We start from the raw sequence: 144,179 nt of genomic DNA on the forward strand, positions 1-144,179 counted from the left end.
AATAACCTGAAGAACATAATTGCTAAAATTCACTCGGTCCATGGCAACCGTTCTCAAATCTCGAACATCCCACATTCGCCAGATCACGCTCCACTTTGTCTAACCACCTCGCTCGTTGCGCATCTGCTCGTCTCATTCCTACCGGATTCCTAGCGAACACCTGTTTTGCAGCACAGTCATCCGGCATTCTCGCAACATGTCCTGCCCAGCGTATCCAACCAGCCACCTTCTGGATACTGGGTTCGCCGTAGAGCTCGGGTTTTATCCTTCGCCTCCACACTCCGTTCTCTCCTGCACGCCGCCAAATATGGTTCTTAATACTCGTCGCTCGAATACTCCGAGTGTACGCAAGTCTTCCTCGAGCAATATCCATGTCTCGTGCCCGTAGTGTTGCTTGTGGAGTTCGTCTCGCAAATCATATGCGATCTGATACGGATCAGAAGAGAGGATGAACGGAGAGAAAGAGATAGTCAACCTAACTTAAAAAGCTAAAGGAAGGTCTTGGGCCTTATATGACACCACTAATGAAAAGCAACGCGATCTAAGGGTGCGGTATAACCCTAATCTAGACTAGGGTTACCATATCCCGCGACACCAAAAAGAGTACATTGAGATAATTTATCCAAAAATTCAGGACACACGTTAAACAGTAGAAACCGAGCTCTGGTTTCTGAGCTCCCGCGTTATCCCAGCCATTAGGTTGACACAAGATCCATAAATATATTATCGAGCTTTGCGCCCGGATGGTATTCGAAGGAATGTACAGTAGAACCACACTTATCCGAGATAGTCGGGGCAGAGACCACCTCGGATAAACCTCAGACTAAACGACAACGACATTGACAAAACCCTTCTGCTCTGGTATTGCATATCATCTAGGCACATAACACGGTTCTTACATGGATTTTATTGTTCTATTCAATCGACATTTTTGGCAATTTAGATTTTAAACTTATCACAGACGTCAATTTAATAGCTAAACAATATATCGCGATGATAAAACACATTTTTACATGGATTTGGATGAAAATGGTTGCACGAATAACCCGAGCTCTAAATTTTATATTAAAAAATTCTTGTACTATACCTAAACTTTGTGCATATTGATTACTGTTTGCATACTCAAAGGCGCTTATCGCGCTTACTGTTTATAATGACTGCATGTTTATTAAAACAAAATTTTAAAGTAATTTGTTGTAAACTGTATTCCATTCATAGTTTTTACATAAGATGTGTAAGAGGAAACTTGAAAAAGGGAGAAAGGGTGCGAGGTATAAGTGCAAGAACATAGCCTACCCTTTGATGTAGTATAATAAGGTGAAACCGAAAAACATACGGAGCCTAAGTTAGTTTGAGTGGGACGAACTCACTCACGGCACGAAACACCCGGCTGTAATGGTTTGAAGTCAAATTTCCATCTTGTAAAAAAACCAGTCCAACGACCTTTTACTTGTTCTGGCTTTAGTACCTCCTATGGCGCTTGTCTGGCGACCCTTCTTGGCTGCGGCCTGATGACGGCCCGTAGCTCTCGTTCGAGGTTCTTCTCCGACCTAGCTACGGCCCGACGACCTTGTTTGGCTCCGGTTCGACGCTCTCCAACGTCACGGTTGCCATCCATCAGGCTTTCTGTTCTTCGACCTTGCTCTGGTTCCTGACTCGTTTAACTTCCAATGGCTCCTGGCTCGTTGTTCTTTCATCAGCGCTGTTTTGTCTATCAGCCACTGTTAATGCCGCTTCAGCTCTTTCCAGTAGTGCTTTAGGTTATTCCTGTTTTTATCTACATAAGTACAAGTTAGTCTCTCCTTTCAACAACCAAGAGTGCTGCAACAACAAGTATCATAGCAGGTTCTACTTGAAGGCATAGCCAACCACAAATTTGCCCTGCTTGTCTTCCTCATCCTCTATTTTTAACAATATTTGCTGTTGTGGCAAAGTTAAACTCCAGCTCCAGCAACTGCTTTTATCATCATTGACGTTCAGAGTTCTGCTTCAACAACGCCGAAATTTTTAATTAAAATAATATTAATAAAATTGATCAGTTAATCTCATACCTCACTCCGTATGTAACCTTTACCGTACTAAAATTATCTATAAATTATAGCACCCATGTTCATTTCGCCTGCATGTATGAATTCGTCTCGCATGTTTCGTTTTTTGGTTTTATTTCTAAATGTCCAGCCTTATCGCATACCACATTCCTCGTATGCACTCTCACGAAAAATAAATCGACCTTAACCAACCAACTGTACTGACCATCTGAAGCACTGGTGCTCGGTGGTGGTTACCGCAGGCGGTCTCTGCTCCTGGATCAGCGGACGACTCCGGACGGCTTTCCGGTGGGTTTGCTATCGGACCATTTCCAGGTTTGCGTTCACCCAGGACAACTGAGCGACCAAAAAACAATAGGCAGCAGCACTTCCGGATGATACGAACCCACTTACCTGGGCTCGATCGACGAATTTCGAAAACCGATAACTGTTCTCGGACTCTAGCAGCATATGATAAACGGTTATGCTACGATACATATACCTAGTAATTTAGTCGAAGCAAAGCTGAGTAAAACAGATGCACAAACAAGCGAGTTTGTAGAAGAAACAATGGTTGATGAAATCTAGAATCAATAATTTAAGCTGAATCAGAGCAGGTTTTAAACAAAAGTATAGAGAATAGGTGAAACTGTTGATCATGATATATTTATTAAAAATTATTGTTTTACAATCATCCAGAACGGCTGGTACAATAGTGCAGATGTTTTATTTTCAATAGCAATTTATTTGGTTGTTGAACAATCGAAGTAATATAAATCCTCACGAACCAAATGATTATTTTTAAGTGTTTGAAAAAATCAGCTGTTTTAATTCCATATCTGAAGCTATCATGTCAATACCATAAGCAAAACCATATATTTTACTTATATTTTCAAAACTTTAGCAATGAAATAAGGAAAGGAATTCCTTGAATATTAAATCAGAAATAAAAACGACACAGTGAGATATTTTTAAGCTCTCAACGATGATTTAGGGAAAAATTCGAACATCAAATCTATGTATTCCGAATTTAGATTCAATTCCAGTCACAAATCCATTTTAAATATCACTGATACTTACATGCATTTGCTACGCTATTTTTCTGCAATCCTGCTTCACTTTTGTACATTTTCTAAACGAACTTCTACGCATCTATCCAGCAACAATATTTTCTACACTCAGAGTTTTTTTTAACCTTGTTTTATGCAAATCTTTAGAATTTAGAAACTTAGCGCATAGGTTCCAAGGAAAATGAACTTCAACGATTTTCCCTACAACTTCGAATGAGATTTGTTTCAAATGAGCATTACCCCGCCATGATTGGATTGATCCAAAATACTATGATCTTTTAGATTTGACCCAGATTTATACACACCTTTTTTAGTGACACAAAGTTTTTACTAAATCAACGACCGTGATAATATTGTATTGATTTGTTTTATTTTGTTCGTTATTCTAAATTCCTATTTATTTAAGTAGACATATAGAAGGAACATGAAACGGTTAAGATAGCTGTTTTGTCAAACTTGATTCCGTTAACCGTAGAAAGGTTAACAATGATGAATGCGTTAGTCTTTCATAAGAAAGGATCAGCGCAAATGGCGTAATATTTCAAGAACAAGAGCTATAGGAACAGTAGGATAAACACAGATATTTATTTGAGTGTGTGGTAAGAACTTAGGACCTAGGAATAAAGAGAGCAAAGTTATGCCAAATATAAATCGGTACGAATACATGTGATTATTTGTTATTTGTTCCTGAGAAGATATCACATCACAGTCATGGTCTTTCGACTAAAATACTTCATTTAGAGTATAGTTATTCGGGGCCAGAGGGCCAAGCCGTTTCTGCAAGTCTTCTGTATCTCAGTTTTGATGAAGTCGCACTCGACAATTTTTTTTTAATGTTCCCGCGCCGATCCTCCGGTACATAGGGCCGTGGTAAAAGACCTCCACTGTTGACGATCCGGAGCCAGCGTCTTCACCTGGTCCCAGTCAAGATTCTCGTCGATAATTCGGATTTCAGCGGCTAGACTAAGCCGCCACGAGCTTCTGGGCCTGCCTCTTCTTCGATGCCCATCTGGATCCCAGTCAAGCGCCTCTCTGCAAATCTCGTTTCATCTCTTCGCAGCGTGTGTCCAATCCGTCTCCACTTACGTTCCCGAATCTCGATTTCTAGCGCCTTTTGATGACACCGGCGATGAAGTTCCACGTTTGAGATCCACCCCCTTATTCTGCGCCGCGTGTGAGGTGACGATAGTCGAGTCACCCGATTCCAGTAGTCGCTTTAGGTGAGAAACGTCTTTTAGAATTAACTTTTTAAGTTATTATCCTAATCTAGTAGTCACCGTGAGTGAAAAATCGTATGCTCTGTCACATCGGTTTCGGGAATAAGGTGACAAGACTCACACGACTCCGACTCGACTCGACTATCGTCACCTCACGCGCGGCGCAGAATAAGGGGGCCAATTGCCAGGCCCCCAAGCGTGGATGATGTTTCGCAGCCAAGCGATTCCCAAAAACTTGCATTTTTGCGTCGTCACCGCATATGTGCACTAAGATTCGCACCCGTACAGCAATACGGATTTCAAGTTTGAGTTGAAGATTCGGATCTTAGTTCGTAGAGAGATTGGGCGTGAGCGCCAGATGTTTCGGAGACTCGCAAATGAAAAACGGGCCTTTCTGATCCGGGTTTCGATGTCTTTCCTGGTACCACCATCAGGCGTAATCTGGCTACCAAGATACTGGAAGCACTCCACTGTCTCAACCTGTTGTCCAGCTACCACGAAATTGGAACAATTTTCTGTGTTGATTTCCATCGACTTGGTCTTTCCGACATTGATTTTGAGACCTGCTGCCTTGGAGCTTTCGGTGAGGTCTACGAGTTTGCTCTGCATGTCTAGTTGTGTTTGGGCGAGCAAAACAATATCGTCTGCCAGGTCAAGGTCGTTCAGTTGCTTCATTGTCGAAGAATTCCACGGGAATTCTCGGTTTGGTCTACAGTCAATCGATCCAGTCAAGATCTCAAGTGTTAATAGACTGGGAAAAATGATTTATTTTATGAAACCGTTAAGATCAATGAAAACTAACAAAATTTACATTTTTGTGTTATTTTTTCCTGACATAAAGAATCGCGGAAAACATACAACGGGAGATGACCGGTATTCGCCGTGCCTTATTTCGACGAAAAATAGACCTAATGTGCAGATTTTGTATTCTTGAGTTAATCTGAGTGTCGTATTTGATTACTAATACTATTATTTTATAAATAAATTTACAGTTTTTGAGTGTAACGAAGAAAGTGAATCAAAAAAAGATCTTCATTATTCACTTTCACTTAACAGGGTGGCCACAGAACCAGGAAAACCGGGAAAAAACCGGGAATTGAAAATCGAACCGGGAAAACCGGGAATTTAGACCTAAAACCGGGAATTTAGACCTAAAACCGGGAAAATTGCCAAAAGGAAACCGAAATTCAGTTTTGGTTCCAAGATCAGGGATTCAATCATAAATACAAAATTCAGAATAATAATTTGAATTTCCAAGACAGAATTGAACAGTTCAAAGGAATTTCATAAGTTTTCAAATTTATTAAATTCTCTGATCTCTCTTCAATTGCCCCTCTAAATTGAAAAAAAAATCACAAATTTTAGCGAAACCCAGAGTTTAAAACTGCCTCAAAGAAAGAGATGAGAATTCCCAGAAGTCTTTTTTTTTCAAGTATCGCACATCATGATTCATTAGAAAAAACTATCAATCATGTAAAAACAAACGAATCAAAGTTAAATTTTTGTTTTAAATTTGGAAATTTGAAAAAGATGCTAGTATTCCAATTTTCGAGTGATAATGTTTAATTAGAGAGGTAAAAAAAATACCATCATAGGGTCCAAAACATTTTTTTAAGTTGTTCTTTCAAAATTAACATTTTTCGATAACTGGTCATAATTTATCCAGAAAATTTCGAATTACAATTTTTAAAGCTTGGATATGTTGAGATTCCTTTGAAAATATGCGAAAATCGTGACAAAAATTGAAATTAAATGCTCATATGAAATTTAAGTAACATAAGTTAAGTAACATTGTTCAGAATTTTCATAAGCTTTTTCATGAGGTTGTGTTTATGTCGGTAGAAGACACTAAGCAAACCCTTTAAAAATGTTAAAATGTTTCAACATTGCAAAACATTAAACATTAAAAACACTTAAAATATACATATTTTTGTTTCGAGTAAAGTATTTAAACAAAATAACAACATATTGCGATAAAATTGATTATTTTTACTTTTTTCTTTTCAATGGTACAAGGCGATACAATTTACGTTTTTCCGTTTGAAGATGGTTTAAGAGCTGATTTGACCTGATTTGAGGGCGACATATCCAAATATGCAGTTTGGTTTTTTTCTGCTAGCTCTTGTTTCTTAAATTCAAGGATGAATTTTGAAATATTTTATCTACATTTTAGAACTTTTTTAAATCGAAGGTTTCGAATCAATGATAAACTTTTTCGAAGACCGCGAGTAGCATAAGTAAAAGCATAAGTAAAAAAAAATCGCAGTCTTCAACAAAGTTGTTAATGAAATTTGAATCTTTGATACCAAATGCTCATAAATGTTTCTCAATGATGTCAAAAATAGTTATATTTCTTCTGTTGTATTTTTAAAACTTCATGAATTTTCTTCAAGTATTGTTTCTTTGAAACTAGAACTGCTAGGTAATGTATTAATTCTCTATCAAATGAAGGATAATAAATAGATTTCAAATCAGTTTTTGTTTTTAAAAGAAGGTTGTCTGTTTATTAGCTAAATGTTAGTTAAATGTTTGGTTTAGCTCAAAACTTAGTAAAACCCAATGTCATTTGATTTGATAGAATCTGACAAATGATTCGAATTCAAGACGGCAAAGTCAATTTTTAAAACAATGGCTTTTTATTGTAATCTGAATTTCATAACTAAGCTTATAGTTAAAAATAAAATATGTACACTGTTAAGTCTCTTTGATTTCCAAAACCTTATTCGAACACTTTTCAAATTGGTTTTGGCAAAAATCCTTAAAGTTAGCCTTAGCTTAGCATGTGGTTGCAAAAACTTATAAGATTTTTCTCCCTGATACAAGGGTGGTTTCCAATTAAACCGGAACAGTTATTTGTTCATATTTTAACCCCAAGAAACTGTTTCAAAATAAAAATCTATATTGAACAATTAACTGTAACTTTTTTACTGAAATCAAATTCACATTTTTCTGTATAACAAAGCTAACCATCTACTGAATGAACCATGAAAACGTTGAGAATTTTTTTGATGCAAAAATATTTTATTTTGCAAAAAATAGATCCGTGTAAATTATGTATTAAATCATTTTTTTTAAATTATAAATATATTTTTCAATTATTTACAGAACTGAGTCATGCACTCAGAGGAAATCTTATTATAAATTTCATAAGATACATCTTATGAACCACTTTTTTGCGTCCAAACTAATTTTTCATAAGAGTCTTATGAAATTCTTTAAATTTTCATACGATGTTCTTATGAAAAATAGAAGAAACGGCATTGTGAAAAAATGATGAACACATTCATTCATAGCATCAGTTTTTTTTCATCATCTAACAGTACGAAGCAATCGCCAGTTCAAAGTTATTATAGTTTTCCTTCAATGTTAAATGTTATTGTTATCTCCGGAATGGTAAGTTCGATTTGATGTTTTTGGTGTGAACGTTGAATATATTAGTAAACTAAAATACATTATTTGTTTACTTTTCAGCAAGCTGATCGGCAAAAAACCAAAGGTCGAAGGTTAAGATGCGGCGAAATAAACTTTTATGGAGCCGTCTGTTGATGCGCTGCTGATGGTGACAATGAAGGATTTAATTTTAAACGAATTTGGCAAACAATAAAGTGAATGTTTTCAGCATGAAATATCGAGAATTTTTCTTATTAGAAAGTGATTTACTGTTTCCATAAGAATCTCTTATGAAAAGCAACAACCTCTCATTGAAGTAGGCGTTCATCTTCAGAATTCATTCGCGTCATAAGACAATCTTATGAATTTCATTAATTTTTCTTATGGCGCCACTTCACAAGAGAATCTTATGGCATACATAATAGTATTTTTCTGAGTGTGCAAAAATATTTTCAAAAAAGTTCTAAACTGCAGAAGAGGATGTAGAAATTTTCTTTATAAGATTACATTGTTCCTTTTTAAATTTCTTTCAAAATTTGCAATTTTAATTTTAAATCAAAATTTTATCTTGAACTTAAAATTCAATTGAAACTGCAAAATTATAAATAACAATTACAATAACAATTTCAATTTCAATTTTACTACGTTATGAAAATCAAAAATAAATGATTCTAATTTTTATTGATTTATGATAATAAATTTAGATAACATCATTTTAAATTCTTTATATATTTTGTTGAAATGTTAATTGCAAAATGGAATTTCCTTAATTTGAAATAAAAAAATACAATGGGTGAATCTGAATTGAATAAATGTTTTTAATTTTTCTTCATCTCAAACTTTGATATGCTGTTAAATAATCCCTAAAAATGTTAAATCAAGACGATGCAACTCGTTGTCCTTTTAAAGTCAGAATTCAAAATAGAAATCATGATTTCCATGTTCTGCATTCGAGTAGATCGTGGGCTGCAAGCAAAAAACAGTAGTTATGAGTTTTCAGTGTCTAAAAGTTAACTGTGCTAAAACTCAATTGTATAAAAAACAATTATAACAACGATTAAAAAAATTAATTTCTTTTTTATTATTGGCCTTTTCAATACAAAAAATCTTTACTCAATATTAAAGCAAATCTTTTTTAAACTTGGCTGAAAACAGAAGACAAGTTTTCCGGAAAACGGTAGGGTCAACTGAGGTTAATATGAACAAAGATTTTTTTTGGTCTTATCTGTTCATAATTACCCAGATGAATTTGGGGTAATAATGAACGCTCTTAAGATTCTTGTTACGTAACAATTTTTAGTGTTGGCAATATTTCTTGATAAATCTAAACACTGCGTTTAGATAGGAGTAATGGTTTTACAAAATTTACCCTTTATTAGTCATGGGCAATTTTTAGATTCACAAAGGATTAGGGAATCATGTCCTACAATCTCATATTTACAGATTTTTAGAAACTGATAACGTATAACTGATAACGATAACTGATACGTATAACGGTTTATTTTCAAGATCTTGATGATTATTGGTACACATTTAAACACTAAAGATTAGTTTAGATAATCAAACAATACCTAAAAACAAGTGTTCATAATTACCCCGTATTTTAAAAACACGGGGAAATTATAAACAATCCTCTGTGGATCAGTGAATACATTACACTTGAAGATGCATTCATTACTGAATGTAAAACCTCTAGAAACAACATTTTAACTGAATTTACTGTGACGAGAGAGTAACATGAATGAACGCCCTCAGAACAGTTTCGAATATTTTCAGAGACGACGTATCTGTAACTTATGAAAAAAATAATAGAATGTCACATGACGAATCAATGATTGAAAAGTCCTGACACACCATTTTTTAATTTTTTGTAAACATGACTTAACCCATAACGATTATGTGTAGGATGTTTTTTTTATCATTTAAAAAAATGTGATGAAAATCTTAAAATAGAATCGAGTTCGTCGAAGTGTTCAATGATTTGAGTGTTATGAAACAACCGAATCAATTAAATATGTTGAAAATTTTGAAATACCAGTTTTTGAGTGAAGTGAAAACCCGGTATTTCCGGTAATTTTTTTTCAGCCTGTAAACGAGTAAACAGCAAGAAATCACGTCTTAAACCACAAAGATATGAAAAAGCGCGCTTCCTTTTTCATAAACGTTTTTCCTGTCACTGATACTTGGGACCTGTAGTTTCGTTCATTTTGATTGAAAAATATTTATTGTTTTAACAATGCAGGATTTCTTATCTATCGATTGTTTCAATTTGTGTATTTGCCATTGTATTTAGTTGAAGTTGATATTATAGAATTAGCAAAGGTTGATATTCCATGTAAGGTATGTGAAACTATTCGAGATGAATCATCTATACAGACGAAAATCCTTGCAAAGAAACTTAGGGAAAGTGTGCCTTATGCTTCTTATCTTGGCATGCCAAAATGCATCTTGGTAAAATACATGTTAAGATATAGACATAAAAACAGACAAATGTAAACATCGAAGAAATTTCAAACAAACAAAAAACTGAATTAAACAAGTGAAGTTTTTTAACATGAGAGCATAATTCTGATTTCGCATCAATTTTAAAAGTTTATTGTTATTTTGGACTTCCGACTTTTTAAAAACAATACATTTGCTGTGCTTTCTTCCACCATATTATCAACGAATTCGTGTGGCCCGTTATTGTGTTAGTGAGGCGCGACCAATTTCAGGAACTCAGAAAGGGCCACAATATGGAGCATTTCAATCAATTGAAAGAATTGTTCTTAAAATTATCCACAGTTTCGAAGAAAAGACTGGTGTCTGCGAGAGGTAACTCTAGTTTTTTGATAGATCATTAAATTGCGCGGTAAAAGTTTGGAAAATGGTTTTTTTCTGGCGAATGAGACTCTAGATATTTTTCATTTTGGACAAACGTTTTCATTCGGGGAAATGGACATAAACAATCTAGATCACTTTCAAAAAATATTCTTAAGCAATTTTTGCGGCCTTCCATATTCAATGCTGTCGGTGTTTTTCTCTAGCTTTACATAAGTTCACCGGATGTTAGTTCATTCTCCAATGCACGTGTTTTTGTTCATCCATACTAATTATTCTCTCCCTCTCTCTCTCTCGTATCCTTTCCACAGCAGGCATATTAATTTCTCTCCGATTATGTCGACTTTGCCATGCCGTCCGGCAGCCAAACACCCCGATGTACATATATCAATTCAGGTAAGTGGAATTAAGATCTTGGTATGTATGAAAAATTTTAATGAATATTTTATGTAGGTATTTTGAAAAAATCATTTTTTATGTACACAGTAAACGAAAATTACCGAGTTCGGTAATTTTTTTACCGAAATCCTAACATGCGTAAATCGTTGAACTGTTCGGTAATTTTTTCGGTAAAAAATAAACGAACATCGGTAAATCGATTGTTCATTTACCGATGTTCGTTTATTTTTTACCGAAAAAAATTACCGAACAGTTTAACGATTTACACATGATAGGATTTCGGTAAAATAATTACCGAACTCGGTAATTTTCGTTTACTGTGTAGGTATTTTATGGCGTTTAATATAGTAACTATTTATAAGAAGACGTAATACAATATTGCAAAATTCAGCTCACCAATGTTGGAAGTTGTGATAGGTAGATTGAACAAATTATGTTTTTTTTTGTAAAAGTTTTATTTATCAGTAATCATATTAGCATCTTCAATAATCCCATGTTTTCTGTAAATATGTCAACTATCACATGGAGGTTATAATTTTAAAATGCTATGTTGAAAGTCTACCCCAAAGTTGGAATATTTACCAACATTCTCTCATTGGCATGAACAGCGATGCCACACATACCGATTGATCAAAATTTTGACCAAGAATCGGTATATACCGATTACCGATTTTCGGCAAAACATACCGATTTTATACCGATTTTTAAGATTTTAACTCATAATTCATTCCACTTCAACATTTCCACTTCATTCAAGCTGTCCTCGTAAAGGTCCCGTAGAAAGAAGACAAAGTTCGGTAGCTGCCTGGCGTTGCTTAACTTTGATCTGTACAACTTTTAAAGTGTTCTGCAAAGATCTCCACGGCTCACTCTCATAATTCGTTCAGTTGTTCGCGCTATTTTGTGTGTTAACCACATAATGCCAAGTTGTAGGTTCAGTCACTTGCTCGACAGGTAGGTACGGGCAAGACCCGTTGTATCAGCGATGCATATCAACGACGATGAGTGACAGCATTCATGAGCGGCCGTGCGGAGGAATATCATTTATATTCGCTCTCCGTTTATTACGTTGGGCACCTCCCACACATTTTGTTCCTTTGTTCTGTCAAATGATGCACTATTATGGTACTCAACCTCAAAGCCAATGGACTAAGCTCAAGGCTGAAATTTGACCTTCTGCGACTGTCAATAGAAGTTCCTTAAGGTCAATCTCAATTGACGATCGCATTAAAGCTCTTGTCTCGTGAGATGCTAACTTTTCAAGGAAATACATACACCTTTTGAATATAATCATTATCCTTGTTCAACTTGTCGCCAGATAAAAGACCCATAAATAAAACTTAGACTTCGGCCCATATAAATATACCTCGAACGTTAAAATGTCATTGGATTTGTAAGTGCTTACTAAATTAAAATTTCCTTTAGGTTGCCCTGGTTCTATTATTGCCTTATCGAATTTATCGTGTAACCTGAAGGTGCTCGCCATGCCCCTATTTTTAAACAAACGGTAACTTTTAAAATAAATTTCCATTCAGTTATGAGTACTGGAAAGAAACACTTATTTCAGATTTTCTGCTGAATTTTGATTTGTGATTTTGGCTTTCGTCAGCAAAAGCAGATAGTTTTAAAATTAAAAACATAACAAACATAAAGTTCTGTTAAAATTTTGAAACCGTCATTTTGTGTAAAATAGTGTTGCCTAGAAACAAGTTACGGAGAAAATTCAATAATATATGCTAAACTCATTTAGTCACATAGTTTTAAACTAAAAATGAACATTCATAAGAGTTTTTAGACTTGCTGTTTATTGCAAGCTTCTATTTAAAGGAAAATACGTTAGGTAGTTGCAAATGTAAGCATTTTTGAATATCCACCTCAAATACCGATTTTCATACCGATTTTTAGGATTTAAATACCGATAAAAGATTTTTTTGGGTTTCAAAATACCGATAGAAATGTGGCATCACTGGGCATGAACTCTCGACCAGACGTCATTTCATCACAACAGCACAGCACCTTATTCGTATAATTCTCAGCTCCTCCAATACTCTCCGTTTAGTCGATATCCGAGTCCCGTCTTTGCTAGACCGATTTTTGACGTATGGTGTGTGTCTGTCGTTCGCGGTCGTCGTGGGTGTTGTGTGAAGTGTAATTTTTCATTGGCTAAATTGTGTCTCCTTTGACCGATGATAGCCCGATTCCTATTGGGCAATCCGTTGTCTTAATTGGCCGACCAGACAGTGTCCATCATTCGCGCGGTCTGCATGCAGGCTTCTCGGACCGACCCTCATTTTGGCAATCATTGAATATTCATCAATTGCCAATTGCCCTGCCGTTCGGTTGTTTTAAAGTGATCCAGTTTGACCGGGCATTGAATCGGAACACCCAGGAGCACGTGCAAATTCTTAGTGATTATAGTGTGTGCAAATTTACTACCGTATTATACGGATATACTGCCGTGGATTGTCGTCCCCAACACATTCCGGAGATGTCAGCAAAAGTGAGCCTTCTGGTCGCGGGTTTAACCAGTCTGTTGCTAGCTGGTTATGTCACAGGTCTCGAATGGGGTAAGCAACCGTATCTAGCAGTAAAAGTAGCCAAATCATGTGGTGTTTGCGAAAAATGCTCTTATCTAAAAATAATCTCGCCTTTTATCTTACGTGTGAAACAGTGAACGTGATCGATTTGTGTACCTACTTTCAAGTCGAGAGCGAAAAGTGACCGAAGTTTGGGGCAAGATCGTTTTTTTTTTGTTTTTTGGCAAACTGTTCACTGATCAGGGTCATGCAATCACGTAAATCTTACTACAATATAGAAACGTCAATAAAGTTCCACCGACTTTTTTTTGACGGATACGCTACTTCTAATCAATGCCGTAAAAATGGCGAACCGCAGACGCATATACCTACAGCCAGTGATGCCACATTTCTATCGGTATTTTGAAACCCAAAAAAATCTTTTATCGGTATGTAAATCCTAAAAATCGGTATGAAAATCGGTATTTGAGGTGGATATTTAAAAATGCTTACATTTTCAACTTCCTAACGTATTTTTCTGTAAATAGAAGCTTGCAATAAACAGCAAGTCTTAGAATTCTTATGAATGTTCATTTTTAGTTCAAAACTAGCTAACTAAATGTGTTTTAGCTTATATTATTGCATTTTTTCCGTAACTTGGTTCTAGGTAACACAAGTTTACACAAAATGACGGTTTTGAAATTTTAACAGAACTTTATGTTTGTCATGACTTGTACATTTCTTTTAAATTTTAAAACTTTTTTTTGCTGACGAAAGCAAAAATTACAAATAAAAATTCAGCAGAAAATCCGAAATAAGTGTTTCTTTCCAGTACTCATAACTGAATGGAAATTTATTTTAGGAGTTACCGTTTGATAAGAAAAATGGGGGCATGGAAAGCAACTTCAGGTTACACGTTGGTTAGGCATATAAATCATGTAAAAACTTGAGACTTTGATGTTTGGCTAAAGTGGGATGTAAATTTGATAAGGCTATAATAGAACTAGGTCAACCTAAAGGAAATTTTAATTTAGTAAGCACTTACAAATCCAATCGCTTTTTTACGTACGAGGTCAATATGGGCTCAAGTTGATGTTCTTCGTTTTATTTATGGATTTTCGCCAATCTGACCAATTCAGCTTATAGTATTAGATATGAGTTCTAGCGATTGGAAAAAGAAATGATTGCAGAAAGTTGAGAGAGTTGTTGGTTGAATTTTTTTTATAGCCAATAAAAAATTTATTTTATTTTTATGAAAAACCACGCATTAGTCATATGAAAATCCAAGAATTTTATGCGAAAATAAATAAGAGATATGCTCTAAAAGAAGGTGTTCTTCCGAAAAAGATTAAAAAACACATAGTTTTACTATAACTGAAACCCATTTTGCCTGGCATGGTCTTTAATTCTGCGATCTCTGCAGTTTAGGTACTTATGATATAATTTATTTGGCTAACAAGATGCAGAACGATTGAAGATTATACCGATGATATTACATACCGTGTATCACTTCAAACCTCGACATACCCCATCTGGCGACGAGTTGAACAAGGACTATGGTTATATTCAAACGGTGTATGTATTTCCTTGAAAAGTTAGCATCTCACGAGACAAGAACTTTAATGCGATCGTCAATTGAGATTGACCTTAAGGGGGGGGGGGTCTAACGGGTATAAAAAAAACACCATTTTCACGATTTTTTTTCTAGAGCTATCGTTCAAACAAATGAATTCAAATTTTTTGCATTATGGAAAGAAATGTTAAAAGAACATTTAGTAATTTTTTCGTAGAAAAGTTTAGAAAAATGAGCCGGTGACGGAGCACTTTCGAGGATGCCTTTTAGAAAACAGGATTTGCGGTGGACACTGTATCTCAGCACAGAATCATCTGAAGTCAAAAAATCAGAGCAAAATATTTTTAATAGATGTTTTTTCTGGGCCCCAACGTTTTTATTTAACTTAAAAATATTTTTATGAAATTTTTGTGGCTGTTTGAAGTAAAAACTACGATTTTTCACTTAAAAATCCGCCATTTTTCACCTCTAAAATCTCCCCAAAGTAAAAAAAAATCAAAAAAGAAAAACGTTGGGGTCTGGTATTTTATATGTAGAAAATATGTTTCAAATTTGAAAAGAATCGGATAAGTGGTTTTCAAATGACGATGTCCACGGACCTTAAAAATGTGCTTTCGAGAAAAACGCGTTTGAAGTTTCTGCTCTTGCTTTCTTGCAGTATTAGATAGGAGAAGATAAAGGCCTATAACTTCTACAGTTTTGCTTCAATTGACTTGAAAATTTGACACAACATTCTTGAAATGTTTTACAATAAGAAAATAAAAAAATAAAAAAATCGATTTTTTGAAAGTGTTAGACCCTACCCCCCCCCCCCCCCCCCCCCCCTTAAGGAACTTCTATTGGCAGTCGCAGAAGGTCAAATATCAGCCTTGAGGCTTTGAGGTTGAGTACCATAATAGTGCATCATTTGACAGAACAAAGGAACGAAACAGCGCGAACAACTGAACGAATTATGAGAGTGAGCCGTGGAGATCTTTGCAGAATACTTTAAAAGTTGTACAGATCAAAGTTACGCCACGCCCGCTACCGAACTTTGACTTCTTTCTACGGGACCTTTACGAGGATAGCTTGAATGAAGTGGAAATTTTGAAGTGGAATGAATTTTTAGTTAAAATCTTAAAAATCGGTATGAAATCGGTATGTTTTGCCAAAAATCTGTAATCGGTATATACCGATTCTTGGTCAAAATTTTGCTCAAAAATCGGTATAAATACCGGAAAATCGGTATGTGTGGCATCGCTGCCTACAGCAATAATATAATGTGTGCCGACTGCCGACGACGATGGCCACACGCTCGAAATTTTTTAACCAATTATCGTTAAAAAGTAACCATTTTCACACCTTTCCGCGTTAAGTGATTTTTTGGTTTCTTCCATAGAAGTCATTTTTTGACTTCTCTTGAGAAGTGGAAATTTGGTTACTTTTTAACCGCAAGAAACTATTGCGGAGAAATGAGAAATTGGTTATTTTTCAACCAAAACGCAATCTGGAGAAAGAGAAAAGTGGTAATTTTCTTTATTTAAAAAAGGACGATACAAAAATTCAAAGGAGTTTTCGTTTTTATTCAAATTATTTAAATACATTTATAATAGATAAATACTAGTAAATAACCATGTTTTCCTTGATCGATACCAGGAATCATTTTGTCTTTCGTCTGGATCGGTCAAATTTTTCAATGTCTCTTTCACAGGAGGATAAGTAGTATTTGTAAATGTGGACTCCATTTTCGGTGCATATCTTTAGGACCGGTGCTCCAAACAACTGTTCCAAACTGCAGCTGAGCCATCCACGGAAGTTTGCAAAAAACAATGGTTCAGCCAATGACCTAAATCTGATGTCATTATGTACTATCTGGATGGATATTCATAATTTGGTTGGATTCACGCTGGAATTGGAAATACAGTTATCAGAAAATATGAAATGAAAACTGTAACTTAATTCGCTTTACCAGATTAGCTGATCCTCAAGACGACAACTTCTATACAAAAAGTTTTCTGGTTTGGAATCCTGAATCGATTTCTGATGGACAGGAATCATTCTGATGTCACACTAGCATAATTAGCTTGTCGACCTGTTGAGCCTAAGACTGGTGCTGCTGATAGTGACTTCATTTGCTGCTAATAAAGCCCGCAATATAAGAAAAATTGCATCAATTTCCATCAAAAAATATATATCAGCAAAGGCCTCATCGGTGTGTCCGACGGAATTTTAGTAGAAGATTTTAAAGCGTTAGGAAACTATATGAATAGAAATTTTAGTTTATTTAAATAGAAATGAAACCTAAAATACTTACAATCACTCTGCATTGTTATCCTCAAATCCTCTCAGTGAAAAATCGATTCCTTTTTATGAACTGAAACAAAGAATAATAATAAGGGTTTGAAACAGTTTAAATTGAATAATCCACCTTTATATAGTTCAAGAGTCGGATAAAACTTCCATGAACAACCGGAACTACTTAATTTTCATTATGGAGGGGGGCCATATCGCTTATCGCTACTACGGAAGTTATGAAAAATTAGAACAATCCGGCCAAGGATTATCGATAGCTTGACAACATTCATCGTCTCGAAGTAAAAGAACTGCAGACAATAATATGACCAGTAGCTGGATTGCTCACTCGGTGATAGTGCCCGGGCCCTAATTGCAACCCATTAAACAGCACTGACGATTCCGACTTTCGGTGCAGTCCACCACCATCCGGATTCGTTCTGGTCGATGATTGATGTTTGCTTGTAGCCTCAATCAGTGGACTTAATCCCTGGTTTCAGTTCCTGTGTTGCCTGCCAATCGTAATAAATACCAGCTGTAATCAAAAAATCATTTTTAGTATCGTATCACTATCTACTAATCACTACTGAAAATATCGCGGCTTACTGCTACTGGGACATTTAACTTATACCATTTTCTGGAAGGTAAAGAATCTGGAAACAGCTCAGCTCGAGAAAAAAAACTTCCAGCAGAAGCCGCACCAGTCTCCAGCAGTATTTTAATTTAAAAAAGAAAGCCTACCTTTCAACAGCAGACGGGTTTCACGATTGGCCGCTTTATCTTTTTAACTCGAGCTCTATTTATCTTCTAATCTCGAGGCCTAACAAATCGAGTTTCAAAGTGCAAAAATGGTAAAAACGCGAGCAGCTTCTCAAGTCACAAATATCAAAATGGCGGTAAAATACAAGCTCGTTCAAACATTTTTAATCATTTTTTTGGGTTTGGCTATCGAACTTTCAAAATGGTTAAAATTGGTCTGAAAAATATCGTTAAAAAGTAACCATATTCGCAGTTTCATAGCGAAAACCATAAAATGGTTACTTTTTAACGATAATTGGTTAAAAAATTTCGAGCGTGCAGACTTGCTTGACGGTGTGATGTGTGGCCTTTGCGCTATAGTCATTTTCAATCTGACATTCGTCTGTAGGAAGCAAGCCGTAGACATAAGTTTGTAGTTTCCTATGAATTTACCTGGCGATTTGGATATTACAGTAGGACCTCCTTCAGGAAATATTACGTAAATATAGGTACACTTGTGCTTCACTTTGGATCACTTCCCAGTATGTCTACAGCTTTTATAGAATAACTTCGATTTATGTTTGGCTGTAGAACGTTCGCGAAAGCAACGAATTCAATAGCTACAGAGAGTGACCGTGATTCTACCGGTGTTCTACGGACCATAACAATTGACTGATAGTTTGTCACCAGATGGAAATATATTACATGAATTCATTTTAAAAATGCATACGCCATAGAATATGAAATTTTCATAATTTAGTTATGTAACAGTACTGTTGAAAATAAAAATACAATTCAAATCAATTTGTATCCTGAATTTGCATGTTAACATAACACGTGAGTAACAAAGCCGGCATGAATGATGATTGTTCTATCACCAAGAGTATCTGGAATAACAGCATGGCATGGAAGGCGGCATGCTTGGAAAAGGCGTATTTTTAAGATTTTCATAAGACCCTTATTCGATGTGTTCTCCGACCAAAAACACGTAGTCCTTCGGCATCGACTTGTCCTGTAACAAAGATCTCTAAGTATCAAGATAGTCGGGCTGTAATTTTTTCGAACAAATTGTGTATAGTGCTGCCGCCCTGCGAGATGGGATCCAAGCTTTGCAGCTTTCCACTCAAGCATAACAGCTTTGAGTAAAAGCACATCATCGCACTAACACATTGAAAATCAAGCGTCATTGCACTCACACAATGTTTATGTTTATATTGTTTACGATAATACAATTTGTACCGGTGCATGTGTGTGCGTCAAAATGTTTAAACTCGAGTTTCGATCTCAACCCGTCCACCCTTATTTGGCGCTAGTACTTTGTCGCCAGAATTTCGTTGAAGCCGACAGCACCTGCCTGTAGGCTTGTTTTAATCTCGAAAGTGATGTCCGTGCTCGTGAAATGAATCTTTAGAAATTTAACCAGGCTCGACTGTATCGAGAAACTACGAGTTCGGTAAATTATTTCACCGACTAGTAATTTGCCGAAATTTTACAGTTTGTTCGGTAAAAAATTACCGAACTTGCGGTAAAAATAACGGAACATTCGTAAAAATGAACGAGCTTTCGGTAATAAAAATGCCAAATTCATAACCTTTTCACCTTTTTTCAGATAATTTGGCAATTCATATTCAAGAAATGAAATTGTTTGGTTTTACAGATTACAATAGGTGATCTGAATACAGTAGTTTTTCGATTTTATAACTATCCATTTAGATCAATGCTTGTAGAATCCACACTCGATTTTTAAACTTTTTTTTCCAATTTCATCACTACTTTTAAAAATCTTTTGGCGTCTTAAATGCAGGGAAGAACAACACGGTAGTGTTAAAATCCCAGACAAATAAACAAACATTTTGACGTCTTAAAATGTATTCAAAAGTATAAAGCATCAGGGTTGCTAGCGAACCGGGAATACCGGGAAAAACTTTGGAATTTCATCTCGTCACCGGGAAACCGGGAAAAAACTGGGAATTTCGGCACCTCACCGGGAATATTGCATGCTTGAGATTTTTTCACGGAATTTCAAAAATAATTTCTAAATTTAAGGATAGTTTTTGACAGTCTTGATAGATTTATGTCATAAACTCTTGTTTTCGTTCATTAGTAAACAAACGGAGTTTGATCGTATTTTTAACTAATTACGGAGCAATATGCGATTCTACGCGTGTGCTACATTTACAAGCAAAACTCAAATGCTATGAATTTAATAATAAAACTATTATCGACAAAACCAAACACTAAAATGACTACAGTCGAACGTCGATAAGTTAGAGTTCAAAGGACTAAACTTTTTTTCTCGTTTAAAGAGGTTTCTAACTTCAGCAACATATTAAAACATTATAGTGATCTTGAAATGCAACTTTGCAATGTGTATCTACTGTAAATCTACTGATTAGTGATTTATGAGAAACCAGTTGATGCATTATTTCGATGTTTTCTCGAGTGAGTTTCAATATGAAACTGTGGATATTTGCTCTTTGATAACCCAATATTCTTTTAGTACCAAAACTTCAATAATGCTGGTATTTTATCTTATTTCCTTGGTCTAGTCAAGAAAATGACTCTAGCTTATAGTGGTTCTACACTGTCACTTGAAGAGGTTTTGTGCTTTAAAAAGCTTGGGATTTGATGTTTTCTCTCACTTATTGAGGTTTTTCGCTTATCCAGGTTCGACTGTACCAGTTTAGTTTAAATTAATTTATGCAAAGACCAAATAATTTGACTACGTAAGACGTTTTCAAGCAGAGTTACACCTTTTTTTTACCAGAAAAAAATATTTTTCAATGTTTTTGTTGTTGAGCATTTCGTTTGAAATGCCCTGAAGAACGAAGCATTTTATCACAAGTGTTTAGTTTTACGTTAAACTTTTGCTAAAAGTCTCCTATGTAAAAATTGTATCGAAAAAAGCTCCTGTCGAAACCCAAGTTCATCTTTGAGCCAAGGTCTTTACCCTTATACAAAATGATAGCTTACATTCAAACGATTAAAGTTCAGACCTGTCTTGTACGCGATTTTCTATATTTTCACGAATCTTTAGTTCAAATGACTAGAGCATTGAAAAAAAAACAGTTTTTTCTAAAACAGGATTCTTAGGATTTGTACAAAAAAGTATAACTGCATTCAGAAAACAACTAAATATTTTCCTGCAATCTGATGATTTCAAGTTCTGTTAGACAAATCCCCATTCAAGTTGACAAGCTGATTTGATAATGTGTTTCGATGTATTTTTACATATTTCTATACAAACTAAACAATTTTTCTCTACTCTTAAAATTCTAGAAAATTTCACAGTTGCTGAAAAGTACATACCTTCTACATTATAGTTTCAAGATCAATTTAACCGGACTTATTTTTGCAAAATTGTTGAAATTGTAGAGCAAAACTGCGAATAGATGTAATTTTCGTTAGATTCGTTTCAAAAAATCATGAAAACCTGTCAATTTGTAGGAAAAGACTACGTGTTAAAAGATCCCGAAGTATTTATCATGATTTCTAACCGGTTAACAAGTTTTGGGATACAATTGTTAGAAATGTGAGGCCCTATACATTGTATGTTTTTTTATTTACCATGATTTTCACATTTAGAAACGAGTATAATAAATGGGCAAATTATCATTTACAACCGGGAAAAAAACGGGGAAAAACCGGGTAAAGCTTTGGAATTTCAAAACGAAAAATCGCTAGCAACCCTGAAGCATGCTTATAAATGTTGTTTTTGTAGTTGTTTAGTTCACAGATTTTGTGGCTTGGGGCTTGTGATATAGCTCAGTTGACAAGTCTGTTGTCTCCTAAGCCGATGTCCGCGAGTTCGAGCCCAAGAGTAAACATCGAACACAGTTGTACCGGATAAGTTTTTCAATAACGATCCGCCAACTGCAACGTTGATAAAGTCGCGAATGCCATAAAGATGGTAAAACGACTATAATCGAAAAAAAATATTCAGAACTCAGAACATTGTTTTTATCATTTTATCACATCTTACGCTATCACGCAATTGGAGGAAAACTGGTGAAATAAGTTGATAAGTAAAACAAGTTGCAGAATATTAAATTATTTTACATAAAAAAAACTGGAAATGTACACTTTGAATAAGGACTGTATTCGAAAAAAATACAAAACTTCCATTTATGAATAACTTTTGAACGGATAGATGAAAATTGATGAAATTTTCAGAGATTCTTCCTAGTAATGCAAAGCAAACTTTTGTGGCGATCTGTCAAGTAGTTTTCGAGATAAAGTCTAATGAATAAATTCATTGACCAACATTTTTGGGCAGGATCGTTAAAAACCCAGGGAAGTCCCATTGAGAGACCCAAAAACAGCTGGAAATTTCCTAGGCGATCAAAATTCATGTGGTAAATAGCCCTAAAGCTTCTAGAGGATCTAACTATGAGCTATAATTTGAATAAAAGTAATAATGATTGATTCCATGAAGGTATGGAAAGTGAGGGGTTTATAAAAGCGCCATCCGAATCTTTCAATTGAAGAAGTGGTAGAGCAGGCACGCATGACTTTACGGTCCAAAGTTTTGTCCACCGGACCAGATTTATGACCGCTCCAATGCTTACTTTTTGCATTTTCGCCAACTGACTCGGCGAAATGTTGGGGAAAGTACACCATTTGTGTACGATATTTTTGCGCTTTTTCGGGAAAATGCTTCTCAGTTTCATGAAGATTATCAAAAGTGAAGCTCAAGCGTCTTAAATTTAACTGTAAACAACAATACACAGCTGTTTTTTTTTCCTTTGGGGTTGTCTACTTTAGACTGGCTCGAACCAAGTTTGGTCCATCTGGCCAAAACACAGCTGTTTAAACATTATCCGGAAAGCAGGGATGTATCAAAATCGTGCTTAGACATAATGGGACACTCCTATAGGGAGGTTTTAAACACAACTAAATAAGTTTAAATTTGAACATAATTTAATCACCGGTGAGTAAAACGGCAAATTTATTTCCACGTGACGTTTCGGGGTACTTTGCATCACCCATCATCAGACGTAAAAAATAGAAAGCAGCACAATTTTCCTCCTAATCAGCTGCTGGTCGACTTTTAACTGCTTATTTCTGTTCCTTTTCAAGTTCATTTTTTTCCTAAGATTATGCTCATTATGCCAAAGGTTATTCTAATTTGGCTGAGTGTTAGGGGCCGTTCACATACCACGTGGACAACTTAAGGGGGGGGGGGGGTAGGTGGGTATGGAAATGTACACGCTTGTCCACGTAGAGGGGGGTAGGGGTTTGGATCATGTCCACGTGGACATACTTACTTTCAAAATGTTTTCTAAAGTCGAATAAATATTAAGATGTTTAAATCAAAAGCTTAAAATGTCAAAGCTTTCCAGTTTAAGTTTAAACAATTAGTAGCTACTTGAAAGCAAGAGATGAATATGATAATTTAGAAATTTCAAATTTTTAAAATTATTTCATATCAGGAAATTCTTATTTAGTTTTTTTTTTCCAAATCAGCCATTTCAATAACAAAAAGGCTTAAAGTGTTTTTTTCTAACTGTCAAAACATAGGTAACATAGATAACATAGGTTATTTAAAAAAAAACTATTTTAAATATATCCACGTTGACATACTTACTTTCAAAATATTTTCTAAAGTTGAATAAATATTAAGATGTTTAAATCAAAACCTTAAAATGGCATAACAAGTAGCTACTTGAAAGCAAGTAATAAATATGATAATTAATATATTTAAAAAATTTTATTTTTCTCTATATTAGGAAATTCTTATTCGGTTTACAAAATCATCCATTTCTATAACAAAAAGGCAAAAAGTGGTGTTTTCCAACTGTCAAATTATAGGTATTAAAAATATAAACTTTTTCAAATTTGTCCACGTGGACATCCGGGGAGGGGGGTAGGGGTTTGCAAATGTCCACGCTTGTCCACGGAGGGGGAGGAGGGGTCAAAAATCTCATTTTTCTGTCCACGTGGTATCTGAACGGCCCCTTATGCTAATTGAATCTTTTGATGATTCTATTTTTTTTGTTTATGAAAGAAAAATGTATCAAAATTATGAAAACCAAAATTATCAAAAAACAACATAGCCGGTTGTGCCGTGATTGGAAACAAGTTTAATTCGCGTTCTGAGAAATTTCGTGTAAAAACGTGTACCGAAACAGACCGACGGCAATTATCAAAGCTTCCCACTGTGCACGCGTTTCGATTTAATTCCAGTAGGACAGTATAGAGTTGAAAACATCGATAACAAATAATAATAAACAAATAAGAATTCAAATGGTAGCTACCTACTGAAGTTATTCCACGAACAGCAGTTCTAAAGAGAATTTCCCGGTATTCGTATGCACGTTTGAAACATTCTGAATGCGTTCCAGACAATATCACGCTGATTTTTCATTAAAGCCTAGTGGCACTGATTCTTGATTTAATGGCGTTTAGAATTGAACTTAAATATGATTAAATCTCTGCAGGATTTATAATACAGTTGCATATTTCTGTTGGTTAAATGATATTTGAGGAATATCCATATATGTTTTCGTGTCTAAATTTACAATTTCTTTCATCAACAATTGCTTAGAGAATTAATCCGTGCGACGCTTATCATTCGTCTCTGGTTCAACTTACTAAAAAAAATCAAATCCCACTGATACACATTTGAAATTTCTCGCTAGATTGTCTAGAATATTTACCCACCAAAATGTAACTGATAACAGCGTTTTTTTATGTGAAGTCAACTGATAAACCTAAAAAGGTAGACGCGCGTGCCTCCGGTTAAAAAAATATTACGCTTAATTCAATAGCGCAACAACTACGTAGGTATTCCAAGTCAGCACAACACCGAAAGATTCACGTCAACAAATCGCAACTCGAACTTTATTGCGTCCGTCGTCTCCTCCTGGGGTCACGCCAACTGAAAAAGACTATACCCACTCTCAACCAAAACACTTGACGATTTCCCCATACACGCGACGGTAACATTGCGATGATCAACGACTCGGCGCCGCCATTGAAGCATAGTGAAAAGTCACGTAGTCCAAAACCGTATAGATTTTCCTTCTATGCTGGTCGCCTACTGCATTTACCCTGTGGTTCATTTACGGAATTCTCTTTTTTTCCTCTCACTTTCGAAGATTTTATGATGAGCCTCTCTCATTACGAACGTTTCAGCATGAAGTGAGATTTACGTTGTTATGTCGACTACGATTTCCACGTGCTTCTGCTGCGTGTGACATAAATATGTTTACATATGACAAAATGAACGTATGATATGTTGGTGTTGGTAGAAAACAGCTGATGCGGTGTTTCGATTGAAGGATGTTGAAATCACAAATTTTGCAAATGTTGGCAAATTTTTGACACGAATTTTATGACACATACTCAACAGTCCACCATTGTTGTTTTTCCTTTTTTAATACGAAACTTAACCCATTGGGGTCATTTATCCGTGCATACCGTTCTTTCATTTTTTTCAAACCAATGCAAATTTTGCAGATTCATTGAGGTACTGTGTTGCATATCGTTATTAGTGTTTTTTTTAATGTATTTATAATAATTTCAATTAAATATTATAGATTAGGGTTGCCAGAATGCCCGGTTTGCCCGGATATTTAAAACAAAATTTGGGAACGTTGAGCGTTAAAAATGCTCGGATTTTGTCCAGAATTATCCACTTTTTTTGGCAAATCAAACAAAAAAACAACAAATTGTTTTGTAAATATTTTTTATTTATGCCTCCAAAACGAAATTTTTTGAGCAAGTTTTGTTAAAATTATCTTGAAAGGTTTTTTTTTGTCAATGAGTTATGATGGAACATTTTTCTCAACTTTTTTTATCTTGATTTTTGTTGAGTAATTTCTGGGTTTTGACTAAATTTGCCTGGATATTTCCCGGATTTTGGTCGACAATTTTGAAAATTTGATTCCTTCATAGACTGAAACTTAAGTGAGAAATTTTCGAACTTGCTCTGAGACGGAACCGTTTGCGCTAACTGATAAGAATACACCTATACCAAAAGAGTGTGTATAAGAATAGCAACGTATCTTTTCACCTTCTTTGATAAGCCGAACCTTCTTTGAATGACTTTTTATTTCATATTGCAGAATGAGCCAAAAGCTGCCATTATCATCGGACTGATTTGTTTACAACACCAATGTTCGAATTTGTTTACTACTCGGGAAATCCGCTCAGTGAGACATTGATGGAAACAAATGAATGGTCAAGAGTGAAGTATTATATAATATAGAACACATACCGATAAAGTTGATGAATCTGCTATGGACATTTGGTACTCACGATTATTGACTTTTTTCCTGCAGTTTTTATGTTCCAAATAAAATCTCTGAAATTTAATTGTTTCAAATTTTGTTCTACACAAAAAGTCTTCTATTGTATCCAATAAATTAAAATATTTTTAACTTTGTTTTACAAGGAAGACTATACGTAGGGGAGAGTGGGGTATCGTGGGCCATGGGGAAACGTGGGCCACTTTTAATATCTCAGATGTGTGTTGAGATAAAAATCTCAAACCAACTGCCATCGTTGTCGCTTTACGTGAGCATGTATTCCTATATGTTGTTGACTGAAATACGCATCATATGCTTCTTTTATTTATCAAGCTAAAAAAAGTTAGAAAAATTTACTTACATAATTAAAAAAACACCCGCTAATTTAATCGATGGGGAACCTACAGTGCATAACAAAAATATGCTCATACGCTTATGATCTTAGTTTTGTCATGATCTTTCACGTGGAAAAGGCATTTTTTGATGAAACATCAATAAGTCACACAAACGCAACCAATTTGCAAATCATAGCTTGTGGGGAATCGTGGGCCACTCATCTTTAATCACCTATATTTTTATGTTTTTATACACATTCAGAACTTAAAATACGTTTTACCTATCTGCAAAGTTTTCTTATGCCAAATGAAGTTATGAAAAAAATTTTGTCCATCCTATGTAATAAATATTGCCAAAACGTTCGTGAGCCAGGTTTTGGAATCTATGCGATCATACACAGCTCTCTTTTTTATTTCATCATCTGAAATTGCTTTTAAATAACGAAATGAATTAGAAAATCTCAGTTTTGGGTCAACTCATAAACTTTGCATGTTATTTGGTCAATTTGGATTTGGTGGCCCACGATTCCCCACCATTTTTCAAAATCCAAAAAATATTGCTTTTTTTAAACAGTCAGAATTTGGGGAAAACAACTTATTAAAAAATTTAAAAAAATACCTTATGATACCTTGAAAATGTAGAAAACCATACCATTTTTTATTTTCATTTTATCTTTTATAATAAAGAAGTTATGGAACAACGAAAAAAAGTGGCCCATGATTCCCCACTCTCCCATACATATACATTTTAAGATTCTTCCATACAAACACGTCCACCTTACCTTCCAATGGAAAAGAAAGGTAATCTGATAGTTCTAAAGAGGTGTGCATGGGGTGTTGAGGTGTTTGTTGTGGTGCAAAGAGCTTTCAATAAATAAGAATATGAGTGGGGTTCAAAACGATTGAAATTCTACTTCGAGACCATTGTATGCCTTTTTGAGGTATTTGGTAATTTTCTACGCATTATTTTCTGCTATCAGCTCGTTAATGTTCCTCAAATCAAATATTCGTTATCTTCAAGTTACCGGTAAAAGAAAAAATTAGTATACCGATATGGCAACACGCGATACTCTTTATTGTATTCGTTTTGTTGTATTGTATTATATGATCGTTTCAAGTGTTTAGTTCACTTATATTATACTAATTATACCTTCCTTATTGAGGTTGTTTCAATGATGAAATCTTCGATGCTTGGGCTCGAACTCACGGAAATCGGCTCAGAAGGCAACTGACTTGCCAACTGAGTCATATTACAAGGTTACGCTTGTTACGTTTAGTGGATATTAGATAAATAGACAAATGACACGAATGGTTATGTAGGGCGAAGGGGGATAAAAAATCTCGTTCTAGTGTTAAATTGACACTTCTAGAACTGATCAGTAATTTTGGATGCTTTTATACCACGTAAAAGAATTCAGAGGTCTCGTCTCGATACAAAATCTTTCTGGGAAGTTTTTGAAAAAAGTTAAAATCAATACTACAACCAGTAGCCTCAAAATGATATTAATCATTTCGGATGATGGTTTATGTAATGAAATATAAGATTAACTGCGTGTTTGAACGTACCCGTGAAATACGCAAAGAATCTCCCGATAGGTTCTATAAAGTTTGATAAAGTTTTTTTTTCAATAAAAATCTTTTTATTGAAAATTTGATTTTTGTTGTGACCCACATTTTCTATTCAAGCCGCTTAGAGCATCGCCAGCGGTTTAGTGCTAGTGCTACAGCACCCTAGATACCGCCCTGGAGGGTTTTAAACCAGGTCTTATCTTGTATCTGGATTCCATCGGGATCGACTCAGAAGCTATATTTGAATATGAATTAATACCGAAACGCAGCTTAATTGACAGGTGCTAAATCACAAACTTCAAAGTTTGGTGTTGGTTGGAGCCTCGAAGTAATGTAAAAAATCAAAGTGGGTTCAGTGAGATTTAGCGAGTGAGTTGATGTTCGGGAACTGTTTTAACCCTTCATCTCATGTTTTTTCTCAAAAATAATTTTAAACAGTTGGAAATAATGTATACATCATGAATGAAAATAAAAAAACGACTTTTTTATACATGCGAATATTTTTATACATGCGAATATTTTTATACATGCGAATTCGTTACTCTATGAAACGAGAATTAATCTGGTACCTAACATTGAAGCAAGTTTGACAATAAGTAGTGCGCTAAAGAGGTTCTGGGCAGAAACATGATGCATCTAGGATGGTGATCTCATATGCCAAATCGCCATTCAGCCATATGGAAAAAAGTTTTGACAGCTGACTGTAGTGTTTACGAAAAAAAGGGGTTCAGGGATGCCAGGTGTTAGAGATAAAAAATCAGATGGCAAAAAAGTGTGTGTATGTGCACAAGCTAATCGTAAACGAAAGATCAAAAGATTTAAAACCGTACTGGGGTATAATTTATTTTTTTATATTTAAATTGAGTTTTCGGAAATAAAGCAATGATATGAGTATATTCAATGAATGAATTTGTATTCTAAACACCTTTTTTTTAATAAAATTACAATACAGTTCGGTCTTTCCGTATGTTCCGAAAAAGAAAAACTTTTCATTGACCGTTATGATAGAAAGGATCTTAAAGGGTGGAACAAACAACCAAAACCCTAAACCAGATGTTGCTTGCCCCTTATTCGTGTTACCTTATCCAAAGAGCTATTTTGTTTCCCTCCAATCGAAAAGTGGATGAAAATACGAATTAGTCTGTTTCGCCACAAAAAGTCTTTGCTCAAATCGAGAACTTATGAAAAACAGCTCTTATTTGGCAGGAATACGTAAAACAAACAGGTTATAGTTTGAAAATTTAACCAGCATAACATTTATTTAGTAGATAGACTCCGCATCAAAAATCACTTTTTTGGAGTTTCGGAAGTAAAAAGATATACAAAAACGTTATTAAAAAGCTAAATGAAATCGTAAAAATGGTGATTTAATCAGAATAGATCGGATTTTTAGAGAAATTAATAATTTGGCATGTCTTATTCTTGTTCCATAATTTAAGTGTGTCACTCAGTTTTATGATGGCTTGAAATTCCAGCACGAAGTAGGGGAGAAGCGAGCTATATGCGCCTATTAAGCAGAATACTGATTTTATCAAATATTACATCGAATATGTATGTGTACAATATACACATGAGCAGGCATCTGTTTTCTATACATCGGAGTAATTTTTATGTTGAAAACTCCTTCAGTTTTCGAGAAATCCATTTTTATTATAACTGTTGTCAAAATTGACGAACCTCAAACCGTGCGGGCAAAATGCACCTATTTATGTTTTAGTCAAAATTTCTGTTTTTCTGGCAATATTTTCGTATATGTAATTTCAATGGAAATGCTAGAAACTGATAACTTTCATACTTGTCGTATGAAGATTTATAAAAATCTATTTCTTTTATAATTTTATAGAATAAAACAAAAGTTGGGGTTGCCATATTATGGAGACAGTTCATCCATAAAAAAAACTCTATCAAATCTGTTTTGAGATCTTCAATTCTCTCTTGAGATGTTGATTAGAGCTTAGATTCAAAGTTCTATTGATAATAATCTTATATTTATACTATTTAACCTGTTATTTTAGGATAGAGACATTTTACAAACATGATGGGGGCGAACAAAAACACTTTTCTTATTCCTAATCATCATGAAATCGTTATAATAGCTTAAACTTTTTAACCTTATTTGAATTCGAAACAAAAACCTCATAAGTATTTGTTTTATGCTTCTTTACGTATAATTTTTAAAAGTCAAAATACACTGCTGGAAATAAGTATAAAGACAAGCTGTTTATAGGGAATTCTTTACTTTCCTAAGATTTTTCAATTCACCACTTGTCCACGGTCGATTCATAGAAGAATGCAATTTCTTGAAATACTGTTGTTTTGCAAGATTCATGCATCTTAAAATAAATATGCTCTGAAAACGGATTTCCGGGTTGGAAACAAGTATAAAGACAAAGGCTATTTTATAATAAAAACACGTTTTTATTGATCTGGTTTTAAAAAACAAAGGACTTTAATAATGTGTAGCATCGCCTTTCTTGCCAAAGACTTCTTGCAATCGTCGTGGCATAGAAGTTATGAAGCTTTTCAAAACGTTCAGATCTAAATTAGACCATTCGTCCTGAATCGCCATTTGTCCAGCCGTTTCATAACTTCGGCCATGCTTGAAAATGTTACGGGAGAGAAGCCCCCAAACGTTTTCGATCGGATTTAGATCCGGACTGCAGGCTGGCCACTCCAAAAGAGGGATGTTATGAAGTTTCAAGAATTCATTCGTAGCTCTGGACGCATGGCAGGCAGCATTGTCTTGCTGGAAAACCATGTTTTCGCCCATACAATTTTCCGAAAATGGAACAAGAACTTCTTCTAATAGCTGGCAGTACATCTGTGAGTCCATCCGGGTAGAGATGAAACAAACAGGTGTCTTTCCAGCCATGCTTATGCCGGCCCAAATCATGACGGAACCTCCACCAAAGTTTCGTTTCTCTCTCGTTGGCCTCTTCTGCCTCTTGTCGTACCAGCGTCTGCTGAAACCATCTGGCCCGTCTAGGTTGAACTTCTTCTCGTCACTAAAAACCACGTTTGACCACTCTTGGTCCCAAAATTGGTACTTTTCGGCACAAGCAAAACGGGCTTTTTTGTGACGAGGAAGAAGTCTTGGTACAGGCGTTGTTTTGGTGAAGGAAACATTAGGATCGTCTTTGAGAACTTGCCGAATCCGACTTCCAGGTACTGTCAGCTTCATCTCCGCCTTGATTTCCTCAGAAGACAGCTTTTGCTGGACCGCCAGTCGTTTTATTTCCCTCTTACACCTCGGCGTCAGGGAAGATGGACGTCCACATCGCTTCTTTGTTGCATACTTTTCGCCTAGCCGCAGATAATTATGCACCACATCCTTACTCCTACCAATCCTGATGCCGATTTCACGCAAGGTTAACCCTTGTTTTCGAAGTGTATCTACTCTTATTTTCTCATAATCGCTCAAAGGGCTATTTTTTGGCATTTTCCTGTAAATGTCAAATAAATTGTGAAAACCTTCACCAATGATGTTTTCTTTCTTTGTCACCATCAATTCACTTTGTATTGATCAAAACTTTTCACTTTCAGCGTAAAAAATATCCTCCGCGAGCGAAATTTAACAGAAGCAAACAACTGTCTTTATACTTATTTCCAGGCGCAAAATGAAAATATTTATACTCTGACACGCACACATGCATTCAAACCCATTCTGACACACAGATAATATTCTACTCACCACAACATTTACATTAACTAACATTCGGTTACAGTTGTTTACACTGTGAACAAAAGAACAGTAAAAACTATGTTGTCTTTAGACTTATTTCCAGTAGTGTATAAAAACACCAGCATCGCCTATAAGTAGTGTAGTGATCTAATCACAGAGGCTGATGAGATGAGCCATCAAAAGGTATCAAAACCTTGTATGAATTTTGAAATTTGTTTGAATTGGTTAATTCATAAAATTCTTTCTTGCCTTATGTTCAAAGCGTATCACCCTCAAAATGCATTCATTAGATATGTTGTCAGGCATTTCGTCAAACGGCCGTAGGGTCATTTAACCCGATAGGCCCATTTAGGAACACTTTCCCCTATATTGATTGAACAGAGAATAAAGCTTGAAGCAAGTCAGCATGTGTTTTATTGTGGCTTTTAGCCCTCAGACGACCTATTTTAAAACATCTTCAAGTTAATGTTTCTTCAAGCTTTAACTTAAGAACTGCTTTAAATGATAGATGGAATTCAGAGTTTCTACATCACAGTGATAAAACTGTGGAGTTCAATGAAGCCAAAAATGACTAGAAATGTGTTCAATAAAATGATGAATAGAAGGGTTCCCAAGGGACTACCTTGAGGGGCACAATTGTTCCTCGGGAATGTAGATCTGTTTTTAGCAAACATTATTCCAAACTGTTTCGGCTGATGTAGAAGATTTGATATCCTAGTCCTAGAATGCTTTACAAATTCGAATGTGACTGAAAATTATTTTATGGCATTGGTGGCTGGGTTTGACAAAATGAGTGTGCAGTGTCAGTTCTTATCCACAATGCTTTCAACTTACGAAACAAATCGGGTGTATCAAATCGTGACAAATTGTGTGATCTTGCATTAGAGCAGTTGAAGCTGTTCCTCAGGTTTCCGCCGCTCTATTTTTTAGTAGCTGCTAGTAATGCTATAAATTGACGCTCATTTTCCGCAACCTCAAGATCGGGGCGAACATCTCGCGGAAGCCGAAAAATCAGGTACTTTTTCTAACCACTTCTAACCAGTTGCTGAAGTGCGCATGGCGCAGAACAACAAGCGTGCGAATCGAAGAATCGCGTGTTCTCCTGTGTCTACTGTCCAGTCCAGTCTGCCGCCGTTCAATGCTGACACGGTTCATCGGTTCTAATTGCAGTTGGTGGCTGCGTAGCAGTTATTCTAGAAGCGTTATTTGTTACTTTTATCGTAAAATCGAAAAAAAAATCATCGATGCAGCTCTCTCGATTTATATCTATGAAGCCTAATTCAGAAGAAGGGAAATATACAGAGTATTAAACTTGAGCCACTTTTATAGCCTTATTTTTGTACTGCGAAAGCTAATTAATGTTTTAATTTGCAGTCGCATTATAAGTCTCCGTATTCGCTGTTGCAGTACAATGATGATGATAGCAAGTTCTAAGATCTAAGTCTACCTGCTATCTCCATTCATTATATTGTTGCAAAGCTTTTAAGTCACTCGAACTAAGATGAGCCTGTTACTTGAGAAACCCGTGGCCGTATTTAGTAGTAACCTTGATCGTGAAATGTGCCCGGTTTTTGCCATTCCGACGTCTATGATTCAGCATCTGTTTTGCGGCAAAAGTTTCCGCGTGTGGTAGAAAAAGATTAATTTTTAATCTTATCAATCACTTTCCACAGTTGCCTGCTACATTTATGTACCTGTACGTGCACAGATAAGATATCAGTAACTAGTGAGTGAGTCAATCGCAATATTGCAAAATTGGCCGAACACTTTTTCGGCAAAACTCACGTAAAAGTGTTACACTTCCGTATCCTGTTTAAAAAAAAAGCCGAATGGCATACCTCTTTTTTTAACAACCATTTGATACATCTAGAGGGGCCTTAAGCAAAACAAAACCTTTAATTGTAACAAATCAATTACCGGGCTCTGCTTTGCTCGCCACAGGTCAGCAGTTTTGAGCATGTATCGTGATGTGAGGGTATCGTAGCTGGGGCACACCGACAAGTGGTTCTGCTATTTATACAAATCAAGCTGCAGTCAGCAAACAAACTTGAAAAAGCTTGCATCATTAGAGGTTCTTTTGTTATTAGTTTATTTTAAAAGTACGTACGCTGAAGCCGCCCTACGTAAACAAATCGGAAAGCAATGACAATACACAGTTTAGTGACAAGTTGAAATCGAACAGAACCACCGAATGTTGCCTGTCATGCTTGTCTCACAACATTTGGAATATGATATCTTTGAGATTTTAGCAAATCGGCACAACGTTTTAAAGGAGAACTTTCAATGACATGCATTTTATTAGATGGTGTTTTGGATTTCTATGCCTACATTTTAGGGCCTATGGAAACTTTGAAATAATGTTGCTCATGTCCGTTATGCCAAAAAAGTAACATATCTTATTCCAGTCAGACGTATTTACAGCGTTAGATCGACAGTTTTTTTTCTAATTTTATATTCTTAAAATGTGTTTTTTTAACTCGGAGAATGGCATCAACAATTAGGAAGTAGCAATTTCTTCACTTCGGGTAATAAATTCCGCAACAATATTCGTAAAACATCATTTGGTGCAAGTGCTCTTTCCGTCACCGGGAGCATTTGATTGCGAAAATCGGCGAGCCTTCTTCTTCTTCTTATACCAATATAGCGAAAAGATGGTAAGCATCCTGGAAAATGAAAGACTTGCGTTCTTCATTTTTCTCTTCAACGTAATCTCTGTTGCATTTAAATATGCATTGCAGAATGCAGAGATTACTACGGCCAGGCCAACCATATGGGTTATATCGCAAAATATTCTGGAACAAGGGAAGAATAAAGCGTGGAGTTTCCTACCAAACGATTCATATAATTTATGTACAATAACTATGAAAATTATACAATTCACAAGTCTAAAATAATAAAAAAAAGTTTGGATATCACTAAATAGGTTATTGCCTACAGAACACATTATTTGCTGATTTGGAACCGTACATCTAAAGTCGGCAGGAGCCAGGGGCTGATGCTGTTTTGATATCGGAACCTACTGCAACTGGAATTTCCGGTTTGTTTCTTCTCGTATCCTGTAGTTTTTTTTTGCTACAGCACACTCCATAATTTTGTAGACCTTTGCGGTTATATATAACGGTAGCGATTATATATATGTATGAGGTAACTATATACGATACTGGTTCTTCCTTATTTAAACTTTTTTCTTCCTCAGTCTGACTTTTTCACGGAGCGAAAATTTTTGACGTCCGCGCAAGTCAACGCCTACTCGAACTCCCTTTGATTGCGAAAATCAGCAAACCGCGTAAAAACACCAACACCAAAACTACACATTTTATCCAATCAACAATCAATATGAACTATTTTCACCTCTGGTTTTTCATGTGTGTTCAGAAACGACAAGAGAATTGGAACATTAACTCTGCTACACACAAAATTTTCGAGGATCCACTTAGCAAAAATATTGGGTTACTTACGATTAGCAATAAGGGTTGTTTTACTTACGCGATAGCAAAATTGTTATTTTGCTTGATTTTGGTAAAAACGCAGCCTAGTTAGCCGCTTCGTTCGAAAAGCAGCCGCCGTCTTCGAGAAAAAAAAGTTCGACGCGAATCAGTGCGGTTGAGTAAATTAGATGCTGGTGGAACCTGCGGAGACTGGGCTGACAATAACGACGGAATGGAAGCCCGGTCAACATTGCTGCATGTGATGGACAATTGGATGCGGAAATGGTGGATAAATTCACATCGGGAGCGGACAGGTAAGAGAAGATTTGGCCAATGGAAAGTTCGGTTTTAAATTTGAAAAATTCTTTGATTTCTTTCTACAGGTTGCTGCTGCCGGCGATAATAGACAGCATTGCCATCAGGATGATCGACAAGAAGGAAGCCAATCTGGACGCATCGGTTTTCCGCTTGGCGGATGGTCAGCTACCACGGCCAAGTGCGGTTTTGTTTTTTAGTGAAGAAAGTGTTAATTAAAATTAAAAAAAAAGGTGTCAAATAAATTAAGTGAAAAAATTTGGTATTCTATTTTATAAACAGATATTTCCCCTGAATTTCCTGGAAAAATGGAAATTTCAAATCCAATAGGATCTTTTCTACCGGTTTTTGCTAAAAAAGTGAGCAAAAATTGCGGCGGCTAAATTTTTCTCTCGTTTGCTAAAATTCAAGTTAAAAAAATTTGCTAAAATGATTGCTAAGTTTCTAGCTGGTCAAATTTGAGCAAAATTTTGCTAATTTCTGGCCTCGAAAATTTTGTGTGTAGCTTAGCTTGACTTGCAAGAATACAATGTTATAATTTTTGGAAAAAAAAAATATTTTTTGGAAAATTTCAGTCATTTCTGCAGACATCGAGATTCTATCATAACTTTAAGTCACAATTAATTACAATCATCTTCCTGCACGTTATGAACATTGTTTGCTAAATGGTGTTTAACCTAAAATATACTATTTTTCCGAAATGTATCTTGCATTGGCTGATACACGAAGTACAACTAATAATCAAACCCAACACAAGATACCAAAATAAGAACCTGGATTCAATACTTATTTCAAGTGTTGTTATTGAGAATCAGTGTATACCACAACGCACACCGTGGCAAGTCAATGTAATCATAAAGGGATAGTCTGAACAGCTAAATGAACTTTTCAAGTGCAGAGAACTCATACGACCCTACATGTAAAGATGCTGTTTTAGACAGTAAAGGGAAGGGTTGATCGTTTTGATGGGAAATCCTACTTGACAGATAGGATTGATGAATAAAGAAATATAATGTTCACAAATAAACAAATTAAATAAATGGAAAGAGCTCACCAATGTTTTGATATGCTGACAACCATGGGGGATAAAGGAACCTATTGCTACTTCAGATCTTGAAACAACGAGGCAAAACTCCTTTGAAATTTCTGTACAGCGATCCGAGCTGATTTCAGGATTTTCCGGGAAGTAGATTGAGGTTTTCTCGATGTCAGTCCTTGTGTTATATATTCGGGGCCCGGCCTGAAGTAACTTTTGAAATCCATTTTGATATCGGATAGATTAAATTTTCCAGCACAAAAAAAACACGTCACTTTCGAGCACAGCCTACCTAGCCCCTCCCTCATCAGAGTTGCCAGGTTGTTATGACAAAAATGAATATTTGCTAGCTTTTTATTTCTCGAATATTTGAACTCAATTTTCATCTATCAACATCAACATCTATCCTACACATTTGATTGCAACTTTGCAGATTTGTACGCGCCATTAAATATAGTAAAACAAACAAGCCTTCTCCATCCATCTCATCAAGGACACGCATGTCAGCACCATCTACTGACAAAAGTTCCTACTAAAGTCACTGATAGTACCAACAATGCCACCCCAAGCGACAAGCATCACCTACAAGTCAGAAATTCGCCAGAAGTAGTTCAGATCGTCGAAGTTTATACGGGATAGTTGGAACTTTCTCCACATGATGGCATGCTTGATGTGTCGCTGTCGCCTTGTTTTTTGAAGAGTGAGGTATATTGGTTCTATTACTATATTTGGCGCCATACGTATATAAAAACGTGATTTCAGTTTGTTTAGTTCATTTTCCAAATAAGTAAAAATTTCAAACTTAAACAAATTGAATACGGATTTGAGGAATGAAGTCACTATTGAACATGTATACAAATTACGTTGAAATTCGATATATAAAGAGGACTTTTCAAAACATTGTTAAATTTGCTGCAGTAAAACATCGAAAACTCAACCGGTTTCTCGAAGGGGCGAAGACGAAAATTTTGTCTCAGGAAAATCGCATTTTGGGTACGTCCTATTGGTCCTATTGATATTGAAGCCTTTTGTAAAGGTAGTGTTCGTGAAGAACGCCGATATATCCAAATATGCAGCTATTTTTTCTTGCATTCGATTATTTAGACCCTGGGTGGTCAAACCATGGCCCGCGGGCCTTTTTGTGGCCCGCAAAGCTCATTTTGGAAAAGCCATGTTCCAAGAACTGAACGATTTTTCTCATTCATTATATATCAGTTGGATAAATATATCTGAATCGACACTTGCTAATTTCAAAGCAAAGATCTGAAAATTTCTAGGAAATATAAGGCAAAGGAATAAAATTGTATAAAAACTAATTTCGAGAAAACACGCTTTTAAATTGTTGTGTTAGGCCATTTTCCATACATTTTTCGACATTTCAATTTTATGTCGAACGTTATTGTCAATTGCATGAATTTTTAGACTATAAGGGTATATACGGACGATAGTATTGGCGAAAAATTGGCCTCAGCCATAACCTCAAACTTTGATTTGCTGGCGGCCTCACCAGTGATGCTAGGTGCGTTACTGAAATCAGTATTTGTTTGATTTCAACTAATTATAATATTACTGAATTGATTAAATTTTTTAAATGTCAACAGCTAAACGTTTGAATTCATTATGAGGCGTCCCAAAATGGATGAAGATAAGCCATATTTTTCTAATGAATTTTCAAGGTGAATTTAAAACATCTGAAATATGTTTTCACATACTGCTTGATAGATTCAAAATTTGTTTCTATCTTCTAAACGAATGCCAAATCATTAACTGTTACAAAAAAAGCAATTTAATGAAAGCCCGTCTATGTTGACTTTGAAAATAATCTCCTGCATGCTCTGATTATTATAAACAAATCCACATAATTCGCTACATCGTTTAAGTGTGCGATACAGGCAGTTGTTATTCCGTTCAGATAAATGTTGCAATCAATTTCTAAGCATTTAATTGCATTTCATTTTTTTCATAGGAATCTACGGGAATATTGCAAATTCTCAGTACTTATGAAAAGGTTTTTAAATAACAATGCAATTAAAAAATATAATCATTTTCCAAATATCAATGCACTTGGCAACCCTGAAGGCCCAAAAAAATCAAAACACGTACACCGCACTGAACAAAATCCGGCTATAAGGTTTATTAGGAATTTTAGTGTTTTCGCACTAAAAGAAAATCCAATACTTTTTATCAGAAGAAAAATGATTTATTTTATCAGAATTTTCAATGAATGTTAATAGAGAGCAGAATTATTACGATTTATTATTTAAACTAGTGTAATGAATGGTTCCATCATTGAAATCAAATATACCTGAAATTTAATTTCTATTTCTCATATTATTTATTCAAATAAACAAATTTAACCAAAATTATTTTATTTAAACATTTATTAAAAAATCAAGATATTTGAAAAGTAACACTGCACTGCACTTCAAACACTTTTCATGGATGGTGGGACACAGTTTCATGCCTGATGCATGTTGATCCTGGCTGGTACATGAATCCAGATTCAGCGGATTGGGTGCTGTTGTTCTGGTGGATTGGAGTTTCCTGGAAAAAAAATCCGCATTAAGTTTCAAACGAATTATGTTTTAAAAAAAGAACTACCTATGCATGGCGAAGAATGGAACCGTGCACGTTCTCGCTGAAGTCCGGATCTGTTTTCCTTCGCTGCTGTCCCTCATTTTAAGACCCGTGTTTTACCTGTTAGAATAAATATGAAAATGTTAACACCAAGAAGTTCAGCCATTCCACTTTTCTAACTTACGCTTATAAATGATTGGCTTATATCACAGCGATGAAATTTAAGTTATTTTTGCTGCCACTCAACTGGTAAAATCCTCCGGCGAAAAATTACTACTGGCTAAAACACAAACAATCGTTCTTCTGGGATTATGTTTCCCAAACAAATTAACAGAGATTGATACGGATCACGACTCAGGCACGCCAGCATGTGTACTAACTTCAGAATGATGAAATGTATTAGAATTTTATATATGTTTTCCTAGGTATAACAGCTTTTGATATTCATTGGATTTGTCTATATTTCGTAATGGATTTATCGTTAACTTCTATCACACACTGAATGATAAGATTTATCAGATTGACCCTTTAAATTTTATAACCCTATTTAGTTTAATAATTATTGGATTGTCCTATACATTTCACCAAGTGAGTGAACCAGATATAATTTATTGGATTTTCTTATATTCTTGAAAGAGTAATTTAGTAGCTAAAATTTGACTGTGAATAATAAGATTTATTAAAATGACACTATAAATTTAATCGCCCAATTCGGTTCAGTGCGTGTATCGTTTTTCCACAGGGCGAATTTGTCGATATGAGTACCGGAAAAACGCGTTTATCGTGCGCCCTTCTCAAAAATCGATTCTGTTCTCCCATGGTTTGAGGTTAGGGCTGAGGCCTCCTGCTAAGGTGGTGTTCGTGTAAAACTGTCAATATATCCTAATTGAGAGAATGCGATTTGATAGGTAACAATTCCGCACTCACTAATACTATCACATTCTTTATATAAACTATCATGTGCTAAAAGTTGAAAAGGGACTATATGAAAAAAAGACCAACATCAGAGTTCAGTTACTTCAAATTAGGCTGGAACAAATATTAATTTCTTCTTTTGTCACCACCAACCCCCCCTCGAAATTTCAAAAAACCCGAAGGGGGAAATAAATAAAGTTTGAAGTGATTTATGTAAATTTCGATAAAAAATTCCAATATCTGAATGATTAACAGACTAAAAAACAAATTTAAGATGATGGAAGTTAAATAAAGTCAGCTTTTTTTTTCTTGATTTGATTGAATTATTCGATAAAAAATTACTTGATTTAGAAGTTTTGTGCAGTGAAGTGCAGTGATATAGTATGCAATTTTTTGTGCACACAAGCTTCCGTGCAACTTATTTCAATTTATTTGTTTTTCGCATTATTTTTTATTGTCCCCCCCCCCCCCTCATGATGTTCCAACTCCGAGTGACAAAGAAGGATTTGATATTTGTTCCGGCCTTATTTCTACCAAAAAATCAACTTTCATACGCACCGTTGCCGTCTTCAACAAACTATTTAGACCCCCGTGCAAATAATTTGCGCGCAGTAAAATCTGCTCACAGACCTATATACAGACAATGACACATATCGATATTTTTTACATCTTTGGATAAAATTGAATTAAAAACAATTGCGACTGGTGTGTCAGTAAAAGTTGTCAGTGAATCCATAATTTTTTGGCTAATTTTTCAGTAATTCGAAAAACGCCCTAATAATGCATGATTTATTTGTTCCACTTACATTCTTGTACCCGAATGTAAAGAATGCATTCTGTTTCTTTTCATTTGTTGATCGGTCAATTTTCGTTATTAAAATCCTTGGTTCGCATTTCATAAAAATTTTCGCCAAAACAATAACAATTATGCCGTTTGGAAATGTGATTCGAAAATCAGAAGCGAGCAACGGCTGATTTGAAAAACTGACACGGGTTGTCTATGTTTGCGTCAGTGCGAAAATATTTCTGCGTGGAAATTATTTGCACAGGAGTCTGAATAGGTGCAATTTCCGCAATAAAGTTCCGAATGTAGTTTAAAAAATTTGAAAAAAAAATCTCAAAATACAATTTGAAACATGAAGTATTAATTGACATTATTTACTCAAAATCGGTTATTTTTGCACTTATACCCCTTGGGATATAAGGGCCTCATATAACTTTACAAAAAAGGGTGAAAATTGGAAAAAAAATCGCAAAATACAATTTGAAACTTGAAGTATTAATTGGCATTATTGATTCAAAATCGGTTATTTTTGCACTTATACCCCTTGGGATATAAGGGCCTCATATAACTTTACAAAAAAGGTTACCGTCACTAAAAAAAAAGGATTTGGTGACTACACATCATTATTGGTATGAAGCAAGTTCAAGCGGACTCTAGTTTTAATATTGAGGAGTTTGGATAGCCTCAGAAAGATAATAAGGCCCTATCAATATTGTTTGAAAATTAAAAAAAAATCACCATATCATATAAACATCATAATTGAAATTATATTTTCACAACAACTTCAACCATTCGTAACTTGAATTTTATTTCAAAATTTCGTTCATTCATAAAAATTTGATAACTTTTGCAAATTATGTAACATATCGAAAATTTGCTCTGTAAATTTTTCCAACTTTTAATTTTTTGCTCAGTTTTCCAGACAATATTTTCCAGGGTATATTTTTGAAAATTAAACTAAACCCAAATATATTTTAATTGTCAACGTGATTTGTATTTGTGTACATCAATAATTAAAAACTAGACAGATTTTGCAGTTGGGTAGTAGAATTAAACTAGAACCGGTTTGGTACTGACAAATCTCTCAGAAGAACGACTCAAAATTTTGTTTAAGAAGGTGCAATGATTATAAAAATAATCAAACTCGTATTCATCTTGTTTGAAGAAGTCTTTCTTAATACACTTTTCAAATCGAGATACTGGAAAATTTGAAAACAGTTGGATTGAGTTGATGTTAAGGTAAAATAAATATTTTGAAATAATCATTGTTTTAAATGTCAAAAGCTTGTGACCTTTACTTTTTTTTTCAACAATTTCATTCTGCAGTTTTTCTTTATTTGTTTATCAAATATTTCTAAGAAGAACGGTGAACTTGAAAACTTTGGAAATTGGGCGGTCATTTTTTTTTTTATTTTGAGACCATAAAATTGGCTTGATGTCCATTGTAGTCACGCGATTTGACATTTCTGGGATGATTAAACCGAAAAGGTTTTGAATTCCTTGAAAACATATATAAGTTGGAAGGGATAATTTATTGCGTAATGCATAATATTTCCACTATTTTTCAGATGGATCGAAATTTATAAAAATATGCAAGTAACAAAAATAACTAATTTATATGAATCCATACTCAATGTGACCTAGGCAAATGTTTTTCCCATGGCTTTTTCCAAAATCTGTTATAATTTTTTTTAATGCTCCAGAACAATTCGTTTTTGTGGTCCACCAGCTAATCTCAATTCTGAAACTTGACCCGCCTGTTGAAAATGTTGGCCACCCATGATTTAGACCCTTAGCTATGAGTATATTTTACCCATTTCGTATAATTTGACAATATGTGAAGAAAATATAATCTTTTAGCCGCAATAACTTTTTTGTTTTAAGTCCAATAGTGTTGTAGTCTTCAGGTGATATGTTAGTCTTGATTGAAATTTCGTTAAAATTAACATAAATAAGCATTCGATTGGTAAAAAACAAAACAATTTTTTTTAGAAAACAGCTTGCTGATTATAAATTTCGATTTAAATTTGGTCATTTTTTTATTTTTACGTGTGGTCTTTTATCCTAACAAATTTAAAAAAATAATTAAATTTTGTGAAAATTTTAGGACTTAGATTTTTTTAAATTAAAGTCTTTGAAAAGTGGACTTTTTTTTAAAGATTGGATAATGTCTACGTGGACATTCTTCATAAATACAGGGTTGCTAGCGAACCGGGAAAACCGGGAAAACCGGAAAAAACTTTGGAATTTCATCACGTCACCGGGAAACCGGGAAAAAACCGGGAATTTCGGCTCCTCACCGGGAAAATTGACATTTTTGAAATTTTTTCACGAATTTTCAAAAATATTTTTAGAATTATTTCAAAATTTAAGAGTATTTTTGAGAATTTCGATATAGATTTATCTCATAATCGCTTATTTTCGTTCATTATTAAAATAATCGTTTATGTTATCACTAATTGCGGAGAAATATGAGTTATCTCGTTTTTTCGCTCTCCGCAAGTGTGCTACACTTACAAGCATAACTCAAATGATATTAATTTAATAATGAAACTATTATCGACAAAACTAAACGGGAAAAAACCTGGGAAAAACCGGGAAAAACTTTGGAATTTCAAAACGAAAAATCGCTAGCAACCCTGTAAATATTACTCAAATATAATTCAATGAAGGTATTTAAATTTAAAATTTGACAACTTGGAATTTCAATAAAATAACCCAAACAATGTGCTCTAAAGCCTGCTCAAAATTATTTGTTCGTTTCTTTCAAGCAAACTAAAGTCAATTTCTTTTTTTAATCATCTATATTTTTATGTTTTTTCCTTAACTTCGACACTCAACGTTTTTAAAAGCTATGAATAAGAATTTATTCTTCTTTATTCTTTTTGTTTGATCTTTTGATTTCTCTAAACCAAGAATGGCTTCTCTGTCTTTTGTGAATGTTTAAAATCATGAATGTGATACTTATTCAGCCTTTATTCTACTGGATTAAACAACTCAGTAATACGTTTTCGATACTTTTTCAACAGGTTCGAAGTTCTTAAAAAAATACAAAACTAACCAAAGAACTTTCTTTTTAAATTGTTTAAATACATAGCTGGAATTCCCTATCCATCATTGTGTTAAAAGTTAAAATAGACAAACAATTGATTTCATCATCCAAACATCACCGGAAACCGGATTACGGGAAAGATTGAGTTCACATTTTTTTAGGAATCCCATAATTATAAAAAGCACCGAACGCAACAACATCCGTCACAACAAAATATCATTTGTTTTATTTATTTATTCTCAAGCACCAATTCCCAATAACATTCGTTTCTGGCGGGACCATTCTAAATCTTATGCAACCGATTGGTGGTTTTGCATCACCAGCGTTCTAGGAGCCTTATGTTTATTGGAATTAGAACGGTTGATGTTTTATGAAATATCAAATTTCGATGGTTCCCAGTTTTTCGTTTGCACAATAAATTGCCTACTACTCTTCTAACGTTTGTTTGCGATAATATGTTTCGCAAACTATGAGCCAGATATAAGAAAGGGGACTACGTGACTAGACACACGACGACGATCAGCCTCAGCCAGTAGATAAACGTAACCCGATAAAACTCCTTCAGGGGGACAAGTGAGTTTTTTTCTGTTTCACAATCTCTAGCCACTTCTAGTGTTGGAGTATTATTGCAAAAACAATGTTTGAAAGGCACCTTGGAAAGGATTTTTTTTTATTTTTGCGAAAATAGGAGTTTATCTCCCATCTAAACAGCCACTTAAAAGCACGAGATGTTGTGTTGGGTGTTTATTCATTGTGTCATTGATAACACATTTAAATCGATCAAAGTATTCAGGACAGGATTTCAAAGCTCCATACTTAGTACTCACGTTATAACTTTTTTATTTGAATTTTCAATTTTTGTTTTCCAAATCCTTTTTTTAAGTCCAGGTAATCTGTTAACGATCTCAATAAAGAGTGTGTAAAATGTCAATAAATTTAATGCTTTACGACTTGGCCATACCGAAATTTGTAATCATGAAGTGAATAACATTTTAATTTCAACTTGTCAGTCAACTCAGAAAAAGTTGTCAAGAAAATTGGAAAGAGCTAACTTCTACGTAAATTTATGACGGTTGTCTGAGGCAGTTTGTGGATATTTCTTAGCGATAAACACAACCAATTGAACGTCCGAATAGTTTTACAAACGAAAAAACAAGTATTTGGAATGAGTTTCCTATGTGAAATTGTCACTGACAAAAGCAGTAAACCGGTCTTCGATAAAGTAAACAAAAACCCACTTTATTACCTCCTGTGCTTGCGTTTGCGTTTGGCTGTAAAAGGTTTCACGGAACCCTAAATAAAGATCAACGCAACGCAACATGACGCGAAAAGAAATCGTGCCCGGTAACGAAACTGTTCAAGCGGGTTTCCGCCTGCCTGACAACGACGGTGACGACCGCTAATTGAGATTCAGTTCCTAGATCAAGATCTGTCCAGATGGATCACGAACAGGTTGAATGTTTTGATTTAGGTTCTCTTTTTTTCGTTTGTTGCTACATCTTAAAGTTTCTTACACATTCCTTCAATAACCAGTTGCACCAGTACTTTAAACGAGATTCCTTCACCTGTTAGCTAGACTGGGGGAGTGTTCGGCAGATTCGACAGGCCCCCCGACCTCGGATTGTGCACGATCCTTTCGAGGGAAAAGGTAGGAAGATTTTTTGTGTGTGTTCTTATGCGCTTAGCGTAAATAACAGTCTTGAGCGTTACACGAGCTGCTGAAAGGTACTCTGTTTCCTCATAAGATTGGATGGTTCAATGACCATTGGCTACGGTTAATTGACGGTAAAGCTTAGATGGTAAGCGCAACATCCCGAACCGTTCTACGAGATCAAGATTTGAAAGGTGCTGGTTGATGCATACAGGATGTGAAGCAATTACCGGTAGTTGGCGGAATCTTTTCTTGAGTTGGTTAGTACGTTTGGCTGAAAAGATTTTTTTTGTTATTCTGCTAACAATCCTTTTAACTTGGCTTTTAAAATTTAACAGTTATTGCTGATTGAGACTTCTAGTCAGAAACAAACCGTACAGCATACTGAAAGTTCTATTGGTAGAGTCAATCACAACAAATTGAGACATCTGCTTCAGAACTGGAACTACTGCTTGCAGAATATCAGTAACAGTTGATCGAGACTTCTGTTAGAAGAGTTAATCAGAGTGGATTAGCACGTCCGATTGAGATTGAAATCTGTGACAGTGAATTGAATCATCTGCTGGTAGAGTGAGTCAATGCAGATTGAGACTTCTGCTCAAGAACAAAATAAATATAGTGGATTAAGACTTCTGCTTAAACAGTGATTAAAAACAATGTGAGACATCTGATTTGGAATAAATGGCCCTAGTAGAGAATTGAAAATATTTTTCACAAAATATCAGATACGGTGAACTGAGACTTCTGCTGGTATAGTGAATTAGAATGGATTGAGGCACCCGCTTGCGATTGCGAAACATGTTGCAGTTGATTGAAACTTCTGCTGATAGTATGTACGATTAGAGGGAAAATAAGTACAGTAAGGTTTTTTACGCGGTTTTCGGGAATTTACGCGGTATTTGAGAGAAAATGTTTCAAGTCCTCTTCAAAGGAAAACACTTAGTTTTTTTTTTGAGACCTGAGACCTGGGACCTGAGACTTGAGACATGAGACATGAGACCTGATACAAGAGACATGAGACTTGAGACCTGGGACCTGAGACATGAGACCTAAGACATGAGAAATGAGACATGCGAAATGAGACGATTGAAGCCCTTCTTTGTTATAGCTAATCAAAATGGATCGAGACTTCTGCTTATGATATGTAGCAGTAGACTGAGTCGACTTGGGGTTATTTTCGAATTTCTCAAACCCTGGGGTCTAAAAAGCTTCGTTTTAGCTCAAAACTCATCCATGATTTTTAAAGTTTGTATGCAAAAACTGAATTTTTGTACTGAAAAATCAACATCATTATTGTTTCTTCTGTGTACCCATAGAAGAGGCTGCAAAAATCCAATGCCTATTTAGCAAATCTTTGTGCCGAAGATGCGCTGAAAAGTGTACTGTACCAAAAATGATATGATTGGAAAATCACTACTGGCCTAAAGACTCGAGCTCCCAAGCAAAATGATGCATGACCACTACATTCAAGCGAAACAAGAAAAACATTTTATGGGATTTTCATCCTATTGGACAATTAATCCGAAAAAAAAAATAATTAGAATCGAACTCACTACAATATCTCATCTCGGCTTGCCAGTCCGATATCTTACCCAGTGCACCATCTGAGTCGGCTAGCAAACGAAAGTTTATTGTCAATTAACAACATGAATAACCGATTTGACTTTCAAATCCGTCAATGAGATTTGCAAAAGACTTTACGAGATCCATTCCAATGCAATTGGCTCAGATAGCATACCTGTTAACTTAATAGCTCTCGTTACGTTTCTAAGAATATGGAAGAAAGCTAACGTAACTCCTATTCCGAAAATAAGTAATCCTATGGCTGCTAAAAATTACAGGCCAATAAGCGTTCTCCCATCCCAGCCATGTCCAAGATACTGGAAAAAGTACTACTGGCACAAATAACAGAACATCTTAACCAACACGATCCTCCTCTCCTTGCTAAACATCAATCTGGTTATCGTAAAGGTCACTCAACTACAACTGCTTGATCCAAGGTGACACACGACATACTCAGTAATCTCGACAGCAATCATTGCACAATATTGGTTCTTGTTGACTACTCACTAGCATTCAACTGCGTCAATCATCGATCGCTAGCAAGGATATTGATATCCGAGTTTTGTTTCTCGTCACCCGCATGTAATCTTATATCGTCTTTTCTCACGAACCGATGTCAGGTCGTGCGTTGTTCTAATGCGACACTGTTCTAATGGTACACCTCGAGGTTCATGCCTGAGTGCCTTGCTCATCAGCTTATTGGCCCTATTACATAAGGCGAGTCACGAGTCATTAAACTCGATTGAGCCATTTTGGTATTACAGTAGTCGAATTTCAGTCGAGTAGCTCGACTGAGTTGACTGCTTGAAGGTTTGTGACTCGGCTGTTTCACTCGACTACCGTAATACGATATTTCGCTCGACTCGACATTGACTGGAGTCGAGTCGAGTTACTCGACTCGTCTTCTGTAATAGGGCCCTATATGTAAATAGTCTTCCTACCATCCTAAATTGCAGCTATTAACTCTATGCAGATGACTTACGCAGAATTTACCTAAATGGGCCTATATCTGAAGTTGATGAACTTGTCCGAATCATCCACGAAGACCTGGCGAGAATTGAGCTGCGGAGAAAGAATAATTATCTCTCACCCAACCCCAGTAAGTGATTGTTTTCACCAAACGAGATAGTGTCAGTCCTAACATTGACATTATCTTCTGTAATCAAACCATCCCTCTGATAAAAAAAATTGAAAAACTTTGGGCTTACAACGGATCACAACATGAATTGGACCGACCACGCCAACAGTTTCATCAAAAGTTTTCGTCACTCTCAGAACTTTCCGTCAATTCTAATCCGTTCTCACCGTTCCAATTTGTTTGAAACTGGTCCAATCTACAGCTCCGGCAATTGAAGTGCTACATTGGAACTTACAAATAATTTGATCATAACAATAACTTTTTTTTTAAAATTTAATACGATTTACATCAAAACAGATCATATTTTCAAAATCCATTGGCGCCTTTTGATTTTTTTTTGTCCTTAAGCTTAACCACTCGCTGCAGAAGCTCAAGGCACATATTCTAAAAAGACCGCAGGTGGTTTTTGAGGTATTTTATCACAGGACTCAACTAGATAGCGCTTCAGAACTTCCAACCCGTCATGTTTTGTGGAGTAGACTTCGGGCTTCTGTATACGCTAGACAGCCAAGTCCATAGGGTTCAGGTCCGGCGAACTACCCGACCACTCCGTACTCGAAATTAACCCTCAAAAAACAAATCCCACACAAAAATTGGGACCTCTTTCCTTGGTAAGCCAATGTGAAGTTCTGATAAAAAACCACCAATCAAAACCAAAATTGGGACGTGTACACAGTTCGAGGACATGCCGTAGAACTATTTTCGATACGTAAATTGATTGATCTACACCTCTTCAGGGTGTTCGGTTGATCTTCGCCAGGAAAGTACGGGCGATTCCGACCCAGACCTTTAATAAGACAGATTTCTGTCGTCTTGTGGCCTTTAATACGTTTGTAAGGTTCGTGACCTTTCTGGCAACCAAAATCTGTAGTTCTGTTTTTCACGAACTGCTGAACGGCGATAATTCATCGGCGGAAAACACGATATTCTGTTCAAACGAGAGGTCTTGAAATCTTAGGATCTTGTAAGGCTGGGCCTAAAGATCATCTTCCAAGATCCGACGGCGATTTTGATCCGGTGTATTAAAGTCTATCGCCAATTTAGTGTTACTACGCCAAGAAATTCTCTCAGGGTGCATCTTGATGATCTTCACCATGGTAGGTGTCGCCACTGTAGCTTGACGATCCCCACCTTACTATACTTGGGTACTTCTGATCTCCAAGTATCTTCCAAGTGCGAGCCAAAATTAAAAAAATACATACACTCATTGGATAACTCACGAAATATGTCTTTCTACCGTTTCACAGCCTGGAACTAGGCAATCAAAGCATTACGTTAAGGTTCGAGGACTATTTTTACAAAAAAAAACACTTGATCACAAAATTAGCAAAAATATCCTCTGACATCTTAGACATAACGTTAACAAGGTGACAAGGTGTCATCTAACTCGGTTTTGTATACTTCGTAATAATCACTCCTAAAGTTTTGTAGCAGTTCAATTGCCGGACCCTGTATTATTGTTCCCATCTTTTATACTGCGATACAGTTTACTTCCCAGGTCTCTCAGCAGCCTGTAAGGACCAGTTGCTAAGGTGTTACAAATCAGCGGCAAGATTTGTCTTCAATCTTAAACGAAGAGAGAGTCTCTGTAGACCACCAGAAGACTCATAAAAGGTGATACGGTCAAAATTTGGTCAATATCAACTTGACGTATTTCTTTCAATTCTGCATTTAAAAAAACCTGAACACCCCTCATTTTAAAGGTGTGTGTGTAGAATGTTGCTCTTATTTTGATTTTGGAATTCACTCTTCAGTTGTCAAAATGCTGTCCAAGGAAGAAGAGCAGCGTATCAAAATTTTGCTTGCGCATCGCGAAAATCCGAGTTATTCGCACGCAAAGCTGACAAAATCGCCAAAAGTTGCCAAATCAACCGTTACAAATGTAATTAAAGTGCTTGGAAACGTTTGTCGACAGCCAGGAAGTCTGGATCGGGGGGAAATCGAAAACCGGAAGCCGCTGAGACGACAAAGAGAGTTGCCGGTAGTTTCAAGCGAAACCCTAACCTCTCTCTCCGAGATGCCGCAAATAAGCTGGTTGTATCGTCTACAACCGTGCATCGAGCCAAAAAACGAGCCGGACTATCGACTTACAAGAAGGTAGTGACTCCAAATCTCGATGATAAACAAAATACGACGGCCAAAGCGCGATCACGGAGGCTGTACACGACGATGCTGACGAAGTTTGACTGCGTGGTAATGGACGATGAAACCTACGTCAAAGCCGACTACAAGCAGCTTCCGGGACAGGAGTTTCATACGGCAAAGGGAAGGCGAAAGGTAGCAGATATTTTCAAGCACATGAAACTGTCAAAGTTCGCGAAGAAATATCTGGTTTGGCAAGCCATCTGTACCTGTGGCTTGAAAAGCAGCATTTTCATAGCTTCCGGGACTGTCAACCAAGAAATTTACGTGCAAGAGTGTTTGAATAAACGTCTGCTACCTTTCCTGAAGAAACGCGGTTGTTCCGTACTGTTTTGGCCGGATTTGGCATCTTGCCATTACGGTAAAAAGGCTATGGAGTGGTACGCTGCCAACAACGTGCAAGTGGTTCCCGAGAACAAGAACCCTCCCAACACGCCAGAGCTCCGCCCAATTGAGAAATACTGGGCTATTGCCAAGCGGAACCTGAAGAAGACCAAAAAGCTGCTAAGGACGAGCAGCAGTTCAAGGCAAACTGGCTTTCTGCTGCGAAGAAGGTGGACAAGGTGGCTGTACAAAATCTGATGACAGAGGTTAAGCGTAAGGCCTGGCAATTCGGATTTGGAAAAGCGGAAGCCTAACTGAATATTTTTCCTGAATTTTATACTAATTAAACTTGAAAAAGAAATTTAATTTGATTTTTTAAATAAACGATTTCACCGATTTACACGCGTTTTCCCTTGACCAAATTTTGACCGTATCACCCTTTACTTGGCTGCGATCTTCTGTAGAACTATCGGAGGCGTATATGTTGCTTCATGCGCCAAGGTTACAACCAAAAGCTATCTGCATATCTCCTTCCCCACCTCCAGCGAGGGAGGAACGAGCGATCCAAATGCTTCATCATCCCCCAACATACCAGAAACTCAAGGAAGATTATACTGTTGTATGGCGCGTCCTGTTGGAACAACTTACCTTTGACGACAAGACAAACCAGTTCGTTAACCACCTTAAAGACGGTGTTGAACAGAGCTTCATGACACGAATATTAGATTTTCGATATCAACACATTTATTAACATTCCACGCGTTTTGTTACACAAGTGATATCCTTAACCTCAACTAATAGTTAATTGTAACCGACAGGCGGCGTTAAAGTTAATAAAATTACAAAATTACAAATTACATATGTATATCCACAACACTCGATACATCCTTCGACAATATCCTTGCTGGCTGATTGTTTCCATTCTGCTTTGTCTTGTGATAGGATATGCAATATGTTTTGTTTGGTTTCTTTCAGACATATGCAATGCGGTTGCGCTGGGAGTTAGAAAGCTTGTTGCCGCCGGTCCGGCCGGTCCGGCATAGAATCTTATACCGATAATTCCACCCCCAAGGAGGTTCATTATTGGACTGTAGAGTCTGTGGGTGTAGAGACTTCTGCTCTGCTTATGACATCAAGCAGTAGATTGGGATTTCCGATTCTTCTTAGTTACAGTAAATGAGAACATTTTTTTGTTGTAAATTTGGTATCATAGCAGATTAAGATCGCACAGAAATAAACTGTTACAGTGAGTTGTAATCGTTACTAGCTGTCTAGGTCGTATTTTATACTGTCGATACCAAGTTGGTACCTAGAAAATAGAATTTTTAGTGCTGAAGTCCTAAGCTTCCTTTGGAGCTTTTATTTCTTCTGTCTTCTAAATTCAAAATAGACGTGTATTTTTCGCAAACCACAAAATCGATTCTACTTTGAAACCCGATAGTAAACTAACCAAAATCGCCTTTCCTTTCGCAGAGGCAATCATCACCACCAGCAGCGGAATTCTGTTCTTCGATCAAAACTGGAAGCAGATCTCGTCCGGTGGGCACCAGTTCCAGCAGATATCGGCGTTCGCCTACGACGAGGTCAAACAGCTGCTGTACTTCAGTGATCTCAAAGACCCTGCCTTCCGGATATTCGCCCTGGACACCAATCCCCAGGAGGAGTATCACAAAGTTGTAAAGCTACTGCCAAAAGCGGACCAAACTGCCTACATCAGTGGATTGGCTTTCGATCATCTGGAGCGGAAGCTGTACTGGACCGAGAAGGGAACACATGCCGTCTACTCGGTGAGGGTCGATGAGTTGGACCGAAGCTCCAACGAGTCGCTGAAGCTTATCCAGAAGGTGGCCGAAGTCGACGAAGAGGATGATCTGGCGGCACTGACGATTGATGAATGCCGAAGGCACCTCTACTGGACAAACAGCTTCCTGAAAACGTCCAACATCGTGCAGGCTGCCATGAATGGAACGGTTCTGACATCGCATTCAGAGGAAGTCTTCCAGCCGAAAGGAATCACAATCGATCACTATAACGATCGCATCTACTGGGTGGAGAAAAAATTTGGCCGAGCTTTCACAATTCAAAGTGCCACTTTGAACATCAACGATACCAAGCTGTTCCACAGTGGCCTGGATAAGGTACCAACGTTTATATCCGGTAACAGTCGATTCCTGTATTGGGTCGACCAAGAGGAAGGTGAAATTCATGAAACATCCAAGGAAAATGCTACCAACAGTCAAGTTGTTTACAAGGGAAACCGACCTTCGGCAATCGTGATTAGGTCAAACTTTCTGATTGAGTATCAAAAGAATAACCCCAGTTGCAAAAAAGTTATAGCCAAAATCGTTGAAAATGTTCGCCTGGAATCGGAAGGCAAGAAACCACAAACGGAACAAACGCCAGTGATCAAACCGGAAATGATTACCTGTTTGAACAAAGGAATTCTGAATCACAACACAAACAGCTGCATTTGTCTTCCCGAATACCACGGCACCTTCTGCGAGATTCCGATCTGCAACAACTTCTGCGCCCAGGGGGAATGCGTTGTAGGTATCGATAATCGGCCTTACTGTAAATGTAACGCCCAGTTCGAGGGGGAACGATGCGATCGTAAAAAGTGTGATGGTTACTGTTTCAACAAAGGAACCTGCCAGGTTTCAACCGAAGGAGTTCAGTCCTGTTCCTGTCCGAAGAACTTCAGTGGACCGCGATGTGAAACGGCCATTTGTTCGTCGGACTATTGCTACAATGGGGAGTGTCAAGTGGAGGAGGGTGTACCGAAGTGCAAGTGTAACGTTGGCTATCGGGGGGAACGGTGTGAAGAGTATACCTGTAACAACTATTGCCTAAACGATGGCAACTGTGTGTTTAACAACCAAACCATGTTGGTAGAGTGCCGGTGCGGTGCCGAGTATGCTGGCAAACGGTGTGAGATTCCGAAGCGGTTTTGTTCTCTGGACAATGGCAATCCAGATCTGAAGCAGTATTGCGATGGGTAAGTACAGCCTTTTTTCAATTTCATCGGGGTCTTTACTAATTTAGTTAAGTTTACTTTATTAAGAGGATTGGTTGGTAAATTCGCCTCAAAACAGAAAAAAAACGGAAAACTGAAAGTGTACTTTTTAAAAAAAAAACGAACACAAACACATTGATTTTGAAAATGTATGATATGCTCGTTGACTTTCTCAACAATAACCCATTTTTTTCCGTAGAATTTTGAATGCAACAATTTGGGTTACACCGATGATTTTATTGTTGCTACGTGACCATAAGCTCGAAGCAATCTGTAATGGACAATATGGATGATGACCACAATGAAGAATATTTACTAGCACCACCAGCGACCATCCATATACGAGTTGATCAAATCGTCAGTTCAACATCTTCTCTTAATTCGCAGATTAAGAATGCTGAACAGCTTCGGGATTGGAACGCCGAGTCGTTGTTCATCCCTCAAACCTTTCCTCGAAACTAACCCGAGCAAATTTTGATGCCAGAAATGACAGCAAACTAAAATGGGCTGCCTAAAGCAAAGTGAGAGCAGCATTTGCTGTTGACTTTTCTTATTGCGTTAATAATTTTCAATTGATAGCATGGAGAATGCTATCAACAATCAACAGAAAGCTATTTGATGTAGAATTTTATTCGATAACAAAACAAGGTATTAATTAGTTTTCATTATTTTCAATTCCATAGCAGATATCTAACTGAACATCATTTGATGTTCGAACGATAAAAGTTCAAATGCTGCAAAAGAAAATTCGGTCTCGTTTGACGGGGTTTAAATCACAGACGAAACTGAAATCGTAGAGAAGTTAAATGACTTCTTCATTGACAGTGTCGTGAAAATCTCTGACAATATTTAGGCAAGTTCTCACGTCTTCGTGGATCATATTGACTGCAATGGTGGAAGTTTCAGTTATCGTGATAAATATGAAATCCACGGCTGGTATCGACAACGTCTCTTTGAAAGTTTTAAATTATATTTTTTGATAAACATGTTGGAAATACAAGAAATGGTGCTAGAGTTAGCGGTTAAATAGCAATTTCTCCATTTATTTAGTCAGAAGAAATATTGATTAACGTGCAATATAGATTCAGAAAGCAGCATTCAACGGAATCTGCAGTGAACTTGATACTTCGAAATTGGAAGACCAATATTGAAAACGGTAGTTACACAGTTGCCGTATTTCTGGATTTAAAGAGAGCTTTGGAAACCAAACAATTAATCGGTTAAAGTTTGTAAACGTTTTGGAAAGAATGGGTATCAACGAAACGGCCCAAGCAACCAAAAGTCACATATTTACTTGAATGAAGGCATTGAAAGTTACATATTGGCTGACAAAGAGAATCAACTGTCCAATTCCCTTAAGTGAACTTTATGTACTCATTAATGAACTTGAAAGTTGCAAAAGTGATCAATATGTACGATGTATGTGACTTATTTTGCCTATTTCCCTTTCGTGAACTTTATGTACTCATTAACGAACTTGCAAGTTGAAAAAGTGATTTATACGTACGTTATACGGGACTTAAGTCACATAAAGGGCACAATAGTGCTCAATACGGGATTTTGTAAATCACATAAAGGGCACAAAAGTGCTCAAAACGGGATTTGATAAGTCACAAAAAGTGCATTGATGTGCTTTCAAAATCAAATCACCACTTCGAGTTTTAGTTTCGGTTAGAACAACATGAAGGCATGGTCTTGTGGTAGCGTGTTCGATTCTCACCACGAAGGTTGGGGTTCGATCCCCAAGCCGTGCATGTTTTTTTCAATAAGAAATTTAGTAATTGAGTGACCATTCTGATGCTATATAAAGCTTAGTTCTTTTAGAAATGGGACAGTTACGAGTGCGTGTATCTCGAAAACCATTTGTTTGATCTAAATACTTTCTATGAAGGAAATGAAGGTAATTTTATGTTAATTCATGAAAAATTTGAAAAAAAAATATTTTTCTTTTTTGTAAGAAAAAAATTTACTTTATTCTTGGTATTGGCTGGCGCACACTTTTTTCATTCATGATATTAATCAGTTTTTCAAACTTATACTTCGTCTAATCTGAATTTTAAATTGCTACAACCTTCTCCTTCAATTTCTGCTACTTTTCGGTTCAACACTTCTCTTTTAAAAGATACTGAGGGCAAGCTGCTTTGAAATAAACATAACTTGATTATTTTTGAGCTACTTTAAAGCGTTTTCAATGCAAATTCTGCTGGCAAAATCTGACAATAACGAAGTGAAACCATCATGAGATTTAAGTTCAAGTATAATTGGTTAGTATAGATCGGAGGTTGTGAAGTGTACATACAAGATTACTCTTTTTAGGCTTTAAAAAACAGCGAAAACCAAAATTTTCGTTTTGAAAATTGTTGTTTTTTTTCACAGGAGCAGAATTTGGGCAAATTATTTTATTTTATACAAAACAACTAGCAAATACTTACTTTGATATGCTCGGGACCTTGCCACGAGCAGACATGGTATAGGATTCAAACGCTGGATTTTGTTATAAATACACTCAGAGAAATACTATTATGTATGCCATAAGATTCTCTTATGAAGTGGCGCCATAAGAAAAATTAATGAAATTCATAAGATTGTCTTATGACGCGAATGAATTCTGAAGATGAACGCCTACTTCAATGAGAGGTTGTTGCTTTTCATAAGAGATTCTTATGGAAACAGTAAATCACTTTCTAATAAGAAAAATTCTAGATATTTCATGCAAAAAACATTCACTTTATTGTTTGCCAAATTTGTTTAAAATTAAATCATTCATGGTCACCATCAGCAGCGCATCAACAGACGGCTCCATCAAAGTTTTTTTAGCCGCATCTTAATCTTCGACCTTTCGTTTTTTGCCGATCAGCTTGCTGAAAAGTAAACAAATAATGTATTTTAGTAAAGTTCACACCAAAAACATCAAATCGAACTTACCATTCCGGAGATAACAATAAAATTTAACATTGAAGCAAAACTATAATTAATAACTATGAACTGGCGATTGCTTCGTACTGTTAGATGATGAAAAAAATCTGATGCTATGAATGAATGTGTTCATTATTTTTTCACAATGCCGTTTCTTCTATTTTTCATAAGAACATCGTATGAAAATTTTAAGAATTTCATAAGACTCTTATGAAACATTATTTTACACTCTAAAAAGCGGTTCATAAGATGCATCTTATGAAAATTATAATAAGAATTTGCCTGAGTGTAGGGTATTTCATAAGTTTTGTCGTTATTCAAACATCATCTTTCCCATTGTCTCTGTGCTGGCTGTACAGCTTACGAGCTCTAGAAACAGCAAAAAATTGTTTTTTGAGGTTGGGTTTGAATGATTCATTACTAGGCAACACTTTCAGCTTATCGGAGAAATTTTTTTGGACATTTCAGCGATCCACCCTTAGTTTTTCGCTGATTCCAAATTAAAAATTCTGGTATGAGACTTGACTTTCCAGATGACCCTTAACCGTACACAGCAAAAAATTTCTAAAAGTACACGGAATCTAAAAAACGAGTGATCTATTTTTTCTTGAGTGTAATTGCAAAAAGATGTAATTTTAAACTCCTTTTGATGTAATATTAGACTTTTTTCAAAAATAGTATAGAAATAAACTGTTTTGATGTAATTTTACATTGCGTCGTGTAAAAATCAACCGGTCAATGAAATTTATGTCACAAACCGTGTAAAGTTAGATCTGTTTGATTTAAAATTGAATGCAAATATTTTACTTCTGCCTTTTTATATTTCGTTAGTTTGCACACAAAGTAAACAAGTCGAAAAATTATTCGGAAACGAGTCGATCAAAGGCGTAGCTACCTACAGCAGCACTTCTAGAGTCTTTTAAAGTCGTAAGTATACGTGAAATGAAGAATGCGGTTGAAACTGACTAGTTTTTTCTCCATTACAGCAAGGTCAGATATTTTCGCAAAGGCTGATATTTATCCGGACAAACTTTTGTCAGATCAATTAAAGTGTCCAAGTGCTGACCGAAAGATCATGATGTTCCGGAACCATTCGAGGATACTGATGACGCTGAACTGTAAAAACATCCGCGTGCTGGGAATCATCGGATGCAACAACAATTCCAGCTTGACGCTTTCCGTGATGGTGTTTTAATTTTCAGTTTTGTAAATAAATGTGAATTAAAAATAATACATGTGGGCGTATTCATTCAAAGACAAAAGCAAAAACCTGAATATTTAGCAAAAATATCAATATTTACGATAATTAATTTCAAAATTTACATCCCTGTGTATTTTTACACGACGGCTTTAGTGATCCGATCTCGTGCATTGGTTTCAATCTAAATTTACACGCCTCAAAAATTACATCCTGGAAAAAAATAAACCGTGATAGAATTTTACATCGAAATTGATGTTCCGTTTTCGTGCATCGTTTTCGATCTAAATTTACACGAATTTTTCTTGCTGTGTAGTTGTCGATCATGTGCTACACTCTAATGATTGATTTGAACTTTGTGGACATTTTTGACAGTGTGTGCGTACTTTTCCACCACTCACCAGAGGTGCAAATGAACGTTCAGCGCAAACGTCGTCGAGAAAAAGTCGCAAGCTGATTATTTCTCGAAAAGGTTAAGATCAGCTACGACGCCTAACTTGTGGTTGAAAAAAATGAACGCATCGCAACGACGCTGTGGCACGATTGGTTCAAATGACTGCATCTCTTAAGTTCATTCCGATGCTTTGCGAACAGTTCGCCTACTGATTTTAAGGCGACGTCAACCGAAGGATCCGTTCGTTTGAATTTATCGAGGATAAGTTCAAACGACCTTATCGAGATAGGGTCGTTTTTGAACGTTCAATTGAATGTTCGTCTGATGCGTTCGGCAGCCTAAGGCAAGAAGCCGAGCCGTGTTAGGATGGGATGGATTATTGATATGGTGCATTGCTTGCGTGTGGTGTTGGACGTCGCTCGACGATAGAGGGTGTCGGGTGTCTTGTAGAGAATGAGGCGCAGTTACAGTTTCATTTAACAGTCCAATTTCACTGAATAAAATGCAAACCGCCCAACTACGGTTGGGCTTGTAAGAGATTGTTGATTCTTTTTCATTCCAATTTGCGGATATTGGCTGTTTGCTTGAGTTCTGAACCTAAAACTAAAGCAAACCATCAATATCAGCAAAATTTAATTTCAGGATCAGTATGCATGAAAATTTGTTTTCAGATTTCAGATTCAGATTTCAGATTCCCATTCCAGATGCAGATTTCAGATTCAGGTTTCAGATTTCAGATTCAGATTTCAGATTCAGATTTCAGATTCAGATTTCAGATTCAGATTTCAGATTCAGATTTCAGATTCAGATTTCAAATTCAGATTTCAGATTCAGATTTCAGATTCAGATTTCAGATTCAGATTTCAGATTCAGATTTCAGATTCAGATTTCAGGTTCAGATTTCAGATTCAGATTCAGATTAACGATTCAGATATCAGATTCAGATATCAGATTCAGATTTCAGATTCAGATTTCAGATTCAGATTTCAGATTCAGATTTCAGATTCAGATTTCAGATTCAGATTTCAGATTCAGATTTCAGATTCAGATTTCAGATTCAGATTTCAGATTCAGATTTCAGATTTCAGATTCAGATTTCCGATTCAGATTTCAGATTCAGATTTCAGATTTCAGATTTCAGATTTCAGATTCAGATTTCAGATTCTTGAAATTAAGAGTTAATCACCGTAAATTTATTTCATGAAATTATTTTATCGGCTATATCGGTGAAATTTTTATATTCATTGAGAAAGAATATTTTAGAATTGAAAGAATATAGACGGATAGAAGATTAGAAGAAGGTGAAAGATGTTGAAAATGAGCGGAAGGGTAATTCAAATTTGAAAAACTTTTCATCACATTTCATCGTTTTGTTCCTCACGGGCCTACTACCTTGCAGTGGTTGATACTGATACTTATCTATCAGTCAGCCGCCGCCCGTGGCGTAGAGGGTAGCCTTCAAGTCTTCTAAGCCAGTGGGCATGAGATCGAATCCCTGTCACGGCATACATAGTACACTTTCTGTGAAATGGTGGTTTTAGCATTTGTAAGATGCTAGCCATCATGTCCTCGAACGATGTACGCTTAGAGTTAAGAAAAAAGAATCTCTTCAAGGAAACATGAAGTTTGATTAAGATCCTGTATGTGTTTGTGTTCGTTTTTAAAAAAAATTCTAAAATATTCTTTCTCAAAGAATATAAAAATTTCACCGATATAGCCGATAAAATAATTTCATAAGATTTCAGATTCAGATTTCAGATTCAGATTTCAGATTCAGATTTCAGATTCAGATTTCAGATTCAGATTTCAGATTCAGATTTCAGATTCAGATTTCAGATTCAGATTTCAGATTCAGATTTCAGATTCAGATTTCAGATTCAGATTTCAGATTCAGATTTCAGATTCAGATTTCAGATTCAGATTTCAGATTCAGATTTCAGATTCAGATTTCAGATTCAGATTTCAGATTCAGATTTCAGATTCAGATTTCAGATTCAGATTTCAGATTCAGATTTCAGATTCAGATTTCAGATTCAGATTTCAGATTCAGATTTCAGAGTTCAGATTCAGATTTCGTGGCGTACACCATATGATGAAGACCCAAAATCAGGAATTTGGAATTCATTTATTGGGGTTAGAATAGAAAAAATGAAAAAATTGGATAATATTTTGTTCACCATAACTATCAGTAAATGCAATGAAATGATTAACTGTTGGTAGTAAATTTTCAAACATGATTTACTTTTCAAATGCCAATTAAATTCTTTTTTATTCCGTCCCGATGAAATGAACACTTCATACAGGAAATCACGTTTGGGTTGGTGGCAAAGGGGTCTGCACTTATACCCCTTCGGCTCCAAACAAAAAGTAATTTTCAGTAAGCAGGACCTCAAATATGAATCTGAAATCTAAACCCAAAATCTGAACCTTAATTCTAAAACTGAATACTTAATATGAAACCTGAATCCGATATCTGAATCAGAATCTGAAATTTGAAATCTAAACAAAATATGAATCTGAAATCTAAAACAAAATATGAATCTGAAATCTGAATGTGAAATCTAAATCTGAAATCCGTAATCTGAAATCTGAATCTGAAATCTGATTCAGAAATCTGATTCTGAAATCTGAATCTGAAATCTGAATCTGAAATCTGAATCTGAAATCTGAATCTGAAATCTGAATCTGAAATCTGAATCTGAATCTGAAATCTGAATCTGAAATCTGAATCTGAAATCTGAATCTGAAATCTGAATCTGAAATCTGAATCTGAGTCTGAATCTGAAATCTGAATCTGAAATCTGAATCTGAAATCTGAATCTGAAATCTGAATCTGAAATCTGAATCTGAAATCTGAATCTGAAATCTGAATCTGAAATCTTAATCTGAAATCTGAATCTGAAATCTGAATCTGATATCTGAATCTGATATCTGAATCGTTAATCTGAATCTGAATCTGAAATCTGAATCTGAAATCTGAAATCTGAAATCTGAATCTGAAATCTGAATCTGAAATCTGAATCTGAAATCTGAATCTGAAATCTGAATCTGAAATCTGAATCTGAAATCTGAGTCTGAAATCTGAATCTGAAATCTGAAACCTGAATCTGAAATCTGCATCTGGAATGGGAATCTGAAATCTGAATCTGAAATCTGAAAACAGATTTTCATGCATACTGATCCTGAAATTAAATTTTGCTGATATTGATGGTTTGCTTTAGTTTTAGGTTCAGAACTCAAGCAAACAGCCAATATCCGCAAATTGGAATGAAAAAGAATCAACAATCTCTTACAAGCCCAACCGTAGTTGGGCGGTTTGCATTTTATTCAGTGAAATTGGACTGTTAAATGAAACTGTAACTGCGCCTCATTCTCTACAAGACACCCGACACCCTCTATCGTCGAGCGACGTCCAACACCACACGCAAGCAATGCACCATATCAATAATCCATCCCATCCTAACACGGCTCGGCTTCTTGCCTTAGGCTGCCGAACGCATCAGACGAACATTCAATTGAACGTTCAAAAACGACCCTATCTCGATAAGGTCGTTTGAACTTATCCTCGATAAATTCAAACGAACGGATCCTTCGGTTGACGTCGCCTTAAAATCAGTAGGCGAACTGTTCGCAAAGCATCGGAATGAACTTAAGAGATGCAGTCATTTGAACCAGGGTTACTGATAATCGCTTCGTTTGCTTCAAAATTTTCAATCGTTACGACGCAACCACAGTAACGACGCTGTTAAGCATCGACTCGCGAACGAATCAAAACATGCAACATAACAACGCCGTCTTAGTGAACCATGTACTATGAATTTTCGTTCTGTTTGTGTTGCCTAGCGTTCCTTGTTGATTTTCTCCTTCCGATTTTTAGTCATTGTTTACTCCAGCAATCATTCGCTTTGCTACTGAATGAACTCGTTTGCGAGTTGATTCGGCGCGAGTTGATGACGATGCTGTTGATTCATGCCCAAAATCAGACCTTTAAGGGAGAATGCTACTAGGAATCAATTCCTGGGATAAAGACTAAGACCGACATTTAATAAAATAATTAACACAGCTTGAGAGGAAAATAAGGCAATTTTGGCATAAATTTGGTTCTTGGGCATCTCTTGCGTTCCAAGAATTAACTCGTTTTTCTTCATGAAGCGTTCGCGGCGAAGCATGATCGTCAGCGAGTCGAGTAGATGTCGAAGAATTCGATGCCGTCTACGCGCAATGTTTTCATTAGAAGCGAATGATGATTGTTTGATGGTTACCGATAGTAACTCAAAAAATAACGGATCACTAAAGAGGGAAAGAAAAACAAACTAGGTTTGCGTCGTTCTATGCTGAAAAGCGTCGTTTCTTAAGAAAACAGACTTTCTATGTTGAGGAGTATACTCGTTGGTGACTAGGATCGGGGTGAAAAACCATTCTGAGCGAAGAACAGCAACCTTGATTTGAACCAATCGTGCCACAGCGTCGTTGCGATGCGTTCATTTACAATCAAAAGTAGGCGTGCTATGTTTGCAAGCCGACGCTTCCGAAGATGAAGTTAGTTTGATGTGGTCGGGAAAAAGTCAAACGTTGCTTACAAAACGATGCGATGCTTTGCACCTCTGCCACTCACACACATTAACTCTTTGAATAATCAACGGTTTTGTCATCTATCAATTTGATAATGATGGATTTTGAAGAAAACTGTGCAAAATTATTTTTTTCATTTTTTCTTGCACTGTAAATGTCTTAAAAACGCGTAAATTTAGAATTTTGATAAAAATAGGTCGGATAGTACTTTTCACAGGCAGCAAAATGCTGTCAAAATTTTGAATGTCCGATTACTAGTTAACGAGCTATAAGCAAAAGAAATTGTCCCATTTCTAAAAGAACTAAGCTTTATGTAGGAAATGTAAGAAAGAAGCAATTGAGCAATTTGTCGAGTTTGGAATCCGGCGCGTGGCATCATGGCGGCACCGGTACAGGACACAGTAAATAATCAAGAGAAGGTGATATGAACCGAAGCCAACGGTTCAGTTGAGATAGAGAGAGATTTTTTGCTCATTTTCGGAAGCTGAATTAAGAGGTCGTTGAAAGCTGAATAGAAGATCATTAAGACTTATTTTGGAACTTGAAAGTATCAATGAGAACTTAAATTTTGAGCTGCATAGAACGTACTTCATATCAATGATGGGCTGAGTAAGCGTTTTTTTACCTGTTTTATGGGACTTTTGGTTGCTTGGGGGTACTTAACTGTTTTAAGACTACTTTTTGAATAATAGAATGCGGAGAACACAATATGGATCATCGTATTCACGATATAAAGAAAATAATCTAGGAGTCCCCTAAGGAAGTGTTCTGGGTCCCTTGTTATTCATATTGTACATCAATGACATAAAAAACGCTGTCTACGTTATGGTTGTCTCAAATTGTCTGCAGATGATTCAAGAAGCAATTGCCGATTTGAAAAATATTTCTAAGTTTTTAAAACATAAGTGTGAATCTTAATGAAACCAGCAGAATGGTTATTATTACTCGTCAAATAAGAGTTTGCCCCGAATTGGGAATTGATGGTTGTGCCATCGAAAGAGTGCGTCAGATCAAATACTTGGGAATACAAGTTGACGAGAAGCTGAATTTCATAGCACATATTGACTATACAATCAAGAAAATCGCCATAAAATATGGCATACTTTGCCAATTTAGCCGATCTATGACTTTCTGGCCAAAAGTAATTTATGTTAAATCCGTGATCATACCACACTTCGATTATTGCGCTACAATATTGCTTCACGCATCTGACACACAGACAAACCGACTGCAATCAAAACACACAAAAAAATTATGCGAGTAGTGATACGATGCAATCGAACACGCCAGCGTTTGAATGCTCGATATTCTTCAATAGTTGTCAATGAAACAGGAAATTGCATATAACTGCTTAATTTTAATATATATGAAAAAATGGAATGCTACCAAATTATTTAACGGATGGCCTGCAATACGGAATCAACATTCACAGATACAACACTAGAAGAACACAAGTCTTCAGACTGCCGAATATTAGGAAAGAGATGAGCAAATGCTCTCTTTTCTACAACGGATTGAAAATGTTCTACAACCTACCGACGAACATCAAAGATTGTGTGGATATAAACACTTTCAAGAAAGTGGCAACACAATAAATAAAACAGACTGTTTGAAAATATGACCAATCCTGGCAAGGATCATACGATGAAAGTGATGGAATCGGACGAAGAATCAGATGTTAAATTGTATGGTGATAGACATACGCGGAAGTAAGACAAAATAAGTCGTACAGAAAAAGTAAACTTAAATTAGAATAAAATTATCCTTAGGATAAAATGCCCCTTCACTTTCTAAAGAAGGGTATTGGGTGGAGGAAGGACCTAAATGGGTCTAAGGGATCACGCAATGAAAGCCAAATTTTCTTTCATTTCGCTTGACATAAGAAGGTACACAGCAAAAATGAGTGCAAAAATTTTTTTATTCATGAGTTAATTTGGCATTAATATGCTCTCAAAACTGTTAGAATACGAGGTAATATTTGGGTCTCAAAAAAGTTCACATCACTTTTCTTACCAGCATGTATAAAAACTTTCGCTCTTTTTTTTTGCCTCGTATTACCTTATGTCAAGCATAATTAGAGCAAATTTGACCCTCAAAAGAGGTGATACCAAAAATCCATCTCATTTTGCTATGAAAATCTGCTCGACAGCGACTTCTTCCAGCTGTTAGTGAGCAGCACATGCCTGCTAATCGTTGCGTTATTCAAAATTCGATTCAATTTTAGATCTTGGAAAGCACTCTTTCCATGGCTCTGGAGCAGGCTATGAGTTATGGTCGAAGTTGATGGCAACTCACAGTCCCCTAAACAACTACTCCGAAAACGCTCGAATATCCTTTGCATCAGTTAAAAGTGAGCTCAAATAAGCCAACCGCAGCGCATCCGTTTGATAATAAGCTTGATGGGCCAAGTCCTTTTCCGTTACTTTTCCAAATGGACCTCTGGTTTACCACTGGGATGCATTCAACCAGTACTTGCTAACCTCAATGATGTTGCAGGTCATCTCGGCACGTCTGCGGTTAAGGCTTGCTACCCGCAAGTACGATTTCTTCGATTGATATTTGCCATAAAGTTAATTTTTCTATGCAAAACTTAATGACTTCTGCCAAATGTTATATCTGCTAACCGAACAAAATATAAACGTTGTAAGTTGTAAATGATCATTGTTGGTTTCTTCCTACTCATTTGTCATTTTGTTTCTTTAAGATATGTAATATTGATTGAATTCATCATTTTCGCGTGATGCTGTTGAAGTAAGAGTTTTAGAAGAGTTGGGGGAAAGTCACATAACTTCCTAAACAGTACCTTCCAAAGTTTAGATTTGGCCTAAGAAATTGAAAATTCCTTGCACGCAGTTTGAATTTTAAAAAGCTCAAAACAGGAAGTTCAGCAACATTCGTGCTTTTATATGCCTTTGGTACATTCAAGTTCCCTAAGGAACTTTGCACCTATTTTTGATATTGTAGATTGCGAGTGCTGCAATACCCTACCCCCAAAGTTGAAGCTGAGTAAAATGCTCTTCAGCCTAGACATAAGACATAAAAAAGATTAATGAAAAAAATCATACTTTTCCTTGCTTTAGATTTTTATACCTATTAATTTTAATTTAATGTTGCCTTCACTGTGAAAGAGTTTTATACTTAAAAGTTCGTAACAAGTTCTGCATGGAACCAAAAAGTTTGTAAGAAGTTCTGCAAGGAATCGAAAAATTCATAAGAAGTTCGTATATAACGAAGCACGGTAGGCCAAATTGAATCCTGGATTTTTTAAGATACTTGGAACGCTAAAAAATGTTTATGCTACTTGTTTAGACTATTTATTTTCGTTCAGAGGTTCAAATCAAGCACTTATTTTCATTTCTCTCGAGTACCTTTTATTCAGCCTTATAAACATGTAATGGATAAGATAAAGTATCTAACTATGCGACTTTTGATTCCTTGGGTTATATGTATTTAGCGATCAAGCATACCTTTCAGAAAAAAAAATAATTTTAAAACCTACTTATAATTGTTTAACATATTTGGTTGAATCTTGATATTTTGGAATTTAGCTTTTTGAAAAAGCTGACAAGTCATAATACATAAAATACATCAAAAATTACAAAAAGGCACAAAACGACTTGAGCGGTAGCATTCAACGTCAAGATTTGACTGAAAGTACCTTGAAATCAATTTCTCTCTTAGAACTAGTTATTGTTTATTGTCTGAAGGAGTAAAACTTAAATATAGGTTTACCTTTACATAAATCGTTTGCTAGTGGTTCTCAATCGTTCACTCAAGCTTTGCCCAATCCGGCGTTTGAAAGTTGCAATGGACACATTCAAATCGAATAGGCTATCGGAGGAAACATATTTTTGAAGAACGTTGGGGCTTAGTGGTTCCAATGAAAGCCAGTCTCGATAACGTAGGGTTCGTTCTGGAGCATAAATGTTAGAACAGGAAATTAGCCAACAGCAGTCTATTTCATTTCTCAAGATCTTTGCCACGAACAGTGATCGAACGGTGTAATGACTTGAAGAACTTTAAAGTTCAAAACAGGCCTTTCGCTACACTCGCTCGTGTTCTGTGCTTTTGTTACATTAGAAGTTCATGTGCTTTTCAATGAACCATCCTTCAACTTGCAAGTTCCACATGGCATCAATTTGGAACTTCTTTTTACCTTGAGTGCTGGAAGTAAAAATGATATTTAAGAATCGGTCGTGGCTCAGTGATAACTCAAACTCTCACTTTGAAGGGCTACGCTTCAAATCTCCATGTAAGTAAACCTCTCAGAGTAAATGAAGGATTTTTTTTTAAGTTTGGGGCCTCTCAAAACTGTCAAGAAAGTGTCTTGATATTATAAATTTAGCAAAAGAAATTAAATAGCTTGAAATTTATATTTTTAATTAGTTTTGAAAGAAAGCTGAATAGCTAAAGTTCGTCCAGTTGAATTTTCATAATGAAAGTATTTTCTAGCTCATCCCCATGCTTAGTGCAAAAGGGATTGTTCACAGCAATTAATACGCTTGTTTTTTTTTTATTGATGTCTACTTGTAGGATCCCGGTACCAAACGAACTCGTTGAACCTCAGGTCAGTTACTGTAAGAACTCGTTCAACCGAACCGTTGTCTACACCTCCCTGGCGTTCACCGCTTCGCTGTTCATCTTGATGGTGATCCTGTGGCTGGTGCGGCGTTTCTACGAAGACGGTCGTCCTCGCATCACCAAGCGCTTCAAGGTGACAAACCATACGCAGATGACTTCCCGGCCGGCAACGCAGTGTGAGATTACCATCGAAAATTGCTGCAACATGAACGTGTGCGAAACGGTAAAGTCACTTTACTTCGCCAAACCACGAGCGGTTGAATTAATGCAATTTATTTTTATCTTTTAGCCTTGCTTCGATACAAAGCTGCTGCAGAAATCGAAAGCCGACGACAAACAGTACCTGCTGGACGATATCGAGAGCCTGGCCGGATCTTACCGGAAGCTTCCGAGCGGCAGTTGTACCTCGGGCGGGAAAAACTAACCCCTCACATCGAAACACATTGTATTGTGGCGAGACGAGACTGAAGCACCTGTGTTGTGGAGGTGTGTCATGATCATACCTGATTTACTACTCAGATGCAAAACCTGCAACAACAACAAAACCTCCTTTCGAGCGGCAGCTGTAAAAGTGCGATTATTATTGAGAATACTTAAGACACGGAATGACTTAATCGTTACAACGATGGGCGTTGATAATGATGAAACCGAACCACTGAAATCTCTCCAGACTAGCGAAATAGTATAGATAAAATAGTAGCGGGAAAGTAAATTATGTGCTTAATTATAGATTAGGTAGTATTACCAAAACAATTTGCTTCAAAGATGCGCCAGACTTTCGGTCAAAGTCTGATATATTAGTTTGTTGAGCAATTTTCTTATTTTTTAAATTTTGTTTATGTGCTCGAAAATTTAATTTTAATGTTCAAAAAATTAAAGCATGTGGAAGAATTTAAGCCAAAATTGAAGTTATATTCCGTTGGATCGTTCAATTATATTATAAGTTTTGTAATCATACAACAGCAAAAGAACGAAATCATTATAACTTTATTAACTTTGTTTTGGCCAAGCTCTAAATCCAATGCGTTACTTTTTTCAGGATCAACATATTTAAAATTTCAAGCTTTATTCGTTTATTTGCGAGGAAACGTCTCAAGCCTAACGATGCAGCCTTCAGCCTTCCTAAGAAGTCCTTTCATGTACCCAGAAGGTTGTATTTTTACGAGCCTGTTAAATTCAAATTTTGCCATCAACTTTGAAAAATAAACTCATTCATATTTATGTTATACTTATTATTTTAGCTTAATCATATCAAACCTTTGATTTCATGTTTCTTTTCGTTTTTTCTTAAGGTTCCTATTTAGTTAAATTTTCTTGAATAGCCATATGATTAAAAGCCGGTCATACAAATTTAAGCTCAAGTTTGTAGCTTCTTTTTGTTGTTAATTTGCGCTTGAAACGCCTCATTCAATGCCTGTAAACGCCATTTGATTGAACCTTATTTCTTAAATAATTTCGGTTCCATTGCAATCCACAACGATGGGGCTGCCGAGCTTTGGGAAATACGCTCGCCCCATTGCTAAGCTTAAAAAAAATCATAAACCTACACTTAAAACACAACAACAACAATAAGGCTGAAGCCGAACCAGTACTTTAAATAGGTTAACAAATTGAAGCGAAAAAATGTAAATGCAGCACAAACGGTGAAAGACTATACTCTTAATATCCACATAAGAAATGTGATATTAAAATAGGTTTTTAACACGCAGCAACTAAAATAGTTCATCGAATGAAATCGATTGCTGTTACACGTGTACGATTGAATAGTAGTAGAAATTTCGTAGTTTATTTTATAAATGAAATATGTACGATGTACATGGATTAGTTAGAAGAACGACTCTGCCCATGTTTATTGATCCGAACGTCCTTCATTTTCCGGGAAAAAAATATAGGCTCTGTATCCCGCCATACCCGCCAAGTACCTTTGGTTGTGTATAAATCTTGAATGCTATGATGTACTCCATCACTTTTCCAAAGCACATGGGGTGGTATGAAAAAAACCTAGTAATTGCTTTTGCTAAACTAAATCGAGCAGTCGAGCAGTCGCTTAAAGCAATTGCTTCGGTTGTTATGAATAACGTTTTTTTGACAGCTGTTTTCTCAGTCAGGAGCTTTTACTTTTAGAACAAGCTAGTTTGGTATGAATAAAGCTCAAATCTGAAGCAATTGCTCGACAAATCTCCTAGCAATTGCTTTATTTTCTAAGCATGCTCGGTAGCAGACTTTTTCAATAAAAAATTCTTTAATAACGTCATGAATTTATCAAATTAGCAATATTTCACTTCAAAACAATTCAAAAAGGCATTTTCAACATGGATTATGAAAATTCGAAGTGATAACTCAACTTTTTTCATATTCCTGTCGTTGTATAAAATCATTCGTCTAAGATAAAATTAAAAAAATCAATTAGTAAATATTTCAAATTAAAAAAATCTGGTTATAGTGGAAGAAGTCCCAATTGGCCCAAAGTAAGAAATAAATTGTAATAATTTAAAATATTATACAGATCTATCATTTTTATACAATTTTGTTATAATCCTAAGATTAAAAAAAATCTAAATTAAAATGCGCGCCTATTGCTATTTTTTTATACATCGGATTATCCCGATCCGAATACATGTGGAAGAGCTTATGATAAATATTAAAGTTAGGAAATTTTTCGTTTGACAATATTCGAATATGTTTTCATTTTGTTTTAAACATCAACATACGAGCACGCATTTACCAAAAAAAAATTCCGGTCGTTCTTACACCCACCAACCGCTTCGTCGAGTTCAAGGCTACTTTAGCCGAATTTTTTAATTTTCTGATAGTCTTCTTTCATTTTACTTTAGAAAACTTCAGATTCTGCTGGTCGGATAGCTCTATTTTTCGAAGCAAAAGCTATGTTCTAAGACTTTAGTAGGGGAAAAGTTCATATAACGCCCCATGTGGCTAATACGCGCCACCTTTGTTTTGAAGAATCTGAAACATTTTAAGCCTGCAAAATATTACCAATTTGTTTTAAATGCTGTGATTGGTCATGGCAAGTATGAATTTTTCCTTAAAATGCCCCTGTGTCGTGATAATTTCACAATTTATGTTTTTTTTCATTTCGATCTAAATTTTAAAACACTTTCAATAAGGTGTCACCAAGCGGAGAAAAACGAATAAGACAATATTTTCTGACACATCGATAGAGGAGAATCTAAATTATGATTTTAGGCTAAAAAATCATACTGAACTCGCTAAGGTATGCTTTTCATGGGTATGTTCTATCACGGCCCATGCGCTCGTTATAACGCGCCAATCGTAGTAGGCTGAAAATAGCATAAATTTTTCAAAAAGGCCTATTTTCATTGAAAATGAACAAAAAGTCTAAAACCATATTTTGAGCGTTAATTCAGCCCAAAAAATTTACTTTTCATTTTTTTTAAATTTTGATTAGTCCATTTTGATTTTCTTTTCAGTCAAAGTGTATTTAAGTATTGGTGTGTTTTCGGTCTTCGGCTGTTTTCGGATGTGTTCGGCTGCTAGGCGCGTATTGAATACACAGCGGCGCGTATTTGCAACACAGTTTTGTTCTGTGGTTTTGAATATGGTTTTTAAAAATCAAGTTTTTGAAGCAACTAAAGCAATTTGAGTAATAAAAAATCATAGGCATTTGTAGAAAACACTTTTCTTCAACGATTACGCCCATTTTTAACTCAATTCGTACGTGGAATACATATAAAATCAGCGATTCGCTTAGGTGGCGCATAATAGGGCATGTTCCCTACACATCCGCTAAGAAAATGTTTATTCATACCAAACTTAGCAAATGCTTTGGACTTTTGCTTTGATTGATTTCGAGCTAAGTAAAAGCTATCGAAGCAATTGCTGAACCTTATTCATACCACTAATGGTGTCTGCCAGCTTCAGTTCTGTGGCCCGTTATTCAAGTGAGATCACATTGCATTCCTCCAAGTTGTTGATGAATTGGTACATGGCTTCCATGTGTCACCAATTTGATGCAGGTTGTCTTTTTTCATCCAGGTTGGATCTTTCACCGGTTTTCGAAAGAAGCAGTTTACACAATCACAGTATAGCTCAAGGCTGCCAAGCTAGGAATTTGTATTCCGCTTCGGTTGAAGAAAGAGCCTCGCAAGTTTGTTTCTTGGCTCCCCATAGGATGGTACCGCCACCGAGCCTGAACAGGTAACCAGAGTTAGATTTCCGGTCTTGTACAGTGCTTTCCAGTCGCGTCGGTATATCCTTCTAATTTCTTTTGATGGCCTCCCAGATGAATTTAGATCCACGGTTTATTAAAGGCACCGTAAAACTTGCGTTGCATCCGTCCATTCCGCCTCGGTTGGTCTCGACACCGTTCTTCCGAGAATCGACGCGCAAATCCCGATGTCTGGCCGCGTGTTAACCACGAGATACAGCAGACTTCAGACGAGGCTCTGGTAAAGGATGTCCGCGATGAAATTGCCACACTATGAAATTGCTCAAAGTTTTTAACCGTTGGGAAGAATTTAGTGAAAATTGGGGTGGATTTAGTTCATAGTGCATTGTTTACATCCTGTAAGTTTTAAAGTCCTGTGATCAAAACTCGCGGAAATGGAGTCAAAAGAACAGCTCATGTGTGATAAAATCTTGCGCACTCATCACGAATACAAGGATCTCTCGCATCGTTCTATCGTTAAAACGTTGGTTATCATAAATTCCACGGTATCGCTAGTGATTAAGCGGTTTGAGAAACGATTGACCACCGATCGGAAGCCCAGAAGTGAAGGAAAAAGTATTCCGTACAACACCGAAAATCACAACCACGTAGTTGAGGCCTTCAACCAAAACCCGAACGCCTCCGTTCGGGATGTGGTTAAGAAGCTGCACCTAAGCCGAAGTTTTATCCAGAAGGCCCCTAATTGCGACGAGAAGCAGAATATGTCCGCCAAAACCCCTTTGCCAGGAAGTTGTACCTCAACATGCTGACGAAAGTTGAATGCTGCATCATGGACGACGAAACATATCTGGAGGCCAACCTGTTTTTTCCCGACCAACGATAAATTCAGCGTTCCGGAGCATGTCCGCGCTCAGAAGATGTCCAAATTTGCAAATAAATTCCTGGTTTGGCAAGTCATCTGCACGAGCGGGAAGCGAAGTGAACCTTTCGTGACTCCAGAGGCGGCTACTTCCTCTCCAGAAGGCCCACAACGTCCCAACAATCTTCTGGCCGGATTTGGTCTCACGCCACTACTCCAAGGACCTGCTGAAGTGGTATGCGGACAATATGGTCAATTTCGTGCCGAAAATGTTCAACCCTCCTGACAATCCGGATCGATGTACGCTTTTTGACCTAGATCGAAACTTGGATACCAAGCTGGATATTCGTTTCCAAGTATTTGAAGACCTGTTGTTTTGTTTGTTGATATTCGGGTTCGCTGGATGTTGCGGCCGTTTTGATTCCGAACATAGAGGCACAGATCCGCTTTCGCTTCCACATTCGTGCCGAGTGCCTTAGACCGTTTTACTTTTCAGTAGACCATTATCGTCGCTATCGGTATTGCAAAATCTAAGAAATCGTTGTCTGGGACCACTACAATACTACGTAACGCATTCAGCGATATCTTGCTCTACTTGGTTTGGATGCTACAGAACCTCGAATTTTTCGGATTACGGGACTCTTTGAAGAACCATCGTGTGTCGTAAGGAACATACATCTCTGCTGAAAACCACCTTGTTAGTTTTCCTGTCGATGAAACGTCGATAATTGGTCGTGTAGCCTTAGCCCAGTGACGGTAGCCCATGCCATGCCAGCTGGACATACACCTCACCATCTCGACCAGCGAACGGTTCTTTCGCTATGTGACAGCCGGATTTCTCGCTCCGAAAATACAGCTCAGTGCAGCGGCTGTAGCTGTCGATAAGTGTTCAGAACTTGTTTCGATGACCTCTATCACTTTTTGAGGGAACGGTATGCCTCCATACAAGAACTGACGTTAATTTTTCGATGAACCAATATGCGATGCCATCCGTGCACATCGCATTTCTTCGTTTTTCTTGTTCCACTAGTTCGAAACTGCATTTTATCACTCCACCATTTGGATGTGGTTGCGTTAACAAGGTCACGATCGACGGCGACGAGCTGGAGATAGTCGAAGACTTTGTCTATCTCGGCTCACTGGTGACCGCAGACAATGACACCAGCCGTGAGATCCGGAGGCGAATTATCAGCAGAAGTCGTGCCTACTATGGACTCCACAAGCAACTGCGGTCGAGAAGACTTGACTTAGCCCTCGCACGAAGTGTAACCTGTATATGACGCTCATTAGACGCTCATTGTTCTCTACGGGCACGAGACATGGATATTGCTCGAGGAGGACCTGCGTACACTCGGAGTATTCGAGCGACGAGTGTTTTAGAATTAGAATTAGATTTATTTGTAGGCATCGGTAGTGAATTCATGATATAGCATTCCTGTTAAGAACCATCTTTGGCGGCGTACAGGAGAACGAAGTATGGAGACGAAGGATGAACCACGAGCTCGCGCGACTCTACGGCGAACCCAATATCCAGAAGGTGGTGAAGGCTGGCCTGATACGCTGGGCGGGACATGTTGCGAGAATGCCGGACGACTGTCCTGCAAAACAGGTGTTCGCTACGAATCCGGTAGGAACAAGACGAGCGGGGGCGCAATGAGCGAGGTGGTTAGACCAAGTGGAGCGTGATCTGTCGAACGTGGGGTGCCCGAGAAATTGGAGAACGGTTGCCATGGACCGAGTGAATTTTAGGAATTATGTTCGTCAAGTTATGTCGTGAGACGGAAAACTATGTAAATAAATAATAATAATCTAATATATAAAGATGAGTTGGACTATATATGTTTGTTTGTTTGTATGCACCTTATACAAATCCACACCGCTTAACCGATCAGCCTGAAATTTGGTACAGAGATGTAGTTGGACCAGGGTAAGGTTTTAGTAATACTTTTGAGCCCCTCCCATCTAAGAAAAGGGACCCTCCCATACAACTTTCGTCTTTATTCCCAGAAACCAAAAGTCATGGCACCCATTTTGGCAAACCGATTATTTTTCCTTTGGCGGGGTTGTTTTCACCATCACCATGGGCTGGGCATTAGAAACAACCATCCAGCCAGAGTTCATGTGTACTGGACAGCAAATCCAAGCCTGCTACTGATGGAAAATTTGATGGCTGATAGTTTTGGCGGGCTTTTTTTCTTCTGCAGTTTAAAGCACGTGTTATCGGTACGAGATATTTGGAAGCAATAAAGAACCTACATTTTAGTTTGAAAAATACAACAGCTGAATGACTATTCAGACTTAGTGCTGGAAATTAATGGGCCGATTTTCATAAAATCCAGCTTTAGAACCAACCATTTTCATATTTTTAGAGTTCCTCTTAGAGAAAGAAAAATTAATAAGATTCAGAGTTATAAGTTGAAGGCTACGATTGCAACGCTTTGATAGCTGTCGGGAAATTAAAACGAGGGATTTGAAAATTGATTATATAATTAAATCTTTAGTTTTTAGATTAATACAATTAAATTTCATTGGTCAATTTATAACTTTTGAGTTATTATTGGTCATCAATGTGTTCAATTTTACCATTAAATTTTGAGAAAACTGATTGTACATCCGTGCATTACTACGATTTCAAAGAAGTAGAATCTAAAAATCTTTGCAGTGGTCACTCTTAACAATAATTATTGGGATAATTGTTTCCAAGAATAGAAAAATTTAAATAGAGCTAAAAAACCTTTATCATAATATTATAAAATGAGCGATTTCAGTTCCGAGATTATTTGTTCTTGATTACTTAAATAACTATTTGTAAACATTCAATTTAATTAAAACTGATCATAAGACAGTGTCAAATTAAACAGCGAAAAAACACACAATTACAATGCAAAGTGAGTCTTCAACAAGGTTCTGAAGTCTTATTAGAAATTTCTAAGTAAATAAAACCTACGGGGTACATCTTGAAAAGTGGAATAATCTCCAAAAGAGATTTTTATTGAATGGGGGATGAGTTAGATAAAAAAAAACAGTTTTATCATTTGAAGATAAAAATATCTATTCAAGCTTTCTAAAAAATGGTGGGTAAAAATAATGTCTTTCGAGATGGGATTTCATTCATGGGAAATCATTTAAAATTTCTATTAATGAAAACCTAATATCTATACGTTTTCGAATAACATGGAAACGATAAACACAGTTTATAATCTCATTAAATAATTTAAAAAGACTAAAATTACATGACCAAAAATCGATCAAATTTCTAAAGCTTCTAAAATTTAGAAAAGTCAAACGACTCATTTTGATTAATTTTTTTTACATGAACCCGAGCAAGGCCGGGTAAAATCAGCTAGTAATAAATAAAATAAACAAGCTGTTGCGATCTTTAAAATGGTCAGATCGTAAGCTAGAACGATTAAGGCATTTACCAACGCTCCTAGATGTCGTCACCTTCATCATATTTCAGGTGTTGCCGCTTGAGGTCCTCCCATAAGTTCTTCCCCATGATGGTATTTCGGATGTACCCTTGTTAATTCCGGTTAAGCAGCTCCCCAATCTGCACGCGTGATCTTTGGTCTCCTTCATCTCAGGCAGCCAGTTCAGCCACGTTTCGATTGTTGACAGCAGCCTCCGGTTTCATCCCTGGCGAAATGTTTCTCCAGAGACATTCCTTCACTAGCAGGAATTCAACCACCAACTTCCAGGAGTCGTAGGCCTGGCTAGTGACCTTAGCTATTCCGTTTCTTTTCGTTTTAATTCCTTTCTTTCAAGCGCAGGCCCATACCCTGTTAAAGGTGTTCAGTCGAACTGTTCAAGATAGAATGATGAAAATTTTCTCCTTTAAACCAGCTGCATCCGTGGTCCAAACAGCCGGCTTAGACCCCAATAACGACCAAAGCAACCGCATCCTTGGTCCATTGTACCAGTTTCAACTCAACCGGTTTAGGGATTGATCCAAAACTGGTTAGATTTGGATCAAATTCGACGCAGTTATTAACCGTTTGACATTCAATGGAAAACGAGTGGGGTTGTCAGTTTTTTCTATGGATTCGATCTAATTTCGTTGGTCCAATTCTTGTATAAATTAGACCCAAGAATACATCACGGAATTCAGACGAATAATATTAACTGCACACTTCACCATTTGATTTTTCACAATAAATGGTATCCACCATGCCACAACACAACTTCCGTTACCGATACTGTGGTGCACGCTTCCTTAGCTGAAGGACTTATGGTAGTCAAGACTAGGAAAAATGTTCAAAAGTCACACATTCCTGCGAATGCCAACTCGAGATAGCTTAAGCATATCGAACATCTAGGTAGTAATCAGATTGGACTCCGTCAGACTAGCCTTTTCTAATATGTAGATTATTCGGTTCCGTTGCCTATCAAGTCGATACAGGACCCCGTCGATGTCCCGAAAATCGGTTGAGGAATCGCCGTTATAGTACTGGAACCATTTCAGCCTTCATGGTTAGGTATTGACACCTAGTTTTTTTGGATCATCCTACTCTCCATACCCTCGATTTACCCAGTCTGGAAGTGCCGGAAATAGTCGCTGCGTCCTCCTTGCGTTGTTCGATTTGGCGTATTGCTCCTACCATTTAAGCATTGATGCAGTTAATTGAGCTTTACGCACTTCTCTAACTGCTTTTACCTTGTCACTCTCCCCTTTTTTAGCAAGTGGGACATCCTAAAAACTGTCTTACTGATTATTGATATCATTCACCAAATTTCAGCCAGCAAAATTAGCAGATGTCAAAACCTCATTAAGGCCACAATCATCATCGCACCGTACTATCCCAAGCAAATGACTGAGGGGCTGGTTAAGATCGTCATTACGGATAACCTGAACGGAAAATTAGATCATCAGGTCAACCAGGACTGAAACATCCTAGCAGAAGACCTTGAAACCGGGCATTACAGGTGTCACAGGGTTCCTATCCAAACTTGGTGAGTAGATGCCTATCTCTTCTATCTGTTATGTGATGTATGTATGTTGATATCTCTCATGCTACCTTGTTAGATTTGATCGATTTAAATTTGTTATCAAAAATCTATTACCAAAAATTATTACAAAATAACTGAATAAATGCGGAGTTCAGTGAATTTCCTGTGGTACGTCGAACGTTAACGTAATTGCAACGTTTTTGTTAGAGAGCTGTACATAAGAAACGGATTTACTCAGGACTATATGATATCAAAAGGACTCTCATAACAACAAGTTTATCGTTCTGAATATATTTAGCAGAAAATACGAATACATCATGCTTCTTGGGGTCTTAAATATCTTATACAAATATAGATTCATTTCAAATGAACTGCAGATTGCGCTTACATTACCGTTGATGGTTAGGAGTAGGTAGGTACATTAACAAAAATATCTCATCAATGTTGTTCCGAAGATTTGCACGAGTTGACTTGTAGATCACTTATGACAATGATTCCTCAATCTAACTGCTCAACCCATTTGGGACTAGAATAACCTCATAGAACAAAACACAACCAGTAAACAACCGATTCAGGTCCGATGGAAAACTAAAACGTAACAATAAACATCTTTTTTTATAATTTTCCTCGTCAGAACGAACTAACTGGCTACAATTTTATACAAATTTTTCTCCTGAAGACGTTCGATCTTTTTGTAATAAATATTTTGATTTTACGTAATTTGTAGATTTATAGATTTTTCTTTGTTTCTTTTCACCTCAAACTTATATGGAAAGATTTGTTTCTTTTTTAGCGCGGGAAATGCTTTGTGTCTCAAAAATTGTCTAATGAGTTTTGTCGTAAGTATTTTTGTGTCCGTATCCGGTCACATAACCGGAACCATCGACCATATCTTTGCGACCGGCAATGCCCTTACCCTTTCCGGTTTCATCGAACCGTTGCTTGTGCGAACCGGTGTACTTGGATGTGTCTGTTAGCCGGGCCACCGTTTCCGCAGCCTTTCCGGGCTAAAACGAAAAAGAAATCAAAATTTTGGTTAATATTGGAAAATTTTCATTTTAAAATTTCTCAACTTACAGTCACATTGTGAATACCGGGGGCGCCACAGTTGACCATTTTGTTCTTGATTTCGCTCAACTCGACCTTCTTGGTTTTAGCCAAATCGTCCAGGAATTTGTTGTAATCCTCGAAGGAAAGTTTCATCTGTTTCAGCTTCTTGAAGTGGATTCCGGTGTCGGTGGTAGTAATTTTCTTATCGATGACCTGCAGGCGAAACAGATATAAAAATGGAACGTTTTCATTTCAAAAGTCATAAAAACCTTCTTAAGAAAAGAATATTTTTAGCTGAACATGTTAACTCGACTCAATATTAGATCACAATCTATAAAATTCATCAGAAATATTATTGTTTTAAAAATTAAGACGAAAATCATAATCGTTATGCGTATAAATGCGCATAAGTTGTGAAAAACTAGTTTTTCATGTTGCTCCCCAACGAATTTTTAGACTTCTGGGAAGTACAATTTCAACTTGTAAATCTATAAGAAAATAATAGAATTGAAATAGGTACCTTATGTAAAACAGGGGATCTAGAATACCCGGATATAAAATTTGGAAAAAGTTCGGTGAGTTTTGAAATTGCCTGGATATTTCCCGGATTTTGGGTTACATATTTTGAAATAAAATGCCCGAATTTTGCCAAGTTTAAAGAAAAACCGCCTAGATTTATCCGGCCCGTATGCGTGCAGGTAAAATCCTGGAAACCTGAACCATTTCAAACTCCTTTCATCTCATTCTAATCTTCTATCTGTCTATTATCTTTCAATTCTTGAATATTTTCTCTCAAAGAACAAAACATTTCACCGATATAGCTGATGAAATAATTCATAAAATAAATTTACCATGATTTACTCTTCATTTTCAAGAATCTGAAATCTGAATTTAGAATCTGAATCTGAAATCTAAATCTGAAATTTGAATCTGAAATCTGAATCTGAAATCGGAATGTGAAATCTGAAATCTGAATCTGAAATCTGAAATCTCAAAATAAATTTGAAATCTGAATCTGAAATCTGTATCTGAAATCTGAATCTGAATCTGAATCTGAAATCTGAAATCTGAATCTAAAATCTGAATCTGAAATCTGAATCTGAAATCTGAATCTGAAATCTGAATCTGAAATCTGAATCTGATATCTGAATCTGAAATCTGAATCTGAATCTGAAATCTGAATCTGAATCTGAAATCTGAATCTGAAATCTGAAATTGGAATCTGAAATCTGAATCTGAAATCTGAATCTGAAATCTGAATCTGAAATCTGAATCTGAAATCTGAATCTGAAATCTGAATCTGAAATCTGAATCTGAAATCTGAATCTGAAATCTGAATCTGAAATCTGAATCTGAAATCTGAATCTGAAATCTGAATCTGAAATCTGAATCTGAAATCTGAATCTGAAATCTGAATCTGAAATCTGAATCTGAAATCTGAATCTGAAATCTGAATCTGAAATCTGAATCTGAAATCTGAATCTGAAATCTGAATCTGAAATCTGAATCTGAAATCTGAATCTGAAATCTGAATCTGAAATCTGAATCTGAAATCTGAATCTGAAATCTGAATCTGAAATCTGAATCTGAAATCTGAATCTGAAATCTGAATCTGAAATCTGAATCTGAAATCTGAATCTGAAATCTGAATCTGAAATCTGAATCTGAAATCTGAATCTGAAATCTGAATCTGAAATCTGAATTTGAAATCTGAATCTGAAATCTGAATCTATCTGAATCTGAAATCTGAATCTGAAATCTGAATCTGAAATCTGAATCTGAAATCTGAATCTGAAATCTGAATCTGAAATCTGAATCTGAAATCTGAATCTGAAATCTGAATCTGAAATCTGAATCTGCAATCTGAATCTGAAATCTGAAATCTGAATCTGAATCTGAAATCTGAGTATGAATATGAAATCTGAATCCAAAATCTGAATTTGAAATCTGAATCTGAAATCTGCATCTGAAGTCTGAACTTGAAATTTGAAATCTGAATCTGAAGTCTGAATCTGAAGTCTGAATCCGAAATCTAAATATGAAATCTGAAACTGAAATCTGAATCTGAAATCTGAAATCTGAAATCTGAATCTGAAATCTGAATCTGAAATCTGAAACTGAAATCTTATGTCTGAATGACTTCTAAATTTGAAATTAAAATCTAAAATCCGAAAACTGAATTTTAAATACAGATTTCATATTCAAATTTCAGATTAAGAATTCAAATTAAAAATTTGAATTCAAATATCAGATTTAGATTTGATATCAAATTTCAGAAGCAGAATTCAGAATTGAGATTTACATTTCAAATGCAAGATTCAGATTCATAATAAAAAAATAATATTCAGATTTAGATTTAGAATTTGCAGAGAATCTGAATTGAAATTCGAAATTAATATTCAGATTTGAAATTTTTGAAAACATTCTAATTCTAAATTTCAATTAATGTCTACATTTAGAATACAAAATAAGATGAAGTTTAATTTTCAAAAAATCTATTTTTAATCTATTTTAAATTAATGAGGTAGCAAAACTGAAATAAATTTTACGGTAAATAAGCTTGTAATTTGTCAGGTGAATTTCACTGATTCTTCAAACTTAAATATACCTTACCTTGGCCTGTTTCATCCATTTATCACTTTGCGAAAGTGTCAGATGTTTCCCATCGGATTTGGTGTCGCCAAACTTGGAGAATGCTTTGAACTGTTCCCTGAAGGCGGCATTCGAAACTGGAGGACTGCTGCTGGAAGCACCGTTTTCATCTGGCTTTTTCGTTTCGCTGCCAGCCTCGGCTCCGGCCGATTCCTTGGCTGCTGCTGCTGCTTTAGGCGTTTCTTCCTTTGCTTCCAGAGCCATCTGGGCAACCTCCACGGTGGCTTTGTCCACCGCATCGGCACCGTTCTGCGTTTGACCGTCGGACATTATGATGGACCTGAAATAGGTGAAATTATTAAATCAATTTGAAGAACTACTGTCAGATGACATGATCAACACTTCGAACCCACCGATGGACGGCAACGTGAGAATACATTTTGGCCGTTACTTTCAAAAGTAGCTAAGCCAAAAAGCTACGACCAAACGACAGCCCGAATCTGTTTAATGTTATCTTATCCAAAAAGCAACCAACTGACATGCAGTTCAAACACTTCTAAACTGCCTCAACATTACACCAACAATAATCTATGTAGATATGTGTGTTTACGTACACACGATGTGAATATCAATTTTAGCAGTAATTCACACGGTGGGATCATATACGTTTAGTGCGATAAGTCATATAAACAAACACATGACATCATTGAAAATTGTATATCAGCGAACTGTTTGCGTTTGCTCTTACAGCCGCGAGATTCTGACTGAAACATAGTGCGCGATCGTTTTAAGTTTTAGCCCAGCAGATACTGAGTTTTGGCCGAACTGCTTCGGCTAAACAAAACATATACCTAGCATTTCAATATCTCATGTGTAGTTTGTATGGATATCAAACGTACTTTGAAACTTTTATCAGAACATACTTAAAACGAATAATTCCTTTCAAATTATGACGTAAACGACACACAAAATTTCTAGAGGCCATTGACGCTTTTGTAACGTGGGTCTATATTCTTGATTGCTTCATCGCAGATCCAAGCCCAGAACAACATAAGATTGAAAATGATTCATGCGACAGTATTTAATGTGGTGTATAAGATATTTTTAACATAAGTACCTAATACTTTCACATTTCAATCTACTGGACTGAAATTGTAAATAAATGTAAACAGCAATTTGAGTAAAAAAAAAATGAGCTCTAGGTTCGAAATTTATGCCGAAAATCGACTCTTGATTGCTAACCAGAATGCTAAATTTGCAGAACTTTTTTTGGGTAAAATCTATGCCAAATTTAGTATTAGTTGCAGACATTTGAAAAAATATTTCTTGAAATTTAATAAATGATATTACAAGATTTTTTCTTAATAAAGTGGTTGACGAAATATAAGTGATTGAATCCGTTTTTTGTTCTTCAAATTTACAAATTTTAGTTATAAATTAATCGAAAATGCAAACTCTTATTAGAGCTGAAAAATGCAAAATACAATTCGCAATTTATTTAACAACATCAATTAAAATTCCATGTTTCGGAAAAATGAATATTTAACTCATGACAATTGAAAAGTAAAATTAATATTTCTGACTCAGAATCCAAAATTTGAAATAAATAAATAAAAGAATTCAACTTATAATCGAATGAAGATACAGATAAAAAGTTCAAAAAAAAAAAATTCAAAACCTTAAATCAGATTTTAACCAGAACCAATTCAGTGTCTCAAATTCAAATCATAATTTCAAATCAAATTAAGACACGAATGCCACAAGGATGGTGAAGTGTTGTTAATTAAAAAACAAAAAATCTAGATTTCAGAAACAAATTACAAATAAAATTCAAACACAAAATAATTTCTTTATAAAAATGTTTATTTTAATTCCATATATTAAAAACACAAAAAACGTATTCATGTAATGTGAAAATATTTTTAAATGTAATGCCGATTACAATTTTCAATTTAGAAAAAGATTCTCATCAGATCATATATTAAAACAGATTAGATGTTTAAAACTCGGAATCAGCAATTAAGTAATTCAAAAATCAGTATAGGAATCCAAAAAAGTCTGGTACCTTCAAAAATGATCTCGAATTTTCAATACTCAGACAAATTATGAAACTGAAGGGACATCACAAAACTTGAAAATCTCAATGAATTTAAAATTGTCTGTTTTAAAACCTATAAGAAGACAAGATTAGGAAAATAAAAATATTTATATTTAAAAAAAAGCACTCATAGAAATTTGCAGTTCAACTACTAGATATTTTTATGATGAACATAATTTGAGAATAAACGGTCAATTGGAAAATGATATGCTGAATTCAGGATTTTTACTTCAGCAGAGGATAATTTTAAAATAGAAGCACTTCAGAGTCAAATAAGACAAGGGTGAGCAACCTTTTGAACCAACGGGCCAATTTAAATTTGAAATTCTGTCGGCGGGCCGCACTTAAATTTACATTTTTTTTTCAATAATTAGCAGAGCGTCATTTTTCATAACTACAAAGTTTTTGCGAAAACAAATCGGAAAAAGGGAATTCACGTGTTTAAAAACAGAAATTCAACACGACTTTTTAAATACCCGATATTGAAAAGGTACATTACTACATCTTTGTCATTTTTAAATTCTCAAAATTTTTCAGTAGTACATACTTTTTGGCACACATTCGTTCTTACAACATTCTTGTTAAAACCTATGGTACTATTTGTCATCGGCTCCCTTTAAAATCTTCTGGATTTCACCACAGTGATAACTAAAAGGGGAAAAAAATATTCAATAGCCGTCTTCTAAGCGTTTGTCGTTGAATCGCTAATTGACTTTCTGTTTTTTTTTCTACAAGTAAAACTTGTCCTTAAAGCATAGATTTTTTCTCCTACAAACTGTAAAAACCCTGTTTTTTAAATTGAAGTTCTGTATTGGATCATTACATTGAGATGTTGAGCAAGGTTGTTGAAATAACAGAAAAATGTTCAATTTCACATATTTTTAAACAACTATCTTCAAAACTAAATTCTGGATTCTAGATTTTTTATCCAGATTTTTATAAATTTTAATCATTTTAGATATCATATTTAGATATATTGCTAAAGATATGATATTACTTTGGTGATGCGGCATGTGAATTATATGTGAAATAACTCAATTAATCGATGTTTGTTTTAAATTTTCAATAAAACCTTTCTAAAACCATCACAAATAATCGTCAAAGACCTTTTGGGTCGAATCACAGAATTACAGATATCTATTGTTTTTATCTTGAACTAATAACGGGGCTTAGTCTGCGACTCGAGTGACGTGACTTACAAAATTTCATATCGTTTTTCTGGCTTAAATAGCCTCTCTAGCATCGAAATTATTGTTCAGATGAGCTGTTAATGATACACAAATTTTTTTTCAGAAGCATTTTCTGGAGTCAGGACGAAGACGTGAAATTTCCTGAATCACTTCACTCGAGTCGCGGAAAAAACCCCAATTTTTGTCAGTAATTTTGATAATGGCTGATTCATGTTGATAAAAAATCTAAAATCGTTCACCCAAGCTTAATTATAAAACTTTCTTAATTTTCGTCAATATTCATAAATAAAAAATATTTTACAAAGTTTTGGTGTAATATGTTTTGTTAGTATTTTAATGCTAACAGATCAAGCCTTTTTGACGAATTGGATACAATAATTTTTTAAAAAGCTAGTGAAGTAGACAATGTGCAACTCGAGACCCCATACACCCAACCTTCGGGTAGTGGTCATATCACCTCTTGTCTGCAACTCCGATTCTCTACCTCCCCGTGGTACTAGCTGGGGTGCGAGCAACCTTAGCGGAGATCGGGTACCCAACCCCGGTGGATGCTTTGGTCGCATGCAGAATGAGTTAGGGGGCTTCGTACGCGTCTGTTCTCCATGTTAGGGGCGGCGTGCGGAGTGCAACAACGTCCTGGTGGTGTTCGGGACCCAAAACAGCAACATCACGACGGTCCTCCTGCGAGATTGTGGGGTTAGCTGCGGGCCTTGCGAGCCTGTGACTACTAAAAAACATAAGCAACGAATAACGAACAACAAATTTCGGATGGAAATCGGCAAAGACCCACGCGACGAAAAGGGACTAGCGATTGGAAACTTGGAACATGGAACTGCCGATCTCTAAATTTTGTGGGCAGTACCCACGTGCTCTCCAACGAATTGAAGAGCCGCAAATTCGACATCGTAGCGCTGCAGGAGGTATGCTGGAAGGGCTCCACGGTACGAACGTATCCAGATGGTCGAGCCATCTACCAGAGCTGCGGCAACATACACGAGCTTGGGACAGCTTTTATAGTGATGGGAAAGATGCAAAAGCGCGTGATCGGGTGGTGGCCGATCAACTCACGAATGTGCCGGTTAAGAATCAAGGGCCGGTTCTTCAACATCAGCATCATCAACGTGCACAGCCCTCACCTCGGAAGTACCGGTGACGACAAAGACGAATTCTACGCGCAGCTGGAGCGTGAATACGACCGTTGCCCAAAACATGATATCAAGATCGTCATCGGGGATTTCAATGCTCAGGTCGGCCAGGAGGAGGAATTTAAACCGACAATTGGAAGGTTCAGCGCGCACCAGCTGACCAACGAAAACGGCCTCAGACTCATTGATTTCGCCGCCTCCAAACGAATGGCCGTACGTAGTACCTTTTTTCAGCACCGCCTCCCACACAAGTACACCTGGAGATCACCGTACCAAACTCAATCACAGATCGACCACGTTTTGATCGACAGCCGGCACTTCTCGGACATCATCGACGTCAGATCCTGTCGGGGCGCCAACATCGAGTCGGACCATTATCTGGTGATGGTGAAGATGCGCCCAAAACTCTCCGTAGTGAACAACACGCGAAACCGGCGCCCGCCTCGGTTAAATATCGCGCGACTGAAGCAACCTGAGGTCGCGGCAGACTACGCGCAATCGGTCGAAGCAGCGCTGCCGGCAGAGGGCGAGCTTGACGAAGCCCCTCTCGAGGACTGTTGGGATACCATCAAAACAGCCATCAACAGTGCTGCGGAGAACGTCATCGGTTATGTGGAGCGATCTCGACGGAACGACTGGTTCGACGAGGAGTGTAGGAGGGTGATGGACGAAGAGAATGCCGCGCGGGCGGCAGTAGTGCAAAGAGGCACCCGTCGAAATGTGGAAAATCACCGACAGCGGAAGAGGCAGCGAGTCCGACTTTTCCAGGAGAAAAAGCGCCGCCTGGAGGAGGAGGAGCTCGAGGAGCTGGAGCAGCTGCATCGTTCCCAAGAAACACGAAAGTTCTATCAGAAACTCAACGCATCCCGCAAAGGCTTCGTGCCGCAAGCCGAAATGTGCCGGGATAAGGACGGTGGTATCCTGACGGACAATCGTGAGGTGATCAAAAGGTGGAAGCAGCACTTCGATGAACACCTGAACGGCGCAATGCAGGAGATCAAGACGGTGGGGGAAGGTACATCGCCGGCGTAGCCAACGACGAAGAGGAGCCACTCCCAACGATGAGTGAAGTTAAGGAAGCCATTCGCCAGCTGAATAGAAACAAGTCGGCTGGGAAGGATGGCATCGCAGCTGAACTCATCAAAATGGGCCCGGACAGGTTGGCCGATTGCCTACACCGGTTGATAGTCCGGATCTGGGACATAGAACAGCTACCGGAGGAGTGGAAGGAGGGGGTAATATGCCCCATCTACAAGAAGGGCGACAAATTGGACTGTGAGAACTACCGAGCGATCACTGTTCTCAATGCCGCCTACAAAGTGTTGTCCCGAATCCTACTCCGCCGCCTCACGCCACAAGCAAACAGATTCGTGGGAAGTCATCAGGCCGGCTTCATGGAGGGACGGTCAACGACGGACCAAATCTTCACATTACGGCAAATCCTCCAAAAATGCCGTGAACACCAAGTCCCTACGCACCATCTATTCATCGACTTCAAAGCCGCATACGACACGATCGACCGTAACGAGCTATGGAAAATCATGGACGAGAACGGCTTTTCCGGGAAGCTGATCAGACTGATCAAGGCGACGATGGATGGAACGCAGTGCTGTGTGCGGATTTCGGGTGAATTGTCGAGTTCATTCGAATCGCGCAGGGGGCTTCGACAAGGTGATGGTCTATCCTGCATGATGTTCAACGTGGCGCTAGAAGGTGTTATTCGACGAGCGGTGGGCGAAATGCGGGGCACGATTTTCAACAGATCCAGTCAACTTATCTGCTTTGCCGATGACATTGATATAGTCGGCAGATCATCTGCGGCGGTGGAGGAGATCTACCGCAAACTGAAACGCGAAGCAGGAAGGATTGGGTTGATGATTAATACGTCCAAGACGAAGTACATGCTGGCCTGCGGATCCGAGACCGACCGAACCCGCTTGTCCAGTAATAACAAGGTCATGATCGACGGCGACGAGCTGGAGATAGTCGAAGACTTTGTCTATCTCGGCTCACTGGTGACCGCAGACAATGACACCAGCCGTGAGATCCGGAGGCGAATTATCAGCGGAAGTCGTGCCTACTATGGACTCCACAAGCAACTGCGGTCGAGAAGACTTAGCCCTCGCACGAAGTGTAACCTGTATATGACGCTTATTAGACCGGTTGTTCTCTACGGGCACGAGACATGGATATTGCTCGAGGAGGACCTGCGTACACTCGGGGTATTCGAGCGACGAGTGTTAAGAACCATCTTTGGCGGCGTACAGGAGAACGGAGTGTGGAGGCGAAGGATGAACCACGAGCTCGCGCGACTCTACGGCGAACCCAGTATCCAGAAGGTGGTGAAGGCTGGCCGGATACGCTGGGCTGGACATGTTGCGAGAATGCCGGAAGACTGTCCTGCAAAACAGGTGTTCGCTACGAATCCGGTAGGAACAAGACGAGCGGGGGCGCAACGAGCGAGGTGGTTAGACCAAGTGGAGCGTGATCTGGCGAACGTGGGGTGCCCGAGAAATTGGAGAACGGTTGCTATGAACCGAGTGAATTTTAGGAATTATGTTCGTCAAGTTATGTCGTGAGACGGAATACTATGTAAATAAAAAAAAAAAAAAAAATAATAATTTTTTTTTTATATGAAGAGATTAACCACCGTAATTTTTTGTTTGTTACTTTGATTTATCGGCCTAGCGGTGAAAAGTGATGTCCTTTTTTAGTAGGGACATCTAAAGATTATGAAATTTTTATATAGATGGATAGAAGATTAGAAGAAATGAAAGATGGTGAAAATGAGCGGGTAGTATTTGTCTAGAAGCATTACCATCACATACCAAATTTTTGTTCCTCACGAGCCTACTACTATGAAGTGGTAGATACAGATAGAGTTGCATCTACCACCACACATTAGTAGGCTTAGCGTGGTCCGCCCCACAAGCGAGAACTTGTAGTGCGGACGAACAAAAAGATGGTATGTGATCGCTCAGATAAGCTCCCTTTAACTCAGAAACGCATCTATCGATGTTTAAGTCTTCTCAGTTTGTTATCTTCGCATTCGTTACATGCGGGGTTTGCATGCGAAACGGTACGGTCGATAGTCTGATAGTGACCAACCACCGATGCTATGATGTCGTGTTTTTATTTCTTTTTGGCCAAAGTTATTTAATTTTTTTTTATATGAAGAGATTAACCACCGTAATTTTTGTTTGTTACAAACAAAAATACTTTTTGTTCGTCCGCACTACAAGTTCTCGCTTGTGGGGCGGACCACGCTAAGCCTACTAATGTGTGGTGGTAGATGCAACTCTATCTGTATCTACCACTTCATAGTAGTAGGCTCGTGAGGAACAAAAATTTGGTATGTGATGGTAATGCTTCTAGACAAATACTACCCGCTCATTTTCACCATCTTTCATTTCTTCTAACCTTCTATCCATCTATATAAAAATTTCATAATCTTTAGATGTCCCTACTAAAAAGGACATCACTTTTCACCGCTAGGCCGATAAATCAAAGTAATAAATAATAATTTTTTAAAAAAATATCTGAGCATGTTTTTTTCACATATTCACAGCTTGAAACGAAAATAACTTCACTAACGCACTTCGAAATTCCTTTGATCATGAATAGCTTCCGATATTCGGCTGCTCTTCCGACTCACTTCGATGGATTTTGCTTTCCAAAGTACAAGGAGCTAAATAATAAAGAAAAATGTATCCTGAATAAAAAATACTCCAAAATTACGTTTCGCCAATAAACCGCCTTGAACAGAACATAATAAACATAAAATGACAGAAAAAAGTTTACAATCTAAATAATTGTGATGCAAATGCAGATAAGTGCATATTTGATCAAGTTATATAAATTTTCCTAACAATCCATTGTAGAGAAAAGTTAAGGCATTAAAACTTGAAAAAAGCTTCGCGGGCCGCACAAAATGGTCTCGCGGGCCACGAGTTGCTCATTCTTGGTATAAGACAATGGTTCTATCAGCTGGACAAGTTTCAATTCGAATTTCAAATCTGATACAGGATTTGGAATTGAAATTCAATAGAGAAACTCAGTATTGCCGATTGGTCAAATTTGAGCAACTACAGCCATTTTTTTCCATTCTTGTCGTTTTTCTGAGAATTGATTATGGAAAAAACGATGCATACGTTAATTTTGCATTATTTATACTTATCCTAGATAGCCCATTTCTACTTATTTTATTTCCAGCTAAGTTTTAGAAAACTCATAATTTCCAATGATTTTCAATGTTTTTTTAGATTCTTTGATTATTTTTTTTATTTCACTGAAATCTGATTTTTACCCGGAAATCGTCCGGTTAAAATTCTGAAGTGTTTATTGAAAAAATCTTTTATTTAATTTAAGTGAACATGCTGCTTTCTATAAATTGAATTTTGTAAAGTTCCTCACAAATAATGTAAGTTTTAAGTTATCATGATGTTTGTAGGGGAGAGTGGGGTATCATGGGCCACTTTTTTTCTTTACTTCATAACTTCTTTATTATTAAAGATAAAAAGAAAAAAAATATGTAAATGGAAAGGATTTCTACATTTGTTAGGTATCATTAAGTTTTTTTTTAATTTTTAAATACATCAATTTCCCAAATTCCGACTGTTTAAAAAAAAAGTATTTTTTTTAGATTTTGAAAAACTGTGGGGAAACGTGGGCCACCAAATTCAAATTGACTAGATAACGTGCAAAGTTTATGAGTTGACCCAAAACTAAAATTTCATAATTCATTTAGTTATTTTAAACATTTTTCATAACTCTTCATTTGGCATAGAAAAAGCTTTACAGATATCATTTTCATATGTGATGAAAGAAATTAGAGAAACATGAACTATCAAAGAACGAAAGAACATAAGCCGTAAATATCATGAAAATTTCGAAAAAGATACAACGGCTCACCGACAGGACTTGAACCTGCAATCTCCGCTTCGGTACAACGGCGCGTTAGCCAATTCCACCACGGTGAACGTGATGGAACCGGCGAACACGAGCAATCGAGCTCTGCCGATCAACTGCTGGACCTTCTATCGAAACACCATGTATATCCCGCATGTGATCTTTCCCTCTATTGATCTCTCTTGTTTCTCTAACCCCACCCATCGACTCGGGATTTTAGCCGAACGAGCACATGGTCGATTGCTTCGGGTTCGCCGCAACTTACGGTCAGATGAAGAAGCAATCAGTGCCGCTCAAGGTTCCGAGCAGACCAGTTACACAGGGAGGTGTTGCTCTGTTGAAATCAATACTGATGTTATGAAATCGCTTGGTACATCTTTGTACCTGAAAATGATCACATTTTCATATGTGATGAAAGAAATTAGAGAAACATGAACTATCAAAGAACGAAAGAACATAAGCCGTAAATATCATGAAAATGATTTCAACAGAGCAACACCTCCCTGTGTAACTGGTCTGCTCGGAACCTTGAGCGGCACTGATTGCTTCTTCATCTGACCGTAAGTTGCGGCAAACCCGAAGCAATCGACCATGTGCTCGTTCGGCTAAAATCCCGAGTCGATGGGTGGGGTTAGAGAAACAAGAGAGATCAATAGAGGGAAAGATCACATGCGGGATATACATGGTGTTTCGATAGAAGGTCCAGCAGTTGATCGGCAGAGCTCGATTGCTCGTGTTCGCCGGTTCCATCACGTTCACCGTGGTGGAATTGGCTAACGCGCCGTTGTACCGAAGCGGAGATTGCAGGTTCAAGTCCTGTCGGTGAGCCGTTGTATCTTTTTCGAAATTTTCATGATATTTACGGCTTATGTTCTTTCGTTCTTTGATAGTTCATGTTTCTCTAATTTCTTTCATCACATATGAAAATGTGATCATTTTCAGGTACAAAGATGTACCAAGCGATTTCATAACATCAGTATTGATTTCTTTACAGATAGTTATAACGTATTTTAAGTTCTGAATGTGTATAAAAACACCAAAATATAGGTGGCCCAAGATACTCCACAAAATGTGGCCCATGATTCCCCACAAGCTATGATTTACAAATTGGTTGCGTTTGTGTGACTTATTGATGTTTCATCAAAAATTCGTTTTCCACGTGAAAGAACATGACGAAACTAAGATCATAAGCGTATGAGCATATTTTTGTTATGCACTCTGGGTCTCCCACAGATGCAATTTTGCGGGTGCTTGTTAAATTATATATGTACATTTTTTTAGGCTAGTAAAATAAAAGAAGCATATTATACGTACATAAGTCAACAACATATAGAAAAACATGCTTACGCAAAGCGACGACGATGACAGTTGGGTTGAGATTTTTATCTCAAAACACAGCTGTGATGATGGCTCACGTTACCCCACTCTCCCCTACTTAATCACAATGAGAAATGTTTTTTTAATTCCACGTCTTCTTTCTTTCAAATATAATAACTACTGTTATTTATTCAAATATCAACAAAGCTAAGAAAAATCATTCCAGGAACCGCAGAATCCGTAACATTTTTCAATGTGAAGAAAATATTTCAAAATCAAAACCTAATGTTTGATTAGCTGGAATCTCCTAAAATATATTCCTAATACAACAATTTGGAGAAAGCGACAGGGCCGTAGGAAGAACCGACTCATAGAGGGGGTTTTGGTGACAGATTTTTACCTATGATTTTTTGCCCAAAAACGCACGAAAAAAATTAAAACAAATTATATTTGTAACTATATATATGAATATTCATTTTTAAGTACTCATTAATAGTATTCGCATTAAATCGTAACTTTATAAAAGTGGTCCTTAGCCTAAACAGTGAGCTGAATTTTTAGAATGCAGCTTAAAAACAAGATATGGAATTTTCTTTCATCGATGGTTAAATTTTTTATTTCTCTGATATATCAAAATTATTGGATTTGAGCATAGAATAAGTTCTATTTAGAGTAGCCTTCAATTTCTTAAAAAAAAACTTATTCTTTACTCAAATCAAACAAGCCCAATCTTGCAAACTCTTTTGCAAATTCTAAGATTCTAATTTTTGATGAAAATTAATAAAATTAAAAAAAAAACAGTAAGAGATTAAAACATTTTGGGTCAAACATTCATGATGCAAACTTGAACTAAACTTATGATTCTGATTTGGAATTTGGCTTTGAAAACACTGCAATATTTATAAAGTTAAACAAAACTCCAAGAAAATATAAAATTATGAGCAGATCTTGTGGGTGAAGATCAGGTTTCTTTAACAGCGAATATTTTTCATAAAGAAAAAATTCTATAATGAAAGCTTGTGGATGATTTTTCAAATATAATTTTAATATTTTGAATAAAACAAAATGAGAAAGTTAACTCAAATTCTGCTTTATATTTGTGACTTTCAGCTTAATTGTATGTCCAACTAATTCTGATAAGTATTTTGAATCTGGTAATTGAATTGACAAGCTTATATTCTTTTGAATTACTCCACAATTCTATATTGGTTGAAAAACTCATTCACAAGCTATACCTTTTGTAAATTTTCAATCTGAATTCTGATCCTGAATTCTGATCCTGAATTCTGAACCTGGATTCGAAAATTGAACTTTGAATATGTTTCCGAATTTCTATACGATTTTTTTTAATGTATAAAAATACTTTTTCCGTTTCTTAATTCCAGATCAGAATTTTTTAAGGCAAGTTTGGAGCCATCATTAATGAATATTTTATTTAAATTCTGTAGTGATGGTTTAATCTTATTTCATTAATTCAATTATTTATTTTTAATCTATTTTGTGAATCTGAATTAAAATGGGAATTTCAAATGTTGAATCCAAGTTTTCCATCGTCACTTAGAAGATTTAAATGTTTAAATTTTATGTTAGAGTAAAGTTTAAGAACTTCGAATCTCAGTATAAAGCAAAATTATTCTTTTTGACACACTCGGAAACTATTATCAAAATATTGAAATTGCATATGATATTCGAAAAACATGATTAAAATTTCATATGAAATGCAAAACGAATTTGAACCAGGATTTCAAAGCAGCTTTTCATTCCTACTTTCTAATGATTATTCGAACCGAAAAAATTAAGAATCCTAAACTTGATACAGAACCAGAAATACGAAAAAATGTTGAAATACAATTTTGGTTATGAGAATATGGAACCAGAACCTTCAAAATTGATTTAATTTCAAATTTAATATTCAGACCTGAATTTCGATGATAAGGGTGCCCGATTAACCGAGTTCGCCCGGATATTTAAAATAAAATCAAGGAAAAAGTTCGGTTCAATCTGGTTGCCTTGATTTCATTGGAAAAGCCCGGATTTTGCCGGGTTTATTCTCATCCTCATTCTTAAATCAATCTTTAAAAAACAAGTTGTGTGGCAAATTAAAAAAAAATAATCCTGAAATGTTTAATCAAGTTATTTTCTATTGATTTTGATGAGTAATTCCTAGGTTTTGACCACAATTGTCTGGATATTGTCCGGATGTTGGTCAACAATTTTGAAATCAAATACTCGGATTTTGCCTGGTTTTTTAATTAACACAGCCCAGATTTGTCTATTTATTCTATGAAGAAGTGAGAAAATTTTGAAAACCAGTAGGAGAATTTTGAACTTGGGATGGCATTAGTTTTTAATCTAGATTTTTATTTTTAATAACTTTGATCAATATGATAATTGATTATATTATAAATTGATTTGATTTGATTATAAATTTAAAATTTTGAGGATAGAGTAGAATACCTTGCTTGCTTTTTTAGACCCTCATGGGGGGGTTTAACCCCCAAACCCCCCCCCCCCCCCCGTTCCTACGGCCATGGAAAGCGATATATTATACATATATTGTAGGGTAAGTGTGCCAGGTTTTCCGGATTTTTTTTAACATGCCCAATTTTTAAAAGTAAAGTGGACAAGTAAAGCAATCGACGGTTGCCAAAATATTGTAAAAAAAAGCTACTGACATGCTCGATGAAAAATGAAAACTCAAGGTGTTTTTCTTACTTTCTTCTTGATTTTTCTTCGAATAATTACTGGATTTTGCTTGAATTTTGTGTCGAAACATTCTATTTCAAATGTCCAGATTTTTTTTTGTCTATATAGGGTAACGGACTTATTTTGGACCGGGTACATATTTTGGACCACCTTGTAGCTTTTTGCCAATATTTCTCTCGTAAATCATGTTATTCATAAAAATTTTGAACAAAAATAGTTAAAGCTACTTCTTATGATTCTAATCACACCGAAAATTTTCTTTAAGTAAGCTGTTAACAGTGAGAAAATTGAAAATAAAGTTTTGATTTTTCACAGTTGGGCCGAATCAGGGCCATTTTAGGAGGACGTGCCATTATTGGAGTCAACTTTAAAGAGGTTTGCTGCAAAGCTGTGATGAATTTTACAAATACAAATATGTTTACAGTTATGATAAAACACGTGAAAACTATTTTGCAAGCTCGAAAAAGCAAAATAACTCGTTTTAATAGCAATTTGGCCCATGTCGAAAATAGGTCCTACTTTATTCCATAGGGACTTATTTTGGACCACTCAACATAACCTGGGTATTAAACTTGCTGTTAAATGTTCATGCACGTAATAAAACGTTGTACGAAGATATGAATGAACTAGGCACACTATGTCAATCACTCATTATGAATAAAATTTGGAATTTAAGCATGATTTTATTTAATCAACTAGCCAAAGCCCAAACTCGTTATTAGACGAGGTTCACTTTAATCGGCATAAAACCAAGCCAATCATAGTTTTAACTTACTGTTTGTGCACTATGCTTTGAATCACGTTAATCTAACAATCTAGATCAATGGCAACTGTTTGATAAGCAGTTGTTAAAAGCTACAGCTTAAGAAGCCTCAGAACATGAAAACTTGTAATTGCACCAATTTTTGATTAAGTCATTGTTTTTTATGCTTCATGAAAAATTATTGAAAGTTTGGAAAGTTTCAACCATTTCGGATTGCCAGTAAAATGAGTGCATTCAGGAATGATTTTCGTGAAAAAAAAAACTTGGGTAGGTAGAAGAAACGAAATATAAAACCCGTCTAAAGGAGGGGTTTGGAAAAAAACGACAACGAATCGGCAAATATGCAACGAGTTTAATTTTTGTAAAAGTTGAAATATCTCAGTTTATATTAATTTTATCAAATAATATATTCAATTATAGCTATATATGTTTCAAAACTTGGGAAAAGGTGGTAGAAATGTGAAAAATTTACAAGCGATAAAGTACTAATAATCTAGTTTTCTAGCTCCTGTGGTTATGCAATTAAAAAAAACTGTTGGAAAATTACTCCAACGATAAATTTTATACTAGAACAAAGTTAGTATAAAACTAAAAACTGATTTTTTGTGAAAAAATCTGGCTTTTATATGGCTAAAAAGATAACATAAATCTCGCACATTTTTATCTTTTTGAATATCTCTACAGAACTGAAGCCAAACCACTAAGGTTTTGGAAGTCAAAATGCATCAATTGATGTCGCGAAGTTCATGATGTCAGACTTTCTCAACTTATCATTGCGTCGCCTGAAGGAGATTTACGTTCTGAAAATTGAGCCTAAAGTTAAGCCAACTGGCCAGTATTGAACACTGCAGAACAAAATTCGTCGAGATTTCAATGTGCTGTCAGAATTTTCATCACATTAGGAACACACTATATAACAGAGGAATTTTAGTGTTTTTACTCTATTCTTATCGAACAAACAAAACTTATCTAGTCTATAACAATAGGAAAAGACAAAATTATCTGAATAATTCGCATAATTGCGCATCAATCGCTGTCGAAATAGAGCAAAATTTAGAAAAAAAAAATTATTTAGTTTAAGGGTGGTCCAAAATAGGTCCAAAGGGTGGTCCAAAATAGAAACCTGGTGGTCCAAAATTCTGACCAGAGTAATGATCGAAGAATCGTGTTTTTAGGCTTAAATCTTGATACATTGCAACAAACGACGATATTTTTCGATAGAAAAAGCCTTGATCTTCGTAATGAACAGATAAAGCAGTCGAAAATTGTAACATATGCTTTTTTATTCCAGAAAAAAGCATGGCCACTTCCCAAAGCGGTCCAAAATAGGTCCGTTACCCTACTATTAGACTGAGTCGATTAGGGGTCATTTTTGAATTTCTCAAACCCTGGGGTCTAAAAAGCTTCGTCTTGGTCCAAAACTTATCCATGATTTTTTGCAGAATTTTTAAGTAATGTTTACATGAGTAAATTTGAACTTTGAGGTTTGTATGGGAAAATTGAATATTTTGTACTGAAAAATCAACATCATTTTTGTTTCTTCTGTGAAACCGAGCCAGCTGACAGTTTTTGTGTCAATTTATAAAATTCCTAAAGGAAATTTTCCGCACTTTCTTTTGCAAAGTTGCACTTCATAACGTTGCGCATCTTTTGAATTTAATGTTGATTAAAAATCTTAATCCAAAGTACACTTTTTTGTGAATTGAAAATATTTTTTTTTACAAAAATTCATAGTATTGCGTAATTTAGAAAATCATATATACAAATTGAGAGTTTAAAACAGTCCCATTAAATTTTTAGTTTTAAACGTACATTATAAAGAAAATAAAAAAAAGAGACACACGTTTGATCCTTTTTAAAGATTTTAAAATCGGTATCGACTTTTGAATACGGCGAATGCGCCAACATCACTGTTTTCTTTATTTCTTGAAAACCAAATATCCTCTAGTTGACGTTGTACACTCAAAATGTAGATCTCCGTTTATCACTCAACTGATAACTCCATTTGTTTGCTTTTGGCGTATTCGCCCTATTCAAAATTCACTACAATGTTTTAGGAAAAAAATTTCATCTCCATCTAATGCAGGGGTGGCCAAATCGTGGCCCGCGGCTGTGTTTTTGTGGCCCACGGCTGTTTTTTTGTGGCTCGCGAAGCTTGAAATCTGATAACAAGCATATATTGTAAAGTTGCATGAATACACAAATTTTGTAATCCTATGAAAAATTTTGGAAGCTTGTCACAAACCCGTCAGATAGTCAAATTGTCCGCATATCGATGATACTTTCGCAAAAGTTCGAAACCATTTAAAATCCTTCTTTTTATTCTTCTGTAAAAAGAATTATTCCATTAGATATAGGCATACCTAAATGTTAAAAATGTGCCATCGTTCTTTGATAATTTTTTGATATTTACGCTTTATGATTTTCATTCAATTGATTCTCATGTTTCTCTCAAACTTTTCATCATTTTCAAACATTTGATAATTTTGAGCAACAAAATGAACCAAAGATGTTATCATAGAATAAGATTCGATTAACAAAACAAAGGTTTACGAAACTTCAGAAGATAACGAAAAATTTATGAGTTAAAATCATATCAAAATTGCTTAAAATTGACAATATCTGACAAGATAGAGAAAACTGGACTAAATGTTTTTCAAAATGTGTATATTTATGCAAACCTTTTTACGCTTAGGCGAATGTGTTGAGTTTTGAACGGAGAGGTTCAGATCTGCTCAGTTTTTAACATAAGTCTAGTTCTGGTAGTTGATTAGTACCAAGTTTATGACAGTGTTCTGAATATCACTCATTTTCAATGAATGTTTCTGATTGCACTTCGCACCTGAACGTACAGCGGTCGGGTTTCGTTATTGATTGCTACTGGACCTACCCGATCATCGATCGTTCAATTCATCGCTAAAATACAGATCACCTCGCACGATGCTTGCTGTCAAAACAGTGCAGCACCATCATCAAATTGGAATATCACCAATGCGCAATGCATATGGCGAATCTTGTTGGTCTTCGATCAGGAGTGAATGGATCAGGCAGTGAGTGAATGATACATGAAGCCGATCATTAGCGTATTTTGTTTGATTTGATATAAAGCAAATTAATAAATTTATTTGTTGTTATAACGTTTTTTAACATCAGTATGATCAAAATCAAATTGCAGTTGTGTTTGTGAGGGAAAGATGTTCACTTTCGCCGTGTTTTTCAATTTTTACAAGTTCTCTTATTAAAATGTCGTACGTCACGTTAAAACTACTGAGAATTTATGGTGTCCCGCACAACTGTTTGATTTTTCTCGTCCTGCAAAAAATAATTTTGAATTTCATATAATTCAGGCAGATACTGAGTGAGCTACATTCAGAATGGATCAGTTTGTATCTCACTCATCTCCGATATGCGATGTTTGCTGAACCGATGATTCTGAATGATGCGACTCGGTTTGCATAGCTGATAGGAGCGCTGATCGAGATTGCATACCAGCCAGGCGAAGCAGTAGCGAGAGGCGCTATCCCATTATACAATCGGAATGTTTCCAACAGGAAACGCATCCTGAGTGTTTGTTTTGATTGATTTTCGGACCATTGGTTTATGAGCGATTTTACAAATGACATTAATCGTATTTTCATTCATGACAAATGGGACTCCTAGAATCATGGCATTTCAAGAGATCAAATTTTAACCAACTTTTAAATCTGTTTGGATAGTGCCAAATTTTGAAGGCTAGAATTTTTGGGATGTTTCTACAACCACGGTCACTGTTCGAAAATCCGATTTTATAGTATGCATTTAATTTGAAACTGCATTTTGAATTGTTGAAGTTAGATCAGTTTTGAAACTATCAATGATGGAGGTCTGGTTAACTTTTGAATTAATTATTTTTAAATAAATTTTAGAAAAAACTTGGTTTGCAAATGAATAACTGATCTTTCATTTTTTGTGCAGCGCTGCCCATTAAGTAGCGACATCTTAAATGGGCATTTGTGAAGTAGTACGCACATGTTAGAAGTAAGTTGATCTTTTTTTTAGGACGCTCGCAGTCGAAACATATCATCACATCATTTTTTTTGTCCTTTTTTTTCAAGGAAAAGTTAGACAGCTCAACATTATACAGAAGTAAAAAATCTGAATTTTATATTTTGAATAATTGTAAGACCATGAAAAAAATTCAGTGTACTGCGGAATTCCCACACTAAATATTTGACATTTCTGCAGCGGAATAAACCAACAGAAGTTTAAATTTTTTTGCTCGAAATATTTAAAAAAAAAAAATGGTGTGGCCCGCCAGCCTATCGCATTTCCAAAATTTGGCCCGCCTGGTGAAAATGTTGGCCACCCATGATCTAATGTATAATAACGTCAATATCACTAAAACAGTATTTTTTTTTTAATGGAAGACCCCTTCTGCCGACCCCTTACATAAAATTTGATAACTGGAATCGATTGCTAGTCCTTCAAAACTCCTGTGTACCGATTTTTCATTTAACAATATTAGGAGTTCTGTAATAAAGCTTAGTTCTTTTAGAAATGGGACACTTTCATTTGCTAATAGCTCGTTAACTAGTTATTGGATATTGAAAATTTTGACAGCATTTTGTTGCCTGTAAAAAGTACTATTCACCCTATTTTTTTTAAAATTTAAAATTTACGCGTTTTTGAGATATGTACGATGCAAGAGAAAAAGAAAAAAATAATTTTGCACAGTTTCCTTGAAAATACGTCATTATCAAATTGATAGCTGACAACACCGTTGATTATTCAAAGAATTACTGAGTTTTTGTGGTGGATAAGTATGCAAACACTATCAATAATGTCCACAAAGTTAAAATCAAGCATTGGAGAGAAGCACATGATCGGCAACAACGGTTAAGGATCATCAAGGAAGTCAAGTCTCGTATCAGCATTTTTAATTTTCAATAAACGAAAAACTAAGGGTAGATCGCTGAAATGTCCAAAACAATTTTCTCCGATAAGCTGAAAGTGTTGCCTAGTGATGACTCATTGAAATCCAACCTCAAACAACCATTTTTTGATAGTTCCAAAACTCTTAAGCTGAAAAACAGGTACCGAAGAAAAAACGTTCAAAAATGTAGTCAAAAATAATAAAATTTGATCATTTCGAAACCACTGTATCCACTAAAATGCTTCCAGTTTCCAGTTTCCAGAGAAGTATTGGACCAAAAAGTATCAGAAATTGAAGAAGGACGGTGAAGCTACCTAAAATATAGATTTTACGAAGTATAAGTTGGAGAAACTGATCAATACCATGACTGAAAAAAGTGTGCGCCGGCCAATGGGATATACCAAGAATAAAGTAGAAATTTCTTTAACAAAAAACGGTAAATATTTTTTTTCAAATTTTTTCATGAAAGATAATAACATTGCCTTCTTTTTCTTAATAGAAAGTATTTCGTTCAAACGAATGGTTTTTTAGATACAGGCATTCGTAACTGTCCCATTTCTAAAAGAACTAAGCTTTAACTATCAAATGTAGGAACTCAGAACTGGATTTGTTCTTACCAATATAGAACTATCACTTTGATCGAAACTCTGCATTTTGATTGGCATTTGAAACTTGTATTGCAAAAATAGGAAAATTTAAAATTCTGATTTTGCAGATTACTATTTTTAATCTTGAGACTTACATTGATATTGAAATCTTCGAACCGAAACTCAGCAAAGCCTGTTTTCTGTTTTCTTCTTTTTGAAAAAGAATGAGAATCACAGTCAGAGCTACATTTTATCACAGAATACGTGACTGTGCAATCCATTAAAGGGTATCTAGGTACTTATCAATCGCCGGCAATAACAAAATTGACGAGAGCCTAACAATACGATCATTAATGAAGGTGTGGCTTGTATTTGTGATTTAAAAATTCCTTACTAAATTGTCAACACAATTTACACATTTTCAACTGCATTCGACTGATGATTGTTAATAATAATTAGTGTAAGTTTAAAATGTATTAGTTGTAAAATGTATGGAAAATTGTCAATGCTCTCAAAATTAAGCCACAGTAACTAAGCCGCTCTAACGTATCAGTCTGCTACGTATTTCATTCCGTTTACGATTTTAATTACACGATAAAAACTTCTAGCTATTCGATTGCAGAGCTCACCACATACACAATTCGCTATCAGTGGTGATATGGTTTTCAATTCGTTAATTGTATTTGAACTTTGTGAGTACATACTTAACATTTTTTTTTTATAAATTTCTTATAGTTTAAAGCTAGATAAAAACATCTAAGCAATATCTACGTATGTGACTAAACAAACCACAACCGATAATTTTTATTTTCAAATAAAAAAATCAAGTTTAGTCGAAGGTTCTTACCTAGAAATGGTGCAAAGGCGAAATCTTAAAGCATATCCATGCCCTAGGTGCTAAAGCTTCCTTCCTGCATAATTGATGGAAATTATCCCATCATGCTCATGCTGCAATCAGCGAGGCAGATAGCTTATCAAGTATAAACTATTTTAAGTTGAACATTGAAAATTCTGAAATATTTGGATTTTTAACTTATTCTTTCAGGCACCGTTTATTGGTTTTCTCTTAAAAAAAGGTTTTAAATTGTTTGAAATACATCAAATCTTCAAAATAAATTCGAATTTATCTGAGTCTTTTTTAATTCCTAATGTTAAGCTTTGATATTCGAAATCTTATTTTGAAAGAATTTTTTTCTTCATCGCAGGGTGTACTTTTTCCAAGGTATCAAAGCCACATCTACTCAACACCAACAAGTTGAAATGCTTTAGTGCTTTTTGTTTTCTTACAGCAATCACAATTCACACAACTATGACCGTGACCGTCAACTCAAATCGTACAGAACCTTACTCTACGAGTAGGTATGAAGTAATATCTAAATTCGTTTGGCTCAGCTCCCAACGATGATTCCTCAGACAGTGCTTGTTCTGTACGGTTCATCGGAAGAAAGGCCAGATGATGTAATTTGGAATGCTAACAAATTACCTACAGCGGCACTTTTTGGTGCTGGTATAAATCACAGTTTGTCTCCATGATTAACACTTTATGCTAATGCTGATGGCCGCATATTATTCAAAATCATTGAGAAGGCGAGAGAGCTTTCTGATTGAGATTTTTTTTTATCAAATAAGTAACGAGAAATTTCTAAAAATAAAAATTAAAAAAAATATGTTTATCAATTAAATTTGTCCCCTCGAATGAACAAATTCAAAGAAAAAATCAAGCTGTAGTGAGTGACACTTCATCATTCATCGACTAAGTTCATCATTAAGGCAATCCCCCGAAGGCAGTGCACTTTTGAGTAACCACTCACTTGTAACATGAAACATGTCCTATTTCGTAGCAAAAGCATGGTACCTATGCTACGAATAATAAGCATCAGGAACTGCAAAAAATCAATCACCCTGCTGAGGAGTGTCATTCTTGTTTTAGCGAACGCCATGAATGATATGTACCCCTAAGAGATGTGCCGAAGTCAAGTAAGCAATCGAAAAAGGGAATAATGCCTTCAGGGCAGCATTAAGCCAAGCCCAACTACCAAACATAACTATGAGCGCTCTTTAAAAATGGCAGAATCAACTTTTCTGGCACCAAGCTTATCGTTTTCTACCATCGCTACTTCTTGTATATCTTCAAGCATAGGAAAAAGTATGCTGTAAATTTACTTTTCTGACACTTAAAGCCGGTTTAATTTTGATCCATGAATAAGTATCTACAGTTTTCCGGAAGATGATCAAATTGGCTAAACAGGTTAAAGCTCACTACAATGTAGCTATACCTATGGCTAGAGTGCCCCAAATGACCCGACTTTTGAAAAAGTTATGCGCTGCAGGTTTAAATTGATCCTAAATAGGCCTAGTACAAAATTTCATGCCAAATTTGGGCCAGTTCGGACCACGGGAAGGGGTCGCTCAACGAGCCTGTAGTTTGTATGGGATTTTGAGACATTTTGTTCGGGAGGATCATGAAAATCCAGTTTTTATCAATAACTTTAGTCCCCTTCGCCCGATTTCTTTTGAATACGTTTTTTTCTTAAAGCCTGAATTAAGACAAATTTCGATTCTAGTTAAGATAAAAAAGTAATTAAGTTAAAAAAATGGACTAACTTTTTTGAGGGTGATCCCAGCAAACATAAAATCACACTAAAATGATAACTCAAGTCATTAAAAACGTTACTGCGAATCGTAATTCCAACTAATGCAAGTAAAAGGTCGTAAAAATCGTTAATCGAAGTCGGATTAAATGGTTTAAATCGGATATGATAAAAAGTCCGCCATTTTTGCAGATTTTGAAGACGATTTCGTTCCTTTGCTTTCTCCCGTGAGGGTCAAGTGAGAGAACAGCTTTTTATTCTTTGTATATGTATAGTTACAGTGCTATTTTTATTATCATTTCATGATAAATTTTTGATATTTAAAAAGTAAGGACATTTCCCAAGAGTAAGCCCTTATTGGACAAATGGATAGGAATCCTATCAAATGATTACCTTTGAAGAAAAAATGGAATGGAAATAGTGGGAGGGCCTAGGAGAATGTGTGAAGGTTAAATTTCATTTGTATTCTGAAGCTAAAACTGTTTAGCAATTATTATAATTTTTGCCCCTAGATGTATGCAGCATCATTGTTTTTTCGATTATAAATGTTTTTAAAAGAAAACGTTAAAAAGCTAGGTAAAATTGATAAATTAGCATTTCTAAACAATTATGAAGGTATTAAGTATCCTTTATGATAAAAAAACTCGTTAAACCCTAAAAAACGGAGACTGATCAATGTAACCCCAAAGCATCAATTCCTGAACAGCGAAGAAATCGAATTTTAAATCAAATTGAAAGTAGTCCAATAAATTCCTGCAACCATGTGTTACGTTTATAGGATTCCAGTACAGGTTTTAAACATATGAAACATGCCACATTCCCCTTATAGGAAAAATAATCGAAAAATATTGCAAAAAGTGATCAATATTATCCTGGTTTACGGTACTTCAGTTTGAAATGCATATTTTTCATATATTATAATAATTTGATGATGCAGATTATGATTTATTTTCTTGTTAGAATGTTCATTGTAATTATATCAATAGATTGTACAGAACAGTTCGACAACGAATTTGTATTTTATCAAAGTTAACGAGTGTCTTCAGAGTATTTTATCTCTGTACACGTTATTTACTCTAAAGTTTTGTATTGTAACTGCTTTATAGTACTTTTGAAAATACTTCTACTAGGAAAAAATCAATTGAATGTTTTGTAAATTGTTATATAGGGTTTAAGACTGGCATTTTTCACATTTATTATGGTCCAAATTCAATCCCTTAACTATTTCTGAACCATATATTCACAAAAAATATTCGAGAGATTTAAAAAAAGGACTTAGTCTTTACTACTATTTTTTGATTGGTGAGTTATAAAGAAGAGAAGATGTGCAACACAGTTGAAAAGTCCAAGATGATTAATTTGCTACACGTTGCTATTGAAAAATTGCTGTTATTTTAATAGATTTGAAAATTTCAACAACATTTTTAGTTTCAATCAAGCACAAACATCCTTCAGTACTTATTACTATACATTACTACTACTACACACTACTACATTACTTTCAGTACTTACTCATCAACTTTGGTAAAAATTAACAAAATCTTTTTGAAATAAATGAATAATTTAATTTTTTTTACCTTGATGATTGACTGTTAACTTCCATTTCCATTATCCTTAGAATAGTGGCTTTAAACTTGTCCATACATTCCTGAACAAGTTAAAAAACGTCTACGAAATTTTTTTTCTTGGAAGTCCCTGAACAAGGGCCCTTTTACTTAAAACGAGTCGAGTAACTCGACTCGACTCCAGTCACTGTCGAGTCGAGCGAAATGTTGTATAACGGAAGTCGATTGAAACGAGGGAAACTGAACGAATTAATTTTAGCGCTCGAATGGCAGCTATAATGTTGAAATTTTTCAAACCGTCTTTGAAAAGCCTCCTCATGCAAAATATCAGGCTTTCCACTGATTTTCCTGTTATTTTTGAAAGATTTCGTTAATGTTTACTGTTTTTATTAGGGCATGTAAAAGCCTTTTTTACAAATGGTGAACAAAAGGTGCAAAATTGCCATGATTGTTACTGTAAACAAAACCGTTTCAAAACAAGCTTGGCTCGCTTAATCGTGACAGCTGAGTCACAAACTTTGAAACAGTCGACTCAGTCGAGCTATTCGACTGAAGTTCTACTCGACTCGACTACTGTTATACCAAAATGGCTCACTCGAGAGTTGAATGAATTTATGAAAAAAACAAAAATTCCTGAGCTTCCAAATAAACCCTTCAGATCTGCAATACGATGTTAGATGAGAAAGATATGAATGAGATAATTTTGCATGTTTTTAAAAGAATGATCCCAAACTTTTGGCCGATACACCATACTAAGGGGTGATCCCAACCTTTTGGACGATAAATTAAGTGTCTATTTTATTAATTAAAAGTACATTCTTAAATGTTTGCACATTTTTTTATCGTGTTTTGAGAAGTAAAGAATAAGGATCCTAATGCAACTCAAATTTTGAAATTTGGTCCACCCTATCCCGAGATGATCGGCTTTGAATATTGAGTGCGATTTTTTGAAAATTTTCTAACTTTAGGTTAAGTTTAAGGTACAAAACTAAAACATTATTTCTTGGCAAAATACCTCCGAAATATCGCCGCCACCCGTGGCGTAGAGGATAGCCTTCAAGTCTTCTAAGCCAGGGGGTATGAGATCGAATCCCGGTCACGGCATACATAGTACACTTTCGGCGGGTTGGTGGTTGTAGCATTTGTAAGATGCTAGCCATTATTGCTCATTAACTTTCAAATAAGATCAGAAGATTTGCAATATGTCCTAAGCAACTGAGATATGAATATTTTAGCGGGTGATCCCAAAATATTGGCCGGCAGTGTAATAGGGCCTTATACTTTGGATGGAAAAATATTTACATGCGTATGTCATTATTGACAATAGCCTTGCAAAAATTCTCTATCGATCATTGGCTACACTAAAGCTTAGTTCTTTTAGAAATGGGACACTTTCATTTGCTAATAGCTCGTTAACTAGTTATCGGAGGTCCAAATTTTTGACAACATTTTGTTGCCTGTAAAAAGTACTATTCGACCTATTTTTTTCAAATTTTAAAATTTACGCGTTTTTGAGATATGTACGATGCAAGAGAAAAAGAAAAAAATAATTTTGCACAGTTTCCTTGAAAATGCGTCAATATCAAATTGATAGCTGACAAAACCGTTGATTATTCAAAGAATTACTGAGTTTTTGTGGTGGATAAGTATGCAAACACTGTCAATAATGTCCACAAAGTTCAAATCAAGCATTGGAGAGAAGCACATGATCGGCAACAACGGTTAAGGATCATCAAGGAAGTCAAGTCTTATAGCAGCTTTTTTAATTTTCAATAAACGAAAAACTAAGGGTAGATCGCTGAAATGTCCAAAACAATTTTCTCCGATAAGCTGAAAGTGTTGCCTAGTGATGACTAATTGAAATCCAACCTCAAACAACCATTTTTTGATAGTTCCAAAGCTCTTAAGCTATGAAACCGGTACCGAAAAAAAAAACGTTCAAAAATGTGGTCAAAAATAATCAAATTTGTTCATTTCGAAACAACTGTATCCACTAAAATGCTTCCAATTTCCAGTTTCAAGAGAAGTGTTGGACCAGAAAGTATCACAAATTGAAGAAGGAGGGTGAAGCCACCTAAAATATAGATTTTACGAAGTATAAGTTGGAGAAACTGATCAATACCATGACTGAAAAAAGTGTGCGCCGGCCAATGGGTGATACCAAGAATTAAGTAGAAATTTCTTTAACAAAAAACGGTAAATATTTTTTTTCAAATTTTTTCATGAAAGATCATAACATTACCTTCTTTTTCTTCATAGAAAGTATTTCGTTCAAACAAATAGTTTTTTAGATACAGGCATTCGTAACTGTCCCATTTCTAAAAGAACTAAGCTTTACAAGGATAAACAACTTCCCAAGCTAATTCAACTTGGTGCGTAGCGTATACACAAGTATGGATCAGACGACGTTACAGAACTATTTCTACCACCTGAGAGCCTTCTAAGGACTTCTACAAGCAATCGATGGTAAAACGTTAGCCGTGCTATCGTCCTAATTTTTCCGAAAACCTTTGTCGCGGTTATCCATGCCTCGCTGATACTAACACTTCAGTGCTATTGAATGAGAGTGAAACTTTAGAGATTTTAACCAACTATAAAGAAAATCGATGACGATGTTTAACAGTATATGGTTAAAAATAAGTACATTACAATCCTTCCACGCCAGTATTCCTCAGGGTAATGCGCTAGGCCTTCTGTTGTGTCTGATATTAACTATAGACACTATAATTTCATATAGTCAGGCAAAGAGAATGACGGGAGCCAATCGAACTGTCATTCGCGGGAGCCAATCGAGCAAACTTTCTAAATATTGGAAAATCATGGTGGAAGTATTGTGATTGACAAAGCTTTTTTGGCATTTAAGTAACAATAACTAAAGGTATTTCGTATAATTTTCACTATTTATTCACCTATAGATTATAACATGTTTTCCAAAAACGATTTCGAGGTCAATTAACAAGAAAAGCATTTAATTTACGAATCTAAAAAACTATTTTATACTTTGCAACTGGAAAGAGTTATGAAGAGCTTGAACATTATCATAGAATGCTCGATTGGCTCCGCGCGAATGACAGTTCGATTGGCTCCCGTCATTCTCTTTGCCAGACTATATGAAATTATAGTGTCTATAATATTAACTGATGACTTGTCCAACCGATCATTCAAATTTATTTTCCCGCCGATATGACGCAAAGCCGAAATTCAAACTGTCAAAGAATCAGAGTACACAAGTTACAAAAACTGGTTATCCTCAAGGACTACTTTGTTAGATTTTTTTTAAAGGGATTTCAACTCCACAGGAGGCATTCGTTCCTAAGAGCAAGTTCACTGGTGTTGGGAAAATGTGATAGAAATATCGACACTTATAGCACATTTTGAAAATTTTACCATGCAAGAATGTTTTTAAGATCTTTGGGCGTTGGATTTTTTTGTAAAAATTTCTACCACTTTTTCCCAACATCAGTGCATTTGCTCTAATTGATTCGAAATGGATACATTCAATTCTAAGCAAAACGACGTGCAAAAGTTTTGAAGCATATTTTTTATGTAAATTTTAATTTGGCTGGTTGTTGAAAAGCAGATCTTAGATAAAGAATGACAAAATTGAAAAGTTGATTAAGGTTGATAGAAAAGTTAGAAAGTTTTTAACAGGTTTTTTTCATTCCGGAGTTTTACGAGGAAAACTTATAAGTGAATACCATACTTTATCCCACAACAGCTCAACTTATTTAAAGGGTTTGACCCAAAAATGTTGACAAAAAACTACCTACTATACACCGTTAAATACGGTTTGTATAAGAAGCTATATATCAATATATGATCCTGCCTCCAGATTTGGACTTTATAAATACCTATAGCAGCAGGTTGTTGATTTTCGTGATTATCTCGTTGTCAATAACGCATGACGCCATTAGTTTATAGACAAAATTAAATGCCAGATTTGAATTCAAGACAATAATTAACTTCCAATACAAAGGTTGCAAAAATGCTGTAACCCTGTGCTGAAGTACTGATGAAATACCCTACTTTACTTTTCAAATACTCTCTGGAGCCACTTTTATATTTTCTAGAAAAACTGAATATGAAACGTTTCATTGATATATTCAAATAATCAAGAAAATTCTAAAATTCATGTTATGTTGACATTTACAATCCCCAATGCTGTAAGCAAGAATAAGTGGGAGAAGTCGTGAGGACTCTCCTTTTTTTCCCCACCTAAAAGCCGCCCCGGAAGAAGGTCATGCCAACCAGCCAGAAAAGCGAAAGTTGAAGGAGCAAATGAATATTCATGATGGGTGCCCGCCCATAGATGTTGACAGTTTTCCCGCCCTCCGAAAGCCGGGTTTGGTCTTAAGCTTCACTATATTGGTGAGTTGTTCTCCGTCGGTGGAGGGAAAATGCATAAAATACCTACATAAATGTGGAACGTATCAGTGTTTGCTGGAATGCGATTGTACGTGTTGGTTAATACTATGCTCGGCGAAAGAAAATGCCCTGATTTATGCTTCCTTTGTCGCCGGAAGTATGACGCATCGCTGAATTTGGCGCTTTGTGTTTTCTATTTAAGGGCGCTGCTGGCTTACCAGCGATGATGTCACTTAACACATTTAGGTTTGGTAATCTTCCCGAAAAAATCGATAAAAAAAATATCGAAAACGAAAAATAAGTTAAAATTCAGTTTTGTCAAATTTTTCGACTTCTTAAATAATGAATTAGAGATGAACCAAAGCCAAAGAAAGTTTATAACAGAGATTTTTACTCTAAAAGAGCATTTTACGAGGATTACTTATAAATGTACACTAGAGTGCCCAAAATTTGTATGGGAAATTTTAAACTTGTGAAATGTTATGCGCTGTAGGCTGAAATTGATCCTAGGCCTAGAACAAGATCTCAAATTAGGGCCAGATCGGATCACGGGAAGGGGTTGCTCAACCAGCCTGAAGTTTGTATGGGGTTTTGAGACATTTTGTTCGGGAGGAACATAAAAATCCAGTTTTTCATAAATAACTTTGGTCTTCTTGGGCCGATTTCTTTTGAAAACGGTTTTTTTAAGCCTGAATTATGACACAAATTTCATTCGGAGATCACATTTCGATTAGAGTTGTGATAAAAAGAAAAAAAAAATCGCCAAAAAGAAATCTGCTTAAGGGGACCAAAGTTATTTATGAAAAACGGGATTTTCATGATCCTCTCTAAAAAAATGTCTCAAAATCCCATAAAAATTCAGGCTCGTTGAGCGACACCTCCCCGTGATTCGATCTGGCCCAAATTTGGCATGCAATCTTGTACTAGGCCTAGGATCAATTAGGTGTATAGCAATGTATGATCCTACTTTCATCAAGGCGTCAAGTTTTTGACTATATAAATACCTATCGCAGCAGTTAACTTTAAAATAACACATGTTCATTCATGCGATTATCTCGTTGTAAATCGCATGACACCATTAGGTTAGAGACAAAATTTGAAGGCCAGATTTTAATTCTACACAATAAATTGCTTCCAATACAAAGGCTGCAAAAATGCTGTAACCCCGTGCTGTACTGAGGAAAATACCTTACTTCACTTTTCAATATCTCTCTGGAGCCACTTTTCTATTTCCTGAATAATTCTGAATATAAAACTGTTCTTTTATTTCAAACATGTAATTTCACTAAATTTGTATATTCAAATAGAAAGTTCTAAAATTCAACATCGCACTCTCCAGTTATGTTGACATTTACAATTCCCAGTACTGTTTTTATTTTTTTCTGCGCCAGTCAACTGTACAATGTACAGTGTACATGTCCCGACTAATCAGCTTGAAGCAGCTTGAATTTATATTTATTCCTTTTCTGCCAAAATCAGGTTGAAAATTTTTTTTAACAAAATTTCAAACCTAAAGATTTATCACATCACTTTTCCACTGTTTCAGAACAACACGTGACATGCCATCAATTTTGCGATTCTTTTATGCCTCGAATGAAGATTTTTTTAAATTCCTCCAAACAATATTATTTTAACTGCCGTTCCAAGCAAAATTGTGCCATGCGAAAAAACGTTCAAACGAGAAAAGCGCGATTGAAATTTCTACAATATTTCAGAGTGGATAAAAATCTATGATTTTTTCAAAAAAAATTGTTTTTTTTTTATTTAAATCTGATTTTTTTATTTAAATCACAATTTTTTTTTATTTAAATAGGATTTGCTCTATAAATTGCATTTCAGGGGAATATTTTAGCATCCGAAGGTTCTTCCATTGTGTGATAAAGCTGAGTTGTGAGCTTTAAAAAGGCTGTATAAGTGTAACATTCATGATTAATGATTTTTAAAACTCATCAAAGACTAATGCTTTCCAAACTAAACTCACAACGATTCGACTTTGTATCTAACGACTCGAAACAATAGACTAAGGTTGCCAGATTTTTTTCAGAACGTATCAGGGCCGGCTATTTTCTATAAAAACCTAGCCAAATCCGGGCATTTCATTTATAAATTGATGACCAAAAATCCGGGCAAATTTTGTCAAAGCTCGGAAATCACTCATCAAAAATCAAGATAAAAAATTGCAAACAAAATTTTTTTCATCAAAATTTATAAACAAGTATTAAAGTGTACATTAGGTTTCGAAAAAAATCTTTCATGATTATTTTTGCAAAATTATTTGTCAAAAATTTTTGTTTTGGTGGCTAAATAAAAAATTTTTACAACATAATTTTCGATTTGCCAAAAGAAGTGAAAAAATCTGGGCAAAATCCTGGCATTTTTCAATGAAATCCGGGCAACCGGACCGGGCCGGACTGTTCCCAAATTTTGTTTCAAATATCCGGGCAAATTTGGATAAAACCGGGCAATCTGGCAACCTTACGATAGACGATTATCTTGGAAAATGATTTCCACTGTCCCCGTGTAATTTTTTATTCTGAATAAAATTATTTAAAGTTTTTTTTTTAATTAAAATAGTTAATTTCATAAACAATTGAGCACTTACTGAATGAAAATATCATCGAAATTCACCAAACACTTTTTATAGACGTACTATGAGTTGGTATTAAGTTCTCAGCCAGCCTTCTTCTTCTCTTGGTTCAGAAAAATCAAAAGAACAAACAAATAGAAAAAAATCTAATTCATAACTTTTAAAAAAGGTTGAGCGTCGAAATTCAAGGAAAAACATGAAAAATCAGACGATTTAAAAAAAAGAAAAATGGACTTCAGTTGCTTGAAAGAAATGAACAAAAATGGTTTTGAGCAGACTTGAGCGGACATTGTTTGGGTTATTTGATCGACATGTCAACTTGCCAAATTTGCAATCAAAATATCTTCATTGAATTAAATTTGAGTAATATTGATTAAGTATGTCCACGTGGACATTATCCAAACCCTTATCCCCTTCTACGTGGGCAAGCATTCGGCATCCTCGTCACAGACAACAGACTTACAAGCTAGCCCATGAAACTTGTGAAAAATTTACTACGACCGTTTCTAACCAATTTCTGTTTTTTGGCTGGGCCACCAGATGTCTCCAAACACACCAAAGAGAACTGTCAAAACCAAACTGAGAAAAAATACAATATTTTGGTCAGTTTTGAACAGGTCGTATGAACTGTTTTTCATGTTTCGAGAGAATCGCTTTTGAAATTTCGTAACACTTTCGTCACGTTGCATAATGGAAAAATATCTTAAAAGTAAGTCGCTATTTCCTTCAAGACAGAGATAGAGGTACTGAATTTTGAACAATGGGATGCAAAAGTGATACTTGGAAGTAACACGCTTTGAGATTTCTAGAATCAGTTCTGATGGGTAAAACTGATCGTCAAGAATGTTCCTAATTGACTGGATATAGCCGACTGTCTTCTGACGATAACCGATCAAGAAGTGCAAAAATTTATTCCAAAACTATTAGTTATTTTAACTGCCTCAGAAGTGCAAAAAATCAAGGGAGTGAAATTCTGTCCAGTAAAAAGTAACTCTTCCAGCAATAAATCGAACCCGTCTATTTTAGAGCGATATTAGTTTAATTAATTATTAATGAGTTCATTTACGATTACGCCTTTTCGAAAACTGGGCACCTGAAGATTTGATCGGTAACTTTTGAACGGCACAATAGATGGCACTATTTCAAGTTAATTTTCAACGTATTTTTCGGATGTCAGCATTTGAAATTTTACACACTTTTTTGAAGATTTTTTGTTCGAGTTTGTACGTCTGTTCTCTGTGATAAGCCTTCGATGCTTAAAAATGCGGAAAAATAAAAAAAAACATTCCGTATTCACTAAATTTCAGATATTTTATTCACTGACAAATTTTTATTTGAATCACTAATAAAAACCAAGTAAAATCAAGTGATTTAAATCTTGATTTAAATCACATTTGACTTTGATTTAAATCAAATCCACCCTGCTATATCTCCAATTTTCTCTCAAACTAAAATTCACCTAGAATTTTATGTAGTAAACAATTCAAGTTAATCATTCTACAATGTTTTCTGCCAAAAAAAATACATTTCCTACAACAAACGGAAATTTCGATTGCTGGAAAGATCAGCAAACTCAATTGCTGGAAAATCAGCAATTGAAAAAACGCATTCGAGGAAACCTTCAAATGTTCGATTTTAATGGATTATTATTTATTCTGTTATATGAATATTTTTTCCCAGAAAAATTTTTTTTGCATGATTCTGTTTAACATAGTTTATTTATTTCTAAAAAACAAAAGTTGCACCCAAAAATCGAACGATTCTGCAGCCAAAAACCTTGGCCCTGGATGTCCACATCACAAGCCGTCAAGTCATGATTACGAACTTATTAATGACTACGAAAAATAAAAACAAATCGTTAGCTTTATTGTTTATCAATAGCTGAAGCATCGGAAGCATCTACTCTCCGAATTTAGTTGAATTTTATCTCCAAAAATAAACAAGTCTTAATCTGACTTAAGGATCGATTGCTGGAAAATTTACAGCAAACAGGAATAAGTGCTGGAAAAATTAGCAAGACGGAGAATGTTTGCTGGTTGCCAGCAAAATTTGGATGGCCGGACGTTTCCAACAATTTTTTTTTGCTGGAAATCGAGGCAAAAATTTACTGTGTACAGTCTGGCAATTGAGTGCTATATTGAAATAACCATCTAAATTGATTAAAAATATAACTTAAATAACAACTTTTTATTTCAAACTCATTCAATTTCTCTTGAAAACAAATTACTTTTTCAAAATTCACTGGTAAAGTTCGACTTGTTCGCCATTGAGTTTAACCACTCACCGCAGACAGTCGAGGAACGCATCGTATGAGGCCCGCTGGTGTTCTTGTGCTATCAGAGGCTGCCACGAGATGTCGCTTCAGGACTTTCACACCTTCATGTTTCTTAGAGCTTCTTAGAGCTTTCTTAGAGACTTCGGCCTCCAACATACTCCAAACAGCGAAGTCCATAGGGTTCAGGTCTGGCGAACTCGCCGGTCACTTGGTGTTCGAAACGACCCCTGAAAAATGTTGCGCAATCCATAGTTGGGTTTTCTTCGCTTTGTGAACCGGCGCCGAGTCCTGTTGGAAAACCCAGTCCCTGGAACCAAAATGTCGACGTGCCCACGGTTCGACGACATTCTGTAGAACTAGTTCCCGATATGTATTTTGGTTGATCTTCACTCCTTCAGGGACAAAAACCAGCGGAGTCCAGCCACCACGGGTGATTCCGGCCCAAACTATCAGTGACGCTGGTTTTTATCGCCCGGTGGCCGTCAGCAAGTCAGCCAAACTCTTTCGTTCTGCTTATTCACGAACTGCTGTACGGGGAAGAGTTTCTCGTCGGTAAACACGATATTCTTCAATTTTCCTTCCACGGCCCTCTTCAGCAGTTACCCAATCTTGTATCTGCATCACCGTAAGGTCTTTAACCTTTTGGATCTTGTAGGGCTTGGTCTGAAGTTTATCTTTTAGGATCCGACGGAGACTTCGATCCGATATGTTGAGATGCTCTGAAAATTTAGTGGCACTACGACGAGGATTTCTCTTAAGGCGCTTCTTGACGATCTTCGCCATGGCAGGTGTCACCACAGTAGGTCGGCGTCTCTCACCATAGCGTTTTTCGGCACTTCCGGTCTCCAGGTATCTTGTAACTGTACGATATACAAAACTTCTGCACACACTTACATCGGACAGCTCACGAACTATGTCCTTCAGCCGTTTGCCAGCTAAAAACAAGGCAACCACAGCGCGACGTTTCTGTTAGAGATCCATTTTTCCGGATAACACCTGATTACAAAAGTAACACTGACATCCAATGATAGCTAAGACCTTATGTAAACAAAGCGACGAGGGGTCGTTCAATACTGTTTCGTGTGCAACGAAATAATTACTGTTGTAGTAATGTAGTAGTTCAATTGCCGGACCCTATAGAACCAGAACACATACCGATGCTAGATCTACGAAAAAACTGTCATACGGCTACACTTATTCTATCATTTTGGAAGCTCGTATGCATAGTTTCTATTTTTCCCAAATAAAATCAAGTTGAACTGTTATTTGAGAAAAATACGTTCCTCTGTGTTTATAAAAATGTATAGTTGAGTATCCATCTTGTAAGCAGTGCCTACCGGATAATGTTGGTGAAAATTTCTCTAAGCAAATCACCCAAGGCTCCTCGCTCCTCACCCACACTCTATTTTAGTATTTCTTTCAGTGAATAACATTTATATTCACCAGTTTAAACTCATCTTAAGAGATTTTTTTGAAAAAAAAAATGCGTTTTTCAAAAAAAATTTGCTAGTGTGACATTCTTGCGTAGAAATATCAACATAGAGACAACCACCACGATGAAAATTCTGTATAAGTTCAGAACAAAGTATACCTACTGTGTGGTGCACGAATGTGTGAAGGCCACATTGTATATAGCAGGCATGTCAAACTGGGGGTTTGCGGGCCGCATGCGGCCCGCGGCTTTGGTCTATGCGGCCCGCGTAGCCCCGCATTCAATTTTCACAAAACTAAACAGAAGTACGCTGGCTTTCCTGTCAGAAAATATTAAAAAGATTATTTTCCCACGAGAGGAAATAATATTATTTTTGGAAATGAAAGGTGAATCTGTTGAACATTTTCAAGCAGACGGCTGGGTTCAGGATTGAGCATTTGACGTTGACCTCACTGGCCACCTGCAAGATTTGAACTTAAAGCTTCAAGGAAAGAAAAAAAAATATCATAACTGATTGTGATGATGTAAATAACTTTCAAGCGAAGTTACGGTTATGGATCAACCTAATTTCCAAAGAAAACCTTGTGCACTTCTCTATGTGTCAAGAACTGAAAAGATCAAATGAGGCTGCATCATCAATACGTACTTCACCCACAGAGAACAGACATACAAGCTAGCCCACGAAACTTGTGTAAAATTTCCAACGATAGTTTTGAACAATTTTTCTGTTTCTTTTGGCTGGGCCTTTTCGAAAACTGGCCACCTGAAAATTTTATTTGTAACTTTTGAACGGCACAATAGATTGCACTATTTCAAGTCAATTTCAAACGTATTTTTTGAATGTCAGCATTTGAAATTTTACACACTTTTTGGAAGATTTTTTGTTCGAGCTCGTACGTCTGTTCTCTGTGCTTCACCTAGAATCGTTACTAGATGCATTCAAAATCCGTTATCGTAACTATAATTCATACGAGCAAGAATTTTCGTTGTTTGTAAATCCATTTTCGTTTGCTCCTAAAAATGCTGCTGATAATTTGCAACTTGAGTTGATAGAGCTGCAGACTGCAGTGCGATTCTTTATTAAAAGCGAAATACATTGAAGTGGCTGTACCAAAATTTTACAGCTATTTGCCTGAACGCTACGTTGAGTTACGGAAATTTGTTGCCAGAGTTCTTGTTATGTTTGTGTGAGTAACAGACAACTCAAAATGTGTGACTTCCTGATTGTACATTGATGTTTACATCAGATCGCCCCTCGCTACGTCAAAATATGCTAACCGCTCCTTTTCCGTACATGTTCTCACTCACACTCATACAATTGCCCGCGTCAGTCCGAACAGTGAAGCCGTAAGGATGCAGAGTCCACAATCAGCAGCAAGCGGTTCGATAGGTTCCGGATGAGGACAATTCAGTAACCGGAGATTTCCAGCGCGTAGATAAAGGCGGATTTTACAGTTTGCAAGTAGCTATCTATGTGAGCAGTTTTTTTTTTCATAATAAAAGCTACAAAAACTCCTCATTGTTCGAGATTATCTGATAAAAATTTATCATCAATAATGAAAGTGTTAGTGAATAATAAACTTCAACCTGATATCAGGACAATAGATATATTGCATTATAATATAAGAATGTTAAACATTAAAAGTTTACATAAAAATTTAACGCAAATTTTCATCCCAAGTTTACTTATAACAATATTCCATTTTATTGTAGGGTAGAAGCACTAGTTATTGAACAGGTACCAGATATTGAACACTACTAAAACATTAACCGATTAAAACAATAATATACAGTAGAAAAATGAATCAAAATTCGTTGTGCTACTGTTGAAGCATTTTATAACTATGTTCAAATTTTTATCAAGAATCTCGGACTCTTAAAGCAACAGTCTCCGAAACTTGAATATGTGTTCAAATTTTGGCTTCGTTTTTCGACTGGATGAAGAAAACAGCCTTTTTTTGATTGGGGGAAAAATTGGATAAAAGACAAATGAACGCCTAAGATAATGATATGAGTGTTTTAAACTAAGTCTTTTTGAATGATTTCTGGAAGAGTGGCAGCCTTTATTATCGTTATTTTCTTAAAATTTAACAAATTAAAGTGTTCAATCATTGGATCACAGAAAACGCCGATGTTTCAATTATTGAACGTTCAATCTTGCAGTACTCGTTTCGTAAAGAAATGCATGTTCCAGTTATTAAACAAACATCAGTTGGTGTTTGGAAATGTAAACAAACTGTTTCTTGGTTGCTAGCTCAACCAAAATCGCCCCTGCAAGGCATACTATCAAGCGAAATACCCCTGAATACATGCAATGATATTCAATATTTACGTGTTCAATAATTAGAACATTGCATGTTCAATATTTGAATCATTGTGTTTAATCATTGGGACAAAAGTAATTTTGAATTAAAAGGCTTAAATGATAATTTTAAAACATATTTCCACGAAAAAAATATATCGATTCGAAGCAGAGAAATAAGCTTAAGCTACGCTATCAAAATTTTATCAGAAAAACCTTTCGTTATCATTTATTGGCCACAAATGTGCTGAATCCCAAAGATGGTGTTCAATATATAGTGTTCTTACCCTATCTAATGTTATGTTTTCTAACTGATTTTGGCTGCGGCCCTCTAGGTCATAGAAAATTTTTAATGCGGCCCGCGCACTTAAACGAGTTTGACATGCCTGGTATATAGATTACGCACTGTGTTGAGCGTCTCTCATTAGTACGAAGCACGAGAAGACTTTAGAGAGCTTGTGACTGTGGGAGACACGATTGTATAATCGTCGTGTAGTATATAGATATAATCCACTGGGTGATGTCACGCACACTATATTCCGTCAGGCTCACGTACATGTATGGCAACGGTTCAATACCCATTCGCACGCCAGCATTCGGCCGGCTAAGTTGACTTGTGCATAGCGTTCGGTCCTCGTGCTAAGGATGATTCCCTCGTAGCGATTTGAAGTTGCACATTTGGCGACCTAAACAGGACAATTTTTCACAATTCAACAGAGAAAAGGGAATCATCCTTACACGAAGGATTGTTGTAAACAAGTGGTGTGACGGCAAACGAAACCGGAAACGCGTTCATCGGAACTTTGTAAGTATAAAAAAAATCATAGGCTCAGTAAATAAGTCCGGGAGTCCGCTGGGGCAAAAGTTTGATCAAACAAGCGCGTTGAGAGTCCGCTTGTCAAACTTGAGAAAATGGCGCGCTGAGAGCCCGCCGGAAAAAGTTCAAAAAAAACAAGCGCGTTGAGAGTCCGCTTGTCGAACTTAGAAAAAGGGCGCGCTGACAGTCCGCCGATGCAAAAGTCTAAGAAAACAAGCGCGTTGGGAGTCCGCTTGTCGAACTTAGAGAAATGGCGCGCTGAGAGTCCGCCGAGGCAAAAATAAAAAATCGGAGTAATAAGCGCGCTGAGAGTCCGCTTGCTAATTTTAGAATAAAAGGGCACTGGCAGTCCACCGAGACAGAAGAGAAAAAAAAGCAGGCCAAGTTAGAAAAGTGCTTATGGCCTAGACGAAAAGCCTCTAAAAGAAAAGCCAAGTTCTTTGGAAGACAGATTGTCAAACAGAAGTGTGCTGAGAGTTCGCAATGAAACACTAAGATAGAAAAATGCTTTGAAATAACCGAAGAAAGAAACAGGGAAAACGTGGCGAGAATAAGCTAAAATCTGCGATAGAATATGTGTATGAAGCGCATTTGAAAAATGAAAAGACAAAAAAAAATAATGGGGTGAATAATCCAATAGGATGAAAATTCCTGAAAAAAAAAGAAAAGTCAAATTGAGATTCATTTCCTTAAAAAAAAAACGTGCTCGTAGTCTGCCAAAATTAAAGCTAAAATAATCATGCGCGTAGAGTCCAGGAAAAAGCTTGCTGAAAGTTCACTGACAAAACAATAACCGGCCTAAGAAAAGCATGATGAAGGTTCACGGAAAAGGATAGAAAGATAAAAAAAAAAAGAGATAGAGGGAAAATTGGAAAAGAAAGAGAAAGATAAAGAAAGTGCATTGAAGCTTACATAGAAATGTAAAATAAATGTCTCACTATCAACATGCTGGTAGACATGAATAGATAGAGTTCGGTTAAGAGAGAAACCAAAAGGATAATTTCCCTTGTGTGTTGAAATTAAGTTAAAGAGATTGATTAACAAGAAAAGAAGCCCATTTATTTGAGTATTAAAAGCTCCGTATTTTAATCGTCGCAAAGAAGGTTAAGCTATCATCACAATCACGAACAATTAATTGGAACTCCTTCAAATCATACTTCAATTTAGAGAAGATATTTAAGTAGATATAACATAAAATATAAAAAAAGTATGCTTGAAAATTTGATCATATGTTCACTGTTCAGTCAATCGGTATTGACATTGACTGGGTGAGAAGAGAGAATGGTGGGAAAACAGCATGCTTAGATGTATGGTTGTATGTGTAGATCACAAGAACACTCTTCCTTTGTTTTGCTTGTTCGACATTTTACGCGCAGATTTGGTTACGCATTCAAGCAACAATCACCGCCAAACATTCCAACACAATCATCGGTTTGGAATTGCTTCACACTCTCAAGCAATGCTAGCTGCTTATCGATAAGTCCCAGAACGAATGGTCCAACATTCACTTCACTTAGAACGGTGGCTTTCAAGGAAAGGAGGAATTGGATAGATGTAAAATGTCATGCAAAGATCCGTAAAACTCGACATTTAGATCAATGAAAAAAATGGTTGAAACTTTTGCTTCATATTATTGATATGCTCGTCGGAATGGAACATCACACAAAAAAGGGAATTGCAAGGCTGCAAGACAAGAAAATTTGCTGATCTTAAGTTTCAAAAAGTTGCTTTGATTTACAAGACTCGAAACAGATGGCGTATTTTTTTTTGATTCCGGATTTGGCTATGGAACCGTCAGAATAAAAAAACGATTTTCGGGTTTCGATTTATTCTATACGTAGGTGTGCGTGAGAACGAGCGCAATGTTTACATGCAGCTTTCATTTTGTTCTCCCTTCTGGATTTCTTCATTCGGTTCTTCACATCCGGATTGCGTTTTTCGTGTCCGGATTGCACTGGACTGCAGATAGTACGATTTTGCTTGGCTGAGAGGTTCAAAATCGCGGCAATAATCATTTGCTCGTTCATTATTTCAACTGTTTTGTTTTCAGCCAAAAACAGCTGTTTAATGTTTTGACAACAACGTTGAGAGTATTGGTGAACTTCTCGCAAAACTGACTTTTTTCTCAGGGCGACTCCGTCCCTTTTTCGAGCGAACCTAGGTTGCGTCTCGAGCAATAAATGAGCACGATGACAGCAGTTAGAGCGAACCTAGTTTGCCTCCAGGTGAAAAAAATACGGTAAGAGTGTAAGCGAAGTCGTATTTTCTGAAGCGCTAGCGAACACGAGAGCTTTAAGCTTACTCGTATGAATTGTTGATTGAAAAAAGTTCAGACCTCATTTAGGGAACGAAGAAAGCTCGATAGATCGCGAGAATGCGTTGATTCTTTTCTGCCTTTTCAATAGAGCTTCGCTTTTGCGTCGGCACTTTATAAAAGAAAGAGAGAGAGAGAAGCACTGAGCATTTTTTGCTCTTTCTATCATGGATGCTAAGAACATGAAACAAAAAAAGGGCCACTTCATAAAAACGAATGAATACATGTGTATGTTCTTTCGGGTAATCCTCTCACTTTCCATACATGCGTTAAAAAAGGAATCTACGCACACTATGGTGCGGTGAATTATGGTCTCGGTTAAGAATGTGGTGATATAAATGTTTGGACACTAACGCGTTGCGTCTTGCGGCCTTATTATTCTTACTACAATTTCATGTGGCTATGGACGTTGCATGATGTTGCACTGTTGGGAACAAATTACAAGTAATAGCTACGTTAAATGATTTTAAATTACTTCCTACTATTTGGGATTTAATGGAGTCTAGTACCTACATCTTTAATAATAAAAAAAAACAATGCTGATATTGAAATTTAAATGCAATTTATTTGAAAAAGAATAGTTTTTGTTCTGGGAAATATGAGCGAAGTAAATCATTTACGATAGTATTGAAAAGTCAAAAAAGACCGTTAGAACTCTATATGATACCAACACGACCACAAAAATCTGGCTTGTTACTGTACCGCCATGGGAGTTATTAAGCAAACACTAGCGACACCATGTCCTCCATAGAAAAGTTTCGATTAGTTAGGGAGCTTTTGGAAAGCTTTTGAAAACGGCCATACATTTGTCCTAACTCCGAAACGTCAAAAAATTTACCTGGCAAGGCGGATCTCTAAGCAACATTCAGTTTATTCGGAGACGCGACAGATGACATAGTTGTTTCCCCCTGTCGGTGAAATAATGAAGAAGGCCCTTAAATTAATCCAGACTGAAGAATGTAAAAATATGACATAGAGGAAAGTATGTTACAAGAACGTAGCTGCAAGGTAGCTGCATGTGGCATTGTGTTATAAAAATCACATAAAGTAGTTAGGATTAAATCCAAACACTAATTTGAAATCGAAATGCATATATAACCTTCCAATTGATGAAACTTGATTGACATGCAACCGACTTACTAAGTAACATTCGGTGCTGGGATAGTGATATGATAATTTATAGCTTTCCATGCTTGACCCATAAAATGTTGTAATTTTGTAATTGTAGTAGCTTAGCTGAGCTTGTTTGATTTGTTGTAATTTTCAAATTGTAATATGTAGAGAAACTATCTGCTAGTGATTGCACAGAGGAGCATGATCGATCAAACTGGAAAAATTTCTTTCGGAAAACACTATTCTAGCCAAGCTGTGACCATTTTTAACTCCAGTAAGAAATATTGTTCATTATATTAAAAGTCGGATTTCGGCGATAGGTGGTAAAATGCAAAATTTACATAGATTCCAAATATTGTACAAATGTAAAAAAAAAACGCATAACATTAATAAAAAGTTCTTCAATACTTAAACTAGAGACTTCATTGCCCATGAAGTCGACATTCCTCATATTGATCCGCAATTATTAACGGAACCCAAGTGGATTGAATCAGTTCTTTAAGTTATCCGATAAGGAAATCTGTATCCTTGCGGTTTACGATGATTTCACTCTAGTGAAATCGAATCTCACAAAATGATTGAAGCAATAAAGCTGAACTGAAAAGGAACAAACATTATCGGAAAATAAGTCAAAGAACGAGTTTTAAAAAAAACTGTAGAAATCTCTGAGAGTAAGAAGCAAAATTAAGATATTCTCCAATTTTACTCATATCGTAGTCCTACTGAAAGAATCCGTAGACTAGGAATTAACAAGTGAATTCCACAAATCTTAGAGTACTGCTATACTCAGGCGATAAGCAGCGCGTTGATTTGCGACACGTTCACGCGACATACTTGCTCTCATTTATTCTTTATTTATTTTTATTTATTTTATTTTATTTAATGTCTTTGATAGAAACCATACAGACATATCTTAAACTAAACATGATTTATGTTCTAAGACTACGAATATTATTTCTAAACACTTCTTTGGACTGATTAAAATTAAAAACGTTATACACTTCATTAAAAACACGACAACAATTATGCATAGGGTTATTTTGGGCAAAAACTGTGCGACTAGATGGTATCCACAAAAAGTTCTGTTGACGAAGACGTCTCGCTGGAGCATGAATGTGGATGCTTTGTAGCAGTAGAGGACAATCAATATTGTTCATCAACAAATCAAAAACAAACATTCTTTGGATGTATATTCGTCTGCGTCGCAGGGTCTCAAGACTTATTAGATTGCATCTTTCGGCATACGGTGGCAGTCGAACGGCATCATTCCACGGCAGTCGACGGAGTGCAAATCGTAGGAACTTCTTTTGTACCCTTTCTAATCTTTCAGTGTGTACTGTTTGATGCGGCGCCCAAACTACCACGGCGTATTCCAGAACGCTGCGCACCAAGGCGCAGTAAACCGCTTTAAGACAGTATACATCCTCAAACTCAACAGTGTTTCTACGAATAAAGCCAAAAATGGCAAAGGCTTTTGCGGTTGTGGCGGCTATGTGTTCTGAAAAACTCAGTTTCTGATCAAAAATAACTCCGAGATCTTTAATCGAAACTACTCGTTCCATTTCTTCTGTGTCCATTTTGTAGGCAAAACGAAGTGGAGTTCTAGCTCTGCAGAAAGTTATGCATCGGCATTTACTGGCATTAGCTTCCATCCCATGAGACTTGCACCAGTCTAAAAGTGTCGAGATGTTGGCTTGAAGTGCTGCACAGTCCACTGGTGATTCGATTTTCCGATAAATCTTAAGGTCATCTTATGGAAAAAGTGCAGACCTGTCATACTGAGCGCGACAAAGCTGATGCCAGGATGTTTTGTAGCGCGACAAGTAGGAAATTCAATGAGAATATTGTGTGTCAAAGCGACGCTTGTCACCTCAGCGTGACATCAACCTTACAGTTTTACTGAATGGCGATGGGCGCACTCGTTATCCCGGTATACAATTTCTCGTTAAACAGAGAAAGCAATAGACTTTACTCCAACATCACTCAAATAAGCTGTGATTCTTTTGGAAATCTGTAAAGAGTAACTTACTTACTTCAAAGTAAAGAGCAAGTTTCATTCTTTTTAGCAGGCCCAAGCCCAATTCCTGCTGTTGCAAAAAATGAAACAATGTCAATAATTAAGACCTTCTCCAGAATTGGTACGTAAAATTTTCTCAGTGTGCATGAAAGAGCGGTGGTAAATTTTATCAAGAGACAAATTTGTTTCTTTTCTTCAACCGAGTAGAGGGGAGATGTGTGGTGCACGAATGTGTGAAGGCCACATTGTATATAGATTACGCACTGTGTTGAGCGTCTCTCATTAGTACGAAGCACGAGAAGACTTTAGAGAGCTTGTGACTGTGGGAGACACGATTGTATAATCGTCGTGTAGTACACCCAAAATTCAGCCTCTGTGCCAATGGCGTGTAGTCAATTACATAGCATCATTGGTACAAGAAGATAACGCGATCGGTGCTGATTCGATTAGCTCCCACCGGCATTAATCTCCCAAGTTAACCGAATTGCGTATGTCTGAAAGAAACAAAATAAAAACGCTTTCACGTCCCTCCCTATCGCATCACAAGACGAAGAAGGATGGAAATAAATACCGGCCAACACCAGGCAGCCAGCGAACCGAGCACTGTGCGTGTGAATGTAGCAAAAGCAACAACAAAAACATCCTTCTAATTCAATCCCTTCAATCCACCGGCAAACAACCACGGCCGAGCTGTGCGTGTGTATGCAGTAAAAGCAACAAAACAAAAACATTCCTTCAATTCAATTTGCCGGCAAACAACCACGGCTAAGCTGTGCGTGTGTATGTAGCAAAAGCAACAAGAATATATTCCTTCAATTCACCGGCAAACAAGCACCGGCCAAGCTGCCCGGCTTCAGCAGCTGTGTATATGTAGCGTGTGTATGTAATAGGCAGTAAGCAAAGCACAGTTCTCATTCAATGGGTTCCCCGTTTCCTCCACTCCCGTTCCCTTTCCCGTTTCCATCACAAGACAAATGAATACCTTGAAAGGAGGCCAAACGCCGGGAAGCCACTGTCGTGCGTTTCTTTTGTGATTGATCGGTGGCAGAATGCCTATGACAAATACCCCTCTTCCTGCATGAAGCTCAAATAGTACACTGGTTAAGATGTCGGTCTGGCAAGACCATATCTGTACCAACACGTGAAAAGGATCTATCTCCAAAAGTAAACAAAAACCATTTTCAGTACCTCGCGATAGGCCAACACTTGCACTACTTAACGGTAAACCCCTTTTGAGAAAATAATATTCCGTTACATTAAAAACTCAATTTGAGTAAAGGATCTATAAACATTCTTAAACCAGAACTGCCATTACATGGATATACACCCTTTACTCCGAAACAATTTTTCGCTACTACTCCGCCAACAAACTCAAAATAATCAATTTAACTCTTTATTCAACATAAAAAACATAGTTACAAATGAATGCGAGCTTGTAACTTAAGCTAAAAATAAGAAAATAGCAAAGGGTGTATAAACAGGTTAGACAAAATGTTACGTGAAGTAGGTTCTATCTACGATAGCGCGTTATTTTTTCATGAAAATTGATATTCCTCTATTCCAACATATAGAGGATGCTTCTAAAAATCGTTTGTCTTTCATAAAAATAAAAAATTTCAAGTTATTTTTAATTAGCGATTTAAAATAGGTTGTATTTTTTCAAACGCGTTTTTCTCAATACGCCATCATGGATATAGATCCTTTTTGTGTGTTGGTAAATATTTGACACTTTATTCAAAATATAAACATAGTTGCAAATGAACGCGAGCTTAAAACTAAAGCTAGAAATGAGAAAACAGCAAAGGGTGTATAAACAAGGGAGATAAAATATTTCGTGAGCTAGGTTCTATCTACGATAGCGCGTTGTTTTTTCATAAAAATTGATATTCCTCTATTCCAACATATAGAGGATGCTCCTAAAAATCGTTAAGCTATCATAAAAATCAAAAATTTCAAATAATTTTTAATTAGCGATTTAAAATAGGTTGTATTTTTTTCAAACGCGTTTTTCTCGATTCGCCATATACGAAGATAGATCCTTTTCACGTGTTTGTACAGATATGGTTGGTGATTAGAATTCGATTCTCCCTACGGGCGCTGTGGTTTATATTTTTATTTTCTTGTTTCTGGGATGAATTATCCAACAGGAACGAAATCCCATTAAATGTTTTTCTTGTTTTGCTTGAATGTAGTGGTCATGCATCATTTTAGTTGGGAGCCGAATCCTTATGCCAGTTACGGTTTTTCAAACATATCATCTTCGGCACAGTGCACATTTCAGCGCATTATCGGCACAGAGATGTGCTAAATAGGCATTGGATTTTTGCAACCTCTTCTATGGGTGTATATAGATATAATCCACTGGGTGATGTCACGCACACTATATTCCGTCAGGCTCACGTACATGTATGGCAACGGTTCAATACCCATTCGCACGCCAGCATTCGGCCGGCTAAGTTGACTTGTGCATAGCGTTCGGTCCTCGTGCTAAGGATGATTCCCTCGTAGCGATTTGAAGTTGCACACCTACTTGTTAGTGTTTTTATTCGAAAGTTAACAGTAAAAGTTCATCAGTGGTAAAAGGGATCGTTTAAGGCAGAAAAGTGAAAATGACCGAAAAGTCACATGGAACAGTTTTGCTTGGAACGGCAATTATGAGCATTAAAGAAATTATCCATTTATAATTCAAATTTACTCGACTTTATTGAAATAAATTTGCAAAAAAAATCATTTGTAATTTTTTGAAAATAACACTGATAAATCACTTTTTTCACTATGAATTGGGGGTCAACGATCAAATAATCTTTTTACTTCAAAACACACCTACAATATCTAAGGGCAGTATGTACCTATAATAAAATCACTGTATGCACAAATGGGCTCATTCAATACTTTCAAGTTTCTTATCTTCACCAAAAGGATGTTTTTAAAGATAATAAATGAAGTCAAAAAAACAATTGTGGATTGCATTTATCTTTAATCGAAACGTTCATCACTTTTCCTCAAAACAAAGATTTTGTACTCTAAGTAGGCGCCGAAAAGAGATCAGAATAAAACAACTCGTAAAAATCAGTTAAGGATGGAATTGGTTGTTCTCTTATCTAGGTTTGTGCTATCGATATAAAATGCATTTGTTGAGAATTTGAACTTCAATCTTTATTATGAGTCATCATAACTCATATTAACGTGACCCAGTTCTCAGGTTAAGTGCATAAGGTCGGTTACAAGTTACAAGACCATCGTAAACTGCTCATTTATTATTTAAATTTTTCTGCATTTTAATTCGAGTAAAAAGTAAACCGTGTCACGCGGAAATGCTCAATCCTAGCCAATTCCGTGAAGGAAAAATATAAGTACCCACACGGTGAATTTTAACCGTTGCGTGACAGTTAAGTGTTAGAAAACGCTTTCACAGACATTAAATCCCTCCTACGGACCAACAACGAAACCACGTGCATTGTTTGGCACTGTGACTTTAATCTCGAGACAAATCTCCAGCATGGCACATGGGTGGCCTGGAAGCTAACTAGCTAAACTAGTCTCATTCTGATACGGAATAAATGGGACGCTCTGCTGAGAATACCTGCTCGTTGCTCCAATCCAAATAACCATACACATAGTTATAGGGAGTAGAACAATTTTATGAAAACAAAAACAGTGGGTTTTTGTTTTTTGAATCGAAAAAGGGGAGAGTCCGGTGTGCGCATGAACAATTATTGATCCGCGACTATATTCGAGATCATCATCAACATTCTCTCGATTTTATTTTTTTCCCTGAAGAAGGGGCTGGGATGCTATTGTTCATGATTTTATCTCACAAGATGAATTTTGCTAATGGATGCCAAAAATTGTATGTATCTATTCTAAAATAGGTTTTACGACTTGTTGGCTAACGAAACTGTTGCTCTAAGATCAAATATAGAATAATTCACTTCAAGCGAACTTTTCAAACGTATCTCAACCGTTCCCAAACATCAATTGTTTCCAGTTTAATTTAGACCATTACCTCACTTTCGACACTTACTTTCAAGGCGAGCTCTTCCAGTCGAAGTATGAAAACCTCAGAAATTGGTATTAAATTTCCTTCCTGTTAGCTGCTGCTAGTTAACCTTTCGGCTTTAAACTGCTTAGACGAGGACGTCACTATTTAAACAATCTATACTGCCAATGTTTGATTTTCGATCCAGCAAAGATGAACGATGAGATCAGCACCAAACGAACGTCGCTAGATATTTCAACTAGTGCACTTCCACCACTTGGCCCATCCGTTTGTCGCGTGGAAAATTCAATCTGCCCGGAGAGAAGAAGGAAATTTGTCGCGCGCGCACCGAATCCGAACCCGCCTGAAAACAAACTGAACGTGATAGCAAGTGCGAAATCGGACTGGACTCCCCAGCAGCAGCAGTCATTCGCATCCGGCCAGCCATTTCTTCCCCTGCCTGATGGGTGGCTCGCTGACTGACGATGGGTGATGGTGATGATGATTGATGATGGTGGTGGACGGCGATGATTGCAAGAGAAAATATCGTCATCGCGCGCCCAGGACTTAACTCCCCCAACGAGCAAGCCCTCAGCTGGCAGCGGTGCTCAGAAAATGATAAATTTTCCAAGATAATATTATGCGCCAAAAACCCAGCAATTGTTGAAAAGATTCGTAATCGTTCAATTTCGAGGAAGAATGACCTTAATGGGTTAAATTCCTATAAAAAAGGAAAAAAAAGTAATCGTTCAAATTTTAACTTCAGATGATCAGTTTCGTGTAGCGGGTCATGTGACTCAGTTTTTTAGGTGCTAAATTTAGATTTAGCTAAATTTTTAGAACAACCATTAATCAAACCATTTTTATTTATCAGCTTCAAAATTTTTAAGAAATTTGAGCGACTCAATACGCCTGATCATGCAAGAATTTGCCGGAGCAAAACAAATCCAAATCAATCATTATTTTATGCAAAACAAGTGCTTTTCAGCATCAAACAAGTTTTATTAAAAATCACTAAATAAGAAAGTAAAATTTTGAACCTTCGCACTGGTCGGTAGATTGATGAAAGAAAGAACCGACTCATGGAGGGGGGGGGGGGGGCGGTTGGAGACAAATTTTTACCTATGATTTTTTGCCCAACAACACACGAATAAAAAAAATTAAACAAATTATGATTGTATGATTGTAACTATACGATTGCCGCCGGTCGTGGCCTAGAGGATAGCGTTCCAGTCTTCTAAGCCAGAGTCCATGAGATCAAATCCCGATCACGGCACATATGGTGGTTTTAGCATTTGTAAGATGCTAGCCATAATTCCTTGAAAGATGTACGTCTTAGAGTTAAGTAAATTAGATCTCTTCAAAGAAACATGAAGTTTCACTGAGATCCTATATGTGTGTGTTCGTTTTATAAAAAAAAAATTAAAAGCACTCTTTAATAGTTTTCGTATGAAATCGTAACTTTAGAGTAGACACGAATACCACAAGGATGGTTAAGTGTCATTAATAAAACCTGAAAAAAGTAACTTTAGAAAATTGGTCCTTAAGCGTGAGCTAAACTTTTTATTAAGGCAGAAAATACGAAATTTCATCGATGGTTAAATTTTTTTAATTGTTTAAAAGACTGGTAGATCAAAGTTATTTGATTTGAGCATAAAATAAGTTCATTTTAGGAAAGCCTTCAATTTATTTAAAAAATATTATTCTATATCAAACAAATTCTAAATCAAACAAGTCCAATCTTCTTATTTCTTTAGCATATTCCAAGGTTCTAACCTTTGTTGAAAATAAATAAAATGTTCCAAAAAACAGTTAGAGATAAAAAAAATCCCGGATCAAATTTGCTTGATGCGAACTTAAACTAAATTTATGATTTTAGTTTGAAATTTGGGTTTAAAAAAACTGCACAATAAATAACGTTAAACAATACACCGAAAAATATTTAATTTTGTGCAGATTTTTTAGGTGGAGATTAGGTATGTTTTATTAACAGGAAATTTTTTTCATAAAGAATCAATTCCATGATAAAAATCCTGTGGATGATTTTTTTAAATATAATTTTGGATATTTTTCATGAATCAAAACTTAAAAAATTAACTCAAATTCTACTTTATATTTGTGAATATCAGCTTAATTGTGTGTACAAACTAATTCTGATTAAAAAAAGTTGAAATCTGGAAATTTCATTAACAAGCAAATTTTTCAGTTCATGCTCTCTTGAATTTTCCAACAATTTTATGTTGATTGAAAAACTCATTCACTAGCTAAATTTTTTTCTTAATTTCAAATCGGAATTCAAAAATTGAACTCTGAATCTGTTTTCGAATTTCTATACAATTTCTGAAATGTACAAAAAATACGATTTCCGAATCTTAATTCCAGATCAGAATTTCATGAGCCTAGTCTTTGAGCCCTCATTCATGAATCTTTTATTTAAATTTTGTGTTGCAGGTTTAATTTTAATTCATAATTTCAATTATTTATTTTAAATCTGTTTCGTAAATCTGATTTAAAATGTGAATTTCAAATGATGAATCTGAATCTGAGTTTTCAATTTTGGTTCGCCACTTAGAAACTTTAAATGTTTAAATTTTGTGTTTGAATAATGTTTAGGAACTTCGAATTTGAATATAAAACAAAATTCTTCTTTTTTCATATTCGGAAAACTATTATCAAAATAATGAAAATTCATGTGATTTTCGAAAAACATGATTGAAATTTGATACGAAATGCAAAACCGAATTTGAACCAGGATTTCAAAACAGTTTTCCACTGCTAATTTCGTAGAGTATTCGAACTGAAAATCAAAAATCCTAAACTTGATATTGAATCAGAAATACGAAAATATATAAAAATACAATTTTGGATATGAAATATGCAGCCAGAGCCTCCAAAATGGGTTTAGTTTAAAAGTTAATATTCAGACCTGAATTTCTTTGATAAGGTTGCCAGATTGCCCAGTTTTAACCGGATTGGCCTGGATTTTTAAGATAAAATTAGGTAAAAGTGCGGTCCGACCCGCTTGCACGGAGTTCATTGGAAAAGCCCGAATTTTGTCCTGGTTTGTTCTCATTCTCATTCTTAAATCAGAAAAAAAATTGTTGTAAAACCGTCCAAAATTTTTGCAGCAAGATTCAAAGAAATAATCAGACAGGTTTTTTAAAGTTTTTCTTTTAGATTTTCGATGTACAACTCCTAGGTTTGGATCAAAATTGCCCTGTATTGCCTGGATTTTGGTCGACAATTATGAAATGAAATACCCGGATTTTGCCAGGTTTTTATATAAACAGCCCGAATGTATCCGGCCCGGTTAGTGCTGAAATAAATCTGACAACCTTATTCTATGAACAAGTGAGAAATTTTTTAAAAACTGTAGCAAAATTTTGAGCTTGGGATGCGTTTTTGAGGTTTTCGCATTAGTTTTTATTTCAGATAGTTACTCTTGAATATCTTTGCTCTATTATCATAATTTTATTATGAATTTAAAATTTTGATTATAGAGTAGAATACCTCGCTTGCTTTTTTGTGTTGGCCCACTGTGTGGAGACAACATCGTGTAGAGAAATAGTTCTATATTTGACGCTCACTGTATATGTATCTTGAATAAACATGCTTCACTTGTAGTTTGACTTTCTGAAGAGAAACACGCGTTTCTAGTTCTGCTGCTGATCCGATTCCGAAACCCCTATTCCACTGTACGACCTGCGAACAGGTTATGGGCCCAGGTTGCGGTCCCTGTTAAAGTGAGGACGGATCAGTTGCGTTTTTTTCGGAAACCTGAAGTCATTTTGTGCGTCGGTTCGCATTGTTATTTTTCGCGAAAGTCGTGTGTTAAAAACGGAAGTGTTTTTCGAGAACTTTCGGCGAAATGGAGTGGGCTCGTGTCGCAAGACTAAATAATTCGAATTACCCGTCGTGGTCGTTTTCGGTACAAGCTTTGCTTCGGCGAGACCAACTTTGGAAATTCATCGAACCGGGCGTAGCACCAGCCCCCATAACGGACGCTTGGCGGGAAGGTGACGAGAGAGCGTTGGCTACTCTGCAGTTGTTAGTGGAAGAGAGCCAGTTCAGTTTGATTCGCGAGAAAGAGACGGCGCGAGCAACATGGGAAGCGCTGAAGGAGCACCATACCAAAGCGACGTTTGGGCAGAAGGCTGCACTGCTAAAACAAATTACCAACCAAAGCTATAAGGTTGGTGATAATATGGAGAGTTTTCTCGCGGGCATCGAACGTCAGTATGCTCGTTTGGAGAGTTCGGGTCTGGAGTTGCCAGAACTTTTGAAAGTGATTTTGATTTTGCGCAATTTGCCGGAATCTTTCAACCCGCTAACAACAGCGTTGGAAGCGCGCAAGGATGATGAGTTGACCATGGAGCTGGTGAAGCTCAAACTCATCGATGAGGCCGAAAAGCAGATGCAATCGGGGGTGGATGAGCAAGCGCTGAAGGTGCGCTCCAATCAGCAGCGCCGATCGTTTGTGTGTTATTCTTGTGGTGCACCGGGACACAAGAAGCAAAATTGCAAAGCCCACCTTGCAGAAAATAGAGGCGAAGAAAATAAGGCAAAGAAGAATCGGAAAGAAAGAGCGAAAACAGTGCGCGAAAGCGAACCAAGTGGTTCGATTACGTTTATGGTTCGTTGTGGAGATTACGGTGCGGGTGCGTGGCTCCTAGATTCAGGTGCAACGTCGCATGTTTCGAACAGTAAGAGCGCGTTCGTGAAGTTGGACACAAGTGTGCGTCCGGGAATAGCGTCAGCTGACGGAAAACCGCTCCGTGTAGAAGGCATCGGAGATTGCCGAATCGTGTGTTTAAACGAACTTGGGGAAAGTGTTCCTATCATCCTGACGGATGTTATTTTCGCTCCGGAGTTGGAAAGTAGCCTTATTTCTATCGGGAAACTTGCTAGTAAAGGGGTCCAAGCAATGTTTGGCGACCGAAAATGCAAGTTAGTGTACAGCAACAAAACGGTTGCCACGGCTGAAAAGATTCGAGGCCTCTATCGAATGAACCTGATTAGTGATTGTTCCTTGGCCGTGAAGGAGAAGCGACACACATCGAAGTGTGTGCACACATGGCACCGGCGGCTAGGCCACAGAGATCCGGAAGTTCTCGGTGAAATACAGCGGAAGAATCTCGCTACCGGCAAAATTGTGCTGAGCCGAGACGTGCGTTTCATGGAGATCCACGGAGAGTGTGACGCTGAACCGGAGGCGGTGAAGGAGGAAACAGTGTTAGCCAAAAAGGTTGAAGAAATCCCGCAAAGCGGAACAGTGTTTAAAAAGAAAGTGGACATAAAAAGTGATGAAGAAAATGAACTATCAGTGCCTATGATCAAACGTCCGATCGTTGAAGTGAACAATCAAAACGATAAAGTGAACATTGAAAATGAAAAAAGTGTTACTCGATCGGTCGTTTGCAATGAAAGTGATAACGATAGTGAAACATCACAGGAGTTCTTCGGATTTGACGAATCTTCGGAGTTTGTCGACATTGAGGAGGAGCCGGTCGAAGTTCGACGATCCACTAGATCCAACATAGGTGTGCCACCGGAACGTTACCATGATTTGGTTGGATTAGTGGCCAATTCGACGGCGGAGCCGAAGACTTACGGAGAAGCGATTGCCAGTCCCGACAGTAAGCAGTGGTGTGCAGCCATGGCTGAAGAAATGGCATCATTAGCAGAGAACGACACCTGGGTTCTGACGCAGTTACCCCCCGGCCGGAAAGCAATTGGTTCCCGCTGGGTATTCAAACGTAAGGAGGATGAAACTGGTCAGGTGGTGCGCTTCAAAGCGAGGCTTGTGGCGCAGGGTTATCTGCAGAAATACGGTTGCGATTACGACCAAGTTTTTGCTCCGGTTGTAAAGCAAACCACATTTCGGGCGGCGCTGACTGTGGCAACGAAACGTCGGATGATGGCAAGACATGTGGACATTAAGACTGCTTATCTCCACGGCGAGCTGCAAGAAGAGATTTTTATGCGGCAGCCGCCGGGTTTCGAGAGTGGAGATCCCTCTGCTGTATGTCGTCTTAAGCGCAGTCTTTATGGCCTGAAACAGGCTGCGAGAGTTTGGAACCAGAAGATCGATAGCGTTTTGGCGGACGACGGGTTCCAAAGGTCGAAAGCGGATCCTTGCTTATACACGAAGCAATCCGAGGGTGCATGCATCTATGTACTTTTGTATGTCGATGACATGATCGTGCTATTCAACAACGAACAAGAATACCAGTCGCTGATGGGAGTCCTGAACAAGAATTTTAAGACAGCTGAACTTGGAGATCTTAAGTGTTTTCTCGGGATCCAGGTGCGACGTGTAGATAACAGGTATGTCCTTAACCAAAAATCCTATATTGAAAAGACCCTTGTTCGTTTCGGCATGGATGAAGCCAATACATCCAAAGTGCCGATGGCTAGTGGCTATATACAACAGCTGCAGGAGGAGGATGCCACACTGTTGGATCGTACGCAGTACCAAAGTTTGATTGGGGCACTGTTGTACATTGCCGTTAACACCCGACCTGATATTTCGATCGCCACATCCATATTGGGAAGACGTGTATCCGCACCAACGAAGGCCGACTGGATCGAGGCGAAAAAGATCCTTCGTTACTTGAAAGGTACTTTGAACTGTGAGCTGCATCTCGGTTCAGGAGGAGGCCTTAAACTGGAGTGTTTTGTCGACGCGGATTGGGCTGGCGAAGTGGCTGATCGCAAATCGAATACTGGCTACATGTTCAAACTGAACGGCGGTCTAATCGGCTGGTGTTGTCGTAAACAGTCTTGCGTGGCACTTTCGAGTACGGAAGCCGAATATATCGCGCTTGCTGATTGCCTACAGGAGCTACAATGGCTACGTATGCTCATGACTGACCTCGGCGAACCATTACAATTGCCCGTGGTAGTAAACGAAGACAATCAGAGCTGTATAGCTTTGACAGCAACTGAAAGGACGAGCCGGAAGTCGAAGCATATCGACACCAAGTTCTGCTTCGTGAAGGACCTGGTGACTAGCGGAGTGGTAAGAATTCAGTATTGCCCAACTGACCAAATGGAGGCCGACTTGCTAACCAAACCACTCGGCGCAGTGAAACTTCGACAGCTTCGAACAGCCATCGGGGTCAAGGAGGTGGAGTAACCCGATGTTGAGGAGGAGTGTTGGCCCACTGTGTGGAGACAACATCGTGTAGAGAAATAGTTCTATATTTGACGCTCACTGTATATGTATCTTGAATAAACATGCTTCACTTGTAGTTTGACTTTCTGAAGAGAAACACGCGTTTCTAGTTCTGCTGCTGATCCGATTCCGAAACCCCTATTCCACTGTACGACCTGCGAACATTTTGGACCCTCATGGGGGGGGGGGAGGAGTTTGACCCCCAAACCCCTCCCCCCCCCCGTTCCTACGGCCATGACCGTCAACTTCTAAAAGCTTAATGTCCTAAGATTATGCATGTACATGACGCTTTCCCAAAATTGCCTTTTGTCTGGAATTCTGGAAAGTCGATTTTTGAAAAAAGTCCTTTTTTGAAATTTTGTACTATGAAAATTTTAGTTCATATAAATTACTCTAAACATACGAGTTTTACATTTTTTAAATTTTGTTCAGATTACAAACTTTACATAAAAATACAAAAAATTCATATTTTGTATCATAAGTTTAGTTTTGCATGTTTTTTCTCATTTTTTTTTTAATTTAATCGATCGATTTTTATTTAAATCGTCCAGAAACTGTACTTTGCGTTATGGTTATTGAAAACCAAGACCACCAAAAGATTACGAATTTTTACGAACAACAAATTTGCCGGAGAAAGTATGTTGTTTATTCAAAAGTTCAAAAAGTTATTGATGATTTAGTTCCTTTGGAAATTATAATTTTATTATAAGCAAACTGAACAATAATGATAAAAAGAGAAAAAAAAAACAAATAAAAGAAGTAAACAATGATAGTAGAAAAATATTTTAAAAAAATCTTACTTGTTAAATAGTTCAAAGCCGATGAATTTAATGAATTGTTCTGAATTTATCGGTTTTCTGCAATAATCATCAACAAATTTTGTTTTTCGTGGTCAGCGTTCGGACCAAATCCATGATATTCTCCTGCTATTCTTAGGGCTCATTCTGCTGGATCATTATGAATGATAGACTCTGGCATTCAATTTAAGCAGCTTTGTAATCACTTTTCGACTCCCAAAATTTGGCTCTGTTTCTCAAAGAAAACGGGATTCAACTTGCAATATTTCAGAAAATGCCAAAGATTTCTCGGTAAGTTACCGACGGTAACGAAATCTTCCAATGAGTTTATGAATGATAATCTTTTAAGTCACATAATATTTTCTCCACTGCTCTTCTTCCGTAGATTCTGGACCATTTTTTGATTCAAAACGGCATTGGCATTTGAAATGTTTGAAGAGAATCCGAACTTTATAATGGAGCCCCAGAATGTGTTGTAAACCTAAATTATTTTATTTACATAGTTTGATGAACATCCCACATTCGTCAGATCACGCTCCACTTGGTGTAACCAGCTCTCTCGTTACGCCCCTGTTCGTCTTGTTCCTACCGGATTCGTAGCGAACACCTGTTTTGCAGGACAGTCGTCCGGCATTATCGCAACATGTCCTCCCCAGCGTATCCGGCCAAACCATCCCTCCATGAAGCCTTCCATGAACTTTTCACTAGAGTGATCCTAGAACTAATAAAAAAAAAAACAGAAATAAAATAAAACAAATTATACATAGGAATTCTTTCAATGCTATTCAAATGACAAAAATGACCGAAAAATGAAAAAATGACACAAACGACGACAAAAATAAAAAAAATCACAATAATGACATAGAAGACCAAAAATGACAAAAGGAAAAAATTAAAAGGAACAGAAAAATGACGAAAACTACAAAAGTGATAAATAACTATGACAAACATCACAAAAAAGGAAAAAAATAAAATAACAAAAAAAAACAATAAGTGCAAAAAAGATCTAAAAAATATAAAAATGGCAAAAAGCACTAAAATTACTATGTACAATGAAAATTTTAACAAAAATGAGAAAAAAGCTAGATATAAAAGTATTGAAAATTATGGAATGACAGAAATCGCCTTCTAAGTAGTGTTGGTTATTTTACATTTTTTATAACTCTTTCGAATTGTTTATAATTTTCAGATGTTTTGTTACTGTTGTGATTCGTTTTTCTATGTTTAAATTTTCGTCATTTTTTATCTAGGGATTTTCTTAAACCGTCAGTTTATCGCAGCAATTTTACAAGAATATATTTATGTTCATTAATTATATCAAACGGATATAATGATTTTAGATGCTTTTCGTTGTCTCCAAAACTAGCCAAACCGGTTGCACCATGGGAAAAAGTGTATAAACCGAGAAGAATTTCAATATCTTCCCTCCTACACGAACGAAATCTATGAAAATATACTTCCCTTTAGTGAAAATTATTATGGATGGCTTTCACCGTGGTCTATGCCACCAGCGAAAAAATAAAAATAGCAAACATATTTGGAGCAACTTTTGGTTTTGTTGCAAATTGGCTCAAACCCATTTTATTGTCCCCCCATAATTGTATGATCTAGTGACTTACGTGTGTTTATTTTGCACCATCTTTGACGACGTCACTGCCCTCTTCGGGGCTACTTCAGGCTCGATGAGTTTGCACGACGAAATGCGGGCTTCCCACTGTCCCAGTGCCATTGCCGTATACTGTACACCGCGCTCGGTGTGCTTGCTAATCCAATTCACCAGTCGTTATTCCTTGCACAAAACAAATTCGTCGACCTTCGCTGCTTGTGCGACACGCTTCGGTTGACCTCACCCGTGCCGCACCGTTTAGTTTGTGGCTCCTCACCAGGAAGTCACTAGAAGAAAGCTGCACCGCACTTCCTCTTCTTTACGCGACCCTCCTCCACGTCACGTCTGATTATCCAGTCCGGTTTGCGGGAACTGGATTTATGTTTAATGATGCTTGGCTTCGATCTGAAGCTGAAGAAAACTCACGCTTCCTCCAGGCGCACGAGTTCGTTTCGGGATCCGGTGCCCGAAGATGTCGTCCGTTCCTGGCAAAAACTCCTTCACCCTCGACTGTGTTCGAAGGCACATGCAAGCTGTACGCGTTCGCAGCGGTTCCGTGGACCCAATGTTTTCTCGATGAAAGGTCGAACCGCTCTGTCATCAGCTGTCCCAAGATCGGTAATGTTCTGCTTCAGATCCCAAAAAGGATTGGCTATGCGATGCTCCTCTTTCTACAGCTGCTATCTGGCCGTTCGGTGCCCAAAAGGGGAGAAATTGGTGGTCTTTCCAACCCAAACGATATGCCAAGCAGGCAACTCAGCTCCGAGGCAAGTGGTTTCCGGAATTTGTCTCCACGCTCTGCTATAAACAACTGTTCCCGAAAGGGAAAGCGAAGTGTACGACAATGGTGCCGATACACGAGCCAGTCGTCTGACGATCGGTTCGCAACGGTTTGCAAAAGCCGCATATAAAAAAAAAAAAAAGGCCCTGTCGGATGAAAAGTTCCGATCAGCAACGGGAATCGTTTAAAAAATGATGGTCTACTCACTCTTACGGCCTTTTTCTTTAGCTGGTTTAAATTTTCCCCAGCGATCACCTCGTGTCCGCTTTTGGTGGTGGCGGATTTTCTTTTTGCCTCTGCCGCCAAGCGAAATCTGCGGAGTAAGGGCTTCGGTAAGCGCGCTGCTTTAGCAGGAATTTAAATTCCGAAATTCACGCTTCGCGTGCTGGCGACAAAGTTGCTGGCTCTTGTTGGCGGAGCAGAATATTTTCGGGTCCTGTGGTGGAGAAAACTGTTCGAGGGAGTTTTAAAATCGCGCTCTGGATGGCGACGATGATGTATCCGCTTACCTGCGGCAAACCGATAATGATGCGGCAATATGTTGCCGTTTTTCAGCGACTTCACCACCGGTTGCACTTTTCCAACCACCTTGCCTAATTACGAGGGAATGGGTTAAATTTAAATGTTTGCAAGTTCGCTCAAATATCGTATCAGAATAATAATGAAAAAATCTTAAATGTAACAAAATATTCGGAGAAACGTTTCGTACGATTGCACATAGGTAGTTTCAGACGCCGCACAACGAAGATATAGTGCCTTTTTAACCCCTAATTCTCCTAAATTTTGTAATCAATCCAGAAAAACACTGGTTTGGACTACAAAATTTTGAACAGAAACAAACCTATCTTGTGTGATTTTTCACACAATGAATCAAATGAAGACTGTTTGAGCTACCACACGCTTCGGAAAATGGAACTATGGCTGATTTCACCCTCCATCTCCTATATTTTTAAATTAATTCTTAAAAAGTAAGTTCGGACTTGAAAATTTGGAACCAAATGAGACCTATCTTATGTGATTTTTTTTCCGAGAAATCGGATGAAGGCACCACACGCACCGGAAACTGGATGAATGGCTGTTTTCCTCTCGATTCCCCTTCACTTTTCAATAAATTCTGAAAAATACTTATTCGGACTTGAAAATATTGAACCAAATAGGATTTACCGTGAAAGCACCAATGGCCGCGCAGTACCAATGGCCGCGCACTTTCAACTTTAATCTTTATTTTCTCCGAAATTCAACAACGAAAATTTCTATGTTTCGCATTTTCGGATACCTCCGCTAGGTATCTTTCACTTGCCATACTAGAAATAAATTTATTCTGCTTTTTGAGGTCAGGAGAAAATAAAAACAAACATCGTTTTTGTCGGATGCCATTTTTTCTGTTGTCCTTAGCAAGTGAGCTAAACGGGTCCCTTTTTGAAATTCAGTTTTTTGTGTTTAATTCGAGCAGCTTGGCAAAAATTTTCGAGCGTAAATTATTTGTGGCTGTATAACGAATCAATTGTGAAGAAAAGTGAACAGTTTGAAGGTTCTGTTGCGGAAAAAATGACAATATTGTTGTGCACGGCCATTGGTACACTTGATTTTTGAATGTTTCTATTGCCGCGCACGGAAAGTATTCTAGTATTTATCAGCAGTTAAACTTAGAGAACTTCTTCAGAATTTCACAAAGGTTACATAAGATTCACAGGCAAGTTTTCCAATCAATGTTTTCCTTCATAAAACCGGCTGAAAAAACACATTTTTTTGAAACAGTGTCAGAAGAAACGATTATCTAATAACGGCGCGTTCGTAAATTGATTTTTTTGGGCGATGCATCAGTCGATTGATTTGTTTGGTAGATGTCAAATCACTTTCCATATGCTTTTGCATACGTTTGTTTGGAATTTACGAACGCCAGCATCGATAAAAAAAATCACTTCGATAGAAAAAATCAATTTACGAACACGCCGTAAAAATTGCTACAAAGTGTTGGAAATTTGAGGTTAGATAGCAATTCGGATCTGTTTACGTTTTAGTTGGTCAGTTTCATCGTGGATTTTCAGACAGCTCGCCGAATTTGTGATGATTCATCGAAATCGGAACCGAAAACTTTGTTCCAATATATCTTCCGGCAAAATAATGCTATGTAAAAATGGCACCTCATACTAATTTTGCACTAGACTAGTATCACAAAACAATGACGACAAATCAGTATTTGATGTGTGAATCTTGAAAATCCTTACCTGAGAATAATCGCAATGAGTCTGAGAGCCATGTAAACAGCATTTTTAACTGTTTGGATACCTTATTCACTGTTTAAACCAAATTAAGAAGTGCGCGGCCATTGGTACACTTGTGAGCGGCGATTGGAACAAGCATCATAAGCGTGCGCGGCCATTGGTACACACACTTTTTACAAATTCGCGTTTTTGTGACGTTACAATGAAAAATCTCTCACTTTTAAATTTTTCCCTTAAAGAACGTAAGTTTTACTACGTGTCAGTGCTTTTCTTTTCGGAATCGTACAAAAAACGATTTTTGTACGGCACAGAGAACATTCATCATTGCTTAAATGCGCGGCCATTGGGTCCTTCGGTATATTGTATAATTTTTTGAAGGAGTCGATTGAAGGCTATTTTAGCCACCGCATGCACTGCTAACTGGATTAAAGTTTGTTTCATACTCAATTTCCCAACATTATTCATATAGGTAGTTCTGAAAAAGCTTATTCGGATTGGAAAATTTTGGAGCAATGCTATCTTGTATGTTTTTTTTTTCTAAGGAATCGAATGAAGGCTATTTGGCTGTTTTATCCTCAATTCCCCTACAATTTTTATTCAATTAAAAAAAACTTGTTGGGATTAACAATTTTGAATGAAATGAGACATTTCTAATGTGATTTTTTTACGAGAAATTGAAAGAAAACTATTTGAGCCACCGCACGCATTGGCTATTTTACCCTCATTTTTCCAATATTTTTCATTTAATTATGAAAAAGCTTGCTCGGATTTGAAAATTTTATACCAAATAAGATCTATCTTGTGTGATTTTTCCGAGGAAACCAGATGAGACTACCACACGCTTCGTAAAATGGAGTTATGGCTGATTTTACCCGATTCCTCGAAAAAAAAACACATAAGATAGGTCTCACTTGGTTCAAAATTTTCAAGTTCGAACACTTTTTTCATAATTAATTTAAAAATAAAGGGGAATCGGGAGTAAAATCGGCTATAACTCCACTTTCCGAAGTATGCGTGTTAGCTCAAAAAGTCTTCATTTGATTCCTTGAAAAAAAAAATCACATAAGATAGGTTTATTTTGTTAAAAAATTTCTCATTCTCATTCAAACCAGTGTTTTTCTGGATTGTTTACAAAATATAGGGGAATAGGGGGCACTATATCTCCCTTCGTAAGCTCGTGCGACGTCTAAAACTATGTCCAATAGGTTCTTGGGATATTCTCAATAAAGCAAAGTATATTTTCATAGATTTAGGCCGTGTATGAGGGACTAAAAGAGGTTCTTCAAACCTTTGATTATAAGGGAATATTATATTGAATTTCTTCGCAGTTTATACACTTTTTCCCATTATGCGGTTTGTAGTAACTTCGCAATAACAATTACTTTTATGAACCTTCCGGAAGAAGGATGAGACATTTAATAACAATTACTTGATTAGTTAAAAATCTGGTAGGTAAAATACTAGAAAGAAAAAAATACCAGTTTTGTTCTTCATTGAGATTGACTTGAAATGGAATTGAAAAGAAAACTGTTTTGAGGAAGGAGTTCGAAAAGCACATAAATAAATAAGACAAGTGTATGATTTAGTAGCCTCGTATCGTACAGTAATAACAATTTTTTTATTTCGCATGTTTTGAATAGGTTTTCAAAAATGAAATAGTTATCGATTTCAAATTGATTTCTGCATTCCTACAATAAGCTATGTATTTACTACGCTTTTGTTGGTTCCACTGGTGGTTGACTGTCGGAATCGGTACCAGGGCTCGTTTTCTCCTTATTCCAGCTGGCTAAACCTTGCGGCAAGGTGGTATCCTCTTCGAACGATCCGGTACCCTCGACAAACTCCTCGTATGTGGACTTCTCCGGGAACGGTCGTTTTCCTAACAACTCAATCATATCGTCTCGACTGAGGATTTCGTTTTTCAATAGCCGTTCGGCCACCTTCTCGACGTCACTCTTATGTTTAATCAACAGTTCTTTCGTTCGAACATAGGCATTGTCAATTAACTTCCGGACTTCTTCGTCGATCAGCTGGGCCGTCTGTTCCGAGTATGGCTTAGAGAACATTGGATCCCCGGGCTGAGAGGTATCGAAGCTGACGTTACCCACTGCCTTGTTCATGCCGAAACGCGTGATCTGAAACAATGAAGGAAATTTAAAAACTTGGCACTAGAGAATTCCTTTAGAGGTGTATTACCTGAGCATACGCACTATCGGTGATTTTTTTCAAGTCATCCTGGGCTCCAGTAGTGATTCGATTGAAGAAAATTTCTTCCGAAATTCGTCCACCAAGGGTCATGCACATTCGATCAAAGAGTTGTTCGGTTGTCAGCAAATATTGATCCTTTGGTAAGTACTGGGCGTAGCCAAGACCCTTTCCACGTGGAATAATGGAAACCTTCAGGAGAGGATCCGAATGTTCCAGGAACCATCCGGCTACGGCATGTCCAGCTTCATGATAGGCAACAGTGCGCTTTTCATCTGGTGACAGGACATTGGTTTTCTTCTCCATACCAGCGATAACTCTTTCAATTGCTTGTTCAAAATGTTTCAAGATGATTGAATCATTCGAGTCACGGGCAGCGATGAGCGCTGCTTCGTTACACACGTTCGCAATATCTGCACCCGTAAAACCCGGTGTAAGGGCTGCCATTTTGCGAGCCAAGTTCATTTTATCCAATGCCGTCTTTAGAGGGCCCAAATGCACTTTGAAGATACTAGCACGACCTTTGATGTCTGGTGCTGGTACGAAAATCTGACGATCAAAACGACCGGGACGTAACAATGCTTTATCGAGGATATCAACACGATTAGTGGCCGCTAACACGACTACGTTCGTGGTAGTGTTGAAGCCATCCATTTCTACAAGCAGCTGGTTCAATGTGTTTTCCTGCTCAGAATGACCACCGAAACTTTTGCCTCCACGCTTGCGACCAACGGCATCTATTTCATCAATGAACAATATGCAGGGCGCATGTTTACGAGCCATCGCGAACATGTCTCGAACGCGGGATGGACCGACACCCACAAACATTTCCAAAAACTCCGAACCGGACACGGTAATGAAAGGAACATTGGCTTCTCCAGCCGTGGCCTTAGCTAGCAAAGTTTTACCCGTTCCCGGTGGCCCGGTGAGCATGGCGCCCTTGGGAATTTTAGCTCCCAGGTCAATGTACTGCTGCGGATTCTTTAGGAAGTTGACAAACTCCATGATTTCGATTTTGGCTTCTTCGCAACCCGCAACGTCCCTAAAAGTTTAGATAGAAAAATATTGTTTTTTCCTTAAACCAAAACGAACTGGAAGCTTACTTAAATCCAACGGTAATTTCGTTGGCGTTGATCAGTTTAGCAGTCGATTGCATGACTCCTCCAAAGAGACCCCCACCCTTTCGTCCTCCGCGACCGCCCATCATTTCGGATGAACGACGCATCATGTAGACCAGGAAACCAATAATCAGCAGAGTAGGTAGCAAGCCGGTAAGACTGGCGGCCTCAATTTCCGTACGATAGATGACGGGAACAAAGTTAACCGGTTCGATGTTCATATCGGCTTGGGCA

At 36.6% G+C, this 144,179-nt stretch overlaps 4 protein-coding genes and 1 long non-coding RNA gene across 8 annotated transcripts in view; 2 read left to right on the plus strand and 3 right to left on the minus strand.

Moving 5' to 3' along the window:
- LOC129757143 (N-alpha-acetyltransferase 60) overlaps positions 1-3,762 on the plus strand; it is a 23,842-nt gene extending 20,080 nt beyond the window's left edge. For both annotated transcript variants that reach the window (XM_055754268.1, XM_055754269.1), the window contains exon 5: positions 2,250-3,762. In XM_055754268.1, coding sequence (XP_055610243.1) covers positions 2,250-2,388 — 139 coding nt within the window. In that variant the 3' untranslated portion in view covers positions 2,389-3,762. The remainder of the gene's footprint in view (positions 1-2,249) is intronic.
- A 9,204-nt stretch (positions 3,763-12,966) lies between these two features.
- On the plus strand, positions 12,967-69,286 carry LOC129757142 (protein cueball). The gene is made up of 4 exons (XM_055754267.1): positions 12,967-13,490; positions 52,258-53,779; positions 67,411-67,681; positions 67,748-69,286. Exons 1-4 carry the CDS (start codon positions 13,412-13,414, stop codon positions 67,880-67,882), a joined length of 2,007 nt encoding a protein of 668 aa, XP_055610242.1. The 5' UTR covers positions 12,967-13,411; the 3' UTR covers positions 67,883-69,286.
- On the minus strand, positions 39,052-39,799 carry LOC129757148 (uncharacterized). Its single transcript, XR_008739631.1, has 3 exons — positions 39,400-39,799; positions 39,240-39,335; positions 39,052-39,182 (listed from the first exon to the last, which is right to left on the minus strand). It is a non-coding gene; the product is annotated as an uncharacterized LOC129757148 (long non-coding RNA).
- An 8,400-nt stretch (positions 69,287-77,686) lies between the features above and the next one.
- On the minus strand, positions 77,687-128,416 carry LOC129757146 (tubulin polymerization-promoting protein homolog). 2 transcript variants are annotated; one of them, XM_055754273.1, is made up of 4 exons: positions 128,082-128,416; positions 81,075-81,393; positions 78,489-78,674; positions 77,687-78,418 (listed from the first exon to the last, which is right to left on the minus strand). In XM_055754273.1, the coding sequence occupies exons 2-4, from the start codon at positions 81,381-81,383 to the stop codon at positions 78,236-78,238; spliced, it is 678 nt and encodes a 225-aa protein (XP_055610248.1). In that variant the 5' UTR covers positions 81,384-81,393; positions 128,082-128,416; the 3' UTR covers positions 77,687-78,235. The 2 variants fall into 2 exon arrangements, with proteins under 2 accessions (XP_055610248.1, XP_055610247.1); XM_055754272.1 differs by lacking the exon at positions 128,082-128,416 and adding an exon at positions 81,467-81,605.
- A 13,805-nt stretch (positions 128,417-142,221) lies between these two features.
- LOC129757138 (AFG3-like protein 2) overlaps positions 142,222-144,179 on the minus strand; it is a 3,104-nt gene continuing 1,146 nt past the window's right edge. For both annotated transcript variants that reach the window (XM_055754261.1, XM_055754260.1), the window contains exons 4-6: positions 143,931-144,179; positions 142,819-143,869; positions 142,222-142,757 (exon numbers count right to left, since the gene is read on the minus strand). The exon at positions 143,931-144,179 is cut by the window's right edge and continues 56 nt beyond it. In XM_055754261.1, the coding sequence (XP_055610236.1) occupies positions 142,332-142,757; positions 142,819-143,869; positions 143,931-144,179 (1,726 nt within the window). In that variant the 3' untranslated portion in view covers positions 142,222-142,331. The remainder of the gene's footprint in view (positions 142,758-142,818; positions 143,870-143,930) is intronic.

Source organism: Uranotaenia lowii, chromosome 3 (assembly GCF_029784155.1).
Source record: "Uranotaenia lowii strain MFRU-FL chromosome 3, ASM2978415v1, whole genome shotgun sequence".
Lineage (NCBI taxonomy): Eukaryota > Metazoa > Arthropoda > Insecta > Diptera > Culicidae > Uranotaenia > Uranotaenia lowii.

Excerpts from the sequence above, each read along its gene's own strand:
- LOC129757142 (XM_055754267.1), top strand. The coding sequence starts at position 13,412 with ATGTCAGCAAAAGTGAGCCTTCTGGTCGCGGGTTTAACCAGTCTGTTG. Across the intron at positions 13,491-52,257 it reads TGTCACAGGTCTCGAATGGG|AGGCAATCATCACCACCAGC; the intron begins GTAAGCAACCGT and ends TTCCTTTCGCAG. Across the intron at positions 53,780-67,410 it reads CTGAAGCAGTATTGCGATGG|GATCCCGGTACCAAACGAAC; the intron begins GTAAGTACAGCC and ends GTCTACTTGTAG.
- LOC129757146 (XM_055754272.1), bottom strand. The coding sequence starts at position 81,492 with ATGTATTCTCACGTTGCCGTCCATCG. Across the intron at positions 81,394-81,466 it reads TCTCACGTTGCCGTCCATCG|GTCCATCATAATGTCCGACG; the intron begins GTGGGTTCGAAG and ends CACCTATTTCAG. Across the intron at positions 78,419-78,488 it reads CCGGTATTCACAATGTGACT|CCCGGAAAGGCTGCGGAAAC; the intron begins GTAAGTTGAGAA and ends TTTTCGTTTTAG.